Consider the following 144,179-nt stretch of genomic DNA (forward strand, 5'->3'; position numbering starts at 1 on the left):
GAAAAAAAAAGTTAGGAGATCCTAGAGAAGGAAATATAAAAAAGAAACCTCCTTATAATCTTCCTACAGGTAGACAAAGATCTCTAATTCTCCATCAATTGTTCTCAACAGGGGGAGAGTCTGTCTCTCAACCCCTCAGTGACATTGATAATGTCTAGAGATATTCTTGGATGCCACCACTGGGGATGGGGGTATGACAGGCATCTTGTGCCTAGAGGCAAAGAAGAGAGTGGGAACCTGAAGACCTCCTACTTTCTAAGGATCCTCCAAGCTTAATCAGCACCTGAACACAGGTCTCAGAACCTGGAGGAGAGAGGGGTAGAGGAGGCCCCATTGTGGATGTCCTTCCACTTGTCAATACTTCTGCAAGTGAAGGGAATGGTCCAGATCACCAGGCCCAGGTCCCTCAAGTGGAGAGAGAGAGAGAAGGTTCAGTGGAGTTCAGGGCTGTGGACATTGTAATTGCCTCTAAGTAGGTGTGTCATGAGGAGGGGAGGCCCTCCAGGCACTGGTGTGACATTATTTACCTGGTCTGCATTCTTTTTATGGATAAGGAAATGGCAACCCACTGCAGTATTCTTGCCTGGAGAATTCCGTGGATAGAGGAGCTTGATGGGCTACAGTCTGCAGAGTTGCAAAGAGTCAGACATGATTGAGAACAGTACAGCAGCATCCTTTTGCTCAACTCTTCTTCCTTCCAAGGCTCATTTAAAGGTACCTAAGCTTTAGAGCTGTGATGTCCAGGAAGTAGGCTGACTCAGACTCCTACATTCTACGTTTCTTCTGTACAGTTGTTACAAAGCCAGCGGCAGCAGTGACCCAGGTACCAGCATCAATATTGCTTCCCATGGTTAATGTGCAGAAGTGACCATCCATTTGGTCTTAGAGTCCAGAGTCTATAGAAGGCAGAATTGTACATTCTGTCTTTTCTTCCTTCATTATAGGAATCTAGAATGCAGTGTTTTCTCTAGGAACCACTCACAGTCCCTACCTTTGGTATCAGCTTGAGAAGATCATGTGGCTAGACCATGTGCTCTTGAACCAGAAGAATGTAACTGTTAATGGGATCTTTTTTCCCCTCTGATACCTGTTTTGGTTTCTGTTGTAGTGTCCCTTTGAAGGGGCAAAATCCTCTAGGGTCATGATGCAGGAGGTCAGCAAGGTCATCCTCAACTATCAAACTCAACCAAGTTACCAATTTGCCTGCAATGGCATCCATAGAAAGTTTATAAAGCCTATGTCCTGCAGAATATGGTTCCTGCTCCAAATCCAGATCCATCCAGTGATTCAAAAGAGGGGCTTCCCAATCCAAGACAGTTCTAGGGCTTTTCAGGATTGGGGACACCTAGAGACACCACCTCAGGGAAACAGGAGGTTTGGGTGCTATTATGCAGTGCTTGACAGGAAGACAAGGTGAGTATTCACACTTTATTCTTTTATTCCTGACACACTAAAATATGTAGGGACATAAAATTAAGCATATATTCTTTATTCTTATAACTCTTATACAACTATAAAATCAAAACAGAGTCACAAATCAAATACAAACAAAGCCAATAATATTTAAATTAACAATATTAATTTAATGTGATGGATATGGTTCTTTTGCTAAAACTAAATTTCAGCTCATAATGTGCATATAATACTGACTGTGGTGGAATAAATTATTTTGAATGTAGCATGCTAATACTAATATGGGCTCTGTGATGACTCAATTTTCCTATTGCTATTTTTTTTTCTTTGCAAGCTACTGCCAAAGCTTTGCAAGCCACCCCTTGGTTCAAAATGCAGTGACATCATTTGGATAGAAGATGTCTTTTATGCTTTAATCTACCTCTGTCCTCTCTTCCTTTGCCCAAGCAATTGGAAAAATGTTAGTTGGCCTTGATGTGATTCTAAACTGTAGAGATAGTCACTGAAATAATGGCAATCAATTCTAAATGGTGACCATTTCAAGGCTCTAGAAAATCTCTACAACATATAATCTGGCATAAATGTAAAATCACAAATTTTAAATGAGATGTAGAACTCAAAGAGCTCCCAAGAACATGTCCATGGACCACCACTTTCTTTCATCAAGATTCTTAAACACCTATTGCAAAACAAAACCACAAGTGAACTCACCTGGTGGTCCAGTGGTTAAGAATCCACCTGCCAATGCAGGGGACATGGGTTCAATCCCTGGTCCAGGAAGTTGCCACATTTCCTTGGGCAACTAAGCCCACACCACAACTACTGAAGCCCGCACACCCTGAAATCCTAGCTTTTCATAGTCCCCCTTTTTCATATGTCCCCTTTTCATAGTGATTGCATATTCTTATGTCTCAAAGCTTTTTTGCCTCAGTTCCCCAGATGCAACTTCTTATCCCAGCATTGCATAGTTTATCACATCCTGGCTCCTTCTGTATTAGCATGGTGTTGATTTATATAAATATCAAACCCAGGGCTGAAAGCTTCAGCTGATGACACTCGTAGACCACTGAGAACACCAATTCATGCTGGAAAGGCTTTACCTAGGCAGAGAGCTCCACACTCATGCCCAGACCCTGGCTCTAATTCTATCCATCGTGCATGCTCAGTCATGTCAGACTGCTTGCAAGCCCATGGACTATAGCCCTCCAGGCTCCTCTGTCTGTAGGATCTTCAGGCAAGAATACTGGAGTGGGTTGCCATTTCCTCCTCCAGGGGATCTTCCCAACCCAGGGATCGAACCCGCGTCTCCTGTGTCTTCTGAATTGGCTGGCAGATTCTTTACCACTGAGCCACCTGGGAAACAATTGCACCCATCAGTCCCCTTGAAAAAGAGAAGCAAAAAGTGAAACAATGAAACAGATGGGAAATCTCCACCTTCCTCACACTGAGAAACTACCAGGGAACTCACATAGCGTCCAGGAAAGAGTTATTTACATCTGGGTTTCAATCAAGTCAGTTATGGGTGGTAAACCTTCAAATCTGGGGCCCCAGAATCTGGCAAAATGTAGAGCACACAGTTGGTGCTCAGTCAAGGCTGTTGACTTTAGTCAAATGGATCCGTGAAATCACATGTCCTCTCTTAGCCCAACTTCTTCATCTGTAAAAGGAAGTTGAGAATCACCAGACTGTAGGGTTGCCATGACTACAAAAGGTAATTACGAGTGCCTTAAGTAGGTGTGAAAGTGTTAGTTGCTCAGTTGTGTCTGACTCTTTGCAACACTTTGGACTGTAGCTCACCAGGATCCTCTGTCCATGGGATTCTCCAGGAAAGAATACTGGAGTCAGTAGCCATTTCCTTCTCCAGGGGATCTTCCTGACCCAGGGATCAAACCTGGATCTCCCGCATTACAGGCAGATTCTTTACTGTCTGAGCCACCACTTTTCACTAAGTAGGGGCAGGCCCAGGGTAGGTACTCCAGGGAAGGTTATCAGTAAATAATAGCTATTTTATTAGAGAGAGCTGAAGGCAATTCCATCAGTTGAAGTTTAAGACTCTAGATCAGTACTATCCAATAGAAATATAGTGCAAGCCACAAATGTAAACTACACATATACTTTTAAACTTTCTAGTAATCGCATTAAAGAGGCAAAAAGAAATTTTAATACTCTATTTTATTTAATCCAGTATCTCCAAAACATTACCTTTCAACATGTAATCGGCCTAAATGTAATTAAGGAGATATTTTGCATTCTTTTCTTCAGACTGTCTTTGACATCCAGTGTATATTTTACACTTAGAGGACATCTCAACTCAGACTAACTGCATTTCAGTTAACTACCATTTTAGCCAGTGCAGGTCTGCAAAGTGACTCACCAAACCAGCCAGTGCACTGGATGAAGTGGTGCACTGGGCATTAACATCGAAACCAATTGAATTTATTTTAATTTATTCACTGTGAAGTGGAAGTGAAGAAGAGACTCTTGCAAGCTATCCTAAGAGCCAAGTGCAGTGGACTCAGAATTGTATAGATTCCTGCAGATAGTGACTTTCCCAGACAGTTCTCGCATTTATACCAGTTCATCACTACAAAAGGAAACTGTGGCTAAGCCAGAAGAGTCTATCTTTAAAGAAGAGGTCTTGGAAGGGAGGGATAAATTTTTAGGAGTTTGGTATCAATTATGTTACTATCCATAAAACAGATAAACAATAAGGACCTATTTTACAGCACAGGGAACTTGACCCAATACTCTGTAATAATCTATATGAGAAAAGAATCTGAAAAAGAATAGATATATGAACATGTATAACTGAATCACTTTGCTATACACCTGAAACTAACACAACATTGTAAACTCCACTATACTCCAATGTCTGCAAGCAATAAATGCTGGAGAGGGTGTGGAGAAAGGGAACCCTCTTACACTGTTGGTGGGCATGCAAACTAGTACAGCCACGATGGAGAACAGTGTGGAGATTCCTTAAAAAACTGGAAATAGAACTGCCGTATGACCCAGCAATCCCACTGCGGGGCATACACACTGAGGAAACCAGAATTGAAAGAGACACGTGTACCCAAATGTTCATTGCAGCACTGTTTATAATAGCCAGGACATGGAAGCAACCTAGATGTCCATCAGCAGACGAATGGATAAGAAAGCTGTGGTACATATACACAATGGAGTGTTACTCAGCCATTAAAAAGAATACATTTGAATCAGAAATACAAATGAAAAACACCAATACAGTATACTAACGCATATATATGGAATTTAGAAAGATGGTAACGATAACTCTGTAAGCAAGACAGCAAAAGAGACACAGATGTATAGAACAGTCTTTTGGACTCTGTGGAAGAGGGCGAGGGTGGGATGATTCAGGAGAATGGCATTGAAACATGTATATTATCACATGTGAAACAAATCGCCAGTCCAGGTTTGATGCATGATACAGAATGTTTGGGGCTGGTGCACTGGGATGACCCAGAGGGATGGTATGGGGAGGGAGGCGGGAGGGGGGTTCAGGATGGGGAACACTTGTACACCCGTGGCAGATTAATGTCAATGTATGGCAAAACCACTACAATATTGTAAAGTAACTAGCCTCCAATTAAAATAAATAAATTTATATTTAAAAAAATAATAATAAAGAAAGGGTCTAAATTCTGCCCTCTTTTGACAAGATGTAATCATGAAATCATTCTGGGATTCATCCTCTTCTATGCTGGAGAGAGGAGGGAGGCAACCCTGCTAGTTAAATCTCCTGTTCACCTGGCAGAAGTCTTCCTGCTCTGGGCTTGTTTTCCAGCACTTCATCCGGTGGACCGTCCATGGTTTCAGACAGAAGGGCATGGCTTGCTGCAGGCTCTTTTATCACCCTTGACTCCCCCCGCTCCTTGTAGCGGCCAGCCAGAGTTCTCCTAAAAGGACACAGTTTCTGGGAAGTGACTGATGCCTGCCGGGAATAGAGATGCAAGAAGGGACACCTTGGTGGAATGCTATTTAAATGAATATTAATTAGCACAGCAGCTAGTTCTGGACAATTGATTCCAAACTCCAGATGTTCCCATTCTAACTAAGACTCATGAAGAAGGAAAAAAAAAAAAAAACTAATTGGTTAGCATGTTGTTCATTTTTAGTGTCATGTAGTGAAATAATCCAGGACTGCTGAGCTGATGGGATTTTGCCTTGTTCCTCTGGACTGCCAATAATATTTTAATGAACTTGCTCATTCTGGGCTTCCCTGGTGGCTCAATGGCAAAGAATCTACCTGCAATGCAGAAGACCTGGGTTCAGTCTCTGGGTTGGGAAGATCCCCTGGAGAAGGAAATCAACCCACTCCAGTATCCTTGCCTGGAGAATCCCATGGACAGAGGAGCCTGGCGGGCTACAGTCAATGTGGGTTGAAAAAAGTCAGACACAACTGAGTGACTAACACTTTCAATTTCACTTTGCTCATTCCATCCCTCCTCTGACTGTGGGGTATTTTTTTCCTCTCTGTGTCCTTCAGATGCAACCATGCTTTACATATGCTCTTCTCATAGAGGGAAAAGTGGGAAAAAGAATGAAAGGGTATCAAATTCCTGTGCCTCAAGGTGAAGAAAGAAGGATTTTGGCTCTTGATCTGGGATATTCCTGGGACTTTTCTGAAGCTGGGTTTTCTGGAAAGAGTAGAGAATTACTCTTAGAGTTTCCCTGGATGGAATTTATTCTCATATCCAGAATCTGACATTGTCTAACAGTTTGGAAATCACTGCCATGGATTCAGTCACAGCCCCAATTATTCACAGATGATGACAAAAAGAAAGAAGACAGAGAAATGTTGCCCTCAGGTCATCCAGAAAGCTCATTCCCATGAAATCTTGACAACGGCCTTGTGAGTTGAGTTTTATAACATTCCTCTGTTTTCAGTCATAGTGCTATAAACATTGGAACTATTAGGACTTTAACCCAATGAGCAAGAAGGTGAGTTTGGGACGGGGGCATCCCTGGCAGTCTAGCAGTTAAGACTCTGAGCTTCCACTGCAGGGGGAGGAGGTTTGATCCCTGGTCAGGGAACTATGATCCTGCATGCTGTGGCATGACAAATAAATAAACAGATAACATCTTTCTGTGTATCAGGGAAGAATTTCTTTAAAAGGAAAAAGAGCAAGAAGGGGGGAAGGGCAGAAATATAAGTAGATAATATCCCTGAAATTTTGAAAAATTCTGCTTGTACATTGATCATAACCTTGAGGTCCATCCCTGCCTAATAAACAAGGCCAAGTTCACAATAGGCTCAGGAGGAATGGCCCACTTAGGGGATTCTGGAAGGACAGAACTAATTGTACTCTTAGATAAAGGAGGAAAAAGGAGTCTGGAGAACAACTATAGCTGGCTTGCTCATCAGAAGTTGTAGACAGTCACCAGGGTGGTGCAGAAGGAAGAACAAGGAAGGAGAAAGCAAGTGCTGATGCCCTAAGCTTCCCAAAAGGATAAACAACCTTCACACCGAAAAATTCAGACATGCAGGAACTAATTGTGTAGGAGACCAAGGGACCCAATACTCTTGCATGAGATCCAAACTATACAAGAGAGTACCAACAGGGACGGCAGTAACACACACTATGAGAACTGTCTGAGCTGGTTCAGCCAAGTTGAAAGATCTGGGGTCCATGGGTCCAATAAGTAGTAACAAAAATCAGCATGACTGACAAAAAACCGCTCCCACCTAACCCCAACCTTCTTCCTGCAAAACGGGCCATGTCAGTAACTATTACCCCATCCGTCCTGCATTCATAAAGGAAACTCTCCTCCAACGATTTGCGGAATTCCCTATTTCACCTCTCACACTTTCCTTCAACGATTTCTCTTCTGGCCATCTTCACCATCACCACGCTGCTTGAAAGCACTGCCAGCTGTCCTTGAGACCCTCTGATTCAACTCTTTCCACAGTAATCAGAGTGATTCTTGAAAAATGGAAATCCAAACCATTCACTCACCCAAGTAAAACCCCTCGATGGTTTCTGATTGCTCTCTTTTTTTTTTTTTTCATATTTATTTTTTTGACTGTGTCAGCTCTTCGTTGTGGCACATGGGATCCTCACTACATCATTTGGATCCTTCCTTGGGGCACAGACTCTCTAGCTGTGACGGAGGCTCAGCAGTTGCAGTGCATGGGCTAAGTTGCCCTGCAGCATGTGGGATCTTAGTTCCCTGATCAGGGATTGAACTCACGTCCTCTGCATTGCAAAGTGGATTTCTACCACTGGACCATCAGGGAAGTCCTTCCAGTGGCTCAAGACAAAAACAATGACTCCATGAGATGTATGTACACACTGGTGTTCTGGTATTACAAAGAAATGAAATATTTGCGAAAGTCAAAACAATGGTTTTACCGTTCTCTTACATGATCTATTTTTTCCCCATCCACTGGCACAGAGAACAGAACTGAGTACAATAATATAAATTGCCTCGGGTTTTTATGTAAAAATCTCTGTAAATACTGGATCTTGTTACTTTTCACTAGCTAAAATCTGTGCATTTTCCCACCCTTGGGTAACTTTCAATGCCAGTGGCCAAGTCCATCCATTTCCTGGCACCATACAAACTCTCCTCCAGAGGTATGATCCATCAGGAAAGTGGATGGAGTTCAATTTTACTGACAGCAAAAAAGGAGGGAGCTGGGTAGGGGCCAAGCATGGTTTCCTAATACTTCGTTACTCAGAAAGCAGGCAACGAAGTTAGGAGTTAGTGGCAAGGAACCTAGAGTGGTAGAACGGGAGGTAGGCACAAGAGGGAAGGGATATATAATTATGACTGATTCATGCTATTGTATGGCAAAAACCAACACAACACTGTAAAGTAATTATCCTCCAATTAAACCAAATGTTAGCGGCAAGACTTCATCTCTCACTTTCATTCCTCTTAATGTTATGTCTTGGACCAGAAGCTCAGAAGGATCTTTTGCTTTGTCAGGTAGTCAGAAGAGAGAAATAAGCCCTGTGCTACTAGAACACATGGATGGACCAGACACGGGAATGTCTGGTCTGGATATATTTAACCCCTTTTATCCAGCTTTCTCTTTTGACAGATGATGGAATCAGAACTCCAGCAGCAGGTTCTGCTGTGGGAAAGTCTCTGAGGCTGGGTACAGCCTGTGAAGCATATTGAGACAGGGAGGAAACTAGAAACCCCTTGGCCTGAGAGAAGCCCAGGACACGTGCATGATCGTGCCTTACTCCCTGAGGGTGGACAGCTTTGCAGTGGATGGGGACGGCGGCTTCGAAAAGGAAAGTGGGGGATGGTGTCACCATGCACAGAAAAGTGACCCTTTCTTTGCCCTTGGCAGACCCTGTATAATAAAATTACTGTATAATCCTGTTGCTTGTCCTAGGGGCAGGCTTATCAGAGGGACGGGGAGGCATTTTATGTGCGGATCTACTGTCTGTATTATCTCCTAGCTGTGCCTATTAATTTCATTTTCAGAGACAGAGATTTACAGCTGACTGAAGAGAATGGAGATGTAGGGCCAGCCCCGGACAGCCCCCACAGGGCCTCCTGGCACCCACATCAATGCACAAGACCAGCCAGACACTGAGATGTCATTTCCCTCCCCTGCCAAGCCCTCACCTGTTGTCACAGGCTCTGCAGGGCCCTGGAGCCCCCAGGGAGGCAGGAGGAGGCAGAGGTCACTGTGGCTGCTATCTGCCAGCCTCCTCTCTGCCTGTTTGGAGTCGGTTCTGGCCATTCATGGCATCGCTGGCTGTATCCCTGAGGGCTGAGCTCTGGGAGAGCGAGATCAGGGTTGAGCTGTAATCTTGGCTCTGAAGGGCCAATATCATGTCACCCTTTGGGCCTGATGACCTCATCTGTAAATAGGGGTAAGAGGCAAGGAGACAGTTCTGGAGCTGCAGGGCAGCCTGCATCACAGTAATTTACCCCTTTTGACCACAGTTTCTATGACACCCTGAGAACGTCATGCCAGCCTTCTCTAACAGGGGTGATGGAAAAGGGCGAGAGATGGCAAAGCGAGGGAGATGAAATAGGCAACAGCAAGCCGGACACTGTCTCCAGGCTTGTTTTACTGATTCTGACCATCAGGCGACACTCAGGAGTCCTGCTCTCAGGCCAAAACCCCCCCAACCTAAGCCTGCGACTCAGTGACAGACAAAGGCCAGAGAGGCAGGACTCCGAGAGAATATCAGGACCAAGATGCCATATTCATGAGCTGGTCCATCCTCAATAGGTGGGCTTCTATGGAGGAAAGAGCTAAAAAACCATAATGGAAAAGAATTATTTTAAAATGATGTATGTATATGTATAACTGAATCACTTTGCTTTATGGCAGAAATTAACACACATTGTAGATCAGTACTTCGATTTTTAAAAGATGGAAAAAGCTGGACTCAAATCCCACCCCCAGAATTTACTTCTTGGTGGTCTTGGCAGAGGCACTTCCTCTCACCAGGCCTCAGATTTCCCATCTGTACCATGACTGCAACTAGATTAGAACTTGCGAACTTAAATGCCAATTGGGGTCACACAGATAAGAAAATGAACCAAAGGGACAAGTATGATGTGATGGGGAGTGGAAGGGGCTAGGGTGGACAGAAGTTCAGGTACAAGGCAAAGGGGGAAGCCACTTGGACTTCCCTGACAATCCAGTGATTAAGACTTCACTCTCAATGCAAGGGGTGTAGGTTCAATCCCTGGCCAGGGAACTAAGATCTCCACGTGTTACACTGCATGGCCTAAAAAAAATAAAATGATAAAATAAAATTGCATTTTAAATAATCAATAAGTTTAAAAATTTAAAAAGAAGAGTAAAAAAAAAAAGGAGGCTGGGGTCAGCCATGACCCTTTTCATCCAAATGCTGCCATGTTGAAACTCAAGCCAGGATGGCCAGATTTATGACTTTATAAGAGAAGCTGGACATCCAGGAAAAACTCCCAGGTTTTAAATGTTGACACGTCATTCATTTAAAAGAAAATCTGTGTTGGACCAAACGAAATGTTGTTGTGAATCAGATTTGCCATGGACTGGAAGTTGGTCATCTCCAGAGATGATCAACTGAGGTCCCTTTTCACTCTGGTAGTTTGTGATTCTGTATTCCGCTCCAAGGCACTACTAGAAAATGAAAGAACTTTAAAGGCTGCTGAAATAAAAGTAGGGACTGGATCTGAGAGCTTGCAAGGTTAGGGAGCTTTGATCCTGCCTGGAGCAGAAAGGCAGCAAGGCTGTGCCAGACAGAGTCCCTGCGTCTGTCCCTGCCATGGAGACAGAACACCTGCTTGGTTTAAATTATTTAAAAAAATGAGATGCCACGTCTTACTCATTGTATGGAGAAGGCATTCGGCAAGCAGGGAACAAGTGCAGGAGACATGACTTGAGGCTCCTGGCTTGAGCAGCACCCTCAGAAAGAAGGTCTGTTGGTGCATTCAGAGGAGGCTTGGCAGAGCCGGGTTGCTAGAACCACAGCCAGCTCAGCTCAACCTCATTTCTCTCCCCTCATCCTTGGTCTCCTTCTGCCAGGAACCTGCTCTGGACTATCCCCACGGAACCTAGGACAACACCTAGAGAAGTGAGTTCAGAAAGGAGAAACTGCACTGTGAACCTCAGATATGAACCTTAAAATGATAGAACTCTGGATGGACCTAGAGATGATCAGACTAAGAGGAGTAAGTCAGACATAGAAAGACAAATACCATATGATCACTTCTATGTGGAATCTAAAACATGGCACCAATGAATTTGCTTACAAATCAGAAACAGACTCACATACAGAAAACAAACATATAATTACCAAAGGAGAAGGTGGGGGAGGGATTAATTAGGAGTTTGGGATTAACAGATATAAATTACTATATATAAAATGGATAAGCAATGAGAACTTAAAGGATAGAATGGAAAGTATATTGTAATAACCTATAATGGAAAAGAATCTGAAAAATAATATACGTATGTATGTGTTTAGTCACTCAGTCATGTCTGACTCTTTGTGACCCCATCGACTGTAGCCCACCAGGCTCCTCTGTCCATGGGATTCTCTGGGCAAAAACACTCGAGTGGGTTGCCATGTCCTCCTCCAGGGGATACATATGTATATGTGTATATAAATATAAATATATACATATATATATAATGGAATCACTTTGCTGTACACTTGAAACTAACACAACATTGTAAGTCTCCTAAACTTCAAAAAATAAAGAGAAAAGAAAGAAAATGATGAGCCCTCTTTCCCCGGCTCCCCATCCACCTGGACCCTCTGTTGGCTATTTTGAGGACCCACTATTCAAGGTTACACCCATTATAACCCTTCCATCATTTGCTGAGCCAGTCACTCTACAGGCATTTTTCAACAGCAACTGTTGTTTTTCCAGTTTCACAGCAGAGAAAACTGAGGCTGGTAGAGAGACGCTAAGGAACTCAGCCTGAATCCACAGCCAGAAGATCTAGAACCAGGTTCTGGGTCTGGGTGGAAAGCCACAGTCCCCACTGAGCTTGTTCCAGGCTGAGAGACAACCAGAGACTGGGGTCTTTCCCATCAGCTTACTCTGTTCCAACACCTCTACCCTCTTCCTACACACACACACACCCCAGTCACTGCTCTCCTTATCTGGAACTGGAGCAGGGGATCTGGGATGTCTGGCCATCGAGGGAAAGATATTTAGAGGAGTAAGGCCAACAGAAATGGAGAGATGGGGGTTGCCAGGTAAAAACGTGAACATCTTTCTCACCCCGAAGCTGTCACAGGTCTGGGGTGGGCAGCCTTGTCTGTCAGGCAGCACAGCCAAAGGCCATGAATTCAGCCCAGGGTTGGATCTGCAGCCAGGAATCTGGCTGAGGGTGAGGTCACCCTTTTACCCAATTAGATGCAGTAATTTTCAGGGGATTCAAGAAATATATTTACTGTTTGTGTGTCTCTCACTGCTTGGCACATTTCCCCACACTAACAGTCTGAATTTATGGAAGTTCTGCAATGGACCAGGCCCTGTGCTAAGAACTTACATATTTCATCTCATTCTCTCCCCACGGTGATCCTACAGATAAATGGCATCTCTGTCCGCATCACCCTGATGAGAAGACTGACCTCAGAGAGCAGAAATGACTTTGAAAATGACCCAATGATTAAATGGCAGACTAAGGATTCAAGCTCAAACAGTCAGCTGCCAGAGAATAAGATCCTACCCACAACATCCTGTCCTGCCTCCCAAATAATAAAGCAGGTATTTGTTAAGTGCTTACTACACAGTGCTAAGTTTTTTACTTTCAGTTTGAGCTTTAATCCAAGCTACAACTTGAGAGATAGATGTAACTACTGGCCTTAATTCACAAATGTGCAAAACAGAGCTGCAAAACATTAAAGTGACTTGTGCAGAGACCCAGGTTTGGAAGGTAGGAGAACAAGGAGTAGAAGGCTGACAACATGACTTCTGGCTTCGCTCTCCTCCGGGCCCATTGAGATGGGCTGGGACCGGGACCCTTTGCTGCAATGCTTGCACCTGGACACACCTCTTCTGGAACAACAAAATACAAAGAAACTGTATGGGACTGAAAACAACAGCATGCATGCTCAGTTGGGGAAAATTCTGGACCCAAAAGATACAAAGAGACCAAAAACCCCAACTGCCACTTTTGAAGAGCCTGGAGCAAAAGCAGCATACTGAGCATGCCCCCCCCCCCCCCCCCCCCCGCACACACCACCACCTAAGGGGTGGGCCAAACACCTAAGCCGCAGGCCCGACCCCCAGACACACCCCTCCCCTCATCCTATATAAGGAACATGCTCACCTCCCTCAGGGAACAAGCAAGGCAACCTGCTGTTTGCTCTTACTGCACCCCACTGCAGCAGAGGCTCCAATAAAGCCTTGCCTGTATTTCTGGTCTGGCCTCTAGTCAATTTCTATTGATTGAGGAAGGTTAAGAACCCTGGTCGGTAACACCATCTACTCCCCTAAATGCTAAATGATACTCCAGATCCAGGTGTGCCAGGGGAGTAAGGTGTCGGGGGGAGGGAGGGGACTGAGGGGAGGATGCTAGAGAAAGGAATGCAGGAAAGGAATATTACAGCTGCTAACTGATAAACCAAAGACATGAACAGGAGGAATTTCCTTACAACTTCCACTTGCTTGTGTTCTTTCCGTGCCATACTGAAGACCCTCTAATCCCAAAGACAGTGCCCCTCCCTTTAGGGGCAGAAATTTTATAAAGACTATGCTGGGAGGGACAGAGGTATGTGCCTTTGTGGGTATCTGCTTGGAACCTTTGCTGAATCCCTTTTGCATTTTTCAATAAGATTCAAAACCATAAATTATGTAAAGCCAGAAAGCTAAAAGGGCAGACCCTTTCTGGAGTTCATTTCAAGTCTGAAGTTCAGAATGCTTTTAATGACATAATTGCAAAAGGCAAAAATCTATTCGAGTGCAAACTTCTCTTTGAACAAGGAATGAATTCTCAGACAGTGGTGCAGCGTTCTCTCTGTCTCCTGGGCCTGGGGACCTGGAGGGAGGAGGGGCGGAGAAATCACTGCTGAGAGTCCACAGGGCTCTTTTCACTATCCTAGAAATCAGTTTGATTTTTCCTTTGGATCTGGAGCCAACAGATCCTGAAGAGAGGAGATGCAATGTTAAAATTAGGGTGATTTTCTAGTATCTTTCTTCCTTTGTTGTTGCTGTTGTTTAGTCTCTAAATCGTGTCTGACTTTTTTTGCCACCATGGACTATAGCTCGCTAGACTCCTCTGTCCATGATATTTCCTTTAAAGCTATATGTTTGTGTCTTTTTTTTTTTTTTTTTTTTGAGTTTTTGTTTTAATGAGATTTCACTTGAACTTATTTGGAGCATAATTGCTTTACAGTGTTGTGTTCATTTCTGCTGTACAAGGAAGTGAATCAGCTAATTGTATATATCCCCTCCCTCCTGAGCCTCCCCCCTCCCACCCCCATCCCACCCCTCTAGGCCATCACAGAGCAGGGAGCTGAGCTCCCTGTGCTATACAGCACGTTCACATTAGCTGTCTTGAAATGCATGAGATCCACAGTCAAGACTTACTAAAGGCCATATACTGGAAATCTAATATTTCTCCCCAGTATATCCCTCACTTTTCAATTCTGCTACCAGAGGCACCTATTTCTTTCAGACTATTTCTTCTAAAATGTCTCTACTTAAACAAGCTTCCTCATATATGCACTGTGGTGAAACGATTAAAGGTATGAGCTCTAAAGGGCTTCCCCAGAGGCTCAGTGGTCAAGAGTCCTCCTGCTGTGCAGGCAGACTCACGTTTGATCCCTGGATCAGGGAGATCCCCTAGAGAAGGAAATGGAAATCCACTCCAGTATTCTTGCCTGGGGAACCCCATGGACAGAGGAACCTTGTGGGCTACAGTCCATGGGGTCACAAAGAGTCAGACATGACTTAGTGGTGCCTGAGCTGAGTTTTGAATTCTATGGTGACCCTCTTACTATATAAGCATCCTTTTGAAATAAAATGCTTTGCAAATATATTGTATATAAGATGGATAAACAACAAGGCTCCTACAATATGGCACAGGGAACTATATTCAATATCTTGTGATAAACCAGAATGAAAAAGAACATATAGCTATATATTTATATATGTATATATTTATGTATATGTGTGCATGTATGCACAACTGAGTCCCTCTGCTCTACAGCAGAAATTAACACATTGTAAATCAAGTATGCTTCAATAAAATTTTTTTAAAAAGACAAAAACATGATAAATAGTAAGCACTGCAGGATACAGTGTGCTTTCTCCAGGTGTTGTAAAGATTGAAGAATTTGGAAGGACAGAGTGAAAAAACTAAGCCACATTAAGGTCATCTGCAAGACCTTGACCTTGAAAGATTCCTAAACATGTACTTCACATGTGAAAAACTATAGCCCGTTGCTGGTGGCATTTCCATATTATGGAAAGGATTCAAAGGAGACACTCTTGTTTCAAGTGTCCAAGGATCATTCAACCAACATTCAAGATGACCAGCTAATCACAGAACCCAAGAATACTAGCCCATACCCAGATCGTCCAGCCATGAGATCACTGGAGGTAGAAAGATCATTACTGCCTGAGAAATGAAATGGAGATGTGATTGGAAATGTCACGCCTCGGCTGCATGAGCATTATCCCAATAATCAATCACCCAGACTGAACTGCTTATTTGTACATCTGATTGTCTTTGCATTATTTAGAAGCTGTTTAATGGCAGCTGAACTGACAGCATGGGTCTAACACATGCCAAAGAGATTTAGGAGACTCACAGAAACATCTCTTTCTAATTGTTTGGACAGGCATATCGATTGCTGTTTCCTCTTCCAGGGTTCTCTAAAGCACATCACGCCCTTTGTATGCTCAACACACATACCCAGGTGAGCATGAGTGAGTGAGTGTTAGTCACTTAGTCGTGTCCAGCTCTTTGTGACCTTGTGGACTGTAGCCCACAAGGTTCCTCTGTCCATGGGATTCTTCAGGCAAGAACACTGGAGTAGGGTCCCATGCCCTTCTCCAAGGGATCTTCCCAACCCAGAGATTGAACCTAGGCTTCCTGCACGGCTCTCACTCCCTCAGTGCAAAGGTGAACCTGCAAAAAATCATGTGACAAGCCCTTCATTTCAGTGTGAGTATCAGGTCCATATTCCAGACCAGAAACTTAGAATTCTCCAGGATGGGGGAATGTCTGGCAGCCACCTTGCATGTTCTCCAGCTCCAGAGAGCAGGGCAAAGTTCTCAGAAAGCTGTGTTCCAGTATGTTCTGACTGCCTGCTATTCTCCCAGGGAAGCTGAAGAAACTGGCCCAGGTTTGGGGCAGCAGAAGAGACTGGTTCTTGTGTTCTGTTGTTTTGTTTTATTTTTAATTTCTGCAGAACAGCCAACAGGAGCTAAGAAGCCTCGCCCTGTGTCTGTGTGACTGGGAGACAGAGCGCAGCGAACTGTGAGATTAAGAAGCCCTGTTGATCCTGTCTTCACCTTGCACTGGCGTTTCCATAGTACATCCTTATTACACAGCCGGGTTTCCCTGAATGTTAAATATATGAAACTAAAAAGTAAGAACATTAATATCATGGTAGACGACAGTTTTTTGAGCTTATATCTATCTTGTGCTCTGTCATCGTCTCCATTAGAAATGATTCTTTTTTTTCCTTCCCTCTTCCTGCCAAAGTTTATTTTTCTGCTCTCTATTCTAGCCCTGCAGGCCAGAGAGGGGAATCTGTATGAAAAATGAATGCCTGAGCCTGAGCTTCAGTCCAAGCGAACCACCTCTGCCTCAGGGATTCGGAGTTCCCAGCCCAGGCCCCAGCTCCTAGCATCCCTGTGTGCTCACATTTAACAGAGGAAGGCTGCCTGCTCAAAGAAAGGAAACTTAGAGAGACTCACAGCTAACAAACGGCTTTTGCAGAATGACACTTTGGTAAGTAAATTAATTTGAAAGGTGCTGACTATTCTCTGCGTATTTCCAAGGTAAATCTCAGAACAGGAGAGTGACAGCCACTTTTCAAGTCAAGACAATAGTCACTGACACGTGGATGTACTCTCGGGGTTCTTTATGTCAGACCCATCTGGGGTTAACTCAGAATGTAAACCCTAGAGATGCTGCCCACCTTCGTTGCCCCGTTGGGGCCTCAACTCCTTTGAGCTACCTCTAGGAGCACTACAGGAGGGGCTGGGGAAGAGCAAGATGAAAAGGCATCAAGTCCACGTCCTCTAGGATGTTCATGATTGAGGAGGGAGGAGGCAAGAAGGCAGCTTCCCTGGTGGCTCAGACAGTAAAGAATCCGCCCACAATGCAGGAAACCTGGGATCGATCCCTGTGTCGGAAAGATCCCCTGGAAAAGGGAATGGCAACCCACTCCAGTGTTCTTGCCTGAAGAATCCCATGGACAGAAGAGCTTGGCGGGCTTGACTTCATGGGGTCGCAAAGAGTCAGACAGGACTGAGCAACTAACACACACACACACACACACACACAGAAGTAAGAAGGCAAAGCCTGCAATGGTAAGAGTTAGCGTTGAACTACCAGAGGACAGAAAGATCAGCTTTGACTTGTGTTTGAACTGGTGTTGAAGGGTTGGAGGACATGACACCTACCTGCGAAGGATTTTGAGGAAGGACTAGAAGCCTTACTATAAGAGAGCAGCAGACGCCAGGTCATGGAAGATGAAAGAGCTGGTAGTCCAGTGAGTGACTCCTGGGCAAGCTGGTGCCTCTGGATCCCGACCTCAGGCTACAGATGTCAGCACAGTGAGCCTGGTTGAGTGCATCTCTAAGGGCAGCCATGTACCCTATGTTCATGGGCCCGTCAGGAGAATTTTCAGCCTCCAAGAAAGGAGAGCATATGCCCTGGCCAGGCAGGGTCTGGAATGTACTGTACGTCCCCTACATACAAACCTTCAAGTTGGGAAGTTTCAAAGATGTGAACTTGCATTCATGTGTCAGATCACGTAAGTTAGTTCACGTGTCTGGTGTACATTGTGGCATGTGTGCATCCTCTACAAGCGGTCGTGCTCTTGTGCACGTTACTGCATAGTACTGCACAGAGGCCCTCCCTGGTGGCTTAGGCAGTAAAGCGTCTGCCTACAATGCGGGAGACCTGGGTTCGATCCCTGAGTCAGGAAGATCCTCTGGAGAAGGGAATGGCAACCCACTCCAGTACTCTTGCCTGGAAAATCCCATGGATGGAGGAGCCTGGTAGGCTACAGTCCATGGGGTCGCAAAGAGTCGGGCACAACTGAGCGATTTCACTTCCCTGTATAGAGTACAGTAGCTCAGTATTTTTATTTCAAGTCCAGGATGTCCAGAAACAAGCATAAAAGCAACGGTGATGCAGCTGGTACTACTGTACTCTTCAAGGTACTATGATGTTGTTGTTTGGCCGCTAAGTCTTGCCCAGCTCTTTGCAACTCCATGGACTACAGCATACCAGGCTCCTCTGTCATCTACGATCTCTCAGAGTTTGCTCAGATTCATATCCATTGAGTCAATGATTTTATTATCCAACCATCTCATCCTCTGTCGCCCCCGTCTCCTGCCCTCAATCTGTCCCAGCATCAGGGTCTTTTCCAAAGAATCAGTTCTTCATATCAGGTGGCCCAAGTACTGGAGCTTCAGCTTCAGCATCAGTCCTTCCAATGAATATCCAAGGTCGATTTCCTTCAGGATTGACTTGTTTGATCTCCTTGCAATCCAAGGGACTCTCAAGAGTCTTCTCCAACACCACAGTCCAAAAGCATCAATTCTTTGGCGATCAGCCTTCTTTATGGTCCAACTCTAACATCCTTAAATGACTGCTGGAAAAACCATAACTTTTATGTCAGCTAACTGATGTCTCTGCTTTTTAACATGCTGTCTAGGTTTGTCACAGCTTTTCTTCTAAGAAGCAAGCGTCTTCTAGTTTCATGGCTGCAGTCACTATCCACAGTGACTCTAGATCCCAATAAAATGGAATATGTCACTGCTTCCACTTGCTCCCCTTTTATTTTCCATGAAGTGATAGGACTGGATGGCATGATCTTCGTTTTCGAATGTTGAATTTCAAGCCAGCTTTCTCACTCTTCTCTTTCTCCCTCATCAAAAGGCTCTTTATTTCCTCTTCAATTTTTGCCATTCAACTGGTATCATTTACATATGTGAGATTGTTTATATTTCTCCCGGCAATGTTGATTCCAGCTTGTGATTCACCTAGCCTGGCATTTCACCTGATGTACCCTGCATAGAAGTTAAATAAGCAGGGTGACAATATATAGCCTTGGTGTGCTCCTTTCCTAATTTTGAACCAGTCCATTTTTCCAAGTCTGGTTCTAACTGTTGCTTCTTGACCCGCATACAGATTTCTCAGGAGACAGGTAAGTTGTTCTGTTACTCCCATCTCTGTCAGAATGCTCCACAGTTTGTTGTGATCCACATAGTCCAAGGCTTTAGTGTAGTCAATGAAGCAGAAGTAGGTGTTTTTTTGGAACTCTCTTACTTTCTCCATGATCCAGCAAATGTTGGCAATTTGATCTCTGTTCTTCTGCCTTTTGGAAACCCAGCTTGTACATCTGGAAGTTCACAGTTCACATACTGCTGAAGTCTAGCTTGAAGAATTTTGAGCATAACCTTGCTAGCATGTGAAATGAGCACAACTGTATGGTAGTTTGAACATTTTTTGGCATTTTCCTTCTTTGGGATTGGAATGAAATTTGAACTTTTCCAGTTCTATGGCCACTGCTGAGTTTTCCAAATTTGCTAACATATTGAGTGCAGCACTTTAACAGCATCATCTTTCAGGATTTTAAATATTTCAGTTGGAGTTCTGTCACCTCTACTAGCTTTGCTCAAAAGTAATGCTTCCTATAGGCCCATTTGACCTCACACTCCAGGATGTTTAACTCGAGGTGAGGGATCACACTACTGTGGTTATCTGGGTCATTAATGGTCATCTAGGTCGTTAAGACCTTTTTGATATGGTTCTTCTGTGTATTTTTGCCACCTCTTCTTAACCTCTACTGCTTCTGTTATGCCCTTACCATTTCTGTCCTTTATTGTACCACTCCTGGCATGAAATGTGCCCTCGAATCTCCAATTTTCTTGAAGAGATTTCTAGTCTTTCCCATTCTGTTGTTTTTCTCTATTTCTTTGCATTGCTCATTTAAGAAAGCCTTCTTATCTTTTCTTGCTAATTCTCTGAAACTCTGCTTTCAATTGGGTATATCTTTCCCTTTCTCCCTTGCCTTTTGCTTTTCTTCTTTCCTCAGTTATTTGTAGCCTCCTCAGACAACTACTTTGCCTTCTTGCATTTCTTTTTCTTTGGGATAGTTTTGATCACTGTCTCCTGTACAATGTTACGAACCTCTGTCTTCAGTTCCTCAGGCACTGTGTCTACCAGATCTAGTCCCTTGAATCTATTTGTCACCTCCACTGTATAATCATAAGGGATTTGATTTAGGTTGCATCTGAATGGCCTAGTGGTTTTCCCTACTTTCTGCAATTTAAGCCTAAATTTTGCGTAAGAAGCTCACGATCTGAGTGAGCCACAGTCAGCTCCAGGTCTTATTTTTGCTGACTGCATAGAGTTTCTCCATCTTTGGCTCTGAAGAACATAATCAATCTGATTTCAATATTGACCATATGTAGAGTCATGTGTAGAGTCATCTCTTGGGTTTTTGGAAAAGGGTGTTTGCCATGACCAGTGTGTTCTCTTGACAAAACTCTGTTAGCCTTTGCCCTGCTGTATTTTGTATTCCAAGTCCAAACTTGTCTGTTATCCCAGGTAACTGTTGACTTCCTACTTTTACATTCCAATCCCCTATGATGAAAAGGACATCTTTTCTGGTGCTAGTTCTAGAAGGTCTTGAGCTTCCCTGGTGGCTCAAATGTTAAAGAATCCACCTGCAATGCAGGAGACCCAGGTTTGATCTGTGGGTCAAGAAGATCCCCTAGAGGATGACATGGTAACCCATTCCAGTATTCTTGCCTGGACAATCCCGTGGGCAGAAGAAGCCTGGTGGGCTACAGTCCATGGGGTCACAAAGAGTTAGACATGACTGAGTGACTAGGCACTAGAAGGTCTTGTAAGTCTTCGTAGAAGTGGTCAACTTCACCTTGTTCAGCATTAGTGATTGGGGCATAGACTTGGATTACTGTAGTGTTGAATGGTTTGCCTTGAAAATGAACCCAGATCATGCTGTTGTTTTTGAGGTTGCACCCAGGTACTGCATTTCAGACTCTTGTTGACTATAAGAGCTACTCCATTTCTTCTAAGGGATTCTTGCCATACTGTAAGATTAAAAATATTTGCTTTATTTCTTGCGGTGGTTTTTTTACATATTATTTGTGTGAAAAGTATAAACCTATTACAGTCCAGGACTATATAACTGTGTTAGTTGTGTGCCTAGGCTAAATTTGTTGGGCTTATGAACAAACTGGACTTAAAAAATTAGCTCTTGGAATGGAACTTGCTTGTATGTAGGGAACTTACTATCCTGGGAAAGGCAAGCCCTGGGAGCACTCTCCTTCTGGGACAGTTGCCTGTGCGCCCTCTCTGTAAAGCTTCCAGTTCATGTCCACACAACTCAGAAGTAGAGGACGAGAATGGGAAGAGGACTACTAGCTGGGGTGTGAAGGAGAGAATAAAAGAACGGCACTTCTCACCGCAAACAAAGATCTCCTTTTCTTACAGCCTCCACACACCCAGAGAGGGGACTAGTCCTCTCAGCCTCCAGGTGGGATTGTTTGTTATCGTGAAAACCTCCCCAGGCCCCAGGAGATGTCAGCTGCTTGCTGAGATCTTCCACAAAGTCAAAGGTCTTTAAATATCAGCCCGGCGTCCAAGGATCCAAAGCCCCAAGTCCCTCTTCACCCCCATCCACCTTTCCACTCCCATTTCTTCCATCCTGTCCTCCCCAGCCCTGTTTATTTTTAGTGGTGATAAACGCAGCTCCTAATCTTGAGAGTTGACCTTTTTGAGTACATGTAATTAACTACATCTTTACCTCCAGTCTCCTCAGCCTTGGCAGGAGGGGGCCATTTGTCTTACGGATGACTGGCCTGATGGAGAGAGAAGGAAACGGAGAAAGGTACCAATGCAAGAGCCAGCAGCTCCCGCCAGCCCGCCCGCCTCCCTTACCTCCCTTCCTTGAAAGACATCAGTTCATGACATGACTCTGAACCATCAAAGTCACTTGAGATGCTCAGATGGGGGAGCTGGAGGGTGGGGATGGCAGGAAGGAGGGAGGAGGGTCTAAGCCTGACTTTGGCCAAGTGAGGGATGAAGTGCGGTTCCCAGAACAGGTGTGTACGCACGTGTATTCACATGTGTATGTACATGTGTGCATATGCTGGCGTGTCTTTGATGCGGGATTAACCACTCAGGGACTATCGCTGATAACTCCTGCCAGGGTGATAAACACGAAGGGCAAAGCAGTCTGGTTTTTTCCGCCTGTATCTCTCCCTGCTTTGTTTTTATTAAATGCTGATTATTAATATTAGAAATGGAACACTGCCACGAGAAGCCATTTGCCGTTAATAAGGCTGTCACTGCTGCCCGGGGAAGTTAGAGAAGACTGGGGAAGCCATGTGAGAACTTCTTAATAGCCATGTTAACAAAGCGGCTCAGGAAAACGAGATGTAGCCAGCCTGGTGAGGTGAGTCATTTCTGCTCCCCAGTTCCCGCTGCACCGGCCAGGGCCCCCCCATCCCTGCAGGGACTGAAGTCATGCCGGGGTGTGCACAGCTGCTCGGGCGCAGGCCAACTGTATGCACGGAGCTTGGGGAGCAGCCTCCCAGCCACAGCTGTGAAAACACTGGTGGGGCCTCCAGGCGGGTCTGTCCCAGGATGGGGGGGCACGGACCCCCAGGCAAGCCCCTCCCCCACCCCCCCTGTAGATGCCGAGTCTCAGGGTATGGTTCCCCCTCCCACCCTAGGGTGTGAGCATCCTACTCATGGGGAGTTTGGCCCATGTGAAATGACCAGGGGCAGGTCTTTGAGATTTGGTAACCGCCTGACACCTGGAGGGAAAGAAGGTTCTGAAGCCAGCTCCCGACTGGTTCATTTGTTCATTTCAGGAGGATGAGAGCAAGGAGTTGGGGGTGAATCTCCATCTGCTGTAAAAGAGGCTCCTCCATGCGCCTGGTTATGGAAAGGGAAAGGGAGGCTAGGCCCCAGGTGTCTGGTTGTCCCCTGGATTGGGGTCAGGTGTGACTGAGGAACCACACCTACTTTCCCCTGATGCTTGAATGAGATAGACTCTCTTCCTGGAAACCAAGAATAACCACCAAATAATAAGCAGCCACCGTATTGGTGGGTGGGTGGAAGACGTGATACACTTGGGAGATTTCTTTCAACCGCTGCTCAGGGCTTACTGCATCGTACAAGTTCAGGAAGTCTGGAAGAGATGAGGACCAAGAGTAACTGTGTGCATTTAACAACGTTGCAAAATTGTGTTTGCCGTGCAAGTGTGTGTGTCTATGAGTGTGTCACCCTAGCAATCAGAGAGTTTATTTGTTGATCTCTGTGTGTGTTTAGCTAGTGTTTAGCCAGTGCCTGCATCCACGCAGATCCCCCGTCACGTGAATAAACACATCTGGATGCTGGTGTCCGTGAGCTTTGAGTCCAGTAGGCATGGAAAATAGCTGATACCCTGCTTATCCTGTTTTTCTACCCCCATGCTTCTTCCCACTTGGACAAAAACACAGCCTGAAATGTTCTGTAGCAGGACCCATCAGGAGTCCTGCATAGCTGAAGAACTATGCAAGAGGAGAAAGGGGAATCAGATCCTAGGAACGCCAGTGAAATGAGCATGATTTTGACAAGAAGAGCACTGGGAAAACACCAGGGAAACCAGCAGTTCCAAGGTTCTTTAGATAGAGACATAGTTTCTTAATCCGAGAGAACAGAGTTCTCCCCATAAACAGGATCAAGTCTGCCTATCCCAGGAATCATTAAGAATCTTCTCACCTACGTAGAACTGAATCACTTTGATATACATCAGAAACTACCACAACATGGTTGTGCTGCTGTGCCCAGCCTCAGTCGTTCAGTCGTGTCTGACTCTTTGCGACCCCATGGTCTGTAGCCCACCAGGCTCCTCAGTCCATGGGATTATGCAGGCAAGAATACTGGAGTGGGTTCCCAGTTCCTACTCCAGGGGATCTTCCCGATCCAGGGATCAAACATGAGTCTTTTGCACCTCTTGTTTTGACAGGTGGATCCTTTACCACTGTGCCAATTGTGAGTCAACTATTCTTCCATTTAAAATTTAAGTTATGACCAACCTAGACAGCATATTAAAAAGCATAAACATTACTTTGTTAACAAAGGTCTGTCTAGTCAAGGCTATGGTTTTTCCCGTGGTCATGTATGGATGTGAGAGTTGGACTATAAAGCTGAGCATGGAAGAATTGATGCTTTTGAACTGTGGTGTTGGAGAAGACTCTTGAGAGTCCCTTGGACTGCAAGGAGATCCAACCAGTCCATCCTAAAGGAGATCAGACCTGGGTGTTCATTGGAAGGACTGATGTTGAAGTCGAAGCCCCAATACTTTGGCCACCTGATGCAAAGAGCTGACTCGTTTGAAAAGACCCTGGTGCTGGGAAAGATTGAGGGCAGGAGGAGAAGGGGACGACAGAGGATGAGATGGTTGGATGGCATCACCGACTCATGGGTTTGGGTGGACTCCGGGAGTTGGTGATGGACAGGGAGGCCTGGCGTGCTGCGGTTCATGGGGTTGTGAAGAATCAGACACGACTGAGCGACTGAACTGAACTGAACTGAACAGGGAACTGGATCCCACATGCTGCAACTAACATTTTGCATGCTGCAACTAAAGGTCTTGCTGCCACAGTGAACATTGGAGATCCACGTGCCACAACTAAGAACCATCACAGGCCAACAAATAAATAACTGTTTAAAAAAATCATTAAAAATAAATAAATAAAATTTACTAAGTTTTGACAAAAAAAAACTGTTCACCTATTATTTGAACAGGTATTGTTTGAAAAAAAAAAAAATTTCCCACTGTGAAAGGAGAGTATCTGAGTTACAGAGACCCTGATGTTAAAAGTGCTTCCTACCTACCTAGGAAGTGCCAGCACTTTGTAGTAGCAGTAAATATTTGTTGAATGAGAAGATGAAGAACTTGAATGAGAAGACTAACAAGCATATGTTGTCTTTTCTTGTCTCCCTTTCTCCCAGGAAAGCAGCGTAGGCTTTTTTTTTTCAGCATTTTTTTTTAAATAGAAAGATTTGAGGTCAAAGTCCACCTTGTCGCTCTGTAGGTGTGTGACTTTGGACATGTCCACCTGGCCAATCTCCTGCGAGGCTGCCCAACTGTGAAATGGTGACAGTGACACGCAGAGCACTGCATCCTCTCACACAGGAGAGAGAATGTAATGACATGTTTTTTTAAAGAAACAAAGCAGGACTCAATCACTGTAGGCGTCCCTCTGTGTCCCATCCATGGAGAACCAAGGAAGAACAATGGCTGATGACGTGGTTTGGGTGGTGGTTTCAAAAATGGGTCCAGGATTCAACTCTTGTCTCTGCCACGGCCAAGCCCTGTGACCTTGAGAGGATGGCTTCGCTGCTCTGTGGTTCAGTCCTCTCATTCATCAGATGGGAATTGCTCACAGGGCTGTTGTGAGGAGTACATCGAATAATGCATGTTAAGAGTTGTGAACAGTGCCCGGCACACAGGAAATTCTTAATAAACATTATCTATCGTTGTGACTTCCCAGGGGGCTCAGATGGTAAAGAATCCACATGCAGTGCAGGAGATGTGGGTTCAATGCCTGGGTCGGGAAGATCCCCTGGAGAAGGAAATGGCTACTCCAGTCTCAATACTCCAGTATTCTTGCCTGGAGAATCCCACGGACGGAGGAGCCTGGTGAGCTACAGTCCATGGGGTCACAAAGAGTGGGACATAACTGAGCAGCTAACACTTTCACTTTCAGTGCTGTGACTATCTCTATCTCTGGGAAGGAATGATCAAAATTTCCCTTGAACACTTGAGGGAGTGAAACGAGGGCAGGTGGGCTGTTTTCCTGCAGAAAGTCTGTGGCCTGTGTAACAAGCAGAATCAGAGCAGCCTTCTTCCTGGAGAAAGAGTCTGCCTTGTTCCATATTTCCAACAGAGGAAAATGCACATGGCCATACCTGGACAAAGTGTTCTAGATATTTCCTGTGCTCTTTCAGCTGAAGAGAGTCCATCCCACTCTCAGGATCCATGAGCCAGCATCTTCTATGAGGAAGCTTGAAGAAGGTCATCAGGAGGGAAAAAGCAGGTGAACACTGAACTTCAGAGTTCAAAGATCTCCTTTCAGAATGATCTCTACTTGAGTTGCAAGTTGGACAGTTGAAAGGGAGTCCTTGGCCATTTGAGAATTGGAAGACTACAATTGGAGAGATGGAAGCCCGAGTTTAAGGGTGGTACTACTAGCTGAGTAGCTCAATATTGGCAGGGACTCACCAGCCAATCGAAATGTGTTACAGTGCACCACGCAAGGAGAGAGGACATCTACACCTGTCCAGTTAGCTCACTTAACAGGTGTGCTTCAGCTGTCTTCTTGAATTGAGTTTCCTTTTCCAATGCACAAAATCGTCTTCCCAGGACTATGTTGACCACGTATTACCTGTTCATCATGCCAACCTGGAGAAGGCATGAAAACATTTGGTGCCAGATAGGTGCTGCAGAAAAAAGGCTGGAGGACAGGAATATTCTTTCCTCCGTGGATACTAGAGACATCTGAACTAGTCATGGTACCCAGAGGACGAGCCAAGATCTATAGGCAAGCCCAGTGAGTTCTGTCATATAAGGAAGGAAAAGAATCTGTACTTCAAGGAATGAATAGTTTTCAAAATAAGCAAAGAAAATCTTTGAACAGTCAGAAGATAAAGCCATGTTCTTTAGTTTTGTTTCAGATTCTCCTAGTTGACATCCAGAGCTTGGAAAAGAACCCATCATAAATATTTCGAGTAAGGGGCTATGAGTGACAGAAGTTAGAGAGTTCTCTTGAATCTGTATGTCTGCCAGGGTTTAAGAGTCTAAACTTCTAGACGTGAATATCAACATCAGAGGTTGTCAGTCACATCACTATGGTTCTAGGATGTGGAAGACATCACCCCCAGTGTCTCAGAGTTTGGGCAGAGTTGAACCTGGAGGTCGCTTCTGTAGGTACATATGACCTGACTAGGGTTGCCAATAATCTTCACTTGGGATCTATTATAACATCTATAACAAGGAAAGTCATAGTTATTGAGTTGGATCAGTCACTCTAGTTTCTGAGACATATTCACATTCTAGGTCCAATCTACACCATCTACATTGGCAGCCAACACACTCTCAAGCAGAGAGCAACTGGAAAAATTACGATGTTCACTTTGGTTTAAGGCTCACCCAACCATGGCCACCACTTTCCAAATGCAAACAATCCAGGGAAATGATTCTCAAGCATATTCAACTGCAAAGCACCTGCAATGTGCTTTGGGGAACATTTTTGGACATTAATATATTAAACTTGTATTAACCAAAGAGATATATTTGTGGTAAATTAAATTATAACCTCCTCATACTAGATATTGGCTTAAATAAACAGTAAGTGTCACAGTCGTAAGACAAAATGTGGGTACTTAAAAAAATTAAAGGCATTCTGTCTGGTTAATTCCTTTTCTTATCTTCTACTTAGAAAACACATGGCATTATTTCATTTTTGCTAGAGAGCTCCCCAGCCTAGTTCCTAGCATCCCAACCCTTGCAGGGGTTTGAGATTTACTAACCTTATATGAAACTCAACATTCAAAAAACTAAGATCATGGTATCCAGTCCCATCACTTCATGGCAAATAGAAGGGGAGCAAGTGGAAGCAGTGACAGATGTTCTTTTTGGGGGGTCCAAAATCACTGTGGATGGTGACTGCAGCCATGAAATTAAAAAACGCTTGCTCTTTAGAAGGAAAGCTATGACAAACCTAGACAGCATATTTAAAAACAGAAACATCACTTTGCTGACAAAGGTCTGTGTAGGCAAAGCTATGGTTTTTCCAGTGGTCATGTATGGATGTGAGAGTTGTACCATAAAGAAGGCTGAGTGCCAAAGAATTGATGCTTTTGAATTATGGTGCTGGAGAAGACTCGTGAGGGTCCCTTGGACAGCAAGGAGATCAAATCAGTCAATCCTAAAGGAAATAAACCCTGAATATTCCTTGGAAGGACTGATGCTGAAACTGCAGCTCCAGTACTTAGGCCACCTGATTCTAAGAACCAACTCATTGGAAAAGACCTTGATGCTGGGAAAGATTGAAGGCAGAAGGAGAAGGGGGCAACAGAAGAGGAGCTAGTTAGATAACATCACAGACTCAATGGGCATGAATCTGAGGAAACTCTGGGAGATAGTGGAGGACAAAAGAGGCTGGTGTATTGCAGTCCATGGGGTTGCAAAGAATAGGACATGACTTAGTGACTAAACAACAACAAGAATAATCCTAAGGTAACATACCTAAATGTCAGGAACTAGATTGTTGTTAAGTGGAAAGCAAGAAAGCAAAGAAACTTCTGGTCATTCCAAGAAGATTGGCTCCAGAACTCAGAAGCCATTTTGAGACCCTGAAGGGAGTCTTCCTTCCCTCCGAAAGTTAAAAAAAAAAAAAAAAAGGAAAAACTGACAAATAAAATATCGGTACAAGAAATGGGGATTTACAACTCCAAACAATAGATCACAGATAGAAAATGATGGAAGGGGCCATTGAGTTGACTCCATGTAGAGTCGGGAAACTGACTTCAACATAAGCCAACTCTATTTATTAACATGTTCAAAAGCAGAGACATTACTTTGCCAACAAAGGTCCATCTAGTCAAGGCTATGGTTTTTCCTGTGGTCATGTATGGATGTGAGAGTTGGACTGTGAAGAAGGCTGAGCGCCGAAGAATTGATGCTTTTGAACTGTGGTGTTGGAGAAGACTCTTGAGAGTCCCTTGGACTGCAAGGAGATCCAACCAGTCCATTCTGAAGGAGATCAGCCCTGGGATTTCTTTGGAAGGAATGATGCTAAAGCTGAAACTCCAGTCCTTCGGCCACCTCATGCGAAGAGCTGACTCATTGGAAAAGACTCTGATGCTGGGAGGGATTGGGGGCAGGAGGAGAAGAGGACGACAGAGGATGAGATGGCTGGATGGCATCACTGACTCGATGGACGTGAGGCTCAGTGAACTCCGGGAGTTGGTGATGGACAGGGAGGCCACGACTGAGCGACTGATCTGATCTGATCTGATTTATTGGTAGGAACTTCCTAGAGCTCTAGGCTAGAAAGATTCTAAAGTAGAAAAGTGAGCAGTGACTTATCACTTCTATTCAGGCCAACCCCAATCCACTCCCAACCCCTTGTGGAATAAATGGTAGGTTGAGTTCCACAAAGAGATCAGACAATTTAGAGACAGGGCAGCAATTTTGACTTGTTGATACCGATTTGACTTACACATCAGAATTTGATTCAAATCAGTATGCATTGTTACTATGTATCCTGCAAAATGCTGGCTCTCAGATCAGATCAGATCAGTCGCTCAGTCGTGTCCGACTCCTTGTGACCCCATGAATCGCAGCACGCCAAGCCTCCCTGTCCATCACCAACTTCCGGAGTTCACTGAGACTCACGTCCATCGAGTTAGCGATGCCATCCAGCCATCTCATCCTCTGTTGTCCCCTTCTCCTCCTGCCCCCAATCCCTCCCAGCATCAGAGTCTTTTCCAATGAGTCAACTCTTCGCATGAGGTGGCCGAAGGACTGGAGTTTCAGCTTTAGCATCATTCCTTCCAAAGAAATCCCAGGGCTGATCTCCTTCAAAATGGACTGGTTGGATCTCCTTGCAGTCCAAGGGACTCTCAAGAGTCTTCTCCAACACCACAGTTCAAAAGCATCAATTCTTCGGCGCTCAGCCTCCTTCACAGTCCAACTCTCACATCCATACATGACCACAGGAAAAACCATAGCCTTAACTAGACGAACATTTGTTGGCAAAGTAATGTCTCTGCTTTTGAATATGCTGTCTAGGTTGGTCATAACTTTCCTCCCAAGGAGTAATCGTCTTTTAATTTCATGGCTGCAGTCACCATCTGTAGTGATTTTGGAGCCCAGAAAAATAAAGTCTGCCACTGTTTCCACTGTTTCCCCATCTATTTCCCATGAAGTGGTGGGACCGGATGCCATGATCTTCATTTTCTGAATGTTGAGCTTTAAGCCAACTTTTTCACTCTCCACTTTCACTTTCATCAAGAGGCTCTTTAGTTCCTCTTCACTTTCTGCCATAAGGGTGGTGTTATCTGCATATCTGAGGTTACTGATTCATATTAAATCACCTGTGTCCTGAGTTCATCATTATTTGTGGTTAGAAGGAGTTCTTCAACCATGTTTCCATGTCTGATCATCCTTTTAAACCTGGGCAACTATAAGTGCATATGGTTTCCCTGGTGGCTCAGCAATAAAGAATATGGCTGCCAATGCAGAAGACATGGGTTTGATCCCTGGGTTGGGAAGATCCTCCCCTGGAAAAGAAAATGGCAGCCCATTCCAATATGCTTGTCTGGGAAACCCCATGGACAGAGGAGCATGGCAGGGTACAGTCCATGGGGTTGCAAGGAGTCAGACATGACTGCACACAAGAAGTGCCTATAATATTCAAAATAAATTCTGCTGCTCTGCCCATATGTGTCATCTCTTCCAGGAATCTTGTCAGATCACACCACTTTCTTAAGATTCAGGTGTAATTCCTTTCATTGAATCTCAAGTTCACCATACTGTATGCGCTACAGCCACTCCAAAAAGTCACATGAGATTCTCACTGACAAAGTGAATTAAATACCCAAGGTCCTATGGACATCAAAGTGTCAAAACACCACTAAGCTGGATAAGTGGAACATTTTCTTGTCTTATAGAGACATGTTTGGATCTCAATAAAGCAGGAAGATACTGCATTCTCCATCTGACTCCAGAAAAGGCGGGGTGTGTTTAAGGCCAAAAAATCTCTGCTACAGAATTCTAAAAATGACATAATCAAATCCCAGGGCAGGACCCATGGAGGCTTAGCCACTGGTTTCTCAGCTGACCACATTTTTTCCATTCCTTGTTTACCCTGGGAATGCCATTTCTTGTTCAGAAAGTAGTTGATTATTGACAAGCCTGAACATGCAGCTCCTTAATAAAAATGAATTTATATTAAGTGTGTTGACAGCAGAAGCAAACAAGTGACTTTGGAGCCCAGTCTGAGAAAATACAGAATGCCTGTGTGGAGTGAACATGGTTCAGAGGGAAACCCGTCTTAAATCTTGAGATTCCTTTGGGTTCTCAGAAGCCTTGAGACCATACTGAGGATAGGATCTTTTTTTTTTTTTTAATCTGTAATAGTTTTCCCAAGGGAATGTGAAATACATGTTTGTGAATGTAGCCAAGGAGCCTTGCAAAGAGCACTCGCTCTGGGAATTGCCTGTAGCGTGTGTCAAAGAGGCAGGATCACAACTAAAGGCAGATGGTCTTCCCAAACATCAGCACCAGAACTTCCTCAAACTCTCAAACCCCTCCCAACCCCAAGACTGACGCTTAAGTGGGAAATCAAAAGGCTGGGTAAAGCTAGGCGCAGTCCCACTGTGGAATACTACACCAGCTGTTCAAAATTTATCCTCAGCAACTTCCATGGTGGTCTACTGGCTTCAACTCCACGCTCCCTGTGCAGGGGGCCAGGGTTCGATCCCTGGTCAAGTAACTAGATCCCACTTGCTGCAACTAAAGCTCCTGTGTGCCACAACTAAGACCCAGGGCAGCTAGATAAGTGAATAAATAAGCAAGCAAATAAACATTTTTTTACAAAGCTGATCCTCAGAAAGCATTTAAAGATAGAGGAAATCCTCATGACATACTGCAAAATTAATAGATAATAATAATAATGGTGTTAGTCAAACCTACAGGCTAAGAATTCCATGTAGAAGTGTCTGGGTACTGGCTGAGACAGGTCTATACGATTGGTCACTTTAGTTCTTTATGTTCAAATTTTCCCTAGTTTCTAAATTAACTGTGTAAATTGTACCTATTTCCACAGGTTTCTATCTGGTTCATGACTCACACAATTAGGGACTTAAAATGTAAAGATTCCCAATTGTAGATTCTAATTTTGAAATTTTCCAGTTAAAGATTCTAGACAGTACATTCTAGCACTGAATTGAATGAGTCAAAGGTTCATTCTTACGCCTAGTTGAACTCTTTCTTCCTACAACTTAAGTCATGCTTTACTTTATCTTATAATTAGGAGAGACACAAGACTTTTAGTAACTTCTAAATTCCTCTCAGTCTACTGTCATTAAACTATGGAACTTCTTGTTTTCTTTTGTGAAAGGACCCTATTTTTCAAAATCAAATCATTTCAATTTTTCCTCCTAAATTGCCTTAATTTGCTATTTGTTTTCATGCTCTTTTATAGAGAGAGGATTGAGGCCAGAGAGGGAGGGAGTTTTTAAGAGGTAATTTGTTTACAAACACAGGAACATGCACACCTGCACACAGCCACACGCTTTCTATCTGCGCACCGAAAAACCACTGGAAAATGTTTTCAACAGGAAGCGCTCAGCCTTTAGGATGCTTCCTAGTCTACTTAGTATCACTAATTTTCATTACAATACTCCCCTCCTACTGTGAATTCTCATTATGTAAAATTCAACTATATGTGATTTTTAATTCTGTGTACTTTTTACCCATTAGAGAGAATTTCAGTTTGAGTATATAAAAGTCACAAGCCCTTCTGAGTTATTAAATTAAACTGCACTAAAATATATACAGTAAAATGACATCTAATAACTTGCAAAGATGTCACAGTACATTATTGAGTTGGGTAAATAAAAGATTACCAAACAGTATATAAAACATAATCAAGAAAATTTCGATCCATAGGGATTGGTAGCGGTCCTGTACCATGTCCAGTGGGCAGAATATCATAAGGTTGGTTGATTGGGTACTGGTTTTGATTGAAGGCCAAGTTGTCCAATATTTTGAACATTGTCTCTAAGAGTAGCAAACTAGATTATTACTAACCAGCAGCTAAATCTCCTTTTTCTTACATATAACAGTAGCAGGGAGAGGGTTATTACTTTTCCTACTCTGGAAACTGTTATGCAGCTTAGAACTAATGTGTGTAAAAGGACCTGCATATGGTAGTCATGGATGGATGTGAGAGTTGACCATAAAGAAGCTTGAGCGCCTTTATACTGAAAAACTGATGCTTACAAATTGTGGTGCTGGAGAAGACGCTTGAGAGTCCCTTGGACTGCAAGATCAAACCAGTCAATCCTAAAGGAAATCAGTCCTGAATATTCACTGGAAGGGCTGATGATGAAGCTGAAGTTCTAATACTTTGATCTAATGCAAAGAGCTGACTCATTGGAAAAGATCCTGATGCTGGGAAAGATTGAGGGCAAGAGGAGAAGGGGGCAACAGAGAATGAGATGGTTGGAGGGCATCTTCGACTCAATGGACATGAGTTTGAGCAAATTCCAGGAGATAGTGAAGGACAGGGAAGTCTGGCGTGCTGCAGTCCAGGGGGTTGCAAAGAGTAGGATACAACTTAGTTACCGAACAACAAGAAATGGTAGACACACAATAAACGACTATCAGGATATTAAAAAGCACATATTCTACAAGAATTCAGACTACAAAACATCATAGTTCTTTTCCATCATGTCATGCCAAGCCACTGCCTATGAATAGTCTTAGGTGAAAGTTCTAAGCTTCTTTTCTTTTCCATTCTATTCACGTCGGCCACACATTCGCATTAATCACAGGACATAAAGTAGTCTGCCCTTCTCTCCCACAGTACTGACTAAACCAACACTTGGTTTAAAAAAACATAATAATAATAAAGTTTCTGTAAAACTGAATGTACACGGAAAAAGGATTAGAAGTACATAAAACGAATAAATACCATTAAGTGTCTCTGAATGGTGGTAATGTAAGCCATTTTTATCTCCAGCATTTGTAGTCTATATTGATTTCCATAGAATGTATATTGCAGCATCTACGACAATAAGTAAAACATTTTTTAAATAAAAGAGAAAATATTTTGAAATTTTCAGTGTAGGACCAGCTTCATAAAATAACGTCTCATACCCTGCATAACATTTAAATGGTTTTAGAAAATTATAAACACCTTAGTAAATTTGCAAAGAATGGAGTCTTGAAAAGTTTCTAGGCAACAAAGGTGAGTAAGGGAAAATTGACTGTCTTCTATTACTTGTTAATAGGGTAAAATGTCACTGATTGTCTCACTTAGGGCTCTCGACTTTACTGCTTTGTTTTCAAGGAAAGAAAATTATTTCTGTCTTGTTAGTAGTTCACTCACGACTACAGGCCTCAAGCTTTATTTCCTTGAAAAGGCCTTATGTATTTAAACATGAATTATACTACCACAAATTCTCCTTATATAAGATTTTGTTGTGAATATGGCATTTATGACCAAGAAGCCTAAACTATAAAAATTCTATTTCTCTGTATTTATCTTTCTTGATCCTCAACAAACTTTGTGAGGTTTTGGAAGTAAAATAAAATTAGATCCCTGTCTCTTACCGTGTATCAACATGAATTATAAAAAAAAAGAATTAAGATTTAACTGTAATAAACTATAAAAATTACTTTTTAAAAAGCAGAAGTAATTACTTCTGTGACCTTAAAAGGAGGTTGTCAAAGGCTATAGTCAAAAAACAAAAGGGTGGTAGACTTGAGGGCATAAAAATCAAAACAATGCATGTAGAAATTGTCACGACAGACAAAGCTGAATGACCAGGGATGGATTAGGGAGAATATTTGTTTGCACTGGGTTGGCCAGAAAGCTCATTCTGTAAGAGCAGATGAAAATATATGAATGAACTGTTTGGCCAACTCAGCATCAAGTAAGACTGATCAGCGTAGTGTATAGAGTACTCTTCCAAACTAGTAATGTGAATGAAAAATATTGCCTGCCACATCACTAAAGAAAGGCCCCCAGGGAAGCCCTTCAGCAGACGAGAGGTGACACAAATTCAGAGTCACCTCCCCAAGTGGCCCACAGCACGTGAATCTCCAGACTTGTATAGGATCCAGTCAACTAGAGCAACTCCAGAAAAGGGGATTGGAACTATTTCTCTTCTGAGAGGAAAAATCTATTAGCTTTAGTCAAATGGGAAAGAAATATGACATTTCCTTGCACCTGAACGTCTTTCAATAGTACATCTTTTTCTTAGCCTACATTTTCTGAAAAACAAAATGTTGCACTTTAAAGAAAAAGTGTCATTATATTCTCTTTCTAAGGGAATGCTGCTAAAGCAGATTACACATTTTGAAAAATAAACAAAATGGAGCAAAAACACAGAAAGATAATAGCGAGATTAAATGAGATGTGAAGTACCTGGGATGCTCTCTTTCAGCTCCTTGAAATACACTTCTCTTCCACGCCTGCCCCAGGCTCACTCCTTCATCTCATTCAACTTTCAGCCCCCAAACCACCTCTTCAGAGACACCTTCCTGATCACACTTATCTAAACAGCCTACATCTTTTTCCATCACTTTTCTGAGGTCCATCCTGCTTTATCTCCAACTGAAATAATATGAAACATTTATTCACTGAAATATTTATTTTTCTGTCTGTTTGGCTGGTTTCCCCACTTCCACAAAGTCAGGGACTTTGAGCGCTATTTTATCTTCGGGCCCTAGAGAGATGCTTGATAGATAGTACATGATCAAGAAGACATTTGCTGATTGAATACACAGTAAATGTGAAGTGATGCGCATCATCGTCAGAGGTGGTCATGATCCATCTTTCTAAGGGGGCTCAGATGATCAGCACTGAGTTTTGCAGAGAGCAGAGGTCAAGCAGTGGAGTCAGGGAATCGGACATAAATATTTCCCCCAACTTTTATACTCTGTAAAATCCCAACGTACAGGAAACCTGGGAGAGTAGTACAATGAACACTCAAATGCCTTTCGCCTAAATTCACCATCTACCATCTACCATGTGAGTTCTGGCAGCTTCCTTTGCCTCTCCAAACCTTGATTTCCAAATTTATAAATGGAGGGTAGCACTACTATCTCTCTCAGGAGATGCTTAAATAAAAGAATGTGCAAAAGCTTTTGGGCTTCCCAGGTGACGATGCTAGTGGTAAAGAGCCTGCCTGCCAATGTAGGAGACGTGGGTTTGATCCCTGAGTTGGAAGATCCCCTGGAGGAGGACATGGTAACCCACTCTAGTGTTCTTGCCTGGAGAATCGCGTGGACAGAGGAGCCTGGCAGGCTAGAGTCCATAGGGTAGCAGAGAGTCAGATAAAAGCTTTCAGCACAGAGTCTGATTCTAGCTCAGTCTTTTACCAGCTGTGTGACCTTGGACATGCTGCTTAGCCTCCCTGCACCTCCTTTCCTGTAGCATGAAATCACAGGCACTAACTCAGAGGGATGTTGTTAAGACTAACAGTTTACACATGCAAAATATAATAAGCATCCAAAAAGTGTTTCCAGTTCTCATTGTTATTCATAAATGACGGGTGAGGTCATAGAATGATATCATGACAGGCTTTGAAGCTGCCTGTTTCTTCTCCACGTCGTAGGACACTCTCGAAGGAACATGTGTCTTCCTTTCATAGTAGCTCAGGTCTCTCTCCTCTGTGAGGTTAACTCCTGGACTTATGCTGTGATCATAACACAATCCATCCTCACTCTTCAAACTCATAATAATAGCCAGTCCACCTTTCAGTAGTGGGATCCAGATGGTTGTACTTGATAACACTGAGTATTAATAGGGCTTTCCCGGTGGCTCAGTGGTAAGTGCAGGAGACGCAGGAGAGGTAGGTTGGATCCTTGGATCGGGAAGACCCCCAGGAAGATCACTCCAGTATTCTTGCTCCCATGGACAGAGGAGCCTGGCAGGCTACAGTCCATGGGGTCACAGAGCTGGACACAACTGAGCACACACACCCGAGCATAAGCAGGTACGAAATTGAACCCACATTAGTCCCTTCTTGCCTTCTTTTATTTAGTTCACTTAATTAACATAAAGCAGCTGGGTAAACATTCACCCAAAGTACAATCAACCAAAGTACCTATCATCCAGTTTAAATAGGATCATGTCCCTCATAGTGGGCTTGCAAGGCTGATAAGATTTAATATCTTCATCAAGGGGCTGGTTGAAGAATTAAGATCATGCCTATCAGTCTGCCCAGGGATCAAGCAGCATTTACTTGTTCAAAGTCTTTCCTCACCACTGCCCCCCCTCCAGAGCCTGTGATCATCAAGAAGGTGTTGGGGGCCCCAGGAGAAGCCCTGGTCCTTGTCTCTTCCCACAACATACTCCTCCCCCATCACTATCTGACTGCGCCTTGGGTCTGACTGCATTCCTTCATGGATGTGATTCTGCCCTTAGGCTCCAGCTCCACCTGCATCCGGTCACCCCAGGTACCACTTCACTCCTCTGTCTCCCACAGCAAGCCACATGGAGCCAGCGACCTCTTGGTCCTGCCTTGCCTCTCAGGAGGAAAAATTAACCATCAGAATCAAACCAGATCTCTCTGGATGAACTCCAAACCAGATGTCAGACTCAATCCAATATCCAACCCAGCTGTTCGCTAGCACTGGATGGAGCTAATCATTTGATTTAATTTATCTATTTTGACCCAATCTATATTATTTTATTTAAAGACATCTATAACGCCAATGGGATTCCTCGGTGGCTCAGTGATAAAGAATCCGCTTGCAGTGCAGACATACAGGAGACACGGGTTCAATCCATGGATGGGGAAGATGCTCTGGAGAAGGAAATGGCAACCCACTCCAGTATTCTTGCCTGGGAGATCCCAAGGATAGAGGAGCCTGATGGGCTGCAGTCCATGGAATTGCAAAAAGTTGGACACAACTGAAGTGACTTAGCACACATGAACACATAATGCCAGTATTGTCTTTAAAAAGATGGTGTAGATATAGGTATGCCCTTGATTTAGCTAGATCTTTCAGATTCATTCCCTCCCATAAATCTGTAGAGATGCCATTGTAGGATTTCAAGAGTACATGTCATTAGTAGCTCATTAGAAATAACTCTCCTTAAAGAAATCCTCAGTAAAATAACTTTGAGTCTTTATTTTACATATGACCATCCCTCTGGTTACTTAAACAAAGCTGAACTCCTTTCTAAAAGCAAACATTTTTTTTTTAAATCATAAGTCCAAGCCCTTTAGTTTTACTAGTGCTCTTTAATGCACTGCCCTAGATGCTAGGCACAGACACTTGATTAACTGTTCCTCTCTGACTCTCCTAATACACGCGTCTGTGTCTCTCATATTTAGAAAAATAATAAGAACTTTTTCTGGTTCCTTCTACCTTAAGGCTAGAAACAGTATTTCAGAAGCTGTGCCTGGTAAACAATGGGGAATGCTATAAACAATATAAAGGGACGACAGAGGATGAGATGGTTGGATGGCATCACTGACTTAATGGACATGAGTTCTGAGCAAGCTCTGGGAGATGGTGAAGGACAGGGAAGGCTGGCATGCTGCAGTCCGTGGGGTCAAAAAGATCTGGACACAACTGAGCAACTGAACAACAACAAAAAATAAAAAATATGATTCTGAGGAGAAAACTACAGAAGAATAACAAAAAGTAACATAAAATGTTGGGTGTCCATCAGAATAACTAAATCAAGAAAAGAAATACCATGGGCATAAAACAGGCAATTGGAATATCTAATTGTAATAATCCTAAATTCATCTGCTTTTCATGTGCTTAAACATTTGCTAGATACTAAAAGAAGATAAGTAAGACAGTTTTTGCACACAGGTCAGGACAAGAGAGAGAGATGTGAGTGGATAAAGATGCAGTACATGTATACAACGGAATATTACTCAGCCATTAAAAGGAAGGAAGGTGGATCATTTGTAGAGACGTCAGTGGAGCTGGAGTCTTGTTACACAGCATGCATAACTCAGAAAGATAAAAGCAAATATCATGTATTAATGCATATATACAGAATCTAGAAAAACGGTACAGATGAACCTATTTGCAGGTCAGGAATAGAGATGTACACACAAAGAACAGACATTTGGACAAGGCAGGGGAAGGGTGGTGGGATGAATTGGGAGATTAGGATTCACATATATACACTACCATGTATTCACATATATACCATGTAAACTAGCTAGTGAGAAGCTGTATATAGCACAGGGAGCTCAGCTCAGTGCTCTGTGATGACCTAGAGGTATGGGATGGGAGGGAGAACTAAAGTTCAAGAGGGAGAGGGTGTATGTATACATATAGCTGATTCACTTTGTTATACAACAGAAACTAACAACATTGTAAAGCAACTGTACCCCCAATAAATAGATTTTTTTAATGTATAAAAAGTATGTTACCATAGGATTAATCATTGCTTTATTTATCCCTAGGGACCCAGAAAACTACTGCATAGAGCATTCAAGGTTGAGTAAGAGTTTGCAACATGAATGTGATCAGGAAAGATAATCTGAAGAGCAGGAAGCATACTGTGGCCAGTTCCTCGATTATATACTGAGAACTTGGGGTAGATGGGATCAGAGTGAAAAGGGAAAGCAAGGTCAGGAACAACAGATCACACCAAGAATGTGAATCTGATTCATAATCCCTATATCCAGTCATACCAAACTATTGACCATCTCCTTAACATACCTGATAAAGAATCCACTTGCAATCCAGGAGACAGGGGTTTGATCCCTGGGTTGGGAAGATCCCCTGGAGAAGGGAATGGCAACTCACTCCAATATTCTTGCCTGGAGAATCCCATGGACAGAAGAGCCTGGGGGGCTACAGTCCAAAGGGTTGCAAAGGGTCGGCCATGACTGAGCGACTAATGCTTTCTATTCATCTTGACAGCATTTTAATCTTCTTCTAAGACTTAATCCTAGCCTCTCCCCCTGTGAGGGGTTCATTGAAGACTGCCCCATAGCCCCCACCCTCCATAATGGTATGAAAGTATAAAAGAGATTAAGATACATAGTTCAGGAGCAATTAATAGAATTATTACAAGCTAAAAGATAGCCAGATTTAAAATCTAATTTTATTCCAGTATACACTATAGAATCAATCTAAAAGCTCCCAGAATTTATTAGATGTTGGTTAGTGGTATTAAGAAATATAAAAATGAAAAAAAAATCATATTTCCTATATGCCAACAATAATAATTTGAAAGATAAGATTATATTTATGATAGTAAGCAAAAAATATCAACTACCTACAAAAAAAGACCTAAAAAGTTGTGTGAGAACTCTATATATAGGAAATAGTAAAATTGGAAACAGAAAAGAGATTTGAGTAAATAATGTTTCTGGATGGGAAGACATAATTTTTCCAATATGTTAACATTTCATAAAAATAAAGAACAAGATTAATCATCTAAATCAAAATTTCATGTAGATATTTTGAATATTTACCAAAGTTATTTTAAGATGTTCTAGAAACAAACAGAAAAGTTGGGGGGAAATGAAGTATTCACTTGCCCTCACAAATATCTTATAAAGCTGTGGTCATTTAATAACCATGACACAGGCCAAACAACCAAGAAACAGTCCAGTGAAACTAAATTGATAGCCCCTGAATAAGTGAAAAGTTACTAATTATAAAAGGGGGTACAATAAGGAAATGCAAAAGTGTTTCAAAAGTCAATAGAAGATGTAACAAAAATAGTAAACTATTTAAAAAACAAAATCCTAGTATGCACATTAAAATGTATTCTAGGTATATTAAAGAGTTAAATGTAAAAACTTCTAGAAGAAAACAGGTAAATATCTAGCTCTCTAAATGATAAAAATACCTTCTAAACAAAAAAGCAATAGAAGAAAAGACAGATAATATACTAAAAACTGTATAAAAATGTAAGCTTGTATATACCAAAAATAATAAAATGAAAAAAATGAAGAAATATTGGAAAGAAATATTTATAAAAGTTGAATAATACAAAGGCTAATGAAAAATATGTAACCAGTTCTTAAAAAGCAATGAGAAAAATATTAAAGATAAAATAGTAAAAGAAGACAAACAAATGAGATAAAATTCACAAAAGAAGAAATATAAGATTAATAATGAGACTTTTTTAAAAAAAAGCTTGAAAATGAAAGTCACTCGGTAGTGTCCAACTCTTGCGACCCCATAGACTATACAGTCCATGGAGTTCTCCAGGCCAGAATGGAGTGGGTAGCCTTTCCCTTCTCCAGGGGATCTTCCCAACCCAGTGACTGAACCCAGGTCTCCCACATTGCAGGCAGATTCTTTACCAACTGAGCTATGAGGGAAGCCCTTAAAAAGCTTAAATCTCACTAATAAAATAATAATTTTTAAAAGATGCCACTTTAGCTTATGAAAAGAGCAAACATTTTTTAATATGATGATATTTAATGTTGACAGCATTAGTTAAGATAGATATGTTAATACAAATCTGCTGGTAATGTGAAAGGGTATATAATCTTTGTAGAAATCAAATTACAGTACACAGAAGGACACTAAAAATATACCAAATTCTAGTTTTATGGTAACACAGAAAAGGCATTTTGTCTTTTAGCCTCTAAAAATAACCATAAAACTACATGAAGAAAATGCAACAGGAACAAAACCTCCATTCTCCATGAAACTAGGGAACATCTTTAAATGTGAGCATAATACACAAAATCAAAATGCAGATGAAAAAATAATAAGTGATTAGCAGAATTTAAGGAAGTCAAAATTAAGTAGATGGAGAATTTCTATGGAAAGTTTGCTTGGATTTTTTGCACTTTTCTATTCTATTACTTGTTGTATGACTATTATGATCACAAGATAATTGCTCAAGCACCAGCCATTACATCTGTGTTCCAAGCAAGAAGGAGAAGTAAAGGGAGAAAGTCAAAATTCACTTATATGTTATCACCCTTTAAAGAGCATTTCCCTTTAAATGGGGCTCCCCTTGTAGCTCAATAGGTAAAGAATCTGCCTGCAGTGCAGGAGACCTGGATTCAATCCCTGGGTTGGGAAGCTCCCTGGAGAAGGAAATGGCAACCCACTCCAGTATCCTTGCCTGGAAAATGTCACTGACAGAGGAACCCTGTGGGCTGCAGTTCATTGGGTCCCAAAGAGTTGGGCATGACTGAGCGACCAACACTTACTTACTTACTTCAGTTCAGTTCAGTCACTCAGTCGTGTCCGACTCTTTGCAACCCCATGAATCACAGCATGCCAGGCCTCCCTGTCCATCACCAACTCCCAGAGTTCACTCAAACTCACGCCCATCGAGTCGGTGATGCCATCCAGCCATCTCATCCTCTGTCATCCCCTTCTCCTCCTGCCTTCAATCCCTCCCAGCATCAGAGTCTTTTCCAATGAGTCAACTCTTCGCATGAGGTGGTCAAAGTACTGGAGGTTCAGCTTTAGCATCATTCCTTCCAAAGGACACCCAGGACCAATCTCCTTTAGAATGGACTGGTTGGATCTCCTTACTTACTTACTTCCCCTTAAATGATTGCCACATGCAAATCATCAACTACCCTATAAGGGAAGCAGGAAAGGCTGGTTCTTTACCTGGAAACACCAGCCCCTATTATATAGTGCCTAATGCAGAGACATTACTTTGCCAACAAAGGTCCATCTAGTCAAGGCTCTGGTTTTTCCAGTGGTCACGTATGTATGTGAGAGTTGGACTGTGAAGAAAGCTGAGCGCCAAAGAATTGATGCTTTTGAACTGTGGTGTTGGAGAAGACTCTTGAGAGTCCCTTGGACTGCAAGGAGATCCAACCAGTCCATTCTGAAGGAGATCAGCCCTGGGTGTTCATTGGAAGGAATGATGCTAAAGCTGAAACTCCAGTACTTTGGCCACCTCATGCGAAGAGTTGAGTCATTGGAAAAGACTCTGATGCTGGGAGGGATTGGGGGCAGGAGGAGAAGGGGACAACAGAGGATGAGATGGCTGGATGGCATCACCGACTCGATGGATGTGAGTTTGAGTGAACTCCGGGAGTTGGTGATGGACAGGGAGGCCTGGCGTGCTGCGATTCATGGGGTCGCAAAGAGTCGGACACGACTGAGCGACTGAACTGAACTGAACTAAACGCTAAGCAAGAAAAGGAGAATAAATTTAGGCTAGAAAACTGGTCTTGGAAGTAAAATTGAACAATGGGTAAAAATGAAGAATCAAAAGACAGCAATACATGCACATTAGTTAGAAATATGGAAGCAAAAAGCAGCAGAAGTAATCATAAGATTTGAAAGGTTTTGTCTTTGCAGGGAGAAACAAGAGAAAAAGGGAACCAGAGGGCTGATATTTTCTTTTTGTTATAGCTCTTTTAGCATTATTTGCCTTTTTATACTATGGACTTGCACTCATTTAGTAAAATAAAATATAATTTAAAAATTCAGCTTCAGAAAGATTGTGGCAAATGCAAAGCTGCTCACTCTCATCAGTAACCAAGTTAAAAAGCAAGTTAAAAGAACAATGAAATATCACTTTCGCTCATCAGTTTATAAAATATTAAAATAGGAATAATAGCAAGTATTGGCTCAGGTTTACAGAAACAGGTCCTCAAATACTGTTGATGGAAGTGTAAATTGGTACAACATTTTTAGAGATGAGTTTGGCAGCTTCTATTAAAATTTAAAATATGCATATCCTTCAACCCAGAAATTTCACTTCTAGGTACCTAACATAGAAAAATGCTTGTCATCAATGCAAACTGGCAGAGGCAAGGATTTGTATTGCATAATTATAGTAGGAAAAAGTTTAAAAGATCATCTGTGTCATCAGTAAGAAAATGACATGATAAGCTAGGGTCTTATTTATATCATGGAACTCAATGTTTTTAAAGGAGGTAAGCCTTACCTGTTTTGTCATGGAAAGAACTCCTACCTATATCATTAAATTAAAAAAAGCAAGTTGTGCAATAGGTACAGTTCAACAGATTTAATATTTATACATCTGTTAAAGTTTGGAAGAATAGTCTTTAAATTGACCACAGTCGTTTCCCCTATGAAGGGGAATCTGATTAGAGAAGTTAAGGGAAGGCAACTTTATTCTTAAAATGTCTTGTATATATGAGCATATTACAAACTTAAAAACATCAGAGAAATAGTCTCCTAAAAAATGAGCCCTCTAAAGTGAAGAATTTGTGGACTCCAAAACCATGGCTGGATGGGGTTCTGTGTGTCTGCGCTTTCTGTTTCTGCGGACTCTTCATCCACCTGGAAGAGTAAGTCTGCCTTAAGGAGGCCATAGGTGTATTCACTGAAACGATCTGAGGTGGTAATGAAAACAACCTATTTTTCACTTTACCTATTTTTGAAATGTTTGTTTTAATTGGTGATTAAGCAGTTTTGTTAAGGATGCAATTACAGACATAAATTACCCTTTGAAAGCCCTACTTGAAAAAAAAAAGCCCACAAATGTAAACAAAACCAAACACACACAAGAATACAATTCAAACTCAACTGTGCAGTTATTTTAAGAACAAGATCTATTCAGGCAAATGCAAGAGCAATTAACCCTTTACTTAACTGAATTCCACCTCTCTCGTTTTTTTCCAGCCCAGTTGGTATTTGACTCTAGAAATTGCAACGGTTACATGTGAACAAGTTGGGCCGGCGACATGTACATTGGGGTCCTGATTCACAGCCTGTGTTTCAGGCATGCAAGACTGCTCTTTTATCACTGGGGTGTTATTGTTTGCTCCATTACCATTGGTTACATTCATTTAACAGCAGATACAGAAGCTGCCCTAAATCCTCAAAAGACACAGAGGACCACGATTGTTAGAGTAGAAACTATCTACCTTGGCCAGTGGTGTGTGGATAAAATGAGAAATCTCCTTTTCTCTTCCATCCAGCACAAGGCTCCCACTCAGAAGGGAAAGCAAGGCATTACCCACGTACAGTACAAGAAAATTTCAAGAGGGTAAATTTCAGCAGGGTAAATTTCAGGAGGTCAGAATATAATTATACGGTCAGGAACTTCCCTCCTCTGACCTCTGGGGGAATAAAACACTCCATTTGTATTATGTCATATCAAATATTTGAAATATCTTGGACAGGATCCAGGAGGCAGTTTGAGATCCTCTTTATTCCCTGTTTCAGAGTTAGTAAGGACAATTCATGAGATGAGCTTGACGTGTATGGAATTCTAGAGCAAGATATCTGCCGTGTTTGCATATCAGACCGGAGTTACATTTTGCTACCTATGCAGAGTTTGTGGATGAGAGAAAAGTAACTGCTCCCTTTTTAATAAAATGCTCATCCATTACAAATTGTCCCCAAAACATCACAAGAGAAAAAAAACAACCTCCCCATGTATATCATCCTTGGCAAAAAGTTCAAGTGCTCAAAATTAATTTTGCAAATAACTGCACCTCCTGAATGGCTTCTCTGTAAACTGAAAGGTAGATCCTCAACATACAGCAAAGAAAATTCCTAGGTGAGCAATAAAGAGCCTGGGGTACCTTCCTGATAATACCCTGGCCCAGCTTCGCTGCTGGTTCAGTGCACTCTGCGAGAGTTTTGTGATAGAGAAGAATAAACCTGACTCCATACTGAATCTGTTTATTTTACTTTAACCATCTTGTCTATTGCTTTCGCTGAAAGTTAAGAATGTTGCCTGTACCCTGAAATACAAGAGAGCCCATTCCCTAGGCTCTGACCTTTGAGGGTATAACACTTCTCCGTTCTTACAGACATACAAAGTTGCAAAACAGAGAATACCATTTGTCTTGCCGGAGGTTGATAGGAACATTGTGACTAGATTTACACAGAGAACAAGTGATTCTGGTACCAAGAAGTTTGCAGCAACCAAACACATCATCGCCTCCCCTTTTAGTAGAAAAGAAGCCTGAATTCTAACTGGGAACGATGGTTCTTTGGGACACAATTCACACATGCATGTTTGGTCTTCTCAAAGAGAAGTAATATTTATGCTTCACTTCTTTTTTTTTTTTTTTAATGTGTGTGCTTGTGTTTAATGTATGTAATGACTGCAACAGGTACTACGAGGTGTGGGTGACAGGAGAGGAAACTGAGTCCCGGAGTCAAAGGGTCAAAAGAGACAGGGTACAAAACCCAAAGTTCAGGGCCTCAGCCAGAATCTCATTTGAGACCTGGTTAGGTCTCAAATGCCTCAGGGCAGCAGCGAGCCCTCAACCTCAACGCTTACACGTGGTCAGGAGAGCTGGAGAGAAGCCACCACGGTGTTGAGGGAGAGACTGGAGATGCAGGAAAGGTTCCTCTTTCCTTCCTGCGCCTTCCACTCTCCCCACCCCGCCCCCCAGAAGCACAGGCTGCACACACCTTGGGCTGTGGCCCCGCCCCTTCTCGTTGCCCAGGCAACTCTTTCCAGCTGTGAGCCTGCACTTTATTATACGCAGCCTTCAAAGCCAGTTCAGGTAACTCCCTGTCCATCCAGTCTTCCTCACCCCACCATTGTGGATTCTCTTCCTCGCCTCTCCCATACTTTTTTGTGTATATGGCTATTATGCCTAAGTCTACCTTCTGCCTCCTGTGATGGTCACCTATGAATGTGTCTACACACCCCCCTCACATCCTCCACTGAGCGTTCAGCCTCTCAAGAGAAGGACCAAGCCCTTCTAGTTTGTGTACTTGTTTCCACTGGGACTGTTATACAGGACAAAGCGAGATGATTTACACACGTTGGGTTCTTAATACATGCTGAAGTTCTGTGAACTGCGTTACATTCACTTGATAGAAGAAAACTTAGATAACATAGTTTTACATCTTTTATTATGCTTACACACTGTGTACACACTCTGAAAAATATTTTGCGTGTCATATATTAATAGGGCTTCCCTGATGGCTCAGATGGTAAAGAATCTGCCTGCAATGCAGGAGACCCGGGTTTGATCTCTGAGTTGGAAAAATCCCCTGAAGAAGGGAATGGCAGCCTACTCCAGCATTCTTGCCTTGGAGAATCTCATGGACAGAGGAGCCTGGAAGCTAAAGTCCACAGGGTCATAAAGAGTTGGACACAGCTGAAGCAACTTAGCACGCACGCGTGCCACTCGGCATGACCAAAAATACATGTATATATAAAACATCTTTTTGTCTCCTTCATATCACAGTCTCAGGATAAAAATACTGCCTTGTTCATTTTACCATCTTGCCAGGTCCTCTAAACCTCTGAGCTGTCTCTGTCTCGCTTTCTGATCAGGCTGGAAAGTGATTAAAGAAAACCTACCTCTTGTGTACTTCCCTGGGGTCAGTAGAGGGGCAGGCTTCTCATTCATTCTGCCCAGCTGGGATCCATAAAGCCAGCTCATGCCAGGATGCCTGGACACCAACAGCAGCAGCAGGAGTGACTGGTGCTGCCAACACGGCTGTTGTTTTGGCGGGAGCTGCCTCCTGTACTCTGGCTCTTTTTTCAAATGGAAAACTTGTCCTTTGTGTAATTACATCGATAACGCTGTGTCGAGTGGCAGACTGTCCCCAGTCAGCTGCTTCGCCGCTGCCTGCATTACCCCTCTGCTGCTCCAGGCTTCCTCCAAGGTTTCTACCTCTAGTTCTCCAGAGTACAGGAGAGCATCTTTGACCTGGCCAGGGATCACCCTAGTCCTCTGTGGTTGCTTCTCCATCAGACCTCTAATTCTTCTGGATTCCAGAAATTCTCCATTTATCTGGAATCTTTTCCCACAAAGGCTCAAAACACTTTCCCATCAGTCAGAGAACGAGGGTTCACAATCTTTTTTTTCAAGTGGACCATATTTAAAGACTTTTTTGAATTTGTTACAATATTGCTTCTGTTTTATGTTTAGTTTTTTGGCTGCGAGGCATGTGGGATCTTAGGTCTCCCACCAGGGTTTGAACCGCACCCTAGGCCAAGTCCTAACCAGTGGACCACCAGGGAAGTCCCCCACAATCTCTTCTTGATCCACAATCTCTTCTCTCCCAGTGAGAGACGTATCAGATCCATCCCACAAATCTACAGTGATAACTGTGGGATATTGTGCAAAGAATGATTTGACCCAATGTGAATTTGGGCAAGGGGCTGCATCTCAGGGCCTCAGTTTTCCCATCTGTAGAATGGAGGTTTGGCACAACAGATCTCCTCAGATCCCACCCAGTCCCAACCTGCAGTTTGTGAAGTCATACATTTTATTTTTTCTTCCTTGGTTGACCACTTGTTAGATGGGAATATGACTATCTGCCTACTCTATTTCGTAGGATGTTTGTAAGGATAAGCTATGATAGACATCAAAACCACTGCAGGGTGTGGGGTGGGGGGGTAGGTGTGTTGCATCAAAAAGCTTGGAAAGCTCTCACTAGTCCCAGAAGCCAAGGACGCCCCTGTCACTAGCTTTGCCTCGAAGTCAAGAGCTCTAGGTGGTTTTTTTTTTTTCTTTTTTAAAATTTGTTTATTTGGCTGTGCTGGGTCTTGATTGCTTCACAGGCTTCTCTCTAGTTGCAAGCAGAGGCTACTCTCTAGTTGTGGTTCTAGACAAAACTTCTGTTTTATGTTTAGCTTTTTTGGCCATGAGGCACGTGGGATCTCAGCTCTCCCACCAGAGTTTGAACCCACACCCCATGTACTGGAACCACGCAAGGCTCACGGGCTTCTCATCGCAGTGGCTTTTCTTGCTGCTGCCATGGGCTCTAGGTGCGTGGGCTTCAGTAGCTGCCACATGTGGGCTCACTAGTTGAGGCTCCCAGGTTCTAGAGCACAGGCTCACGGTTGCGGCGCACAGGCTTGGTTGCTCCGAGGCATGTGGGATCTTCCCATACCAGGGATCAAACCCGTGTCTCCTGCACTGGCAGGCGGATTCTTTACCACTGAGCCACCAGGGAGTCAGGCCCTCTTTGGGGGTCCCTCTTTATCTGGGTCACTTCCTACCATCAAAGTGAATCTTTACTGAGAAGCAAGTCATTTTGAGGCAGAGTCCCCCAAAAATCACAGTAAGATGCTGTTGAGAGGTCCCCAGCACCATCCAGAACTCTTAGTGCCTAGTCTCTCTGCCATAATATTCAACCTCAGTTTGCATACCCCCAATGATGGGGAACTCACTACCTCACAAGGCACTCTGTCCAACCATCAGATAACTCAAATTATTAGTAAGTCTTCTTTTTGATTGTACTGGAGTCTACCTTTCCTAAATGCCTAAGAATTGGTAATAACTGTGCCCAATGGCACCCCACTCCAGTACTTTTGCCTAGAAAATCCCATGGACAGAGGAGCCTGGTAGGCTGCAGTCCATGAGGTCGCTAGAGTCGGACATGACTGAGCGACTTCACTTTCACTTTTCACTTTCATGCATTGGAGAAGGAAATGGCAACCCACTCCAGTGTTCTTGCCTGGAGAATCCCAGGGACAGGGGAGCCTGGCGGGCTGCCGTCTATGGGGTTGCACAGAGTTGGACACGACTGAAGCAACTTAGCAGCAGCAGCAACAGACATTTTAATCCCACAAAGCTCTCTACTCTGACATCCTACACATGGCCCTAAATGATGTCCTACATACGGTCTTTCTTTCTTTTTTTTTATATGTATTTTATTTTTATTTTATTTTATTTTTAAACTTTACATAATTGTATTAGTTTTGCCAAATATCAAAATGAATCTGCCACAGGTATACATGTGTTCCCCATCCTGAACCCTCCTCCCTCCTCCCTCCCCATACCATCCCTCTGGGTCGTCCCAGTGCACCAGCCCCAAGCATCCAGTATCGTGTATCGAACCTGACTGCCATCTTGTTTCTTACATGATATTTTACATGTTTCAGTGTCATTCTCCCAAATCTTCCCACCCTCTCCCTCTCCCACAGAGTCCATAAGACTGTTCTATACATCAGTGTCTCTTTTGCTGATTCATACACCAGGTTATTGTTACCATCTTTCTAAATTCCATATATGTGCGTTAGTATACTGTATTGATGTTTTTCCTTCTGGCTTACTTCACTCTGTATAATAGGCTCCAGTTTCATCCACCTCATTAGAACTGATTCAAATTGAATGGATAAGAAAGCTGTGGTACATATACACAATGGAGTATTACTCAGCCATTATAAAGAATACATATGGTCTTTCATGCCCCTGGTCTTCTTGTCCCCAGCTACTATGGGCTCACCAATGCATCTGGGGACATCCTCTTGCTTGGTTACATTTCCTGTAAAATTGAATCAAGGGCTGGTTTGGGTCTGACTGGCAGGGGAAAATATGTCATCCCTCACATTCTACACACCTTTAAGAGATGTGATTTTAGGGCCCATGCAGAGGAGACATGAGGCTTCCCACATGACTCAGTAGTAAACAATCTACCTGCCAATGCCGGAGACACAGGAGACTCAGCTTCAGTTTCTGGGTCAGGAAGATCCCCTGGAGGAGAAAATGGCAACCCATTCCAGCATTCTTGCCTGGGAAATCCCATGGACAGGCCACAGAATCCCAGAGAGTTGTATATGACTTAGCAGCTGAGCACACAGAGGAGACATTCAGCAATAACTGTTCAAAGTTTCTGATCAATTAATATAGCAATTTTCTGTCAGTTACCTCACTTAATCCTCACCTCTACCCTATTAGATAAGTATTATTAACACCATTAATCAATTTTAAAAAGAATGAGGGAGGTAAAGCATCCTCTTTATAGGGGCCCTACGCATAAGCGTTGCACGTGTACACGCTAAGTCACTTCAGTCGTGTCTGATTCTTTGCGACCCTATGGACTGTAGCCAGCCAGGCTCCTCTGTCCATGGGATTCTTCAAGCAAGAATACTGGTGTGGATTGCCATGCCCTCCTCCAGGGCATCTTCCCAACTCAAGGATCGAACCCATGACTCCTGTGGCTCCTGCATTATAGGCACATTATTTACCTCTGAGCTACCAGGGGAAGCCTATGCATAAGCTTTGAACCCTGGTCAAATTCCTGAATGCTTCCCAAGTCTTCCCAAATATGTGTGGATGCTTCCTCCAAGCTCAGCCCTGATCTGTATCGCCATCATCTTCATCCCAACAAGTTTATGTTGTGGCGTGAAGGGGGCAGGAGCCCGTGGAGCCTGGGTTTTTCAAATTCCAGGCAGCTGTCCACTTGCCTCTTGTCTTCATCTCTTGAACCACCAGCTGCTGGGACTCATCTGTCTGCCGTGTGTCTCCCACTCAGTAATATTCCACTTCCATCTGGACCCTGCTTTACCCTGATGGCTTGAAACTACTGTTCTTTCCTGACGTTGCCACCAGCCTTTTGTCTCTTCAGAAGGAGAAAAACAATCCACTTATCTCCCCCACCTCATTTTTACTCTGGGCTGTAATGGCCTTACTCAGCAACTGCTTTCAAATAGCATCTGTAATATCCTACTTTTCACAGCCGCATTCACAAACCGAGTGTGATTTTGTAAATAAAAAAAATCTGGTTATAGGGACCAAGAAGTGCATGAGTCCAACAAAGCCAAGAGACAGGGAATTTGAGATGGACATGTACACACTGCTATATTTAAAGTGGATAACCAACAAGGACCTACTGTCTAGCACAGGGAACTCTGCTCAGTGATGTGGCAGCCGGGATGGGAGGGGAGTTTAGGGGAGAATGGATACATGTATATGTATGACTGAGTCTTTCTGTTGTCCACCTGAAACTAACAATCACAGCACTGTTAATCAGCTATACTCCAATATAAAATTAAAAGTTTAAAAAAATTTTTAATGGGAGGGTGGGTAAAAGAAGCCTTGAAGACCCCAGGATGGGAGAGGCTGGCAGGGAGGGGAGCTGTCCTCCTAGTCAATGCCTCTCAGAAGGTTGGAAGCCCTGTGGCTATTCCCTGCCTGAGAGTTTGCTGTTGCCACAGCTTCTTGTCATTTTAAAGCTTTCGTTTCCAGAAATCAAACTGACGGTCCTTATAAAACAGTGAGTTCCACTAGACTTGACCTTGCTGCTGTTTGACAGGGACCTTTAGAGACACAATGCCCTGGGTTCAATCCTGCCTCCTACGCAGCCAGCCGGAGCCCTTGGGCGCAAGACTCCTTCTCGCTGACCTTTTTTCTTCACCTATAAAACAGGGGTGTTTATATCTTTCAAGCAGATTAGTCAAAGGATAGAAAGAGATATCACCTATAGACTGCTCAGCGCAGGGCAAGTAATCAGAACTTGTAATTACTGATAGAAAATATCACAAAATTGTTTGAGAATCTAGAAGTTGTTTCTCAGAGCAATCTGAATGTGAGTGATAGGGGTTGGAAAGGCCTTAGAAACATCTTTCCATCTCTGAGCCTCATCTCAGGCAGCCAGGTCACTGGAAAGCCAGGCTAGGACGGCAGTCTTAAATGCTTTAAAAGGAGCTTCTGGGACTTCCCTGGTGGTCCAGTGGCTAAGACTTCACACTTCCAATGCAGAGGGCCCAGATTTGATCCCTGGTCGGGAAACCTGATTCCATATGCTGCAACTAAGAGTTCGCCTGCCAAAACGAAAGATCCAGCATGCTGCAATGAACACCTGGCTCAGCCGTGTGTGTGTGTGTGTGTGTGTGTGTGTGTGTAAGTATAATACACAACTGTATATTTGTGTGCATCCCTCCTTGCCTGTCAGAGAAGGCAATGGCACCCCATTCCAGTACTCTTGCTTGGAAAATCCCATGGACAGAGGAGCCTGGTAGGCTGCAGTCCATGGGGTCGCTAGAGTCGGACATGACTGAGCGACTTCACTTTCACTTTTCACTTTCATGCATTGGAGAAGGAAATGGCAACCCACTCCAGTGTTCTTGCCTGGAGAATCCCAGGGACCGGGGAGCCTGGTGGGCTGCCGTCTATGGGGTGGCACAGAGTCGGACACGACTGAAGCGACTTAGCATAGCATAGCATCCTTGCCTGTATCAGTCAACTGCTTGCCTCCCTAGGCCCCATCCTCCCCCCACCTTTGCTTGTGCATGCTCAGTCGCTTACCAAAAACCAAACACAGTACGTGACTGCTGCTGCTGCTGCTGCTAAGTCACTTCAGTCGTGTCCGACTCTGTGCAACCCCATGGACGGCAGCCCACCAGGCTCCGCCGTCCCTGGGATTCTCCAGGCAAGAACACTGGAGTGGGTTGCCATTTCCTTCTCCAATGCATGAAAGTGGAACGTGAAAGTGAAGTTGCTCAGTCATGTCTGACTCTTCTCGACCCCATGGACTGCAGCCTGCCAGACTCCTCCATCCATGGGATTTTCCAGGCAAAAATACTAGAGTGAGTTGCCATTTCCTACTCCAGGAGATCTCCCTGACCCAGGGATCTAACTCGCAACTCTCGCATCTCCTGCAATGGCAGGCAGATTCTTTTACCATGGTGCCACCTAAGAAGCCCCAGGGATCCTGCAAACAATGCATCCCAGACTCCCTCAAGGTCTGGCTTCTATGAGTATCCGAGATCAACTGGCGACTGAGAGGCAAAAAGCAGCCAGACCCTTTCTACTTCTCTCTCCTTGGCTTTGAGTGGCACTGGTGGCAGCAACTCTGTCCTGAAGTGCCCTCAGCTCTTGCCAGCGTGTCACTCACTCAGTGGTCCCATCTCCCCCTGGAAGCCCTGGATCTTGTGCTCGGGCAAAACCCCCACCGCGCTTGGTGCTTGCAGCCCAAAGATGGTGGTGAATCCCTGCTATTGCCAATTTGGGGATTTCCTCACCACCCCATTTGGCTCTGCAGTGCTTCCAACACACTGGTTCCTTGTATCAACACTCCTTTGTTAAACCACCTTGCGTGGGTTTCCTAGCTAGACCTTGACCGTCACACAACCCAGAACCGGAAGACCCTGTTCTTCAACCTGCAGTTGTAATTTCCAAAGCAGAATCTGTAAGACTAGATCTGGACTAAAAATGACTTATCAAAAAACACCAGTCACGGGGTAGGAGGCGGGAGGGAAGTTCAAGAGGGAGGACAAATATGTATACCTATGGCGGATTCATGTTGATGTATGGCTAAAACCAACAGCATATTATAAAGCAATTATCCTTCAAATAAAAATAAATATATTTTTTTAAATGCCAGCCAAAAATCAGAAGCTTCTTTGTCATAGGTTTCCCTTAGAGGTCATCTGGTCTAAATCTTTTTGTTTTTTCCCTGTTGAAGAATCTGAGGTCCTAAATGCTTGAAGGACATGCCCAAGGTCATTCCGTTAGTGGCTCTTCTCATTTTCCCAGTGAGAATTATCCTGAGGCGATTTGAATATCTTCATCTCTGTAGCACAAAGACAAACATCCTATATTTTTACTTCACTTGAAGGGGTTGGCCTCTATTTACACAGATCTTTCTTGAAGGGTATGATGCAACTCTGCATCTTTGCATTGCAAATAAGTGTCAACTTCTACTAGGTCAAATATAAATTATAGACAATGCTGTGGCAAGGCTCTGCTGGACTCCTAAATTCACGTCACCGGATCCCTACCCATACAAATATAGATGCAGCTACACAGATTTAGATATAGAAAGAGACACATATACAGGGGAAGGAACTGACACAGATATAGATATAATGTTCTCCCCCCAGGTCATTACTTGGTTTTAAAAGGAATGAAAACAGCATGCTTTTCCACTTACCATGCATAAATCATCACCAAGGAGGAGCCCGGCAGCATCTCGGCAAACTTGACTTAGAGAACTGAAATGCACCAAAGGTTTCTTTCTTGATGACCCAAGCAAAACAGTTCAAGGGCAGAGTGGGCTTGGCAGCAAGCTGGGCTGGAGGGGAGGTTGGCCTGGCTCACAAAGGTTTGTGGGCACCCAGGAAGGGAGATTTAGAAAGAGGCTGTAATTACAGAAGCTGCAACTGATCTGGAACAGGACCACTAGGCTTTATTTCTTCGTTTTAATATTTGTTTATTTTTATTTATTATTTGGCTGTGTCAGGTCTTAGCTGCGGCATGTGGGATCTAGTTCCTTGACCAGGAATTGAACCCATGGTCCCCTGCCTTGGGAGCAAGGAGTCTTAGCCCCTGGACCACCAGGGAAGTCCCCTGCTGGCTTCCTTCCCAAAACACAAAAGCTTAGGCTGAGCCCATGGTTTGGAGTCCAGAGCTGAAGTATAACAAGAAAACATGGCTAGAAGGTCAAAGAGTGACTCTTCCAACCAGGAGACCAAGTCAACCATGGGGGAAGGACAGAGTGGATTAGAAATCACACAGAAACCAAAGCGACAACACTGAAATTTGAAGCAAAAGCCAAAACAAACCAAGAATGGAGGTTTTGGACATCTGGCCCACTGTCCACCTGGAGACCCACTGAGTCTGTACAAGGACAGAATCAAGGAATATGTGTGTGTGTGTGCTTACTCGTGTCCGACTCTTTGCTGCCCTGTGGACTGTAGCCCACCTGGCTCCTCTGTCCATGGGATTTTCCGGGCAAGAATACTGGAGTGGGTTGCCATATCTTCCTGCAGGGGATCTTCCTGACCCAGGGATCAAACCTGCATTTTGTGCATCTCCTGCATTGGCAGGAGGATTCTTTACCACTGTGCCACCTGTGAAAATGAATGTGATGTTCATCTAAATCAACTCTTGGGCTCACCTTTTGGGCTGTTAAAGGGGCAGAGTTACATTCTATAGCTAGAGCCTCATGGTCCGGGCACAGCCCCAACGAGGCTAAGACCTGAAGGTCAACTTCACCAGTTCAGGCGCTGTCATCTGCCCTGTGGCCACTGACAGGCTGTTTCTCAAACGTGCCTAAATGCACCTCCTAGGCAAGAGGAAGTTCAGGCCACTGGGTGGGAACCCCAGCAAGCCTATATCAGCTTCTGCACTGACAGCTTCCCACGTAACATGGTCTGGAGCCCAGGAAACATGGGTCCCAGTGCTAAATTGGTCTCCAGGAGCCTTCTGACCCAGCCTTATTTCTGAGTCACTTTTATCCCCTTCCCATCTTCCAGGAAGTCACAGAATCTTCTTTTTCATTTCCTCTCACCCTCTCGTTTAATCTTTTCATATCTCTGCCGACAGTGCTCAGCAAATATATGTTGGATTTAAATTTGGAATTCTAAAATATATATAACAGTGGGCTTATTAAACAGAGTGAGTCTGTCATACTCGAAGCCCTAGCTTTATGAAGTCCCATGCCTTTCCAGCTCAAACTGGTATGATTGGCAAGAAGGGGAGGAAGCGGGGGACCTCATTTGGACAATGGAAGCAGGGAAGTCGTCCAATCGGGGCTCATACACAGACTTTGTGGACATGTGATTGATCTCATTCATTGTTCTTTAAAATATGTATTTACTTACTTACTTACATTGTGCTGGGTCTTAGTTGAAGCATGTGGCATCTAGCTCCCTGACCAGGGATTGAACCCAGGTCCCTTGCATTGGGAGTGTGGATTCTTAGGCAATGGACCATCAGGGAATTCCTGTCATTCGATATTGATCTAGCAGACAAGTTTGAGTAACTGTCTTGTGAAAAGTAACCAACATCCAGAATGGGTCACACAAAGCTCACGGTCCTCCTCAAGTCTGAAATCTACTTACGAGGCAAGATGTGAGTCAACCAAGCCTATACCAGGGGAAGCATTGTAGGGATAAATGAGAAAAAGGGAGAAAGCAGCATGACCGGCTGCAAGTGAGATGGGATTTGAAGCTCGGAAGACATGAACATCATTCCAGATCCCTGTCTAAACAGCCCTGGGGTCTTCAATAAATTTTTTAGCCTTGTGCTGGTAGTCACCACTGTTGAGAAAAAAAAAGAGAGAAAATAATATAATTTGTTCCTGGGTTTATTTTATAGATTAAATGAGGTGCTTTCAAAAAGACCTTGGCTCATTTTTTGCCACCTTCCCACATGAAGTGTACAACAAAGGCCTCATAAATGCTTTATGAGAGTTTGAAGGAGCAGGCAATCTCTTTGGGCTTCAGGATCAAAGAAAATAACTTGGATAAAGTGCCAAAGGATGTTTGAAGTGCTGGATGAATTTGGTAGACAAACAAAAGCAGGGAGGACACATCCATGGTGAGCAGGAATCAGGACGACTCCAGAAACAGGGATGGATGTGCTGGGCATGCTCTATCTACTGAACCCAAACCAATTGTCTCCTTTTTCTGAACACTTTTTACATTCTTATCGTTTTGCATTTCATCTTTTGAATAACTTTTTTCTTTAATCTATGTATCATTCAAGGCACTGGATTTATAGCCACAAATAACACAGGCAAAATTCCTGCTCTTCGGGGGTTGATCACCAATACTGCCTTCTCTAAAAGTCAGTTGAGGTTCAGGTATATACTGGTTCTGGCTTCTTCTGTATCCCTATGCACACAGCAAGTACTTAATCATAAGAGCTCATTGGTTAATTGGTTGACTGTGTTCCCCAAACCATGCCTGCCACCAGCCTCGGATTCCACTTACAATCTCACTATCTCCTTCCATCTTTGATCTTGAGTCATGGCGGGCAAAGCAGTCTGAGTTCCACACTCAGGACAAGGCCAGAAAACCTAACATGTAAGCCAGACAACAGCAAATGAGAGAAGTCTTCAATATAAGTGAGGTCCATGTACAAAATATCAACCCTGAATAGTCATTGGAAGGACTGATGTTGAAGCTGAAGCTCCAATATTTTGGCCACCTGATGTGAGGAGCCGACCCATTGGAAAAGACCCTGATGTTGGGAAAGATTGCAGGCAGAGGAGAAGGGGGAAGCTGAGGATGAGATGGTTGGATGACGTCATCAGCTCAGTGGTAAGTCTGAACAAGCTTCAGGAGATAATGAAGGACAGAAAAGCCTGGAGTGCTGCCGTTCCTATGGTCGCGAACATCAGACACCTCTAAGCGACCGAACAACAACCTACAAAACAAAACAACAAAAAACCTTCAAACAAGTAGATTGTATCCTAATGGACTGGATAGATAGACGAAGTGCTTGACTGAGAATTTTAAAAATGTATTAAAAACACTTACAAAACATTCAGACTGGTGATTAATAAAATAGCCTCTTTGTGTTTCTATAACTGGATGAAATTTTGACTAAATATTTTTTAATTCACTCATTATGACTATGGTCACTTTTGTAGAATATTTTCTTAATTAATGTTTGCTACTGATCTGACATGTGTCTCACCTGCCTTTGTAAGGATGGAATTTAATTTTTTTCCCTTCTTGATCAGTCTTGCCGTTTGCAGAACATGTTATTCTAGAAGGAAGCTGCTTCAGTATTGCCATCAGGTTCTCCCGCATGTCTCTCTCTTCAAACCTAAGAGAAGCGTTCACACGGGTGTTTTGAGGCAAGGGAACCCTTTACACATCCCTTCTCCAAAGGCTGCAGAGAATTATCATTAAACACCCAAGCCTGGGGTCATCAGTCCGATGTAAAGCCCTTGTCCAAAACACAATGCCTCATCTCGAGACTTCTGGAATTGGGTCTACAGTCTGTTCCTGATATCCCACAGAATAAAGAACCTGAAATGATAAGAGACTGGAAGAGAACTTGAATAAAGATAGACTGAAGAAATCAGGATCGTGGTACTGAAATTGACTTTCAGTTGCTCAGTCATGACATTTGCGACCCCATGGACTGTAGCCTGCCACGCTCCTCTGTCCATGGGAGTCTCCATACAAGAGTGCTGGAGTGGGTTGCCCTTTCCTCCTCCAGGGGATCTTCCCAACCCAGTGACGGAAACCGTGTCTCTTGTGTCCCATTCATTGCAGGCAGATTCTTTCCCACTAGTGCACGATTGACCTTGAGGGATCCATTAGTTCAATGTCACCTTTCACAATGGCCCAGAGAAACCCAAGGACCCAGGACTAGAGACAATTCCAGAAGAGGATCCCAGATGTGCTCTGTTTGGGTAGCCAAGGATACAGTGAGCTGGAGACAGGAATCATTTAGAGGGTGTGAAAGCACAAAGGAAACCTGCTTTCTGTCTCAGTGTTCCTCTGCTTTCTTGAAGCACATGTTACAATGCGGAGTCTAAAAGCCGCCAGCCTCTTTTAGCATAGCCTGTAATCCTATTAAAAAGGATTATTCCATTGTCCTGGGCTATCAGATTTGGTAATAACTCATTTGGGTCAACCTTTTAGGAAATTTACACACACATGAAAAAAAAGTTAAATAAGCCACTTGCCTATGTCTCGAAGAGAGCCAAGCCTGGCAGATTTGACCGTATAACCCTTGTGTCTCTCTCATTTTCTCTTAAAGCCTCATGCAAATTCCACTCCGTGAGCCCTTTCCTTGCTCAATTCTAACTGAAAATGGCGGGGGGGGGGGTGCCCAAGCAAGAGTCAGAGCCTGGTAATTTACATAGAAAAGACTGGAACATTAAAGCCACTTCAATCACCTCTACTTGCTATAAATTTCACCCCGAATTCCTTTAGTCTGCTCAAGTTTGAAGGGAGAGCAAGGAGTAACAGAGAATAGAGCAGGATGGATGTGGGTGCCCAGTCGGGAGTTAAGAAACCCTTTTTACTGGGTTTCTGAGCATCTAGGGACCCAGCCTGACCTCTGCCCAGCTTGGCATTTAATGCCCAAGCCTGATTCTGCTTTGCCCATTTCAAATAATGGCATCATTCTTATCCAAACCAAAGTTCTGAAGGCATCACTTGCTCCTTCTTCATCTCTGTAACCCATACCTCATTACTCTCCTTTAGGGAGGTTCAGGCTTCTCAACTTCTCCCAAATCCCCCTATAACAGGCAGCTTGTAACCTGGATCCCATGATTCCCCGCCTCCTGTGTTCAACATTCTTTTATAATCCAAACCCCTTGAGTGTGAACTGGACCTCGAGATTTCTAACCAGCAGAATATGCCAAAGGGAATACGATGTACTTCTGTCATTAGGCTTTGAAAGACTATGACTTGCATCTTGTTTGCACATCCTGTCTCCCTCGGTCTTCTGTTGGAGAGAAGTAGGGGTAAGGAACTGAGGGTGATCTCCAGACAACAGCCAGCAAAGAAGGGCGGTTCCCCAGTCCAATAGCTCAGGAGGAATTGAATCTTGCCATCAACCACCAAGAGACCTTGAAAGGGGATTTCACCCCAGCTGAACTTCAAGATGACAGTAGCCTGGTTAATATCTAAACTACAGCCTGTGAGAGACTCTGACGTAAAAGACCCAGTTCAACCACATCCTGACCCCTAAAAACTGTGAGATGCTATCTTTACATGTATTGTTCCAAGCCACTCATTTCAGGGTAATTTTTATGCAACATATATAACAAATACAACCCTCCCATTCTATCCTCTGTACAGCTTTCATGGGTTGCCATTTCCTTCTCCAATGCATGAAAGTGAGAAGTGAAAGTGAAGTCGCTCAGTCGTGTCCAAAACTCTTAGTGACCCCATGGACTGCAGCCCACCAGGCTCCTCCATCCATGGGATTTTCCAGGCAAGAGTACTGGAGTGGGGTGCCATTGCCTTCTCCATCATTTTCCCTGCCTAGAAAATTCTAAATAGCCACTTAACTGGTCTTCCCTGTATCTCCAAACTCAATCTGTCATCTTCAAAATTATCAAATGATCTTCCTAAAACAAATCACATTGCTACCAAAGTATGAAGGTCTAAGTCACCAACTTCCATTTCAACCAGATCAGCTTCAGTTCGACCCACTTTATGTCATATTCTCCATTAGAGTTCATTTGAGGGTGGGGATGGGGAGGAAGAAAATGACACTTTCACTATAAAATTTTAAATTAGAAATAAGTTGAGGGTGGGGTGAATAACCATGGGAGCATTTATTAATACTCTGATTCCCCAATTCTTGGACACATGGTAGGACTGCTCTTTTCCGCCTGCATGAGTTGAGGCGTGGCCCTGTGACTGGCAGATGCCCATGAGATGTGAATGTACATATCACTTTCAGGTGAACATATTTAGTGGCACTTGCTTGAATTCCAATTTCCTGTTCCATTCTGTGGAGCCTGGGACCCTAGGAGGCTATAGAGAGAAGAGCCCTCCTACCCACTAATGTTAAAGCCTGAGTATGAAATGAATTTTTGCTGTGTTAAGTAACTTAGAATCGGTGGCTATTTGTTACACAGCACAGACCAGCCTTCCCTGACTAACACAGAACACAGGTGAATCAGTCTCATCTCTGTATGCATGTGTGCAGTCACTTCCGTCAGTGTTTGATTCTTTGCGATCCCATGGACTGTCGCTGACTAGGCTCCTCTGAACCTTTTGTGACCCCCTGGACTATAGCCCGCAAGGCTCCTCTGTCCATGGGATTCTCCAGGCAAGAATACTGGAGTGGGTTGCCATGCCCTCCTCCTGGGGATCTCCCTGACCCAGTGATCAAACCCATGTCTCTTATGTCTCTTGCATTGTCAGGTGGGTTCTTTACCAACCGGTAATTTCATAGATTAGGAAACTAAGGAGAGAAGAAGTGGTTGCTTGAGGTTATCCAGTAGAGGTTTCATCCCAAGCACTTTCCAGGACACTAGTCCCCCTATTATGTCTATGAGGATTGATGACATGATTGTTCAAGCCATCATGAAGATGTCTACAAGATCCCAGAAGAGGGACTAGGGAGGAACTAATACTCATGGTGGGAAAGAACTAGAGAAGGGGTGTCTGTGCTGCTACGTGGAGGGTAGGCCAGTGATAAACTAGTGATTCCTAGTGAGTTTTCAGATTTTCAAGTTTGTGTGTGTGTGTGTGTGTGTGTGTGCGCGCGCGCGCGTGCACGCTGTGCTTTCAAGATGTGAAATTGGCCAAAGAGAAGGGCAACAGTTCAGTTCAGTCACTCAGTCATGTCCAACTCTTTGTGACCCCATGGGCTGTAGCACACCAGGCTTCCCTGTCCAGAGCTTGCTCAAACTCATGTCCATCGAGTCAGTGATGCCATCCAACCATCTCATCCTCTGTTGTCCGCTTCTCCTTCTGCCTTCAGTCTTTCCCAGCATCAGGGTCTCTTCAAATGAGTCAGTTCTTTACATCAGGTGGCCAAAGTATTGAAGTTTCAGCTTTGGCATCAGTCCTTCCAATGAATATTCAGAACTTATTTCCTTTAGAATTGACTGGTTTGATCTACTTGCAGTCCAAGGGAGTCTCAAGAATCTTCTCCAACACCACAGTTCAAAAGCATCAATTCTTCTGAGTTCAGCTTTCTTTATAGTCCAACTCTCACATCCATACATGACTACTAGCTTTGACTAGAAGGACCTTTGTTGGCAAAGTAATGTCTCTGCTTTTGAATATACTATCTAGGTTGGTCATAGCTTTTTTCCCAAAGAGCAAGTGTCTTTTAATTTCACGGCTGCAGTCACCATCTGCAGTGATTTTGGAGCCCCCCCAAATAAAGTCTCTCTCTGTTTCCATTGTTTTCCCATCTATTTGCCATGAAGTGATGGGACCGGATGTCATAATCTTTATTTTCTGAATGTTGAGTTTTAAACCTGCTTTTTCACTCTCCCCTTTCACTTTCATCAAGAGGCTCCTCAGTTCCTCTTTATTTTCTGCCATTAAGGGTGGTGTCATCTGCATATCTGAGGTTATTGATATTTCTCCCAGCAATCTTGATTCCAGCTTGTGCTTCATCCAGCCCAGTCTTTTGCATGATGTACTCTGCATATAAGTTAAATAAGCAGGGTGACAATATACAACCTTGACGTACTCTTTTCCCAATTTGGAACCAGTCTATTATTTCATGTCTGGTTCTGACTGTTGCTTCTTGGCCTGCATACAGATTTCTTGGCAGTTCAGGTGGTCTGGTATCCCCATCTCTTGAAGAATTTTCCAGTGTTGTGATAGACACAGTCGAAGACTTTGGCATAATCAATAAATGTTTTTCACTCAGCCCAGATTCCTTCAGGCAAGTCATCCTCATTGCTGACTGGCTTTTAAAGTGCTCTGAATTTGGCGTCGGTCAGGTTTCAGCAGGATGACCGTCTGCCCCGGCTTGCCCAGAATAGTCCTGGTTTATACCTATTGCTCTGGCATAATTATTAATAGCACTCCCTTTCACTCTCAAATGTGTCCCAGTTTGGAAGATAAATTATACCGTCACTCTGCAGCTTTGAGACTGCAGTTACTTGCCAAGTTTCATTTCCCAATTCACTCTCTTTACAGACTACTGACCACTGACTGGTGGAAGAGCAAGACTCCACCAACCCAGAACTGCCAAAGAAAGTCAACTTCAGGTAATTGTTAGGCTGTTGGGGATCCTGGATTCCTGTATCCTCTCTGATATCATCTGGCTGCGTGATTTTTAAAAAGTTGATTTTCCTCCTTTGACTTCTGTGTTATGCAAATTAATGGAGTTGGATTGAATGGCCCTTTGATTTCCTTCCAGTCTTGGATTCCACAAACCTTTCTACTGGAGAGGTTTCTAACAATGGAGAAATCCACAGGGGTACCAAGCATTGAATACAGATGGAATCAATCATGTGGCCCAAAGATATATTTACAACTTTTCCTTTCAAATCCAGATAGATGCTGTTGTGATTAAAGAATGTGAAATCTCTTAAAAGCATTACAGAATTCAGAGTTGCCGTGTGTCATTAGGCATTTTCTCAATCAACAAGATGAGAAGCACCATTAACATCAAGTCGGGGGAAGGGCATAAAAAGCAAAAATAAAAAATCTTTGTCAAACAGGTTGAGAACCACTGCATATAGGAAGCAATCAATAAAAGCATGCAAAATTTTGTGTCACCTTCATATTTCCTTGTTCTGAGGAAATTTCGTCAACTTTTCTAATGAGTCTATGACCAAGATAAGATCCAAGATAAACGTTCTGGAAAAACAAGAAGCATGAATGCTTTCCAGAAACCTTGTTAAGCCCCATTCCCTGCCTACCCCCAAATCACCATAACATTAGCTTCTACTTGTTTTAGAAGTAGAATGTTTACTGTTGCATCTCTATGATGCAATGGAGATTATGCTAAGTGATTTGCACAGCCATCGAAGTCCCTAAAAGAGACAAAATGAGAAAATTAAAGACACAAAGGAAGCAAGACACTTATCCTTAGTTTAGTATGGGCAGAGCCAGGGTTCAAATGCCTGTAACTGGCACTGAAACTGGAGGGGAGGGGGCAGGGCACAAACTTTACAAGCGTGACATAGCCCGAGGACATAACATAAACTGATTAGAACCAAATAGGCCCAAGATGGTGGACAAGTCAACTTCCACCAGACCTTGAGCCTCAGTATAGACTCATTGTAACACATCATCAAGCTAAGTGAAATATCCACAGGCGTCCTGGCAATTCAAGGCCAACCATAACATTCAAAAAGTGGTCGGTGGCCCAGCTCTTAGAAATTTCCACCCCTTCACCAAAATAGCTGTTATAGTCCTCCCACTAATTACCCCATGAAATTATCCAGCCTATCAAAACTAACCATGCCTTATTTGGAGATCTTTCTTGTCTCACCTTCTGATATGGCCTACATTCTGGCTTTGGTCTGTTTCTCTATAAATAAATCAAACCCATCACTTTGCCTCTCACTGATTTCTTTCTCTGTTGAAACATCAAGAACAGAAAGAGAAGAATGGAGAAGGAGCTCCATTAAGTACTGAGACGAGGTTAAAAGACTGTGGGTTCAAGTCCCAATCTGTGTTACACAGTTTCAGCACCTTATTCTCTAACTGTGCCATGTTAAACCCCTGCCCAGGAGGGCTGAACCCCAGTGTCTGTTCTAGAAGATGTGATTTCTTGAAAGAACAGGGTTGTCCAGACAGCATGGAGTGAGAGGGAGAGAAGAAGGAGGACTAATACCTTCATAAAACCATGCTTCTCATCCCAGTGATAACAACCGGGGAGCAATGGAAGGCAATTTCCCTTTAAGAGGAATATAAATAAATAAGTAACCTAGATAAGTGAGTGAGATTCTCCTTTTGAATCTTAAAAAGTATCCTTTGAAATTTGCAGCCACAAAATTAGCTGCTGGGGTAATTTCTTTCCTCTGTTAGTTAAACTGGAATTAAAGGAAATGTTCTGTATTATTTTTCTGCTTTAGCATTTTCTGCTGGAAGGATCACAGTGTCAGGTTGAATTCCTAGGGCACTGGGCAGATGAGCCAAGTGGGGATCAAAGAGGCAAATCTCTGGTCTCTGGGGTGTTTGCACCTATAAACCATATGCAAGGGGCAGGCAGGGAATGGGGTGGCTATACCAGACTTCTTTCAGTTTCTTCCCTTTCTAAGTCAGCAGGTAAGAAACCCTCCCTCAGGGTTTCCACTGAATCCTGGGCCACAGTGAGCCCATGCAAGGAGTCTCCCCAAACCTCCAAGCTCCCCAACCCAACCCCTCTCCTACCATGCTCCTCTGCCCACCTCACACTTCTGTCCTGTTGTTCTTGCCTCCTCTCTCACCTGGGGTGTTGACAGCTATCTAATCATTCAAGACATCTTCTTCTGGGTCTATAGAAGCAGACAGGATACTTCACTTAGAAAAACAGCCCCCCACCAACTTCATCCTTTATCCTTAATCTCAGTTCTATAGGATTAGAGACTGTGAGGGCTTGTACTTAGCTGTCTTTTGAACAACCAGAAGGATGAGGCAAAGGGTACCAGTGGCTGCCTTGACTCTGGCACAGTTGAACTCAAACAAAATAATATCTTTCATCTTACATCTTGCTTCACCCTAAAGGTTCTGTTGGCCTTAAACTGTTTCAAGAGCCACTCTCATCATCACATGAAAACGCTGGCATCCTAGAGGATTTTTCTTTTTTTGTTTTTCTTCATCTATCGAAAAATATGTGGCAGGGACTTCCCTGGTGGTCAGTGGCTAAGACTCCATGCTTCCAGTGCAGGGGGCCCGGGTTCAATCTTCGGACACAGAACTAGATCCCACATGCTGCAACTAAGATCTAAGATCCTGCATACCACAACCAAGACCTGCTTCAGGCAAACAAATAAATATTTTAAAAAGAAGAAGAAAAGTGGTGGCAGGGAGGGTTGGTGTTCACCATTCCCTCTGGTTCTCAGGAGGCCTCACGGCCAGTGTGGCAAATGAGATGGGAACTAAAGTGATGGTGATCCTTGGGCATGATTCTTTTGGGTGATCCACAGTAAGAACAGCTGACACTTCCTCCCTCTCCCCTGCAGAAGCAGCTCTGGAGGCTCCATGTTCCAGATGGCGTGTTCACCCAAAGGAAGCCACCAGGATCTCAGTCACTTCTTGGAAGAGGGTGACCGAGAGTTGCCCAGCCATTAGGCACCGGGTAAGTGAGAGATAAAGTTGTATGGTGCAGGCCTCTGATGGGTCGATCTGTTTGTGACTTCTGCACAGTCCATTCTAACACAATATCAGAGCCATCCCTTGTGGCATCACAGGAGTGTTCCTCTCTACGCCAGCCTGGCCTGGCACACACGTGAGCCCACAGCTGCAGCAGCCAGAACAATGGCAGGAGTTTATCATGAACCTTCTCTGTCTACCGCTGCCATCAAAAAGTGGCTCAGCCCCACTGTCTGATGCTCTGCTCCAGGTTTCATGCTCTTGAGGCAAAGATAAACTGGTCAGCCCCCTCAGAGCCATCAGTCATGCCATAGAGCAGTCATAGAGAGGGTCATAGAGCACAGAGATGACCTTGAAGGGCCCATTCCTAGGTATAGAGTCTCCCTAAAAGGAGAGCAAGTGACTATGACCATGAGATGGGCAGCAATCCCAATCACTGTTGATGGCAAACCTGCACACACAGTTTCCTAACACATCCTGAAAGCCAATCAAGATTAAAATTCAAAAAAAAAAAAATAGTGTTGATAGGCAGGAGGGTGAGGAAAGAAGAGATATGAGGGAAGAAATTCAGGTTCCGAAGAAATGAGATGAGACCAGAAAGGGAGGAGTGATGGATGGGGGTGGAAGAGAAGTCGCTTCAGAGTCCAGAGGAAGCATTTCAACCAGCGCATGACTGAAGAAGGGGTGAATTTCTAAAGAAACGATTTCTATCACCTGTCACAACAGTTTAAAAAAGTAACAACGCTGGGTGATATGTATAAACATAGGCTCAGGTGCTCGGTCGTGTCCAGGTTCCTCTGTCCTTGGGATTCTGCAGACAAGAATACCAGAATGGGCAGCCACTTCCTCTTCCAGGAGATCTTCCCAGCCCAGGGATAGAACCTGTGTCTCCTGTGTCTCCTGCATTGGCAGGTTGATTCTTTACCATTGAGCTACCTGGGAAGCCCATAGGCAAGGACACATATACACAGTGTAATGATCTCCTTCAGAAAGAACCGGGAAGGGGCCCAGCTCCTCAGCCCAACCCCATCCTGGGCACTTCTGAATAGAAGTGGATAGACAGTCAGCAACCCCATAGCCGCAGGCACTCCTGACAGCAAAGTCTTTCACAGGAAATCTTCATGGTTTCCCGTTCGGCTTGTCATCTTTGAGACCCTGCCTTTTCCTGGTTTGGGTCATTACACACAGCCTGGATGTGTGGTCTCTCACCAGTTCGTCATTTCACAGTTGCACCTGTGCTCAGATTGCAATGGTTCCAAGTCCCCACACCCCTAACCAACAGGAGCTTATTCCAACCAAAGGGTTTACTACCCGTCTCCCGCAAATTTTTACATGTGCCCACAAAGGAATCCTTAGCTGTCTTTGCCACAGACTGTCCCTCCTGTCTTTCTCTTCCATCTGCATTTGTCAGTTTCTGCTGCTCAGAAACACCTGAGGGGGTCCGCTCTGCAGAGCGGAACCCTCTGTCCCTGTGTTCTTGAAACTTACAATCTTCAGAACAGTGGGACTGCCCTGGTTTCCACATGCCTGCAAGGACATTCACAGCTTCCTTCTCCACCTGGCGGTTCTGGGACCCCTTAGCTCTAATGCAGCCCCCTGGGATCCTGAGACTCAAATGGACTCTCCAGACCAGTTCTGTCAAAACTTCTGATTTACAACCTTTAACATCAAGATCTGAACCAAGCCTGACAGACTGATGGAAAAGACTCCCACCACCAATCTCTCTTGTCCATCTTCTCACCCCTTAACCCTCAGTCAGAATGCCTTGTCCCATTCCCAATCCCTGGTTACCTCCTAGTCCATCTATAAGCAGGTGGGGACTTCCCTTGTGGTCCAGGGATTAAGAATCCCATGTGGCATCGAGATCCTGAGGAATTTCAAGACAAAATTCAGCACTCAGAGACAAGGCTGCACAGAATGCCATCAAAGAGAAGTCTAATTATCTCTAAAATCACAAAGAGGCGGGAACATTCCTAGTGGTTCAGTGGTTTAGGCTCCACGCTTCCCCTGCATGTCAGCGGGTATGGGTTTGATCCCTGGTTGGGGAACTAAGATCCCCCAACCTGATGCAGCCAAAAAATAAATAAAGTTACAAATGAAGTTGCTCAGTTGTGTCTGACTGTTTGCGACCCCATGGACTGTAGCCTATGAGGCTTTTCCATCCATGGGATTTTCCAGGCAATAGTACAGGAGTGAGTTGCCATTTCCTTCTCCAGGGGCTCTTCCCAACACAGGGATTGAACCCAGGTCTCCTGCATTGCTGGCAGACACTTTACTGTCTGAGCCACCAGGGAAGCTCAAATGGACTCTCCTGATCAAAACTTTTGACTTACAGCCTTTAACATCAGGATCTGAACCAAGCCTGACAGACTGATGGAAAAATAAAGTTACAAAGAGACAATGAAAACCTCTCTTTCTCAGGGCAGACCACCCTCTCTTTCAGGGCATCAGCAAAGGGAAGCCCACCATGACCAGAAAGACCAAGAGAAGAGGATGTGTTGCATGAGGGGCTCCAGGAGATCTTTTTCTCGAAGCCAGTGTCCTTGGGAAGGAAACTGAGAGAATAAGAGTCTCATCTAGTCCTGACCTGCAAAGTCTCGGGAGCTTACCCTCCTCTGCAGGTAGTAAAGAAGCTGCTACTAGGTCTCTGCTGGGCTTTCCAGGTGGTGACAATGGTAAAGACCCCACCTGCCAATGCAGGAGACATGAGAGACTCAGGTTTGATCTCTGGGTCGGGAAGATCCCCTGGAGGAGGGTAAAGCTACCCACACTAGTATTCTTGCCTGGAGAATCACCTGGACAGAGGAGCCTGGTGGGCTGCAGTCCATGCGGTCACAGAGTTGGACATGACTGAAGCTACTTAGCATGCAGCAAGCACCAGGTCTCTGCAAGATGCCTGACGTGAGCCACGCTGCACAATCCCTAAATGCAAATCCAGCCAAAACTCTGAGACCTGTCACACCTCTATAACCAGTTTCAGTCATCTCTTTGTTACTCCAGCTTCCCTGCCTGGCTCCTTATTTCTGACTTCTGAATAGTCCTCACAGTTACTTTTTCCCAATACCTAACTGAAAAAAGAAAAAGAACATACTTTAATTGGCTCAAAGTAAGGGAAACTCAATGGCTGAGAAGACAGGCAGACACACTGCGATTGGAGTGTTTGCAGCCAGATTGAAATAAAAGCGAATTTCCTGGTCCCCCCCAAGAGTGCAAGGTCCTTCTTAATTAAATGCTACAACTGTTTGGGTGTTGCCTAGAGTGGATGCACAGCGCACTGCCCTTTGACCTCTGGATGCCCCCCTCCTTCTTCTCTGATGGGGTAATGAGAGCTTCTCTGCCAGAGGTTGAAATTGTATCTCCAAATTGCTTGGCTGCATTTTGCCCAAATACAAAAGATGGGTGTCTGGAGCTCTCACGGAAACAAGAAGCTATTCACACTTAGCTCAAAAACATGCTGGGTGAGGACAGCAGGAGGCCACACCCTTCCAGCAGCCAGGACCAGCCCTGACTGCAGGGCCTGCATTCTCTCATTGAATAGGAGACAGAAGATAATTTCCCTCATACAGATAGAAGGAAGGGAATGCTGAGACACCTGCTAATGACTGCCCCCAACACGGACAATCCCTTTGGCCGGAGGGCTTTACTGAGAAGCCTGTTCAGGCGTGGATGAGCCCTACTCACTTCTAGTAGACTCCGGACAGTTCTCTTGTCCACTTTGGCCAAGCAGAAGCCTGCCTACAAAACATACTCATCATCTGTTGATTTTGATTCAAAGCGAGGGTTTGACCTGGGCGGCCCAGCCAGGGGTGATGATGTGCCTGTTTATGGCACTAGATAGAGAGGAGCTTCCTGGCGTAGCAGGAGGCTGGCCCCAAAGTGATCCTTAGGGCCTTCCATCCACCCATCAGAGCTGAGTGAAGAAAGCATCCCACAAGACCTAGAAAGGGTCTGTTCCAAAAGCAATTTACAGGGCCAAAGTAATTGACTTTCTATTAGCTTCCTTGAGGGACTGTTTCATTCGATCGACCTTTGGTCATATGCAGACGTAATGTTTAACTCAGTGAGGCGAGAACAGTTAGCAAGGTCCGGAATTGTGTTTCTCCTGCACCATTTATTACAGTGACCCATGTTTGAAGTTAAGACAACTACCTCACAAGAGCTGTTAACAAGGGCTCGCACTTCATAACCTTAAATTACCCCAAGGAGACAGGCTCTACAAACGCTGATGGGTGCTAACAGTTCTCATTAAGAAGGTCTGCCTTCTTAAATGGAGCCTGGGAGAGGAGGCTGTCTGAAGAATACAATTCAGGAGCCTTAAGCAATTCTCAGTCATTTTCCAGGTTCCATTCTCAGTTCAGTGGGAGGATCAGTGATAAATCAGAAAATATCCATGGCTCTAGAGGTCATACTCTCGTGGACAAAAGAATACAGAAGGCAAGTAATAAGTAGATTATGAGAGGTACTATTAAGGTCAAAAACAGATGACTGTGGTCATGTGTTTCAGATGGTTTCAAGAAAGTAAAGGTGGAAAGTTAAAGAGAAACATTTATGTTGAAAGCAAGTTTCTGGGGAATTAATGTTGCCACTCTGAGGACCACACTTTGAGAACCACCATATTAGAAACTACTCTGGCTGCAAGAGAGATGAACTCACTGTAACCTTGCTTTAGCAAAGAAAATTGAGAGCAAGTCATTAGCTCACTGCAACAGAAAGTTTCATCAAAAGTGTAGGCTTCAGGCACTGTTGGATCTAGGGGCTTAAATAATGTCATCAGTCTATAGCCACTGTCTTCTCCTTTTCCAAGTTCCATTCTCTCCTCTGTCGGTTTCACCCTCAAGGAAAACTCACTATGCATAGCACCTCTGATATTTCAAACTTATAATTTTATTATAAACAGAAACCCTAGGATAAAAAAGGAAATATACTGTCTCAAGAGTTAAAGAAATTCCAGAACTGACTTTCTGATGATTTTACATAGGCCAAATGCCCATAGCTCGCCCAGCTGAGAAGATGAAATATTCTGATTGGCTAGGTATAGATCATGTACATACAATCTCTGGACTCTTGGACTAAAACTAGGGCATGAATGAGTCCCTTCCTTTCCACAAGAAAATAAAGTGCTGTTAAAACAAACAAAAAAATCAGAATGAATTTGTGGCACATAAATACAACTGAAATTTTACAGGTAGATAGCTACCTGGTCAAAAAACAGTGCCGACAGCCCGCATGCAAGGGGGGTTTGGGAAAGAATGGGTACATGTGGATGGATGGCTGAGACCCTCTGCTGGGCATCTAAAACTGTCACAACACTGTTAATCAGCTATACTCCAAGATACAATAAAAAGTTAAAATCAAATAAAAATAAAAATGCTGCAAAGCAAAAGAATTTAAATATTACTAACATGATGACAAAAGTTTTTGTTGTTGTTTGCTTTTCTGCATCCTGTCTTATAGGCAGTATTCTTCAATGACCTCATAATACAGACATACAAGATGCTGCTGCTGCTGCTGCTGCTGCTGCTCACTTGCCAAGTTGTGTCTGACTCTTTGCAACCCCATGGACTGTAATCCGCCAGGCTCCTCTGTCCATGGGATTTCCCAGACAAGAACACTAAAGAGGGTTACTATTTTCTTCTCCAGGAGATCTTCCAAACCCAGAGATCAAACCCAGGTCTCCTGCTTGGCAGGCAGATCCTTTTTACCACTGAGCCACCTGGGAAGCCTGTTATTTATGATACTGTTATTCAAAATAATTCCTGAGAACACGGGAGCTACACAGTTTACTTGTTAACAGCTCTTGTACTTTACTTCAGTCCTTTACTGAAGGACTTCTCAGGGATTTTTAAATGTTAATGAGCATAGTGAATCTTCAAGAGGGGCATGTGATGCGCAGAAGTTCCCAATAGAAACCCTCCCATCTTTTTTTCTTTTTCCCAAGAAGTCACTCTTGGGACTCATGTTCAGTTCAGAACACACTTTGAAAATGTACCTTTAGAATGATTCATCTGGTGATGGGCAGGTTGAGGAATGTGGGGGCTTAGATCGGAAGGAAGAATTGGAAAAGAGAGGATTCTGAGACCTGGTTTTCTTCCGCTCCTCCCAACTTCTCTGCAGATTGCACCTGCCCTTTCCTCTCTTTCCAATACACACACACAGTTCTTGAACCCAAAGGGACCAGGGCAGAGTCGACACGCCGGGCATCTCGGTGGGTCACGTGTTCACTGACCAGAGGCTGGTCCAGCATCTCTCGTGGCGCCACCTCGGCTTCCCTCCCAGCATCTGCGTCCTGGCACACAGCCCGTTTAGCTGCATCCCTGCTTCGGAGTGGAGACACCACCAGCCCTGCTGCAAAGCCCTACTGCTACTTACATTTCCATCTGTGGACTGGGAAGGTCCACATTTGTTTGTAATCCTGGAGGGTCCTGGCCGAAAGGAAAATGTGAGCTACAATCAGCACAGAGAGAGAGCCTGGGGAAAATGACTCCAGATATCAAAACAGTAAGCGGAGGAAATAGCATGCGCTTTGGAGCCAGACCAAGCTGGTGTTTCTCATTTGTGAGTCTCTGTTTACTCCTCTGGAATAATAATAATGTATGTGTGCATGCATGCCTGGTTGCTAAGTCATGTCTGACTCTTTGCAACCCCATGGACAGTAGCCCGCCATTCTCCTCTGGTCATGGGATTTCCCAGGCAAGAATACTGGAGTGGGTTGTCATTGCCTCCTCTAGGGGATCTTCCTGACCCAGGGATCAAATCCAGTCTCCTGCATTGCAAGAAGATTCTTTACCCTCTGAGCCACCAGGGAAGCCCGATAATAATAATAATAATAATATGTACTTTATTGAGTCCTTAATCTGACTGTTCATTATCTGGTTTTTTAAAGAAAATAGTTTTTGCATTCTCCCTTGAGACCTCCTACATCAGAATCTCCAGGAAAGAGATGCAGGTGAAAGGGAGATGGGCATGCGATAACCAAGGCCTTCCAGCTTGGAAAGTACTAATCCCAGGTTTATCAAGCCCACCAGATCACAGAGATCATCGAAGCTCTCGATCGAAACACTGGCATCTTCCCTAGAGAATGTGATTTCATGGAACCTGAGAATCTGTAATTAGCCCCTGGTGATTCTTACAACCAGGAAGAGTCTGGGAACCAAATCTATAAATTATTTCAAGAATTGCTAACCCTGGATGCATATTAGAATCACAGAGGGAGTTTTAAACATACTCAATTTCCAGGTCAGACCACAATACTCTCCAGGAATAGGGTCCAGACATCAGTTTTTGTTTTGTTTTTTTTTTTTTAAGTTCCTGAAGAGATTCAAACGATCTTCTGGTTAACCTCAAAAGCTTAGGGAAAGGCTTCAATGAGATCATATAGTTACAACAATTAGTGCAGTGCCTGACAAATACTGAATACCCAATAAAAATATGATCATTAATTAGAGGGATCTGAACAGTGTGAAAAAGCAATAAAATAGTCTTAAATTTTTTAACTCAAAAGCTTTAGGGTTTCTTTAATAATTCAAATATACAGTAGAGAGAGGAGTATAACAGGCATTCATATACTCACTACCCAGAGTTTTTAAATATCAAAATTTTGGCATATTTCGTCCAGATACTATTTAATTTTAAAAAAAAAAAAAGGCATGATCGATACAATTCAGATTATTTACACTTCCATTCCCTTCCCAGAGATTACTCTACTGACATTTATTCCCTTTCTTTTGGCCCTTTCCACAAATACCTTTATACACATGTTGTTTTTTAGTCACTAGGTCTCTCCTCTGTCCATGAAGTTCTCCAGGCAAGAACAGTGGAGTGGGTTGCCATTTCCATCTCCAGGGTATTTTCCCAACCCAGAGATCGAACCTACACTCCTGCATTGCAGGCAAATTCTTTACCACTGAGTCGCCTGGGAAGACTTATACACATGTACTTACTCGTAAACCACATAGAACACAGCTTTATATGTGTTCTAAATGTACATAAATGATAGTGTATTCTAGGTAGCATACTGACACTTTCTTTTGAGTCAAACATTTGGGTGAAGTGCATCCATATTCAAGTATAGAAGATCAATTTCATGTATTACAATCACTGTTAAAGCTATCATATGAATAAACCGCACTTTATGTATCCATTTCCCCACTGACGGAAATTGTTTCCCAATGTAGACTACTGAAAACGTTGCTGCAATGGAAAGTCTTATACACATTCTCCTTGAATAAGAGGAAATATCCTTAATGCCATTTGCAGCCATATAGACGGACCTACAGCTATCATACTGAGTGAAGTAAGTCAGACAAAGGGGAATATTCATATGATATCCTTTATCTGTGGAAGCTAAGAAGAAATGATACAATTGAACTTATTTACAAAATAGAAACAGACTCACAGACTTAGAGAACTAATTTATGGTTGCCACAGGGGAAGGATAGGGGGAAGGGATAGTTAGGGAGTCGGGGATGGACATGTACACACCGCTATATTTAAAATAGATAACCAACAAGGACCTACTGTATAGCCAGGGAGCTCTGCTGATGTTGTATGGTGGTCTGGATGGGAGGGAAGTTTGGAGGAGAATGGATACATGTATATGTATGGCTGAGCCCTTTTGCTGTCCACCTGAAACTATCACAACATTGCTAATTGGCTACACTCCAACATAAAATAAAAACTTTCTTTTTAAAGGAAATCTTTCTATCTGGCATGTTCCTAGAAGTGTAAAGTGTAAAGTTAGGCTCATAGTGTCCATGCAACTTCACCTTCACTATGTGTTTACACTTGCCTTCAAAAGTGGCTGAGATAAATGTCCATATCCCAGCACCTGACCCGCCTCCTGAGAAACCTGTATGCAGCTCAGGAAGCAACAGCTAGAACTGGACATGGAACCACAGACTGGTTCCAAATGGGGAAAGGAGTACGTCAAGGCTGTATATTGTCACCCTGCTTATTTAACTTATATGCTGAGTACATCATGAGAAACGCTAGACTGGAAGAAACACAAGCTGGAATTAAGATTGCCGGGAAAAATATCAATAACCTCAGATATGCAGATGACACCACCCTTATGGCAGAAAGAGAAGAAGAACTAAAGAGCCTCTTGATGAAAGTGAAAGAGGAGAATGAAAAAGTTGACTTAAAACTCAACATTCAGAAAACTAAGATCATGGCATCTAGTCCCATCACTTCATGGGAAATAGATGGGAAACAGTGGAAACAGTGGCTGACTTTATTTTTTTAGGCTCCAAAATCATTGCAGATGGTGACTGTAGCCATGAAATTAAAAGACGGTTACTCCTTGGAAGAAAAGTTATGACCAACATAGACAACATATTAAAAAGCAGAGACATTACTTTGCCACCAAAGTCTATCTAGTCAAAGCTATAGTTTTTTCAGTAGTCACTTATGGATGTGAGAGTTGGACTATAAAGAAATCTGAGCACTGAAGAATTCATGCTTTTGAACTGTGGTGTTGTAAAAGACTCTTGAGAGTCCCTTGGACTGCAAAGAGATCCAACCAGTCCATCTTAAAGGAAGTCAGTCCTGAATATTCACTGGAAGGACTGATACTGAAGCTGAAACTCCAATACTTTGGCCACCTGATGTGAAGAACTGACTCACTGGAAAAGCCCTTGATGCTGGGAAAGATTGAAGGTGGGAGGAGAAGGGGACGACAGAGGATGAGATGGTTGGATGGCATCACCGATTCAATGGACATGAGTTTGAGTAAACTCTGGGAGTTGGTGATGGACAAGGAGGCCTGGCATGCTGCAGTCCATGGAATCGCAAAGAGTCAGACACAACTGAGCAACTGAACTGAACTGAACTATTTCCCCCTATCTTCACCAGCATTTGGTATTACTTGTTTTTGTTACTTGTTCTTGTCTGACTTATTTGTGACTCCACGGACTGTAGCCCACCAAGGTCCTCTGTCCATGGGATTTCCCAGGCAAGCATATTGGAGTTGGTTGCCATTTCCTTCTCCAGGAGATTGTCCCAGGGATTGAACTTGCGTCTCCTACATTGGCAGGACGATTCTTTAGCCTGAGCCATCAGGGATGCCCTTGGTATTCCTAATGTACTAAATAGAAACAAACTCTGGTTGATTCAAGTAGAAAAAAAAAAAAAAGAACATTATGTAAAAGACTTTGAGTGGTTGACAGAAGCACCACTATGAAGGCTGGGAACCAATTTCACAGCTACTCAGCTCAGCATAACATTCACAGTCCAGTCCAATGAGGGCACTATTATCAGGCTGCCATCAGCCCCAATCGCTGTACATTGTACCTACATCACTCAGCTTCCTAACACAGCCTTAGAGGCCTGGGTCATCACCCCCAACACCCGCTATAAGTGGACATAGCAGTCTATTGCCCTACCAATACAACCACCCCTCGGAAGAATAGTTCACAGTCAGCAGCATTTTATTGGTGAAGTCCATATCATGTGCCCCAAGTTCTAGCTCCACTAGCATCTAGCATTTTCAGGTTCCCAGAGGACAGCTGGTTTTATCATTAACAGATGAGTCTGTTTGCAAAGCAGAAATAAAGACCCAGCCACAGAGAATAAATGTATGGACCCCAAGGGGGGGTTGTGGGGGGATGGGCTGAATTGGGAAACTGGGATTGGCGTATATACACTACTGTGTATAAAATGGATAACTAACGAGAACCTACTGTATACAACAGGGAACTCTACTCAAAACTCTGTGATGACCTAAATGGGAAGGAAAATCCAAAAAAGAGGAGATACATGTATACATATGGTTGATTCACTTCACTGCACAGCAGAAACTAACACAATATTGTAAAGCAACTGTACTTCAGTAAATTTTCTTTAAATGTGGGCAAGATTCCCAAACATATTAAGGGGAGCGTAGATGCTGGATGGACAGATTGACAAATATCCATGACATTGATGCTCTATTGAATATGAAAATTAGACAATTGTTGGTTTCATTTGCATTTCCTTATTACTATGGATTTTGACTATCTTTCTCATTTTTATTAGCCATTTGAGTTTCCTCTTCTGGAAAATATTCTTCATATATTTTCTTTATCTTTTTCACTGAGTTGCTTGCTATTTCACATTGATATGTAGTCACTTGTATATTCTGGATAATTATCTTTTGTCGGCTATATGTGGCAAATGTATTCTTCTGTTTCTTGTATTTTCACTATACTTTAGGACATCTTTGGTTGTGCAGAAGTTTTTCATTTTAATATTTTTAAACATATGGATAAATTCCTTTAAGAGTTGTGCTTTGTGTTCCTGCTTAATAAATTTTATCACAAGTTCTAGAAGATTTTCCACTGTATTATCTCTAAAAGTTTCATTAAAGATTTTATTTTTGTATTTAGATTTTTAATTCACCTGGCAGTTATTTATGCAGATAGGCTAAAGTGGGGATTAAATTTGTATACAGAATTGTTTTTTCCCTGTTAACTAGCCAATTTCTTTTCCCACTGGTTTTTAATGGCACTTTGGTCTGAAACTTCACTACCGCTTTTGTTTTTGCCAGCTTATAGGAGCTTTATTATAGAGCTGCACTGCCAAGCACACACACACGTGATTACATGAATTTAAATTGATTACAATTACATGATATTAAGAATTTTATTTCTTAGTCTGACAAACCACATGTGGCTACCGGCTACCACACTGAACAGCTTAATTTCTATCATCATGGGAAATTTTATTGGATTTCCCTATAATTTTGGTCACTTTGTTCAACCGTCATCCTATTATACACTTAAATAATTACTGTGGCTTTATAATTATTGAAACTAGATAGGACAAATTCTCTTACAAATCCTCCCTCCTTCTTATACTTCAAAATTGACTTAGCTATTCTTAGATACTTTCTTAAAATTTTTATTTATTTATTTGGCTGCAGAGGGTCTTAGCTGTGGAACATGGTATCTTTAATTGCTGCACGTGGGATCTGGTTCCCTGACCAGGGGTTGAACCTTGACCACCTGCATTTTGAGCATGGAGTCTTAGCCACTGGACCAACAGGGAAGTCCCTAGACATATATACTTTAAAACAATTTTAAAATCAATTTATGCAGTTCTTTGAAAGGTCTTATGTGGATTTTACTGAGAATTTTGTTGAATTCATAGCTTATTATCTAAAGAATTCATATCTTTATAATATTAAGTCTTCCCACTCATGATTGTAATAGATTTCCAGGTTTACTCAGGCTTTTATAAACTTTAATAAAGTTTTATAATTTTCTCCATATTTTTCTCTGCATGTCTTTTATTATATTTATTCTTTGATATTTATTATTTGCTACTTTACAGAAGTGTGGCTATTGTGAATGAATTTTTTATAAAGTTCTCTATCTAATTGGTAGAATATAAAATTTATTAACTATTATCTGTTGATCCATCATTTTTATCCATTTATATCCATCATTTTTACACCTATTATAATTTTCTGTAGATTCTCTTATATTTTTATGTATATGATCATAAATGTATCTGCAAATAATAAAAAAATTTTCCTTCTTTATAAACCATATATCTCATTTCTTTATTTTGTCTTTGAGCATTGACTAAGCCCTTCAGTACATATCGAATAGTAATAATGAAGAAAAACATTATGGAATTGTCTCTGATAGTAATATACTCACATCTAAGTATTACTAGCAAATATATTTTTGGTAGACACAGTCGTGTTAAAGATAACTTCCTTTTTGGTTTTATATGATGTGTTTCTAGTCATCAGTATATCTTCAAATTTCTCAAAAGATTTTTGTTGCAGCATATCTTGAGATAATCATATGATAGTTAATATTTAATATAATAATATGGTGGTGGTGGTGTTATTTAGTCGCTCAGTCGTGTCCGACTCTCTTGCGACCCCATGGACTGTAGCCTGCCAGGCTCCTTTGTCCATAGGATTTCCCAGCAAGAATCCTGGAGTGGACTGCCATTTCCTTCTCCAGGATATTTTCCCTGACCCAGGGATTGAACCCTGGTCTCTTGCATTGGCAGATGGGTTCTTTACCACTGCACCACCTGGGAAGTCCAAAAATATGGCAAATTAGATCAATAGCCAACTTCGGACTCTTGGGATATATCCCATATTGATTTTGCTGTATTTTGTCTTTCACATCACATTTTCAAATTTATTTGTGATTGTCTTTAGAACTTTTTGCATCTTTGTCCGTGGACATGATTGGGCAATAATTTTCTTTTACAAACCCTGTCTGACTTTTATTTCCTAAAAAAATTATTTTGGGAACTTTCCAGGACAAATTTGCATAAGATAAAGATGATCTCTGCATTGATAACCTTTAACTCTTCAGTTCAGATTTTTCTTTGTTCTCTAATTACATTTGGACAAATCTCATGGATTTTTTTTTTTTTAAGTTCCAAATTTCTCTTGTCTGGATATGGTGGTGGTTCTGTTCTTTTCAGAACCAAATGTTAGAGGCTTTAGAAAATTATTTTAAAGTGTAAAATTTGGAAATTCCCTAACTCCAGTAGTCTTATGGGTAAAAAGTGGACACCGCATAGATTTATCAGTTTGATACAGTGGCAAACAGTACGTATGGACTTGGAGTGAGACAGAAATGGGTTCAAGCCCTAACTTTGACAGTTATAGCTGGGAGATGTTGGGCTAGTTACTCTTTGACCCTTACTTTTTTCATATATGCGAGGGGGATAAATTTAATAGTAACTCCCTCTTCTAGCTACTGGGAGAACTACAGATGCTAACATATGCAAAGTGCTTAGCTGAGGTCCAGCTCAAGGTAAACACTGAATAAGTGAAAATAGTTATTATTATAAGTCAGGGCTTAAGAAACTTGGGCTTCCCTGGTAGCTCAGATGGTCAAGAATCCGTCTGCCAATGCAGGAGACTGGTGTTTGATCCATGGGTTGGGAAGATCCCCTGAAGTAGGAAATGGCTACCCACTCCAGTATTTCTGACTGGAGAATTCCATGGACAGAGGAGCCTGGTGGGCCACAGTCCATGGGGTTGCAAAGAGTTGGACACAACTGACCATGCATATACTAATGCATATACCAGCACACATGCAACCGGTGTACATTCTAAGTGGAAAAAGAAAGGGTGATTTTATGTGGTTTTTTCTATTGGATAAAATACAGGAAGTTATATTATCTTCAAGAAGACTCATAGGAAACTGTTCAATTTCTTCAAATGGTTGAAAGGCTGTCAAGTAAGAAAAAAAGAGCAATGGCTCTCAGTGGTTGCAATTAATGAGGAGAGGCTTCAGGGAAGTAGATTTAGCTCCACATCTCCTTCTGAGATGCTTGCCAGTTCTCTGGCCTCCTTTTCCTTCCTCTTCTGTGGTCCACTGCGGTTTTCAATTTTCTTTCTCTTACAGAATCACAAAGCACTCTCTATAGGGAGTCTTCAGCTCAACCCTGGCACTACCCACAGGGTGAGTGAGGCATGGTATTCTCAGCTCTCTACTTTTTTGTTGTTGCAAGTTGTATCTGAGTCTTCATGACTCCATAACCTATAGCATGCCAGGTTCCTCTGTCCTTTATTATCTCCCAGAGTTTGCACAAACTCATGTCCGTAGAGTCAGTGATGCTATCTAGCCTTCTCATCCTCTGTCACCTCCTCCTCCTGCCCTCAATTTTTCCCAGCATCAGGGTCTTTTCCAATGAGTCAGCTCTTCTCATCAGGTGGCCAATGTATTGGAGCTTCCACTTCAGCATCAGTCTTTCCAATGAATATTCAGGATTGATTTCCTTTAGGATTGACTAGTTTGATCTCCTCGCAGTCCAAGGGACTCTCAAGAGTCTTCTCCAGCACCACAATTCAAAAGCATCAAATCTTCAGTGCTCAGCCTTCTTTAGAGTTCAACTCTCACATCTGCACATGACTACTGGAAAAACCATAACTTTGACTTTACAGACCTTTGTCAGCAAAGTGATATCTCTGCTTTTTAATACACTCTCTAGGTTTGTCATACTTCTTGCCAGCATTTAAAGACACAGCCATGTATCCTTTCAGTATAAAAGGTTTTCTGGATAACTCACTTTAGGAAATTGATAGAGGAAAGATCCAGGTTCCCAGAATCTTACGAAGCTGTTGCAGACTGGGCTCTTTGTCTCAAAGTCCTGACTTTATTATGAAAGATAGTAACTAATGGCCTTGTTGGATGCCTGATCACCACTTTTATTCCTTGGAATGGGTTTCATGAGGGCTTACCCCTCCTTCTTCCATGAAAAGCTATCTTCCTAGTTTAAAAAATACAAAAAAAGGCCATCAGGACAGAGCAACAGATGTTTGCTGGTGTTTAAGTGGGTCATTTGCCTCTTTGAGCCCTTCAAGCTGGATGACCACTTGTCTCTGGGCCTCTGCACTTCTTGTGCATTTTGGCATCCATTTCTGGCGTGTAAAAACATCCTCCTTGCCAGTTCTCTTGAGAAATGGAGGAGCAACAGCCCTCCATATGGAGTGAGATGGGAAAATTGTCCAGGGCTGAAACAAAAGAAAGTTGAATAAAAGGAGACTGCTGACTGCTCTTGTCCCTAAGCCAGGTGACTTCTCCTGTAGCACTCTGGCCATCGGGGCATGCAGGGACTGGAGAAAGGCACCACGGAAAGCACATTACAGCCACCCAGCAGAAATCAGGCACAGCAGTGTCTGCAAATAATTCAATTTTGTTCTTTTAAAAAAACATTAATTAATTAATTTATGGCTGTGCTGGATCCTCATTGCTATGGGCAGGGCAGGCTTTCTCTAATTGGGGAGAGCAAGGGCTACTCTCTGGTTGCAGTGCGTGGGCTTCTCACTGTAGTGGCTTCTCTTGGTGCAGAGCACAGGCTCTGGGAGCATGGGCTTTGATAGTGGAGGCAAACGGGCTTAGCTGCCACGCAGCATGTGGGATCTTCCCCGATCAGGGATCGAACCTGTGTCCCCTGCACTGGCAGGTGGATTCTCAACCACTGGACCACCGGGGAAGCCCTAAATTTTATTCTTGACAGGAAAGCATCAGGCCTCTGATGCTGAAGATTTAGCTTTGAGCCTCTTGTGACTATCAGCCCACGCCTATTCTGGTTAGAATATGGGCTTCCACCAAAATGTCTTCCTAGAGAAATGCAAACTGGACCCAGTTACGGCCTTGGGTTCTTTGTATCTCCAAAGATGGTTTGAATTTTTCCCTGGGCTCAGAATGGCTTCTTGGTTTCACACAAAACTTGATTTGTTTATCAGTCTCCATTCCTTACTGTCTGAGAACAGTGCTTTCTGGCCTCTCTGAGTCTGACTCCACAAGGTCAGGAATGTCTGCCTCTGGTCACATTCACTTGGACAGTTCTTTCTCAGGGGCATAGGGTCTAGGCAAATCTAGCCTTTTTTTTTTTCCATAAAACAGATGGGTATCAGTTGGATAAGGCAGCCTTATTCCTTCCAGGGTTAATTTTGAAGGATGAATAAATCACTCTGCTCTGCAAGAAATGCGTTATAGTTCTGATACTGCCTAGCTGGCCCTGTGATTTTAACTACAAAAACACTCTCAAAGGTCCCTTGGGAGATGTAGGTACTTGACTAAATGGTAATGAACGAAGCAGCCTTTGCATGTGGTGTCTGGTGAACTTATCTAGAGAGATATGTCCCCCATTTGGAAAACGCCCCTCCGCGATGGAGAGGGAAATAAAAATAAAGGGCCTCTTATAAAATTATTACCTTGTCATTTAAGTCAACAGCAGCGATGCCATGATAGAAACCAGCAGTTGTGTCGCATTGCTTTATCACTCTAATTACATCAAGAACACAGCAACTGCCTGGCAGAGATAAGATTAAGGGAAGCAGAGCCCTTCTGAAATTTCCCATAGACAGCACCTGGATTTATGGACTGATTTTGTGTTTGGACATTAAGTTCAATTACTTTTCTTTAGCCCTGAAGAGTTCTGTCGCCAGAGAAATAGCATCTGGTTGATCCCTCATCACCCAGGCCCCACACCCACACTCTCCCCTGCTGCTGGTCTGCCCAGACAGAGCAGGGTCTTGCTCTGGGTGACAGAGGCTGTCAGTTTCCCTCTCCTTGGCCTTCTCTTTTTTCTACTCCCTGGAGTCTGCGCAGGAGAGTCACAACCCTTCTTGCTGACTGAGAATCTCAGGATCAAAACATGATGGATCACAGAATGTTGGTGGCAGGAGGGCCCAATGGAGTTGTCCAATCTGGTCCCTTGGCTCTACATGGTGGCAACTAAGGCCCCAAGTGTCAAGGTTGTGCAGGGCACACGGCGGACACTGCAGCCCGAGCCTGGGTGTCCAGCCTCCTGGGAGATGCTAAGTTCCTGCTGGCTTCTCACACCAGACCTCTGCCTTCCCTGGCTCATGCTGGCAGGAGTCCAGCCATCCCTGCCCCAGGATGGGTCTGCCTTTCAAAGCTGAAAATAAAGGCCTAGGGAACTATGCATCTTGTGCCATCAGGTTCGGTTCCTCTTCTTCCTTTCTTTGAGGTAGAGAAGGGGAGGGTGATAAATTCAGCCTGCTGTGGCTCCTTCGTACTTCCAGGCTCCTTATGAAGTCAGAGACACCCACAAGAATTTGGGAACATCCAGGTGGCCCAGGGCAGGATTTTTCCAATGTGGTTGCATAGCTGAACAACTGAACGGCCTGATGAGCTGTTTTTTACCTTCTTATTTTGCACTGGAGCATGGCTGGTTAACAATGCTGGGCAGTTTCGAGTGCACAGCAGAGCAGCTCAGCCAAACGTATACATGTATACATTCTCCCCCAGACTCCCGTCCCATCCAGGCTGCCACATAACACTGAGAAGATTTCCATGTGCTGTACAGTAGGTCCTTGTTGATTATCCATTTAAAATATAGCAGTGTGTACCTGTCAGTTCTATCCTTCTTATTCCTTCCCCCATCCTTACTCCTGGGCTTCGCAGGTGGTACTAGTGGTAAAGAATTCTCTTGTCATTACAGGAGACACAAGATAGGGATTCAGTCCTTGGGTTGGAAAGATCCCCTGGGGAAGGAAATATCAACCCACTCCAGAATTCTTGCCTGAAAAATCCCAGTGGACAAAAGAGCCTGGTGGGCTACAGTCCATGGCATTGCAAAGAGTCGTATGTGACTGAGCAACTGAACATGTGCACACCCTTCCCCTTCAGCAGCCATAAGTTCATTCTTTAAATCTGTGAATCTGCTTCTGATTTATAAATAAGTTCACTTGTATCATTTCTTTTTAGCTTCAGTATATAAGGGATGTCACATGTTGTTTTTCCTTCTCTGTCTGACTTACTGCTCCCAGTATGACACTCTCTAGGTTTACCCATGTTGCTACAAATGGCATAATTGTGTCCTTTTTAATGGCTGAGTGATATTCCATACTATTATATGACGAGCTTTTAAAAGCACAGATTCTTGGCTCCCTCCTGGGCTACCAGACAGCCTCCCTGGAGGTGAGTTTATACATTTCATGTTTCCTATGCACTTTCACTGTGCTTATCTCAGAACTCATGAAGAAACCACAGTTTGGAAACCATGACATTTCGGATAGATAGAACAGAAGTTTTCAAAAGAAAAAAGAAAAATCCCAGCTCTAGCTCATGTCTCTCACTGTGACCTTGAACAAGTTACTTAACTTCCCCGAGCCTCAGTTATCCCATATGAAAGATAGACTTTTGGGTTAATATAAAATATGATGTGTATACATAATTACGGCAATGCTAGTTTACAAGTAAAGTGTAAATAAGCTTTGGAAATAACACTTTCATACTGATAGATGTCATGGATTTAATAGGTAGTTATGTATGTTTTGGAAGGTACTTGGTAGCTCAGATGGCAAAGAATCTACCTGCAATGCAGAGGACCCAGGTTCGATCCCTGGGTCAGGAATATCCCCTGGAGAAGGAAATGGCAACCCATTCCAGTGTTCTTGTCAGGGAAATCTCATGGACAGAGGAACCTGGTGGGCTATAGTCCATGGGATCACAAAAGAGTCAGACAGGACTGAGTGGCTCAACAACAACAATGCATAATTATATATACATAACACCCCACTCCAGTACTCCTGCCTGGAAAATCCCATGGATGGAGGAGCCTGGTAGGCTGCAGTCCATGGGGTTGCAAAGAGTCGGACACGACTAAGCAACTTCATTTTCACTTTTCACTTTCATGCATTGGAGAAGGAAATGGCAACCCACTCCAGTGTTCTTGCCTGGAAAATCCCAGGGACAGGGGAGGCTGGTGGGCTGCCGTCTATGGGGTCGCACAGAGTCAAACACGACTGAAGTGACTTAGCAGCAGCAATATGTATACAATGTGCATATCTGTGTAATACTTACTTATGCTTCCTGCTCAAGAAATGTCAACTGCTGGTCCCTGGGATACTCTAGTCTTCAGGTTAGTACCCTATGATCCCCCTACTTCCAGTTCCCCAGTCTCCCCCTTCACGATCAGAGCCCAGTTCCTGATTATCCTCTTTGTGAGTGCACTAAAGAAACAATCGGAGGCCAATTCCCTAACTGTTCCTGCTGTCAGTGAAATCACAAATCAAAAGGGAAACAGTGCTTTTGACCTTGAAAGCACGATCTTTGTGACTGGCCTGTGATATGCATACAATTTCCTGTTCCGTTCTGAAAGCACTTCAGCTACTGTAATCACACAGGACTTGGAGATCATGGCTGGAGTCCACCTTGGCTTGGCCCCAGGCCAAGGGGAGCCCTGCTGGGGATTTTGCCCATTTGGAAAGTCAGGCAAATAGAAGTGGGAGCTAACAGGAAAGGGAAGAGGAAACCTTAGTCCCAACAAGAGAAGAACTGCAGATATATCTGAGCCCTCTTGGCGACTTACACATACTGCTCACTCTCTCCTTTCCCTTCCAACCATTCAATGGATAATATATAAAAGGGGCTTCTATTGCTGACAATTCAGTTCATCTTAATTCATTGCAAATTTCCCACTGCACGCATTGGGTCAATGATGTCCTTCCGATCACAAATTCAATGGCTTTACATGATTTCATAGATATAAATTTGTCTCCTAGTCCTTAGAAGAAAGGCAACTTTGTTTTTCTAAATTAATTTAACAAGCATCTACAGAGACCTTACACTGCATCAGGTAATGTTCTGAGTGCTTTTCAAATATTAATTTATTTAGTTTACATCATAGACCTATGAGGTAGTCTCATTTTAAGAGAACACCTAGGTTCAGAGTGATGAAGTAAAGATTAAGTAATTTGTCAAATGTTACATAGCTAGTAAAGAAACAAAGTTAGAATTCAACCCTGGATGTTTTAAAATATCTATTTATTTAGCTGTACCAGGTATTACTTGTGGCGTGTGGGATGTTTTTTTTTTTTTTCAGTTGCGGCGTGTGGGATCTAGTTCCCTGACCAGGGATAAAAGCTGGGCCTCTTGCCTTGGGAGCAGAAAGTCTTTGCCACTGGATCACCAGGGAAACCCCTCAATCCTGGATGTTAATGATGTTATAATGCCTGTAAGGTGAAGCCAACTCTGAAACCCCACTTGATAAGGTTGTGGATATTAGCAGACTACAAAAGCAATGGGTTCTTTTGCTCTCTCCATTGGATCACAAAAGAATTCCTGAGCTTAAGTACCTCTAAGAGATGAGAAAAAAATCTGATTCTTGGTCCATGATGGTCACTTTTTTGTCCCTCTGTTACACAATGTCATGGTTAACACCACTCCTTTCTTTGTGTCAGGATATGAGGCACCCCCATTTTTGAGAAGACTCCAAAAGTGCCCCCCCCAAACTTTCTTCTCTACTGACACCAAAGAAGCCATCTTCTTTAAGGCTATAAGCCTTATAGGCTTATATAGGCTTTAAGACTATAATATTTGGCATAGAGTCTACACAGGCATCTCACAGTAATACCCATCTCTTGTGCTGTGTGTAAGCTGGGATCAGGCCACTGGCACTCACAGAATCCTCTATTCCTCTGATCCCTCAGTCACAAGGAATTCAAGTCTCCCATGCAGGGTGGCCAGTTTGTCCCAGTTTTCCCAGGACCTTCCTGGTTTAACAGCAAGAGTCCCCCATTTCAGGAAACCCTTGATTTCGAGGAAACCATCCAGTCAAATCCCAAGAGTAGACTTGGGAATTGGTTCTCCTGTAATATTCTTTGAGAGATGCAAGTAAAGATTGGAATTACATATCAATATAATTATTCTCAGGCTTCTCTAGTGGCTCAGATGGTAAAGAATCTGCCCATAATGTGGGAGACCTGGGTTTGATCCCTAGGTCAAGGATGATCCCCTGGAGAAGGGAATGGTTACCTGCTCCAATACTCTTGCCTGGAGAATCCCTATGGACAGAGGAGCTTGACTGGCTACAGTCCATTGGGTCGCAAAGAGTAGAACATGACTGAGTAACTAACACTTTCACGTAATACTTTTTGACTGTTAGAGTATGCTTCTTTGAATGTCATGTAAGGCAAAGACCACCGGGTGGAGAAGAGGTTTATTTGGATTACAGTTCACACCATCACTCTCCATCAAATGCTCCCCTTCTTCAATTATTTCCCATCATTCTCCAAAATCCAGTTCACCTCTCACTTCATATTTGGATCCTTCCCTGAACACTTCAGTCTGAAGAAATTGTTTCCTCTCTGAAGTCTTTTGGAAGTATATATTTGTATTTTATTTACCATTGGATCATGTATGGTCTTTTGACATCACTTCTACTCAGTAAGTTAACATTTATATCTGTTTTGGCTATTTAAGGCTTACCCTGTTCATATCTTATCATGACAAAAAAAAAAGTCCTTAACAGGAAGAAACTGGCACATTTGTATCCATCTCCATGCCACATAGAGACTTATATATAGTAATTGCTGAGTCATTATATGTTTGTCTATGCCTCTCTGTAAGGAACAATTCTAAGAAGGTTGGCGCTTAATCATGAAATCCTCTGGTGTAGTTATTGAAAATGCATATTTGAACCCCTATCTCAGACATCTTAAATTTAAAGTCCAATGACTACTATTGTGGTGGAATTATCTTGGGGTTTCAGTCCAACATGTAAAGTAAGAGAGTTAGTCACTCAGTCATGTCTGACCCTTTGCGACACCATGGACTGTAGCCTACCAGGCTCATCTGTCCATGGAATTCTCCAGGGAAGAATACTGGAGCAGTCTAACATACCTGGATTCAAATTCAAACTACCACTGACCAGCTGTGTGACTTGGAGCCTATTAAACTCTTCAAATCTTAGTTTTCTCATCCACAAGATAATAAAACCTCATGGTATTATTGTGAGGATCACTATTAAAAGATGCATGAGGAGCTTAACATAGCGCTTGGAATATTATAAGGGATCAACAGCTACCACTCACATATCCATAAAACCCACAGGCAAACTTCTACTTTATATAAGACAGTGCCAAGTTTCCCATATAGTTATATATTAATACAAGAAAGTGTGAGAGTCACTCAGTCGTGTCCAGCTCTTTGCGACCCCATGGACTGTAGCACATCAGGCTCCTCTCTGTCCGTGAGATTTCCCAGGCAAGAATACTGGAGTGGGTAGCCATTTCCTTCTCCAGGGGAACCTTCCCCACTGAGGGATTGAACCCAGGTCTCCCGTATTGCGGGCAGATTCTTTACTGTATGAGATACCAGAGAAGCACATCTTAATACTAAGTGAGATTTAAATTCTCCCCTCGTGGATTCACCAAGGCCCGTCTGGGCTCTAAATATCTTACTGAAACACCTCACCAAAGAGAAAGATATAAGAATAACAAGATATGTGCTTTTTAAGTGGCCTTTTTCAGCACCTGCTCTATGGGACTATGAACTCTTTGAAGAAAAAAAAAAAAGAGTCAAATCTCCTGGCCATCAGGAATTTTCAAAAAGAAAGAAGCTGTGTTTCAAACACTGAAGAATTTCAGACATAGAGAATGACACAACACAGCTATTAATATGTCAGTTCTGTAAAAAATAAAAATGAAAAAGAACATATCTTATCAGGAATAGCCTCAGAGATCAAGCAGTGAAAGACAAATAAAGGAATGAAGAGAGAAGAGGAGGAAGAGAAGAGGACAATTTCCATGAGAATCAGAAAACATTATCCTGGATGAGCATTCTCCATTGATACAGCAGCTCAGTTCAGTTCAGTCACTCAGTCGTGTCCGACTGTTTGTGGCCCCATGGACTGCATCACGCCTGGCCTCCCTGTCCATCATCAACTCCCGGAGTTCACCCAGACTCATCTCCATTGAGTTGGTGATTCCATCCAATCATCTCATCCTCTGTCATCCCCTTCTCTTCCCACCTTCAATCCTTCCCAGCATCAAGGTCTTTTCAAATGAGTCATCTCTTCTCATGAGATGGCAAAAGTACTGGAGTTTCAGCTTCAACATCAGTCCTTCCAATGAACACCCAGGACTGGTCTCCTTTAGGATGGACTGGTTGAATCTCCTTGCAGTCCAAGGGACTCTCAAGAGTCTTCTCCAACACCACAGTTCAAAAGCATCAATTCTTTGGCGCTCAGCTTTCTTCACAGTCCAACTTTCACATCCATACATGACCACTGGAAAAACCATAGCCTTAACTAGATGGTCCTTTGTTGGCAAAGTAATGTCTCTGCTTTTTAATATGTTGTCTGGGTTGGTCATAACTTTCCTTCCAAGGAGTAAGCATCTTTTAATTTCATGGTTGCAATCACCACCTTCAGTGATTTTTGAGCCCAGAAAAGTAAAGTCAGCCACTGTTTCCACTGTTTCCCCATCTATCTGCCATGAAGTGATGGGCCCGGATGTCATGATATTAGTTTTCTCAATGATGAGCTTTAGGCCAACTTTTTCACTCTCCTCTTTCACTTTCAGCAAGAGGCTCTTTAGTTCTTCACTTTCTGCCATAAGGGTGGTGTCATCTGCATATCTGAGGTTACTGATATTTCTCCTGGCAATCTTGATTCCAACTTGCGCTTCATCCAGCTCAGTGTTTCTCATGATGTACTCTGCATTAAAGTTAAATAAGCAGGGTGACAATATACAGCCTTGATATACTCCTTTTCCTCTTTGGAACCAGTCTGTTGTTCCATGTACAGTTCTAACTGTTGCTTCTTGACCTGCATACAGATTTCTCAAGAGGCAAGTGAGATGGTCTGGTATTCCCATCTCTTTCAGAATTTTCCACAGTTTATTGTGATCCACACAGTCAAACGCTTTGGCATAGTCAATAAAGCAGAAATAGATGTTTTTATGGAACTCTCGTTTTTTTTATGATCCAGAGGATGCTGGCAATTTGATCTCTGGTTCCTCTACCTTTTATAAATCCAGCTTGAGCATCTGGAATTTTATGGTTCACATACTGTTGAAACCTGGCCTGGAGAATTTTGAGCATTACTTTATTAGCGTGTGAGATGAGTGCAATTGTGAGGTAGTTTGAGCATTCTTTGGCATTGCCTTTCTTAGGGATTGGAATGAAAACTGACCTTTGATATTGTAAGAAAAGTGAAAAAGCAAAGTTGCTCAGTCGTGTCCAACTCTTTGCAACCCCATGGACTATGCAGCCCATGGAATTCTCCAGGCCAGAATACTGGAGTGGGTAGCCTTTCTCTTCTCCAGGGGAACTTCCCAACCCTGGGATTGAACCCAGGTCTCCCACATTGCAGGCAGATTCTTTACCAGCTGAGCCACAAAAGAAGCCCTACAGCAAGAAAGGCATCTGTAATTAACACAAGAGTGACATTTTAAGCTACATGTACTCTATACATTGTTTCCTGTATATATTTTTTACTTATATTAATTGACTTAATCTATTTTCCTATTTCATTTTCTAGCATAGTCATGTCCGACACTTTACGACCGCGTGGACTGTAACCTGCCATGGTCCTCTGTTCATGGGATTTTCCAAGCAAGAATACTGGAGTGGGTTGCCATGCCCTCCTCCAGGGGACCTTTCAGACCCAAGGTTAGAAATTGTATCTTTTACGTCTCCTGCATTGGCAGGTGGATTCTTTACCACTGCATCACCTGGAAATCCCTCTAGCATAAATATTTTTTCTCAATTAATCTTTTAAGTTAAAATAATGACTTGTTACACATGCCTCTATTATAGCTCTTCTCACCTTGTTATTTATGTATAGATGTAGTTCCTCGGTTCAACCCGGGGAAATCAAGAGGCCCAGAAGCCAGCAGAGACTTTAGCACATGGTAGGTATTTGCCATTGTTGTTGTGTTAGATTTACTTGAGTTAAAAAAGACGTCTGAACATCACAGATACTCTTCAGGTAAAAAGAGTGGACAGACAAGGGAATGATCATTTGCAGTTGAGTATCTGAACAGTCGCCCCTTTCAGAAAATGCCATAAAAAGACCAAAGAGAGATCAGCAAAGTTCACCAGTGATGTAAGCCCTCTGTGCGGTCCTAACTGTGTGATTCAGGTGCTCTGCAAGCCTACAGTCTCAGGGTGGGAAAAAAAAATCATGCGACTTTAGTGGCTGTAAGTTTCTAGCTTCTAGCCTGCCTATGGGTTAATGTCCTGGATACTGTACCTCCATCTGTTATTTTAAAAGTCACAGAACTGAAATTCCTGTGGATCCCAGAAAATTGCCTCTTACAACTTTTGCAACCCTAGGCGAGTTATTTAATGTTTCTGCCAAAAGGAAGTTACACTCATAGCTACTCATGGAGCAGTGGTAAGAATCAAGCAATATAAAGAATGTGAAGGTTTTAGCAAAGAGCAAGGCCCAAAGTAAGTATTCAATAAATTGAAGAAGAAGAAGGCTAGAGAAGGAGGGAGAGTAAGTGATGGCTGGGAGGCTCACAGGTGTTTATATATTATATATATATATATATATATATATATATATATATATATATATATATATCCTGCCCATGCTTCTCAGGTGGCACAGTGGTAAAGAATCTGCCTGCAGTGCAGGAGATGCAGGAGACTCGGGTTAGATCCCTGAGTCAGGAAGATCCCTTGGAGTAGGAAATGGCAACCCACTTCAGTATTCTTGCCTGGAGAATCCCATGGACAGAGGAACCTGGCAGGCGATAGTCCGTAGGCTCACAAAGAGTTAGACACCACTGAGCATGTGGGTACACCCTGCCCATGCTCTGGCTCATAGCATGTCATCATTAAATGAACTTTCCACCCGCTGCGAGCTTTCAGTGAAGTCATCTCAAATTGCTGAATAGTCATCTCTCAAACACTCAGTAACTGAACTGATGTATATTTGACTTGAAATTAAGAAGCTCTGTTTCAGAATGTTTTTTTTCTATTTGCTCCTTTAATACTTAAGTGACATTTTGACCTTAATAAGTGAAACTTCCAGATTCCTTTCTCAATGTTTTCTCGTCAAACCTCTCTGAAAGCTCTTTTTTTTTTTTTTTTTCCTTTTGACATGTTGGGTTATAAATTCAGTAAGCAGTGCTGATACCTGTCATTGCCAGGTGATGAAAATTTTCTCTGACAGACAGTATCAGCTCCACCCCAGTTTCAGGAGGACTCCTTTCCCCTCCAGTGTCACGGGTATACAGCAGGAACAAGTACAAAGGACTGGAGTCATGGACTCAACCGAGTTCCGAGTTCCGAGTGAGCCCATGTTGAATGTGAACAATATCTGATTGTAGTCTGCGAGAGTGATTCCCAAGAAATAAACCTGAAGCTGGAGCTGGCTACTTTCTGCCCTGAATCGGCCCAGAAGGAAAGGCCCCCTTCCTTCCCTCCTCCTTCCGTCTTCCCCGTATTCAGTGGATGCGCGCATGTGCGTGCCAAGTCGCTCCAGTTGTGGCCTCTCTTTGCGACCCTATGGACTGTAGCCACAGGGTCTTGCTCTGAGCTGGGCACCAGCGTGCACTAGTGACAGGTGTGGACCCCCTGTGCTCGTGAAGATCTCTGTTTTAGCTGCTCCCTACATCACTAAGCCAAACGTATCTGTACTGTCTCTGGCTCTAAGCAGATGCTACTCAGCTCATCTCTGTGTCTTTTAAAAAATCTTTTTATTTGGAAATAATTTCAGATGTACAGAAGAGGTAGAAAAGGAGTAAAAAGAGTTGACATATAGTCTTCGATTGGACTCCTCAAATTTTAAATGTTTGCCTCAGTGTTTTCATCGTCCTCTCTACATTGATCCGTGCGTACATAATCTGAAGTGCTTTAGAGTACTTTGCAGACCTGTGGCCCCTTTTTGTTTCAGCACATATTTCACGAAAGCAAGACCTTCCTTCACATAACCATAGTATACATCCCCAGGACAGCAGATTAACATTAATGTAGTGTTATTTTACTTGGGCTTCCCTGTGGCTTAGAAGGCAATGGCACCCCACTCCAGTACTCTTGCCTGGAAAATCCCACAGATGGAGGAGCCTGGTAGGCTGCAGGCCATGGGGTCGCTAGAGTTGGACACAACTGAGCTACTTCGTTTTCACTTTTCACTTTCATGCATTGGAGAAGGGAATGGCAACCCACTCCAGTGTTCTTGCCTAGAGAATCCCAGGGACGGGGAAGCCTGGTGGGCTGCCGTCTATGGGGTCGCACAGAGTCAGACACGACTGAAGTGACTTAGCAGCAGCAGCAGTGGCTTAAATGGTAAAGAATCTGCGTGCGATGCAGGAGACCCGGGTTCAATCCCTGAGTCGGTAAGATTCCTCTGGAGAAGGGAATGGCAACCCACTCCAGTATTCTTGCTTGGCAAATTCTATGGGCAGAGGAGCCTGGTGGGCTACAGTCCATGGGACTGCAAAGAGTCATAATTAACAGACAGCCTTCAAATTTTGCCAATTGTTCCACTAGCATCTTTTGTAGCAAAAGCAAAATAATTTTCTGACCCAGAATCCATGTTTAGGATCCTGTATCACATTCAGTCATCATGTCTTTATCTCCTTTCATCTGAAACAATTCCTCAATCATTTTTTGTTTTTCATGACCTTAACATTTTTAAAGAGTGCTGGAGTGTTCCTCCTGATAGCCCATCCCTTTAGGTTTTAATAGTATTTATGACCTAGTTAGAGTTGTGAATTTTTAAACAGTTTGCTTTTTTTTTAATATGTAGGCTTATTTATTTATTTATTTTTAGCTGTGCCGGGTCTTCATTGCTGGGCTTGGCCTTTCTCCAGTTGTGGAGAGCAGGGGCCCCTCTTCGTTTTGATGCAAGGGCTTCTCATTGTGCTGGCTTCTCTTGTTGCAAATCATAGGCTCTAGAGCATGTGGGCTCTAGAGTTGTGACTCCTGGGCTCTAGAGCACAGCCTCAATAGCTGTGGTGCTCAGGCTTAGTTGTTCTACAACGTGTGCAGTCTTCCCAGACCAGGGATTGAACTCGTGGCTCCTCCACTGGCAGATGGATTCTTTACCACTGTGCCACCAGGGAAGCCCTGAGTTGTGCATTGTTGATAGAATAACACAGAAGTGACACTGTGCTCTCAGTACATCATATGGGCATGTGACATCTAGCTGTCTTGGGACTGGTGATACTAATGTCGATCTCTTAGGGTGGCGTTCATCAGGCTTCTCGACTATAAGGTGCTGTTTTTTCTTTGTAATGTATCAGTGCCTTGTGGAGAGGTGCTTGGGGACTATGAAGGTATCCTGCCTCCCATAAAAATTTCACTCACTGAATCAAGCACTCATTGATAACAGTTGTCTGAAAAAATGATTACTGTAGTGGCTGCCAAATGGTCATTCTAAATTTCATGATTTTCTCTTCATTTATTAGTTGGAATTCTACTCAAATGAAGAGCTTTCTCTCCTCCACCATTTATATGTATATGTGTGTGTGTGTGTATGCATATATTTTTGTTGTTCAGTCGCTCTGTCATGTCTGACTCTTTGCAACCCCAGGGACTGCAGCATGCCAGGCTTCCCTGTCCTTCACCAACTCCTGGAGTTTGCTCAAACTCATGTCCATTGCATCAGTGATGCCATCCAACCATCTCATCCTCTGTCACCCCCTTCTCCTCCTGCCCTCAATCTTTCCCAGCATCAGGGTCTTTGTCAAAGACCCTTTTCCAGGGTCCTTCCAGTCTTTTCTTTGTATCAAATTGTACTTGCCATCTGCTCTACAAGGATTAAATCATGTGCTATAGCAGCTGCTGAATTTCAACACCCCTGAAAATAATTAAGGGAAGAGAACAGGCAAGAGTCACTCTGTGCTCTGGGAAATACTGGAAGGACAGGTCTTCAAATACTTAAATATTTTCAGGAGCCAATATCATAAGCCCAGTTTGTGTGTCTCCTCATGGCTATAAAAGGACTAAAATCTGTGGTGATGACTTTTCCTTGTGACTAGCAGAAACCTTCTGCAAAAAATATATGCTTGATTGCATGTATTCCTCCTTCACCAAAATCACAAATCACTAGCCATCCATCCTGCCTCTTTGGAGCAGTTCCTCAGAGCTATCTGAAATGCTGTTTCCCAGTCTATAGTCCTCATTTTGCTCCAAATGAAACTTTACTACAACTCTCATGTTGTGCATTTTTAAGTCAACACTATATTTATTAAAAACCAGTTTATGCTGACACCTCCATTCCAAGTCAGCATCACATAGTCCATTTTAGCTTTTTCTTTTCATATTTGCAATTTCTTTCTCTGACTTTTAGAATTCTCACTCTCCTTCTCTACAATATATTTTGTATATTTTCTCAACTAAGAACTAGTTTTTGTATTTGCTAACCCCTGTGCAAATAGACCTACTAACTATAATATAGTAGCTATTTGTAGTTCTTTCTGTCTCTAGCCTGAGAGCAGAGTCAGAATATGATATTTAAAAATTGCTCAGGCTTCCCAGGTGGCACTATCAGTAAAGAACCTGCCTGGCAATGCAGGAGACACAAGAGATGCGGGTTTGATCCTTTGGTCCAGAAGATGCCCTGGAGGAGAGCATGCAACCCACTCCAGTATTCTTGCCTGGAGAATCCCATGGGCTGAGGAGCCTGGAGGGCTATATTTACATAGACTCATGACATAGTAAAGAGTCAGACATGACTGAGCGACTAACCAGCAGCAGCACAGAATCAAAATATGATATTCAAACATGACTCAAGTTAATTCTCCCTGTTTGTGTTCAGTGCGGCTATGCATTCTTTCTTTGTTTATTTCCCCCAACAAGAATGACCGCTTTACCAAGCAAATTTTATCAAAAACTATAAATCAACTGGAAACCCTTCCTATTAGGGGAGTCAGTCTGTTTGATGGCTCCTTTATAGCAATTTCTATTTTATTTTAAATTGTTTTCTTTTCTCTGGGTGTCTCCAATCAGAATGAATGTCATGAAAGGGTACCAGAGTGACCTGTCACCATTCTAAGCCTTCCAGATAAAACATATAAATCTTTGTGGAATCAATGAAATCAGCCCTCTGGCTAAAAAAAAATGAGAAGGATGATTAGAGAGATGAGAAAAAAGCTGAAGGCAAGCAATCATGTCCCTTACAATTCTAGCATTTTCAGTTCTTCCCAATAATAGTAATAAGTCAAATATTATTATTATTACAGGCAATAAGTCAAATATTGCCTGTTATGTCAGGGCTTCCCAGGTGGCTCAGTGGTAAAGAACCTGCCTGTCAAGCAGGAGACATGGGTTTGATCCCTGGGTAGAGAAAATTCCCTGGAGAAGAAAATGGCAACCCTTCCAGTAGTCTTGCTGGAAAATCCTATGGTCAGAGGAGCCTGGCAGGCTAAGCCCATGGGGTCACAATGAATTGGACATGTCTTAATGATTAAACAACAACAACTATAATGTCTAGAGTTCCTCTTTGACCTACATAACATCTGTTGAGCATAGAGATATGGGTGTTATGGTATCCATTATTATGAAAATTGAGGTTCATATGAATAAATAAGTGGCCCAAATATCCTGCTTAAAAAATGGTCTGGTGGTGGTGGTGGTTTAGTCGCTAAATCGTGTCTGGCTCCTCCAACCCCATGGACTGTAGCCCGCCAGGCTCCTCTGTCCATAGGATTTTTTCAGGCAAGAATACTGGAGTGGGTTGCCATTTCCTTCTCCAGGGAAATGGTCTGGAATAGAACAGAATCTCCTGTAGAGAAAAAAAAAATTAAAAATTGCTCTTCCAAGGGCACATGCTTGTTGTTACCAAATCATTAAGAAATGAATGAATAAAAGTTAGCAGTCTTTCCTTTCCTTGCCCACATGCCACCAATGATAACCATGTCATGTGTATCTGTCCACACCTTTGTCTTTCACAAAAGCATGGAGTCTTGAGACCTTCATGAATGCCAGGATTCTGAGAATAAAAGACATCTGATCCACATGAGATAAGGGAACAGAAGCAAAAGACTCATTCATGAAGTCACTCTAACACTCACATACTGGCTATCTCCCAGCTGATAGTCACGGACTTTCAAATTCTGATTGTTGCAGAGAGAGGAGGTTCTACCACCTGGAGCCCCCATGATGTCAGGGGCATACAAATAGATTTGCACTTACTTCTGAGTCTCATTTTTCCTACCCCATAAAATGGAGATCATAGCCAATTGTATCCTGAAGTTTAGCTGGATAAACCCATGATACAAAACTATTTTCTCTTAAGAGAAGAAGGAAGCTTTGCATTTTCAATCTACCCCATGCTGAGAGACCACGAATGACACAGAGTGTTCAAGAGGATGCAAAAGTCTTTCTCATTCTCTTGGAGAGCATTCACCTCATTTGGAGAACTGAAGGGCACAGGTAATAACACCTGGATTCTTAACTAGCCATCCTTTCCTGTTTTGCTTTCTGTTGGGTGCCTGCTTTCGCAGCCAGGATCTTCCTGAATTGCTAGTGACATCCAGTTTTGGCCCAGAGTAACCCCAGTGAGTGGCCAGAATGGAGGGATCTGTCTCCAGAGAAGGTTGAGGCTGTATAAACGTGTTTCACCTGCAGCTTTCTGCATTTGAAAGAAGCATGAATCAAGCACCCTATCCGCAGTGTCTGTGAAATCTGTAATTCAGGTCAGAGGAAGAGGAACTTCCCGAGGGATCTTTCTTCACTAATCCATACAAAGTTAGTAGCAGATACCAAATACGAAGTAGTAGTCCCCTACACATGAAAGAGTTCCATTCCAAGAGCATGTTCCTAAATCTAATTTGCTCCTAAGTCCAACAAAATCAGCCTAGGTACCCAGCTAATACAATAGGCTATATAGTACTGCACTATAATAGGTTTGTCATACTTTTCAAACAAATGATAACATTAAAAAACAAAAATAAAACAATTTGAAAACTCCAAGAGTTGGTGATGGACAGGGAAGCCTGACATGCTGCAGTCTGTGGAGTCGTAAAGAGTCGGACACGACTGAGTGACTGAACTGAATTGAATCTTACAGTACCTTGAAAAGTACAGTAGTCAGTACAACAGCTGGCATACAGGGGCTGGCATCAACTGAACAGACAAGAAGAGTTACTGACTGGAGGAGGGAGAGGAAATGGGAGATGGAGAGCTGAAGAATTGTCAGCAATAGGAGACAGAGGGCAAGCTGCCTCTTCACTCACACTTGACATTGACGGCCTGGATTCTGCTTCCTTGCTGGATTCAATTCTATCTACTGTCTTGAAAAAGTGATGCAGTGATGTCTGCTGCTGCTGCTGCTGCTAAGTTGCTTCAGTCGTGTCTGACTCTGTGCGACCCCATAGACGGCAGCCCACCAGGCTCCCCCATCCCTGGGATTTTCCAGGCAAGAACACTGGAGTGGGGTGCCATTGCCTTCTCCTGTGATGTCTAGTAGCTCTTTTAACCTTGTCATAGATGACACAGTAGCACTGGATTGCATTCTGCTGAAACCTTCCTGTTCTGTTCTACAAGCAGGTCTGCTGCCTCAAAAACTAACAGTGCCCCCCTCAGATAAAGAAAACTCCATTCCGTTTCCTGCACCGTGGCTCTCTTCAGTTGCTTCAGTTCTTCTTCCTCTTGTCTCGCTTTGTCCTTCCTCTGGTTCTCCAAATCCATCAGGTCTTCATTAGTAAGCTGCACATTCGAATCTTTGAAAGTTTGCAACTTGAAGGTTGGTATGTAGGGGACTTGCTGTACCTCTCCCCATCCCTCCACAGTGGGAATTTCCCCAGAATCCAGTAACCCAGATTTGGGTTCTAGCACAGTCTCTGACATGATTCTTAGCTGTGTAACTCTGGCCACATTCTAATTCAGTTCAGTTCAGTTGCTCAGTTGTGTCCAACTCTTTGTGACCCCATGAACCACAGCACGCCAGGCCTCCCTGTCCATCACCAACTCCCAGAGTCCACCCAAACCCATGTCCATTGAGTCAGTGGTGCCATCCAACTATCTCATCCTCTGTTGTCCCCTTCTCCTCCTGCCCCCAATCCCTCCCAGCATCAGGGTCTTTTCAAATGAGTCAGCTCTTCACATCAGGTGGCCAAAGCATTGGAGGTTCAGCTTCAGCATCAGTCCTACCAATGAACACTCAGGACTGATATCCTCTAGAATGGACTAGTTGGATCTCCTTGCAGTCCAAGGGACTCTCAAGAGTCTTCTCCAACACCACAGATCAAAAGCATCAATTCTTCAGTGCTCAGCCTTCTTCACAGTCCAACTCTCACATCCATACATGACCACTGGAAAAACCATAACCTTGACTAGACAGACCTTTGTTGACAAAGTAATGTCTCTGCTTTTGAATATGCTATCTAGGTTGGTCATAACTTTCCTTCCAAGGAGTAAGCGTCTTTTAATTTCATGGCTGTAATCACCATCTACAGTGATTTTCGAGCTCAGAAAAATAAAGTCAGCCACTGTTTCTACTGTTTCCCCATTTGCCAAGAAGTGATGGGCCCGGATGCCATAATCTTCATTTTCTGAATGTTGAGGTTTAAGCCAACTTTTTCACTCTCCTCTTTCACTTTCATCAAGAGGCTCTTTAGTTCTTCTTCACTTTCTGCCATAAGGGTGGTGTCATCTGCATATCTGAGGTTACTGATATTCCTCCCGACAATCTTGATTCCAGCTTGTGCTTCATCCAGCACACCGTTTCTCATGATGTACTCTGCACAGAAGTTAAATAAGCAGAGTGACAATACACAGCCTTGACATACTCCTTTTCCTATTTGGAACCAGCCTGTTATTCCATGTCCAGTTCTAACTATTGCTTCCTGACCTGCATACAGGTTACTCAAGAGGCAGGTCAGGTGGTCTGGTATTCCCATCTCTTTCAGAATTTTCCATGGTTTATTGTGACCCACACAGTCAAAGGCTTTGGCATAGTCAATAAAGCAGAAATAGATGTTTTTCTGGAACTCTCTTGCTTTTTCGATGATCCAACGGATGTTGGCAATGTGATCTCTGGTTCCTCTGCCTTTTCTAAAACCAGCTTGAACATCTAGAAGTACATGGTTCATGTATTGCTGAAGCCTGGCTTGGAGAATTTTGAGCATTACTTTACTAGCGTGTGAGATGAGTACAATTGTGCGGTAGTTTGAGCATTCTTTGGCATTGCCTTTCTTTGGGATTGGAACAAAAACTGACCTTTCCCAGTCCTGTGGCCACTGCTGAGTTTTCCAAATTTGCTGGCATATTGAGTGCAGCACTTTCACAGCATCATCTTTCAGCATTTGAAATAGCTCAACTGGAATTCCATCACCTTCACTAGCTTTGTTCGTTGTGATGCTTCCTAAGGCCCACTTCACTTCACATTCCAGGATGTCTGACTCTAGTTGAGTGATCACACCATCATGATTATCTGGTTCGTGAAGATCTTTTTTTGTACAGTTCTTCTGTGTATTCCTGCCACCTCTTATTAATATCTTCTGCTTCTGTTAGGTCCCTACCATTTCTGTCCTTTATTGAGCCCATCTTTGCATGAAATGTTCCCTTGGTATCTCTAATTTTCTTGAAGAGATCTCTAGTCTTTCCCATTCTGTTGTGTTCCTCTATTTCTTTGCATTGATTGCCGAGGAAGGCTTTCATATCTCTCCTTGCTATTCTTTGGAACTCCGCATTCAAATGGGTATATCTTTCCTTTTCTCCTTTTCTTTTCACTTCTCTTCTTTTCACAGCTATTTGTAAGGCCTCCTCAGACAGCCATTTTGCTTTTTTGCATTTATTTTTCTTGGGGATGGTCTTGATTCCTGTCTGCTGTAGAATGTCATGGACCTCTATCCATAGTTCCTCAGGCACTCTGTCAGATCTAGTCCCTTAATTCTATTTCTCACTTCCACTGTATAGTCATAAGGGATTTGATTTAGGTCATACCTGAATGGTCTAGTGGTTTTCTCCACTTTCTTCAATTTCAGTCTGAATTTGGCAATAAGGAGTTCATGATCTGAGCCACAGTCAGCTCCTGGTCTTGCTTTTGCTGACTATATAGAGCTTCTCCATCTTTGGCTGCAAAGAATATAATCAATCTGATTTTGGTGTTGACCATCTGGTGATAACCATGTGTAGAGTCTTCTCTTGTGTTGTTGGAAGAGGGTGTTTTCTATGACCAGTGCATTCTCTTGGGAGAACTCTATTAGCCTGTGCCCTGTTTCATTCTGTACTCCAAGGCCAAATTTGCCTGTTACTCCAGGTGTTTCTTGACTTCCTACTTTTGCATTCCAGTTCCCTATAATGAAAAGGACATCTGCTTTGGGTGTTAGTTCTAGAAGGTCTTGTAGGTCTTCATAGAATTGTTCAACTTCAGCTTCTTCAGCGTTACTGGTTGGGGCATAGACTTGGATTACCGTGATATTGAATGGTTTGCCTTGGAAACAAACAAAGATCATTCTGTCATTTTTGAGATTGCATCTAAGTACTGCATTTTGGATTCTTTTGTTGACCATGATAGCTACTCCATTTCTTCTGAGGGATTCCTGCCCACAGTAGTAGATATAATGGTCATCTGAGTTAAATTCACCCATTCCAATCCATCTTAGTTCGCTGATTCCTAGAATGTTGACGTTCACTCTTGCCATCTCCTATTTGACCACTTCCAATTTGCCGTGATTCATGGACCTAACATTCCAGGTTCCTATGCAGTATTGCTCTTTACAGCATTGGACCTTGCTTCTATCACCAGTCACATCCACAACTGGGTATTGTTTTTGCTTTGGCTCCATCCCTTCATTCTTTCTGGAGTTATTTCTCCACTGATCTCCAGTAGCATATTGGGCACCTACCGACCTGGGGAGTTCATCTTTCAGTATCCTATCTTTTTGCCTTTTCATGCTGTTCATGGGGTTCTCAGGGCAAGAATACTGAAGTGGTTTGCCATTCCCTTCTCCAGTGGACCACATTCTGTGAGACCTCTCCACCATGACCCGCCCGTCCTGGGTGGCCCCACGGGCATGGCTTAGTTTCACTGAGTTAGACAAGGCTGTGGTCCATGTGATTAGATTGGCTAGTTGTCTGTGATTGTGGTTTCAGTGTGTCTGCCCTCTGATGCCTTCTCTCAGTGCCTACTGTCTTACTTGGGTTTCTTTTACCTTGGACGTGGGGTATCTCTTCACGGCTGCAAAGTGCAGCCACTGCTCCTGACCTTGGACATGGGGTAACTCCTCTTGGCTGAGCTTCTGCACCATGCGTTGCAGCCGCCGCGCTTCAATGGTCTATTTTTAAATCTTACATCATCATAGAGCCTGGTTAATAAATGTCCATTTACACTGTGAGGTTTTCAACTTTACAAGCAAAATCCAGTACAGATATTTCAGCCAGCCTACCTCCCAGAAGCCACCTAGGTTCTAAAATTAATCACATCTTTTTATTCTTTTCCCCCATTCCTATTTTACATTGTTACTTGCCTTGGCAAAATAGTCAAAGGTTTCATTCAAGCGGTTCCCAATCTGGGGTCTCTAGACCTGTAGGGATCCATGAAGGAAGTAATGAAGGTCTTTGAGCTATTTTCAATATTTCCAAAAGCCTGAACGAAATGGTATATTATCTGAGATAAGGCTGCATAGGCTAACTCAAATGTCAAGTTGCTCAGCTTTTTGCCCAGATCCTATCAGTTCAGTGTGTAGCCATAGCTATCAGGGATTGATCTGGAATTGGAATTGGAAGGCCTGGGTGTCTTTGTTAAATAAGAAAATAGAGGCTATTAGTGATACTTCAGGTCTCTCATTAGACAAACTATTTCAAGGCGTGGAGTCTATGTGGGCAAAAAAAAAAAATGTCCTTGATGGTAAAGAAATGGAAATCCCAGATCTAGCTGCCCATGAACTTAATCCACAAATTACCTTCACATTACAATTTCACTCTTGCTTATGGAGGTACCTCAATGAAGTTGTCAATGACTATGATTCCTTTGCCTTGGGATATGTGGATTTGCTATGGAAGAAAGTCAGGCATTCGTCCAAGTAAGTATTAAATATTTTCCAAATTAGGGAACTCTAAAAGCGAAAAAGTGAAAGTGTTAGTCTCTCAGTCATGTCTGACTCTTTTGCAACCCCATGGACTGTAGCCTACCAAGCTCCTCTGTCCATAGGATTTCCCAGGCCAGTGGGTTGCCATTTCCTTCTCCAGGGGATCTTCCTACCCCAGGGATCAAGCCCAGGTCTCCTGCATTGCACTGAGAGAAGGCACCAGAGGGCAGACACACTGAAACCACAATCACAGACAACTAGCCAATCTAATCACATGGACCACAGCCTTGTCTAACTCAGTGAAAGATTCTTTACCACCTGAGCCACCAAGAAAGTGCCAAAGAGCTCTAAGGAAGCTGTAGAAGCCAGAGTTCCAGCAGGAAGAAGTGGTGGGTCCTGGAGTTTGCTAATTGCCAGGGCTGGTATATGTGTTTCTGGGTATATGTGAGTGTGTGTGTGTGTGTGTGTGTGTGTGTGTGTGCGCGTGCTAAGTCATGTCTAACTCTTTGTGACCCTTTGGACTGTAGTCCGCCAGTCTCCTCTGTCCATGGGATTCTCCAGGCAAGAATATTGAAGTGGATTTCCATTTCCTCCTTCAGAGGATCTTCCCGACCCAGGAATCAAACTCGCATCTCCTGCATCTCTTGCATTACAGGTGGATTCTTTAACCCACTGAGCCATCAGGGAAGCCCCTGGGCAGGAGGGGATGTGTATGCATGTTCAGACTCGTGTGCAGATGTGCAGGAAGTGAAGTGGAGCCCTGGAGCCTCCTGACATAAACATTGGAGAGAAACTCTCTCCCAGGCATCTGCTGAGTGCAAATACAATAGACAGAGTTTACGATTTCATAGATTCTGAATAAACGGAGGGTTAAATCAAGTTCACCTGAAACAAAACAGCCTGTAATAAAGAGCCTGGTGTGACCCAATCTGGCAAGGGATGCTGATCACACCTTTCCGACCCAGCTGCAGATGTAGGCTGTTCTCTCTTGCCAGCTCTGCAGCCCTGGATGAGGGAGCAAGGGTACTTGGGATTGATGAAAAGAAGACACGAGGTCTGCCTGAAACTACAGTGAACAGACACACGGGGAGTTTGGGGGACCCTTTCTTTGGGGATGAGGGTGAAACACAGTCAAGAGAGGCCCCTCTACCTTAATAGTCCCTAATAATACAGACAGAAGGGTCTGACTAGTCCCCTGGGATTTTACAAGATCCCAGTTGGCTGGACTCTTGAGAACCTTTGGCTCAGTGAATTTCAGGGTGAAGTGCAGAAACACTATGACCTCTCCTTTATGATGGAAGTCTAAATCACCTAAATCCAGTGGTTAATACCCTGGGTTTCCAATGCAGGGGACACAGGTTCAATTCCTGGTCGGGGAACTAAGATCCTATGTGCCCAGTGGCAAAAAAAAAAAAAAAAAAAAACGTTTTTTAAAAAATCACCTCTGTTTTTTCAATTGTGGACAGTCTGGATCGCCCATTTGCCTTTTCTATGTGTCTGACCCAAATTTCAGAAGACTCTATTTCATCTAGGAGGTCCTTATCCCAAAAGCTATAAGTCCATGGCAGAGCTCCCATTCTCAGCCCTTGCAGGTTTGACTCTTTTGTTGTTTGTTTTATTTTGCCCCTGTTATACCCATCCCACAGTATCTAGGGCACTTCTTTTGCTGTTGACATTTCCTCCAAATAGACCCCAGAATGCCTGGGCTGAAGCCAGGATGTCCACAGCCAGCCAGTATGAGAGGGTTGAGGGCAGTGATGTGCATCCTTGGTGAGTCCAAGAGACCAGACTCACCTCCCAGGAGACCTGGGTGCCCCATGCAATTCTCCTCCCTGACTCCAGCCTGCCCTTCTGAGCAGGCTTACATGGACTGCCTGCTTCCCCACACCACTTCCTCTAATCCTTCCTCCACACAGCCAGACAAGTGCCGTTTCAAAAGCTCAGATCTAATCTTGTTACTCTCCAGCTCAAAATCTTTTGTCTGCAGGAGAAACTCTAAAATCTTTTATCTGATACTTCAACTCCTGATCTGGTCTTTACACTCTGATATTCTGTTGTCGTTGCTGTAAACTGCATTTACAAAATCCCTTTCGGCTCCGGCCAAACAAGTCTCTGCCTAGGATTGCTGCGGATTGGCTAAGGGAAGACAAAGGAAAAAACTGCACAGTGGAGAGACAAACTTGTCCACCTACATTTTCTTCTGATACTTTAAAAACTGTGCTTGTGGTTAAACTTTTAACTGATCTGAAATGTATCCCCATGTGGATTGTTGCTTCAGAACGGACACCAACTGTCTGCGTCCTTCTCCCTCTGATTTAAGATCTCTGAATGTATCACACAAAAAATGCACATATAGTCTTTTACAGAATGCACTCTTTTATGCTGCTAAAATACTTATCTATTCTACTGGTTGGTAAATTACAGCCCATGGGTCAAATCTGGCCCACAGCCTGATTTTATACAGCCTATGAGCTAAGAGTGGTTTTACATTTTTTTAATTACTTAAAAACATAATCAAAAGAAGACTATGTCTTGCCACATGAAAAATATATGAAATTAAATTTTAGTCTCCATAAATTAAGCTTTACTGGAGCACAGCCACCTCCATTTGTTTTGTTTTGTGTGACATCTTTCACACAGCAGAGCTGAGCAGTTGCAACAGAAACTGTACGATCACAAAGCTGAAAACACTTACTTTATGTACAGAAAATATTTACTTACCCCAATCTAGTCCCAAACCAATATAGCATTGTTTAAATTACTCTAGTTTTATGTGTTTTGATACCTACCAGGCTAGAAATAATTCAATTTTTGTAGGGCCTAACACTTACATAATTTGGAAGATCCTCTTTAAGATGACTGTTGTGTTAGTCACTCAGTCGTGTCTGACTCTTTGCGACCCCATGGACCGTAGCCTGCCAGGCTCCTCTGTCCTTGAATTCTCCAGGCAAGAATACTGGAGTGGATTGCCATTCCCTTCTCCAGGGGAACTTCCCAACCCAGGGATTGATCCCTGGTCTCCTGCCTCGCAGGCAGATTCTTTACCATTGGAGCTGCAGGGAAGATGAAAGGATACCAATTTACATTTAGATAATTAGGTGTAAAAGTAAATATTTATTGAGTGAGAAAAAGTTCACAACAAATCACACATTTTAAAACGTTTTGAAATACTACAAACATCAACAAATCCAGAAAAAGAACACACTCTCTGTGTAATATACTATATGTATTAACGAACTGACCCATCTCTGTGATAGTTTTTTCCCTCCGTTTTGGGGGCTATGTACCCTTTTTGGCAGTGCTAGGTCTTTGTTGCTGTGCACAGGCTTTCTCTAGTTGCGGCTGGGGTGGGGATTGGGGGGCTACTCTCTAGTTTCAGTGCATGGGCTTCTCATTGTGGTGGCTTCTCTTGTTGCAGAGCATGGGCTCCGGGGTTCTTGGGTTTCTGTAGTTGTGGTGATAGAGAGCCGGATCAGTAATTGTGGTGCACAGATTTAGTTGCCCAGCGGCATGTGAAATCTTCCTGGACTGGGGATCGAACCTGTGTCTCCTGCATTGGCAGGTGGACTCTTAACCTGGGACTCTTAACCACCAGGAAGTCCCAGGCCTGTATATGCTTTATTGCCCACCTAAGATGACAATAATTTTGTAATATTTTCTACAGGGATAATAAGAAAGTTACTCAAGCTTTCCTCTGAGTTAAAGTTTAGTTTTCCATTCTTAATAGCTCTAAAAAAATATTTCAGTGTAACGCAAAGTTATTTGTAATGACAGTTTTAAGATTTTTGTCAAATTTGGAAAATTCTCTAGCTAATTCCTTTTCTACCTGAGCTGTAAAGTTTCAGGGCTTTGCAAGTTCTCTATGATGTGATTAATCTGAAGGATTCTTTGAATTGACAACACTCATTAGCCAGTTCCATGTCAATGTACTTGTTGTAGTGGCAAATTACAAATTTATTTTTGTTGATGTCAGCATATTTATCAAACCAGCAATAAATGAAAATATTTTTCCAGTGTGTTTCTATGCTTCATTGTCTTTGTGACTTAGATTATCAAACAATCTATGAGCTTATTCATGACTTCTATTTAAAACATATCTCTTTCTCATGATAATTATGCCTTTTGATATAATTTGGCAATTTTTTATATTTTTCTCCTCAGTGTCGGCACAATTTCTGTTAATTTTATAGCTCATTTTTATTGCTTGAGTTTCCTGCTTCAGTTTTTTCTCTGACTCCTTTATCTATTGTTTAATAAATAAATTTAAAGATGACAAAGAAGTTCCCTTTTATATCCATTCAAATCAGAAGTCCATAATTTCTCACTATTTTATTGAAATGTTCCAAAACTTCTTTCCAAATTGCAGTTAAAAGAGGGTTTTCACTTTGTGAATTAATTTTGTATCTCATCTGCTTTCTAATCTCTCTCTTCAAAATAAATTTTAGAGTCCTGAAAATATCATTAAAATCACATTGCAAGAATTTAGTAGTGTGTTTTGTGTTTCTGGCTGAAAGTAAGTTGAGCTCGGGGTAAACATGTGGGGTTCACAATCACTTTTGTGTACAGTCTGGCTTCTGCAAAGCCATTCCAATAGAGCAGAAGCCTTCAGCAATGGCCACAGTTCCCCATGGCCCCAACTTGAAGCTGTCCTGTTGCTGCTCCAATACCTCTGGACGCAAGTTGAAATATGACAGAGGGGCAGGTAGAACAGAAAGAGTTATGTAGTTAGGAAATTTTAATTTGGCAGTTTTCACGCCAGCGTATGACTGCGTTAGTATGCAGCTGGGCTCATCCCAGGAGAAGGGCCTGTGTTTGAAGCTTCATTCCCTTCAAGGTAAGTTCACTTGTGCTGGTAGTTTTCCCTCATTGTCCATTTAAAGATACCTTGGCTCTACTTTTTTTTTTTTTCCTTTTCTATGAATTTGAGAGTCAACTTACCAAGTTCCATGAAAAATGCTATTAGATTTTTATTGGGATTGCATTGAAATTACAGGTAAATTTGGATACTGTTCTCATCCTTCGCATACTAAATATTTCCATCCAGAATGAATTATATCTATCCATTCCCTGACTCTGTTTTATGTCCTTCAATAAAATTTTGCATATCTCATAATATATGTTTGGTACTTACGTTTTTGAAATGATTTTTGATTGTTGGGCTTGACTCATGTTACTAAATGCTCATATTCATTCTAATATTTGTCAGTAGTCTAGGTAGAAGATTATATTGTCTGTAGTAAAAAGGAGGGTTTTGTCTCTGCTCTTCTGATATTTATAACTTTTAAACTTTTTCTTGTCTTCCTTTATTGAATAGGGCTCCAAATACAATGCTGATGTTTCCAGCTGACACCTTTATCCCAGAAAAGGAGTTGTTCTTGATTCCTCATTGTCGAAGATGGTTCTTTTGATTATTGGGTAGTTTGTTTTGTATGAATGTTGAATTATAAGAAGTACTTTTTTAAATGAATTGGGATAGATGAACAAAGAAATTTTCTTTTGTCTATTAGTATGGTCATTTATATGAATATTTTTCTAATATTTTTATATTTTCATTTATTTCATCACAGTTTTTAATCCATCAGTAGCTTTGTCCCTTTTTAGAGTGAATTATTTATTATGTCTTATCCCATGTTTCATTAAGTAAATTTGCTCAAGATTTTCTCTTTTATTTGTCTTTTTAAATGAGAACTTTTGGTTTTATTGACCACATTTTCTTTTTCTATGGCTTGCCTTTCTGATTAAGTTTTTACTCCATGGGGAAGGAGGACTCCTTGGTACTCTGAAGTTCTTTTCTTCGCTTCTTCAGTGAGAAAACTTACTTATTAACATTTAATCTTTCTCACTGCCAAATGCACATAAAACTACAGATTCTCCTCTGGCTTTTACTTACCTGCATCTCACAGGATTTCTACAGAATGCTCTTGCTATGATTCATTTCTAGGCTTGGCAAAGTAAAAACTCTTTTTAAACAAGATACAAATTGGGCAAGCCATAAAAGAAAAGATCGGTAAAGTTGACTCCATCCGCATCAAAACAGTCTCAACTTTAAAGTTAAAAGACAAAAAAAAGACTTGAAGACTATTTGTTTTTCATGGAAGAATAATGTGATAGCCATAATATAGTATTGCTTTCTATAAATCAATAAAAAAATAACTCAATATAATACTGGACGTAAGATTTTAACAGGATTTCACAGAAGAGGAAATAAAATAAGTGGCTAGTAAGTATAAGAGAATGATGTTGAATGTCCCAATAATTAGTTAAATGAAAATAAAAACAATGGTATGAAACCCTTTCTCATCTAATAGATAGGCAAAGAGGGAGCCCCAGAAAAGAGAGTGTGAGAGAAGTACAACCTCAAAGTAAATGTATAAAGAAAGTCAACAGGCATTCACAGCAAAAACTCTCAGCAATCGAGGACATGAAGTGAACTTCTCCAGTGTGATGAAGGGCATCTACAAAACAATCAAAGCTGACATATTTAATAATGAAATAATGATTTCCTTAACTATAAAATCAGAAATAAGGAAAAGGGGACCATTCGCACTATCTTTATTGAACATGATGTCTTTACCATTGTACTAAAGCTGGAAAAATAAATAAAAAGCATAAAAACAAACAAGAAAATGTAATCAGTAAAAGTACCGCTACTGTAGATGACATTATTGGTTACATTCAAAATCTCAAGGTGATATTGCAGATTCCTTATATATAAAACTGATGAGTAAAACTAATAAGTGAATTTATACAGATCACAAAATAAAAGATAATATGCAAAGTCCGTTTTTTTTATATTCTAGTTACAGACATAAATTGTCAAAATTCCAATTACAAGTGAATTAAAACATGCAAAATGCTCAGCAGTAAATTGTCAAAAGATGTGCAAGTTCTGTACATTCAAAGCTATAGAAAACTCTAAGAAAAAGAAGACAAATGGAGGTCTATCATGTTCATGTCCCCCTAAACTGATCTATAAATATGATTCCCAGTCAAAATTTCAGCAGGTTTTCTTTTTTCTCAGAAACTGACATGCTGACTCCAATTTAAATAGAATTGAAAAAGACTTGGACTATCCAAAGCAATTTTGGAAAAAAATATGCCTACTATCTGGTATCAAGACTTACTACAAAGCTTCAGTGATAGAGTGTGGTACTGGCGAAAGGCACATTTCATCATCAAGAAATAGACCCATACATATATGGTCAATTGACTTTAAACATATATACAAAAGCAATTCAATGGAAAATGGATAGCCTTTACAACAAATGGAACTGAAACATTTGGATGTGTATATGCAAAAATAAATAAATAACTAAATAACAATAATAATCTCAATTCATCTTTACCAGTGGAGAGCCCAGAATAGGGACTCCAGAAGTAGACCCACATTTTACAAGTAATTAGTATTTATCAAAGGTGACAAAGCATTTCAATAGAGATACATAGATCTTTTTAACAAATGATTCCAGGCTAACTAGATATCCACCTGGAAAAAAAAAATGGACTTCAACCACTGCCTCACGTCAAACATAGAAACCATTTCAAAATTGATCACATACACGATTTTGAAAAATGAAACAGTGAAGCTTTTAGAGGAAGACAAAGGAGAAGAGATTTCAAAATAATCAGAAATTTGTTACTTTACAGAAAATGACTCAAAAGAAAAGATAATAAGTTATATTCCATCAAAACTAAAAGTGGCTTATCATAAAGTATCACTAAAGAAATGCTTCAGCAAGCTACAGATTGAAAGAAAATATTTTTAAAATATATATCTGACAAAGGACTGCTGGTATCCTGAATATAAAGAACCTCTACAACCAATAATAAAAAGGCAAACAATCCATTTAAAAATTGATAAAAGATGTGAATGGTTACTTTACAAAATAAGACCTCTGTGTGACCAAAAAGCAGATGAAAAGGCATTTAGCATCACTGGTATCAGAAAAATACAAGTGAAAACTGTAATTAGATCCTTCTACATACTTGCCCAAAGAGTTACATTTAAAATGACTGGTAACACCCTATTTTGGCAAGATTGTGGAACAACTAGAATTCTCATACAACGTTAGTAAGACTAAGCTGCTGCTACTGCTAAGACTATGCTGCTGCTGCTGCTAAGTCGCTTCAGTCGTGTCCGACTCTGTGCGACCCCATAGACGGCAGCCCACCAGGCTCCCCCGTCCCTGGGATTCTCCAGGCAAGAACACTGGAGTGGGGTGCCATTTCCTTCTCCAATAAAATGGTACAATTACTTTAGGAAAAGGCCTATCAGCTTTCTATAAACATATACGTACTCTACAACCCAATAATTCCATTGCTAGGTATCTCCACAAAAGGTATGGCAATATTTGTACACAAAAGGACTTGGACAATAACATTCAGAGCAGCTTCATTCATAATAATTCTAAATTGGAAGCCATCCAAGTGTCCATCAATAGGAGAATGAATAATATACAGGATATGTTCACACAATAGGGTCATACTCGGCAAGAAAAGGAGTGGATGATGTACACCCGCAACACCACGAGTGAATCTCAAAGATCTTATTCTGAATGATAGAAGTCTTACACAAAAGAGTGCATATTGTGAGATTCCAAGTATATGAAGTCCGAGAAGAGACAAAATCAACTCATAGTAGAAAACAACCAGAAGAGTAGTTCCCTTGAGAAGAGCAAAGGCTGATTTGAAAGGGAACTTTCTGAGGTGATGTGTATGTTCAGAATCTTTATAGGAATCTGGCCTACACAAGATAATCATTTACCAAAACTCAGGTACACTTAAGAACTGTACACTTCACTGTATATTAGTTTTATTTCAAAGAAAAAATCCTATAAGCAAATACTCAACTATAGGTGATAACGTGAACACTGAAACATTTAGGGGCATGTACACTGATACTGCAAATTTAACCTGAAATCCTGAAAAATTAGAGAAATTAATGGATGGGTGGAAGGGTGGATGAGTAGATCAATATGATAAAATAAAGGTAAGTTGAGGGCTATCTGAATAAGCAAATGTGGCAAAAATGTTAACAGTAGAGGCTGGATGGTAAGTATATAAGTATTCAGTAAGGTTTGCTGTAGGTTGGAAAATGTTCATTATAAAATGCTAAAAGAAGAAGGAGGAGATTAATGAAGAGGAGGAGGAGGAGAGAAAGGGAAGGAGAGGCAAAGGAGAGAGAGAAGAAGAGGTAAAGAAAAAGAGAAGAAGAAGGAAGAAGAAGAAGGCTATCAACTCTGCAAACTTTTTAAATTTGAACCCTGTAGTAGTCCTGGCTGCACCAGCCCCCCAAGACTCTCCCCACCAAAGGAGTAGGGCTCAGTCAGCTTCCAAATTTGCTGTAAAGTCAGACAAAAGGGTCCCTTCTTTCCAGGGCTCTTTTCCTTTGTTAAAAAAAAAAAAAAAGTTAGTTGGAATACAATGGCTTCCTCAAATGTTTAAGCATTCATTTATTCCTTCAAATTCATAAGAGGGATTACAGCAAAAAGCTGAGAAACAAACCTATACAGAATTTGACAAATGTCTTTCTGTCACCATAAGGGAGAAGTTAGAGCCTGAGATATCGTGTGGTTTGACAGAACCAGACAATTAGAACTTTCAAAAGGAATAACCCACAGTTGTTAAAAAAATATCAGACCTACGTGGAAAGCCGGAGTTTGCCTGCAATCCCTCTTTTAATGCTTCCAGACTGAACAGTCCACTTCGGGGAGATAAAAGTCTTTGCAAAAGAATTCTCTGCAGTAGGAGATCTGAAGATGCTGACACGAGGGCTGCAGGAAGAAATCTAAGAAGAAGGGAAACGCTGCACTGAGATAGGAGTTGAGAGTGAACATGATTTAGGTCGCCACAACGTTGACTTCAAAGGCTCTTTCTCTCAAGTTTGCTTTGGGATGGCTTTGGAGTCTGCCATGTCCCAGGTTTTCCTGTTCAGCTCCATGTGGGGTAATTTGCTCATCTGGTTAAAGGCAGCCCATTCAATGTACACCTACACGTTCCTCTAGATGTGTCTGCAAAAAGCCTTTCATATTAAGACATATACACATTATGAAAAGAGTTCTTGAGCAGGCTTCCTGCCATTTTCTTTTTTCAAACACAATCATTGGATATGCAGTAGCAGTATGAGGAAATTCTACTTTTTGAGTGCCTACTGTCTGTAGGCACACGCTGGGTCATATGCTATGCCTATAGTGACTTCCAGAGTCAAAACCTACCCTGAACGTCAGCTTCACACACAAGGATACCAAAGCTCGCAGTGTGTTAGTGCCCCCGGGTCCCCAGCTGACAAGCAGTTGTGGTCAATCTCAGAATTACTTCTGCCGGAGTCCAAAATCCACATGCCTTCCATTTCATCCTCTTCGTGTATTCTGTGACTATTTACATCCACACCATATCTCTGTCCATCAACAGCAGACTGGAGACTCAGGCTGTCTCCAGTGTTGGAAGACACACCAAGTAATTCACAGTTGTAGTATTCAGGGCTGCCTTCGGCCCCAGATAGACCAGCCTTGCGTCCAGTAAACCAACCCAAGAGACATGATCTCCTCTGGTTACAGGGCAGAACTGAGGCCTCCAAACACCAGAAAATATAAGATGCATTTTGTACCTTGAAGGCCTGGGGTAAGAGCTGGAATAGGGTTTATCTGGGTGAAATGGGCATATTCCAAGAGGCTCTACCAATAAACTGAATCACTCCACAAAGCATTCCCCTCTCATACTGCTCACAGTTCCATGGTGTGAATATATAGTGAAATGCAGGTCAAGGTCATGGTCATTTGCAAAGGTGGATATTATCCCCAAGTAGGTCATTCATTAATGCAAAGAATTTCCCAAGGCATGTAATCTAACTTAATCTGATTTAACCAACTAAAATTTCTGTGAGTGTCCTCCCATCATTAACATTCTATGAGATTAGGAGATTTCAGATTCCCTTTGAAATATAGTCTTTAGAAATCATTTCCTGTCAATCGTGCTAGCAAATTGCTAGAAAAGTGAAAGTATAGTCACTCAGTTGTGTCCAACTCTTCGTGAGGCCATGGACTGTAAGCCCTCCAGGCGCCTCTGTCCATGGGGATTCTCCAGGCAAGAATATTGGAGTGGGTCGCCTATCCCTTCTCCAGGCAATCTTCCCAACCCAGGGATTGAATCTGGGTCTCCTACATTGCAGGTGGATTCTTTACCATCTGAGCCACCTATTAGTGTAGGTTTCTAGCAATTTGCTGCTTCCCTGCTAGTTCAGATGGTAAAGAATCTGCCTGCAATACAGGAGACCTGTGTTTGATCCCTGGATTGGGAAGATGCTCTTGAGGAGGGCATGACAACCCACTCCAGTATTTTTGCCTGGAGAATCCCCATGGACAGAAGTGCCTTGTGGGCTACAGTCCATGGGGCCATGAAGAGTTGGATACAACTGAGTGACTAAGCACACACACACTAATTAAACAAGTTTCATCTAGCACTTATTGGAGACAAAGATGTTGGCATGCACCATATCCAGTGGGATGAATTCAGTTCTACATTCAGCTCTGCAAGACAGGATATTATCTGCATCTTATGATAAGGTAATTCAAACTCAGAGAATTTAACTTATTTTACTGATACATAGCAGAATCCAGATTCAAGACCAGGTTTTATTTCAAGTTCAACACTCTAGCATACCATAAAAGCATTGCCTTTAGATCTCCAAGCCCTGGAAATTTCAAACTCTTGGTTAAAGGACTTGGTTTTCATGACTTATATGTAAGGCAAATGCTTACATAAGGCTGAACCACTGTGGTGAAGTGAAGTGAAGTGAAGGTGCTCAATCATGTCCGACTCTTTGTGACCCCATGGACTGCAGCCCACCATGCTTCTCCATCCATGGGATTCTCTAGGCAAGAGTACTGGGGTGGGTTGCCATTTCCTTCTCCAGAGGATCTTCCCAACCCAGGGATCGAACCTGGGTCTCCCGCATTCTAGGCAGATGCCTTACTGTCTGAGCCACCAGGGAAGTCAAGTCACTACCACTGTGGTAGTGGTTCTTAACTGTGGGGAGATTCTGCTTCCCAGGGGACAGTTTCCAATGTCTATAAACATTTTTGGTTATCATTCCTGAGAAGGTGCTGCTGGCATCTAGCGGGAAAAGTAAGGGATGTTGCTAAACACCGTACACCACACAGGACAGCCCACTCCCTCCCAATAAAGAAGCACATGACCCAGAATGCCAAGAGTACCTGGCCTGAGAAGTCCTGCACTGTGGTTAGGAGAGGTGAGAAATGAAAAAGGGACGGGTTGGGGAGGAATCCATCTGAATTAATATTTACAAACAGTACCTATAGCACGATGAAAAAGGCTCTTTCCTTTCAATGCTATTTTTCTAAGCCAGACCCAGAAGAATTAAGAAGAATCAAAGTTTGAAAACAATCATATATCACTGATGTTATAAAGGGGCTTCCCTGGTGGCTCAGCAGTAAAAAAATTAAAAAAACGTCTGCCAGTGCAGGAGACCCGGGTTTGATCCCTGGATTGAGAAGATTCCATGGAGAAGGAAATGACAACGCAGTCCAGTATTCTTGCCTGGGAAATCCCGTGGACAGAGGATCCTGGTGGGCTACAGTCCACGGGGATGCAAAGCCAGGCACGACTGTGCAACGAAACAACAAAACATAAACAACACAAACAGCTTTTTGTCTTTTAGCTCCTACAACCCAAGCTCTGCCAGGCAAAGGGCAGAGATGCAGATTTCCAAGCTGAAAATTCACGTGGTCTTCCCAGTCTGAAACCATGAAGGCTGACGGTCAACAGTGAGGGGAGAAGGCCGTGGCAGAAAGCTGAAAACCCAAATGCATATATACATGTGCTATGATTTTCCAAATGGTTGGAGTTGATGTGATCAGCAAAACACAAGTTCATTTAAAAACACTACTGAGGATGACCCAGAGGGATGGTATTGGGGAGGGAGCTGGGAGGGGGGGTTCAGGCTGGGGAACACGTGTACACCCATGGCGGATGCATGTTGATGTATGGCAAAACCAATACAATATTATAAAGTAAAATAAATAAATAAAAATAATAATAACAAAATAAAAAAATAAAAACAGAAAAAAAAATAAAAACACTACTGAGGACATTGGCACTGTTTATCTTTTTAATCAGCAAATTAAAGAATTAAATTATTATGATAGGAGCTCACGGGTGATTGCTACTGACGCACAAGCATTCCGTAGACGTATACAACCAGAGTAGCACCTCAGATTTTCCTAAACCCAAAATGGAAACCATCACCAGTCCTAGAGAGATTGACAGCTGCGTCAGTCCTAGGGGAGAAAGTGCACCGCTGATTTCAGTTAGCGGATCATTTTCTTCTGATGAACTGTGATACCAAATTAGACTCTGGGATGATAACCAAGTCTGAGTATTCTAAACGATTGGATTTCCAGATTGTCATAAGGACCCACAGTCTGATCTGCAGGGCAGAGAGCAAGGCTGCAGCCGGGCTTGGCTGAAGGCCGTAGCCATGACCCCAGTCAGCATATTCAGCGTTATCGCCCACTGAGAAATGGCCTTCCTAGTCATTCCCTGGCAGGAACCTTCATTTCCTGGAAATAAATGTCCTGCCCCTCCAACTACAGGAAGGTGAGGATGTAATTTAGAGATAGAAGGAAAGAAAGGAACTAGATTTGAAAATAATAGCCTCACATAAATATCAGACTAACATCAATCAGGTGGTTTCATAACACCTGAAACTTAAATAATCCCACTTAGGAAATATTTCTTTAAAAATTCTTGACAAGTCATCCGCCCTACATGAGAGTGGTTTGAAAATTCACAGCCAACGGGTGTGCTGTGACTTCCGGAACACGTGTGTGGCCTAGGTATGCCTCCCTTCCCTCCCCGCACCCCTGTGCCTTGAGGGGCAGCTCGGGTCCACAGTCGGCCAAACCTGGATCAAACCCCAGCTCTGACTCAGACGACTCAAGTGATCACAAACCTACTAACCACACTTTGTCATTGCTGCATTAGTTGCTCAGTCATGTCTGACTCTGTGCGACCCCATGGACTGTAGCCCACCAGACTCCTCTGTTCATGGGATTCTCCAGGCAAGAATCCTGGAGTGGGTTGCCATTCCCTTCTCCAGTGCATCTTTCCAACCCAGGGACTGAACCTGGGTCTACCCACCTTGCAGGCAGACTCTTTACCATCTGAGCCTCTAGGGAAGCCCTAAGTCTCCATTTTTCTCCAGTATAAAATGGGGCCGATGGATCTACAAACAGGGTTTTTAAAAAGATAGGGAGACCATGTGCACTTGTTTAAACCAGAGTCCTCAAGTCTTATACAGGCAGAAGTCGCCCTTCCCATTCATACCGAAAAAAATGTCAAATCTCACTTACCCCACAGTACGAGGGAAGTTGGGGCTACCTCCAGAATACCGAGGATCCCAGGAGCTAGGGGTAGGGACACTTGGATTTTACTGTCACTTCTTGCACAATATTCTTTTTTTGTTTGTTTGTCTTTGTTTTTAAAAATGAAATGTTTCAATGCAAACTATTACGTATAGAATGGATAACCAACAAGGTCTTACAGTGTAGCACGGGGAACTATAATATTTTCAATATCCTGAGATAAACTTTAATGGAAACGATTGTAAAAAATATATGTATATGTATAACTGAGTCACTTTGCTCTACAGCAGAAATTAACACTGTAAATCAATTATAGTTCAATAAAAAATGAAATGTTTTAATTGCTCATTTCCTTCCTTCAAAATTTCATGTTTGAAGTTTATAGGCCTCAGCTACATGAAAACGAATAATAAGTGTTATGCCTCTGGCTTACTGATCCCGACTAGCCTTCATTCCTTAAGACTAGAAACACCAAAGCTGAACAACAAAATGTTATATAGCTCAAGCCTGCACCATAGTCTTATTTCTGCTCCTTCTGGGTCCTCCCTCTGGTGAATTCCCAGTTATCCTGCCCAGACAGCTCCCACCTGTGACGGCTATCCTATCGCCTCCCAGCTCTGCCTCAGCCTGAATCAGCGCCCCCTTTCCTGTCATCCCCACAGCTCAGCTGACCCAAGGCTGTGCAGCAAAGTCAACTAAGAGCTTGGAGCAGAGCTTCTCACCCTCGGCACTAGTGACATTTGGGACTGAATGGCTCTTTGTTATGAGGCTAACTTGTGCCACGGAGGAGGCTTAGCTGCATCTTTGGGGCATGACTCACTAGATGCCAGCAGCGCCCCCGCCAATCTAAGCATGGCAACCCCAAATGTCTCCTGACGACACTGCCAAATGCATGGAGGACAAAGTCACCTCCTCTCGAAAACTGATTCTTTCAAGGCAACAGTGGAGGAGTTAGACTGCAGCAGAAAGGAAGACAAAGGCAGGTTGATACCTTAAGGCCCCTACATGCAAATGAGTTTCATTCCAAGAGTGCATTCGCAAGTCCAATTTGTTCCTAAGTCCAAAAACTTGGTCTGGCTATACCCAGCTAACAGAGTCATTATTGCTTGGAGCTTCTTAGCAGTAGCAGCTAACTCACTGCAGCTTTTATGCTTTGCTGCTGGACATCCTGGACTTGAAATAAAGATACTGCACTACTGTGCTCCATATGGTAAAGTACACACAGGAACAATCACTTGTAGAAGGTGCGCCCACGTGACAATGTACACCAGACCCCTGAACTAACTTCAGTGATTGGACATGCCAACACACGCTTGCATCTTTGAAAGGTCGCAACTTGGAGGTCCGTATATAGTGGACTTACTGTACTCAGTAACATCCTCTACTATTTAGTAGGGCTCTTCCCTTTGAGATCCTGGATGTGTCTTCTGACCTCTTCTCCGTCCCCCTCCTTTGCAGACCACACCCACTATTTCTCTCCTCTCTGGCCTGTTGCTTTCTTCAGTAATTTTACCCTTTCTTACTCTCTGCCCACTCTTACCCAGACAAGCTCATAATCCATGATCAGTAATCCCATCAAAGTGTTATCCTAAAAAAAATTGGAGGCTCTTCTCTTCAACAGAATTCTTTCACAGTCGTGAAGAGCAGACCCAGGCTGCTGTTAACACCCCCTTCTACCAATGGAACCACCCAGCTCAGTACATGGCACAGAGCAGCCCTCTGCAGATCTCGACGGTTGGCCTTGTACCCAACAGCAGTCATATGTGTGCTTCAGCCTTTTCATTTATCCTATGGGAGTGCCCTTCAAAGATGGTCTGAGTCAGCTCTTTCTGAGTCTGGAATTGGCCTATGGTGGCCTCTCTTTAAAAGCAGGCTTTCTCCTTTCATGCCTGTATCACTGAGAATCCCAGGGAAGCAGAGTCTTCTATAAAGACAGTGTCTTCTATTTAAGCCAAAGTGTCACTTATTCTGTAATATTCCTATTGAGGCTCTGGGCGTGTGTGTGTGTGTATGTGTGACAGGATGGGGAAGGCAGGGAGCCATAGGTGGGAGGGCGTGTGTGCATTCTAAGTCACTCCAGTCATGTCCAACTCTTTGCGACCCTTTGGACTGTAACCCACCAGGCTCCTCTGTCCATGGGATTCTCCGGGGATGAATACCAGAGTGGGTTGCCATGCCCCTCCCCAGGGGATCTTCCAGACCCAGGGATCAGACCCGCATCTCCTGCATTGGCAGGTAGATTCTTTGCCACTAGCGCCACCTGGGAAGCCCTGGATGGGAGGGTGAGCAGGCTTTATGGGGAGCACGCTCTGGCAATTGAACAAAGAAGGAGTTTGATACCCATCACACTTCCAAAAGCTCATTTTCCTCTGTTGTTGAAGCTAAACTCAAGGGCACACTGCAGATGCCGTGGCCTTGCCTCAAGGCCTCCTCGTCCTTGCCTTATCATTTCCATTTTCACAGGTTTAAGTGTCTCCCTTTGCCAATAACATTTCCCCTGCTGCTTATGTCCTTTCTATCTGACTCATATTTATCGATTCCTCCCAGTCTTGAAGCTGTAAAAGCTGCAGCAGCTGCTGTCCCCAGCCTGGCCCACGACCTCAGTAGCAGTTCTCCCTAGATGGCTCAGGGTTCAGGCCTGGGTTGGGTTCCCCACATGGAGGCATCTGACTTCGCGCCTGGCTGGTCACAGAGCCAGGAGGGCATAACCGAGGCATCTACTTCTCTATGCTGGAGTAACAGGTAAGGAAAATAAAGATCAAGAGGAACCTAAGAACTGGCCCCGTGCCACTCATATAGTACAGAGCTAGGACCTGAGCTCATGAGTTTGTTTCTAAATTCTTATTGGAGGACACTTGCTTTACAATGTTAGGTTAGTTTCTGCTGTACAACAGAGTGAATCAGCTATACGTATACATATATCTCTTCTCTTCTGTATTTCCTTCCCATTTAGGTCACCACAGAGCATTGGAACTTATGACTTTTTATGCCTGATTCCCATTGTAACAATTTCCTCTAGTCTTTATTCCATTTTGAAAGCAAAGATTCCTTCTTACACTGGAATAATCTGATTTCTCCTTATTCCAGAATAATCCAATTGGGGGCTGCCATGCTCAGATGGTAAAGAATCTGCCTGCAATTCAGGAGACCTGGGTTCAATCTCTGGTCAGGAAGACCCCCTGGAGGAGGAAGTGGCAACCCACTGCAGTGTTCTTACCTGGAGAATCCCATGGGCAGAGGAGCCTGGTGGGCTACATACAGTCCATAGGGTTGCAAAGAGCCCAACACCATTGAGTGACTGATGCGTGGTATACATGGCCCTCTCAGCTTGGTTGGGTATTCCAAGGGACTCATGTGATATTCGGGGTCTTTCAGGCCCCAACCACGCTGAAGGTGGGGGAAACCCCAATATGTCAATAATCCCAGCCAAAGCTCTTTCTGCCAGCACGACCACGTGCTGCCAGATTCCTACAGAGAGTTTATTGTTTCAGTAGCTGGGGAAGTCCATCTCATTTAACATAAGAAGCGTTCTTCTGAAGAAAAAAAAAATTGTACACCTGGTGAAAACTTTTGATTCCTAAGTGCTCTGGGTCCAAATCTCCTTTTTAAAAAATTCTCAGTCAGGGGTAGACAGGGTAGCAGCTTTTGGTGGAGGAAGCATCTGTAGTTAACATATACAGGATTTGTTAATGCAATCACATTTTCATGGACTTTCATTATAATTCCCAGGAAATGTTAATGAACGCCTCTTCATTTCTGATTGATCTTTAACTGGTGGTGGCTTTTAACACTTTGGCTTTTTGGTTTTCTCCTTTATTTCCCTAAAATAAGCAGTTTGTGACTTATCAGGGCATGTTTAAATACCCTGGGGACAGAAGCTGCTGAGGGGAGGCTGTTATTAACCGGTTGCTATTTAAACATAACTCTGTGACAGTGGCAAATCCCTAGGTAAGCCAAAAACCTGTTATGTAATAAAAATAATTGCCTTTTAATCAGCCTGTTGGTAACTGTGGATTTTTTTTTTTTTTTTGTACCTTCCTTAGGAGGCAGCAAGGAACACAGAACAATTCAGTGAGTCAAAATCCTGGTAGTCAAGGTTTGACACTCTGCAGTTTATTTGCTTTGTCATTTAGGGTAAATCATTTAACAGCTCTGTGCCTCGAAATCACCACCTGTAAAACGGGATTACTGTGATGATCAAATGGCTACAAAGGCTGCCCACTTCTTTTCCTTGTGTCCTTTTATTTCCCAAGGCCAACTGGCCAGGTGAGAGATGCTAAAAGTAACGGCATCGTTTAGGGACAAGATGCTCCTAGACCACTGGCTGTCCTGTCTCCACTTGAGACTTGTTGGCATCAGCACATGACCCATTGCCGGCCTTCAAAGTCACTGTCTCCCCTTTTCTCCACATTAGTGGGTTCTGCACCCTTCTCTGGTATCAGTGTCCAAGTGTGCAGAGCCTCGAACCAACAGCAGCAGTCTCAAGGTGCCCCAGCCTTTGCACATATCACACCCACAACCCAGAGCACCTTCCCACTTCATCCAATCTATAACCCCTTTAGGAAAGACTGACTTTAGCAAAGACTCAGCACAAGCGTCACCTCACTACCTACAAAACCTTTCCTGACCAGTGTCTTTCAAGGCCAACTTTGAACTTACTCCTCCAGCCTTATAAACAGGGATCCAATCATGGGGCTCTATAAACCTCTCCTGAGCTTTCTTTTTTTATATACATGATTTATTTATTTATTGCTGCCCTGGGTCTTCGTTGCTGTCCGCAGGCTACTCTCTAGTTGCCATTTGTGGGCTTCTCCTTGCAGTGGTTTCTCTTGTTGCAGACCACAGGCTCCAGGCAGGCAGGCTTCAGTAGCTGCGGATCCAGGGCTCTAGAGCACAGGCTCAGTAGTCGTGACACATGGCCTTAGTTGCTCCGAGGCATGTGGGATCTTCCTGGACTAGGGATCAAACCCGTGTCCCCTGCATTGGCAGGTGGATTCTAATCCACTGGATCACTGAGGAATTCCTTTACTGAGCTTTCTTATTGAACACATCTGTCTCTTCAACTAGTTGGTGAGGTCCTTATGCAGGATGACCTTGACTTATTCAACATATATCTCCAATATCTAATATTGTATCTGATACTAGGTGCTCAGTAAATGTTTATTGACTGACTGACTTAATAAATTAGTGTAAAGCTGAAACTGATGGCCAGCAGGGTGTGCTGGATTGAATAGTGTTCTCCCAAAATTCATATCCACCTAGAACCTGAGAATCCGACGTTATTTGGAAATAGGGTCTTTGGCGACAGAATCAAGTTAAAATCAGGTCATGATGGATTGGGATAGAACATCACCTAGTGACCAGTGCCCTTATAAGAAGAAGGAAATCTAAACAAAGACAGGTGTACAGAGGGAAGGAGGCCATGGGAAGACTTGGGCACAGCTAAGGAATGCCAAAGAAGACGCAAGAAAGGACCTTTTTCTAGAGCTTTCAGAGTGAGCACAGTCCTGCAGACATCCTGATTTTGGATTTTCAGCCTCCAGAACTGTGAAGGAGTAAATTTCTGTTGTCTTAAGGCACCCGTGTGTGCATGCTCAGTCACTCAGTCATGCCTGACTCTTTGCAACCCCATGGACTGTAGCCTGCCAGGCTCCTCTGTCCATGGAATTTTCCAGGCAAGAATACTGGAGTGGGTTGCTATTTCCTCCTCCAAGGGATCTTTCCGAGCCAAGAATGTGGCCCTCGTCTCCTGCATCTCTGGCGTTGGCCGGTGAGATTCCTCACCACTGTACCACCTGGGAAGCCCCAGCTCATGGTAGACTGTGAAAGCGCCCTGGCAACTAATATGCACAGTCAGTGTATGTCTCTGGATTGTTGAAGCAGCAGATAAAAGGGTCTCTCCAACCCAATGCCTATTAAAAAAAAATGATTAGAATACAGTTGCTTTACAATGTTGTGTCAGTTTCTGTTCTACAGCAAAGTGAGTCAGCCATATGTGTACATATATCCCCTCCTTCTTGGGTTTCTTCCCATTTATGTCATGGCAGATCACTAAGTAGAGTTCCCTACAGGTTCTGATTAATTATCTATTTTATACATAGTAGTATATATATGTTAATCCCAATCTCCCAATTCATCCCACCCTACCCTTTTCCTTCTTGGTGTCCATACCAAGTTTATTCTGTACAACTGTGGCTCTATTGCTGCTTTGCAAATAGCAGTTTTTGCAAAATAAATGCTAGAAAAAAATCACATTTTTCTAGATTCCACATGTATTCATTAATATATGATATTTGTTTTTCTCTTTCTGATTTACTTCAGTATGTATGACAGTCTATAAGTCCATCACCATCTCTGCGAGTGGCACAATTCTGTGCCTTTTTATGACTGAGTAATATTCTACTGTATATATGTACAATATTCCATTTTGTGTACAATGTGTTCTTTACTAAAATTTATTTTTAATTAATTTCTAATTGGAGTATGATTGCTTTACAATGTTGTGCTAACTTCTGCCGCCCAACAAAGTGAATCAGCCATATGTATACACATATCTCTTCCCTCCTGAGCCTCCCTCCCACGGCCCCCCAACTTACCCCTCTAGGTCTTTATCCATTTCTCTGTTGATGGACATTTAAGTTGCTTCCATGTCCTGGAAACCCAATGCTTTTTGACTGGATAACAGTGGAGCTGGTATCCAAACCCAATAGACCCAAGTTTTTCTGACATCTAAAGGGCCGTTCTTTCCCCAGCACACCCTGCCTGGACTTCCTACAGCCAGGGAGAAGGTCGGGGGGCTTCCAGAATACCTCTTATACTTGCAGTTTCTCTGTCTCCCTTAAAACCGAGAAGACAGCTCAACCTCTGGGGTGCTCCTGCCTGGCCATATTCTGGTATCCTGATGGGCAGACTTGGATAGATTACTTAATTTCATTGGAATTTAGATTCTTCACCTTCTCAATAACTAGCTCATAAGGATGTTGTATTAAATGAGTTCTTACAGGAAAAGCTCCTATTGTGGCATGTAATAAGGGCTCAATAAACGTGACCATCAGACAGTAAAGAATACACCAGCAGTACAAGAGACTCGAGTTCAATCCCTGGGTTGGGAAGATCCCTGGAGAAGGGAATGGCAACCCACGCCAGTACTCTTGCCTAGAGAATTCCATAGACAGAGCAGCCTGGCGGGCTAGTTTATGGGGTCACAAAGAGTCAGACACAACTGACTGAGTGATTAATAAATAAATAGCTCTGGAGCATCATTATCATTATTCTTTTTCTCAACTTCCAAGTCCAGGCCACCCCAACCTGCACCCCAGTGCCCACATACACCATTCCTGAGAGCATCCAGCATTTTGAGTTCCACTTTACTTAACCAGCTCCAGGCAGAAACAATAGTTTGAATAATGTGCTGTTGCCTAAATAAAATTATTCCTGACCTACAAAAAATGGGTTTCATACGGTTTGATTTAATAGATGCCAACTCTTTTTATCCTTAAAACAGAGAGACTTAAACAAAGGTACCTTGCTAGCCTTCCAGGAGAGAAATTTTAAAATAATTTTTAAAATGTTTTTGGGACTTCCCTGGTGGTCAAGTGGTTAAGACTCTCGGCTCTTAATGCAGGGGTCCCCAGTACAATCCTTGGTCAGGGAACTAGATCCCATATGTCTCAATTTAAAAAGATCCCGCAGGCCACAACTAAAACCTGGCACAACCAAATAAATACATAATAAATGGTAAGTTTAAAAATTTTTTAATAATCGAAGGAATGATAAAAGTGCATGCCCTTTGCAGCCTCCCCTGGCAAGGAGGGCAGGGGTCCCCTGGGAATGGAGTCTGTCTGAGATGAAGTAGGTCCACCCCTCCCCATAAGATGAGAGACAAACCCAGGAGGGAGGGGTGACCCTCCCCAACTCTGGTGTGGGCGGTCTAACATGTGAATTGGCCCAGAACACAATAGTTAGCACTTTGGCCTCTAAAGAATGAGGAGGAGGACTTGAAAGCCCTGAGACAAAGAGGATCTGTGCTCTGAACACCCAAGCTGTCCTCTTCAACTCTCGAAGAAAGGCCTCCCCTGACTTAGGGCAGGTGGGCAGGGCCACCTTCTCTGGCTCCTAACTCAGTTCCTTTGAAGGCGGCTCCAATCTTCTCTTTCTCCTGGAGAGCCCCTGCTGCCTCCCTCCACCCTGTTAGCACCTCATTAGCACCCTGCTAGCAAGAAAATCTATTTCAACAACTCTTGCTAACACAGTAGGGCCTTCCCCTGCACTGAGGATCCTCTCTCTCGTGACAATGGCACAGCTGAGCTTGCAGCCCTGCCCAGCTGGCTCCCAAGATGCCTTGCCTCTGACCTCGGCAGGTCCCAAGCCCTGCGGGCCCACGGTCTCCCACATCTGCCAGTACTGGGGGAGGCTGGCGATGGGGGCCGCCTGGACTCAGGACCAAGCTGCCCAGGACTCCTAGTAACTCCCAGCTGCCAGCAATCCCAGTCTTCTTGGCTTTAATGCAAAAGGAGCCACCTTATTTACAAGAGCCAAGATACAGAAACAACCTAAGAGACCATCAACAGATGAGTGAATAAAGAAGATGTGATACACACATATACACACCCCCCCACACACACACAATGGAATGTTGCAGAGCCATTAAAAAGAATGAAAACTGCAACAGCAGGAGTGAACGAGGAGGGTATGATATTTAGTGAAATAAGTCAGATAGACAAATACTGTGTGTTATCACTTATGTGTGGAACCTAAAAAATAAAACAAAGGAAAAGTGAAAGTGTTAGTCGCTCAGTCATGTCCGACTCTTTGCAACCCCATGGACTGTAGTCCGCCAGGCTGGTTTCTCTGTCCATGGAATTCTCTGGGCAAGAATACTGGAGTGGGCTGCCATTCCTTTCTCCAGGGGATCTTCCCAGCCCAGGGACTAAATCCTGGTCTCCTGCATTGCAGACAGATTCTTTTCTGTTTGAGCCACCAGGGAAGCCCTCAAAACAAAAGAACAAATAAATATATTTTAAAAAAGCAACCACCTCTTGATGTGCTCTGTCCATGAGATTCTTCAGGCAAGAATACTGGAGAGGGTTGCTATGTCCTCCTCCATAGCACAGCCAATAGTCGGACGTGACTGAGGCGACTTAGCGCACACACTGGATGTGCAATTACAGAATTTCATTGATGTCCACTCCATCAGCAAAACTCATTCTCTGCACTTTATTGTGCTAAAGCTTGATAGATGAGCTCACAGAGGCATCATTATTCATTGGCTCTTCTGCTCTCCTTGGTGTCTTCACCCAAATGACTTTAACCAACAGTTACCAGACACTTACCATATTGAAGACCCTATGTGAGTTTGCTCACATAGTCTCAGTGTTTTTCGCCATGGGAAGTAGGACATCAGGGTTGGCTAGGATTGACAAGCACTGACCCAGAGATGGGGACTATCTGCAGTGGTGAGTCTTGGCAGCATGTGACTCTGCAGTAGCGAAAAAGAGGAAACCCGTCAACTTAGGGCAACTTGATAGGCTATTTGCGCTTCGGTAAGGGTAGGGATGCGAAGAGTTGACTCATTGGAAAAGACTGATGCTGGGAGGGATTGGGGGCAGGAGGAGAAGGGGATGACAGAGAATGAGATGGCTGGATGGCATCACTGACTCCATGGACGTGAGTCTGAGTGAACTCCAGGAGTTGGTGATGGACAGGGAGGCCTAGCGTGCTGCGATTCATGGGGTCGCAAAGAGTCGGACATGACTGAGCTACTGAACTGAACTGAACTGAGGGTAGAGATGACAAAAAGGGAAGCAGGTACTAAAAATTTCTAAAATATGATTTAGTCTCTGGTCCTATTTGGCATCCACAAGCAATGCTGGAGTTTGGACTAAGTAGTGAGATTTGGAGCCTCCCAGCCATAGTCCTTTCTAAGTGAAATTAATTCCTACCCTCACTCAAGGGTCAGATTAGGCAGCTATATTTCATATCCCAGGATACCTTCCCCTAACACAGTCCATAGCTCCAGGTGAGCACCTAACAAGGGCGATCCTTCCTTATGCCTAGCACAAATGGAAAGATAAGCTGAGACAATTAGAATTCTTTTTGTCTGCTTGGGATGCACAGAAAGATGAAGCACACCAAGATGCAGAAAGCATGATGGAACAAAGTGTGGAAATATAGAGGGATTATGGATGCGCCTTGTGCAAGCCAGGCTCGTGAGGCTCCAACAAGAACAAGGAAGCAGAGGAAGCAAGGGAGAGAGAAAGGAACAGATGCTCAGTGAGGAGCAGAGATCTGAGCAAAGACAGGGGAGAAAAGAGGAGGGTGGGGGGAAGAGGTGGAGAGAAAAGAAGATGGGGGAGGGGAGGGGTAGGAAGGAAGAGAAGGACTCTGCAGCAGCCCCGTGAGTGAGAAAGGAGGAAGAGAGAGACCTAAAGCTGTCTCCGTCTATGATAAGCCTTCATTTTTTCCTCCCGTTCCCATGGAGTAAAACACACAGTTGTGCTGCCTCCCTTTTCTGAGGTTTCTGGTCCTTGCGTCCAGGAGGCATCAACCAAAAGGGCTGCCGTCTATGGGGTCGCACAGAGTCGGACACGGCTGAAGCGACTTAGCAGCAGCAGAGCTTCCCTGGGGGCTCAGTGGTAAAGAATCCACCTGCCAATGCAGGAGACATGGGTTCAATACCTGCTCAGGGAAGATCCCACAGGCTGCGGAGCAAGAAAGCTGGTGGACCACAACTGCTAAGCTTGCTCTCTAGAGCCTGGGAACTGCAATTACTGCGACCTCGCACCACAGCTGCTGAATCCCGTGCGCTCTAGAGCCTGTGCTAATGCAAGAGGAGAAGCCACTGCAATGAGAAGCCTGTGCACCACAGCTAGAGAAAAGCCTGCACAGCAATAAAGACCCTGAGCAGCCAAAAAATAAAATAAATTTTTAAAAAATGTAAAGCAGGCTCTAAAAGATGACTGCACTGTTCCCCTGGTATTGGTATGTAAATGGAAAAGTACAGAATGTATCAACGAGGCCTCTCCTGGAATCCTCAGGGATGCCTCCGTTTCAGGATTCAGAAGTTCCCCGATTTGAGGAAAAGAATCCACACATATCCATGGGTCCCCCACAGCCTCAGCAGGGCCCAAGGCCGCACCTGTAATCAAACACATAAATATCCCTGCGGTGCAATATATGAATATTCACACCACACGGATAACCTCCCGTCAGATAAGGTCACATTTTTGCAGTCAGATGAGTTCAGATCAGGTCAGGTTTTGCTGCTAATTAAGTTACGAAACACATTTCCATTTTCTGAGCTCTTGCGGAATTGCAGATAAGGCATTGTGAGCCTGCTGTATTTGCCAGGGAAATACCAAGTTCACTGTCGGGGGCCTTCTGTAAGCAAAACAAGGAAGCCCCAAGGATGCCCGTGTGGGCCGTCAAGGTGATGGCCACACAGAAAGCAGCCGGGGGGCCTTGGAGCATGGCCAACGCCCTGGCTGGCAGCAGCAGCCTGGCTCGGAGAGCTCAGGGCTCTGATGACTCACCGCCCCTCCGTGTGCACTCGTCAGCCCTTGACCTCCCTGCAGAGCGATGCCTCTTTTCACAAGATTCAGCAAATCCAGCCCCCAGGGAACTGGCCAAGAATCACATGCCTTGCGCCAAAAGACCTCATTAAGCACTGCCTACCATGGGAAACTGGGCCTTCCTGGAGCTTCCTCACCCTCCCTTATTCCTCATGGCCATTGTTTTATTAGGTTTACTCACCTGCATGCATTTTCTAGGGCATCCCTGATGACTCAGATTGAAAAGAATCCACCTGTAATGCAGGAGACCCCGGTTCAATCCCTGGGTCAGGAAGATCTCCTGGAGGAGAGCATAGCAGCCCACTCCAGTATTCTTGCCTGGAGAATCCCATGAGCAGAGGAACCTGGAGGTCTACAGTCCATGCGGTTGAAAAGAGCTGGACACAACTGAGCAACTAAGAACACACACATGCATGCATTTTCTAAAGAGGAAGGACCTTACAGGTCGAACTCTTCCCCGGCTGGCTCTGTAGCCCACATCTCAGAAGAAGACTGAGATCCATCTGGTTTGGGGGACTGGTACTTGATCCAGTGGGACCTGCAGATTCACCTCAATTCCCCAAGCCTTAAATGAGCACTTCTGTGTGTGAAGCCCTGGTCTAGACTGTTCCAGGAGCTCACAGATGAATAAGACCAGTAGCTGTCGTCAGTGGAGGAGGAAATGGCAACCCACTCCAAGATTCTTGCCTGGAAAATCCCACAGACAGAGGAGTCTGGCAGGGTCGCAAAAAGTCAGACATGACTGAGACTGAGCACACACACATGCTGTCCTCAGGAAAAGGGGAAAGTGAAAAGGGAAAGTGTTAGTCACTCAACTCTTTGTGACTGCTTGGACTGTAGCCCAACAGGCTCCTCTGTCCATGGAATCCTGCAGGCAAGAATACTGGAGTGGGTTGCCATTTCCTCCTCAGGGGATCTTCCCAACCCAGGGATTGAACCTGGGTCTTCCTCATTGCAGGCAGATTCTTTACCATCTGAGCCACCAGGGAAATAAGGAGGTAATAAATTTTCCAGTGATTTTCTAAGTGTGAGGCACTTCACCCACATCAACACACTGACACTCATGACTCTCCCAGGAGCTGCCTGGGTTCATTTGACATTCCAGGTCGGGGTTTGGGCAATGGGAGTTCTTCCCTACCCAGAGATAAGACCCGTGGAGATGGAAGAACAAACTCAAAATTGTGACCCTCCATGGACGGGCAGGATTTTCTAGGTATTTTCTCCCATTTAAAAAGTCCTAATGTTGCTAATTACTGTTGTTGTTGTTCAGTCACCTAGTCTTGCCCAACTCTTTGCAACCCCATAGACTGCAGCATGCCAGGCCTCTCTGTCCCTCACCATCTCCCGAAATTTGCCCAAGTTCACGTCCATTGTATTGGTGATGCCATTCAGCTATCTCATCTGATGCCTTCTCCTTCTGACCTCCATCAGCACCAGGGACTTTTCCAACAAGTCAGCTGTTCACATAAAATGCCCACAGTACTGGAGTTTCAGCTTCAGCTCAGTCATTCCAATGAGTATTCAGGGTTGATCTCCCTTAAGATTGACTGGTTTGATCTCCTTGCTGTCCAAGGGACTCTTAGGAGTCTTCACCAGCACCATAGTTCAAAGGCATCAATTCTTAGATGTTCTGTCTTCTTTATGGTCCAGCTCTCAGAACTGTACATGACCACGGGAAGACCATAGCCTTGACTATATAGACCTTTGTCAGCAGAGTAACATCTCTGCTTTAAACACACTGTCTAGGTTTACCATAGCTTCTCTGCCAAGAAGCAAACGTCTTCTGATTTCATGGCTGCAGTCATCATCTGCAGTGATTTTGGAGCCCCAAAAGAGTTCAAATCTGTCACTACTTCTACCTTTTCTCCCTCTATTTTCCATGAAGTAATGGGGCCCGATGCCCTGATTTTTGCTTTTTTTTTTTTTTTTTAATATTTAGTTTTAAGCTGGCTCTTTCACTCTCCTCCTTCACCCTCATCAAGAGACTCTTTAGTTTCTCTTCGCTTTCTGGCAGTAGAGTGGTATTATCCGCATATCTGAGGTTGTTGATGTTTCTCCCTCCTATCCTGATTCCAGCTTTTAACTCATCCAGCCTGGGATTTCTCATGATGTTCTCAGTGTATAGATTAAACAAGCAGGGTGACAGCAGACAGCTCTGTCATACTCCTTTCTCAATCTTGAGACAATCAGTTGTTCCATACAGGGTTCTAACTGTTGCTTCTTGACCACAGGTTTCTCAGAAGACAGGTAAGATGGTCTGGTATTCCCATCTCTTCAAGAGCTTTCCACACTTTGTCATGATCCACACAGTCAAAGGCTTTGGCATAGTTGATGCATCAGAGGTAGATGTCCCTCTGGAATTCCCTAGCTTTCTCTGTGATCCAGTGAATCCTGGCAATATGATCTCTGATTCCTCTTCCTTTTCTAAACCCAGCTTGGATATCTGAAAGTTCTTGGTTCACATAATGCTGAAGGCTAGCATGCAAGATTTTAAGTGTGACCTTACTAGCGTGGGAGATAAGTGCAATTGTCTGATGGTTACGACATTCTTCTTGGGAATTGGGATGAGGATTGTTAATTATTAGAGAAATACGAATGAAAATTGCAATGACGTATCACCTCACACTGGTCAGAATTGTCATCAAAATGTCTGCAAATAATAAATGCTAGAGAGGCTTTGGAGAAAAGGGAACCCCCTTACACTGTTGGTATACATGTAAATTGATAAAGCCAGCTAGTTATAGAGAACAGTATGGAGGTTCTTTAAAAAATGAAAAATAGAACTATCATATGATCCAGCAATCCTACTCCTGGACATATATCCATAGAAAACCATAATTTGAAAAGATGTATGCACCGCAATACTCATCACAGCACTAGTTATGATACCCAAGACATGGAAGCAACCTAAGTGTCCATCGACAGATAAATGGATAAAGAGAATATGATGTATAAACAATGGAAAATTACTCAGCCATTAAAAATGAAATAACATCATTTGCAACAACATTGATGGGCCTAGAGGTTATTATGACAAGTGGGGTAAGCCAAAGACAAATTTCATATGATATCACTTATATGTGGAATTGTAAAAAATGATCCAAATGAAATCATATACAAAGCAGAAATAGATTCACAGACATAGAAAATAAACGTATGGTTACCACAGGGGAAAGTGGGGTGGGAAGGAATAAATTGGGAGTTTGGGATTAATATATACAGTCTACTATATATTACTGTATAGCACAGGGAATTTTACTCAATATTCTATAATAATCTATAGGAGAAGAGAATCTGAAAAATAATGTTTATACCTTTATGTATATGTGTGTGTGTGTTCATGCATGTGCTCAGTCCTGTCCAACTCTTTGTGACCCCATCATGGACTGTAGCCCACCTCTCTGTCCATGGGATTTTCCAGGCAAGAATACTGGAGTGAGTTGCCATTTCCTTCTCCAGGGGATCTTCCTGACATAGGGATCGAATCTTCATCTCTTGCATCTTCTGCATTGACCAGCAGATACTTTACCACTAGCGCCACCTGGGAAGACCATATATACATATTTACATATCTATAATTGAATCACTTTGCTGCATACCTGAAACTAACATAACACAAAATTGAAATCAATTATACTTCAAAAAATATTTTTGAAAATAATAAAATGTCCTTCTAAGCTTATGAGGTAGTTAGGACTGCAATGATCATTTTACATGTGATATTATAAATAATATATACATATCGGTATATGGTAAAATACAGTAATTGTATTTTTATGAAATTGAAGCAAGAGGTGGATAAATACTTACGCAGGATCACACTGACATTTACAAACTCAGCAGTCTGGATGAATGTGACCCAGAACCAGAATTATTCAAGTGACCCAGTTTTCAGGGTGTGTGTATGTGTTTGTGTGTGGTATATTGTGTGCCTGGTTTGGATGAGGCTAAGGACAGGATGGGAGAATGTATTGACTTTGATTGGAAATTGGATTAGGATTGATCAGGAGGGAAGTGTAAAGAGTTTTAACTAAATAAGCTGTTTTTATTTCAATAAACAATCACTGACCTCTTTATGTGGCTTCCCAGGTGGCTCAGTGGGTGAAGAATCTGCCTGCAATGCAGGAGACATGGGTTCAGGTCCTGGGTGGAGAAGATCCCCTGGAGCAGAGCAAGGCACCGCACTCCAGCATTCTTGCCTGGAAAATCCCATGGACAGAGAGCCTGGGGGGCTATGGTCCATGGGGTCACAAAGAGTCAGACACCACTAAACGATTAAAACAATGAGCCCTTGTGTGCCTGGCTGTTAGAAATACGATCATTATTAAGACACCAACTGTGTCCTCAGGGAGCTTGATTCAGAGGAGCTGGGAGGGCTTGTGCCTCTGCCTCTACAGAAGAGGGTGACCTCAATGTACTATAAGTTCCTGTGACCATATTAATCTACAAGAGCTTAGTGGGAACCTATAACAGAGAAAAAGTGTCTTGAGAGAATGAATGAATGAAAGTATGGGTGGACCCTCTTACACCATGGCCACACCCAGGCCCTGAGCACATGTCCACCCCATTTGATGACACTCAACACTGCCTTGGCCTTGTTACTGTCACGCGAGTATATGTTCCTTGGTTCTTTGTCTCGTCACAACAAAGATCTGGAGCAACGGACATTAAAGCCCTCGGCGCATCACAGCTCTTGGGTCTTGGACAAACTGTGTTATAGCTCTTAGGCAAATCAGTGTTACAGCTCTATTTTATTTAGAAGATAGCAGGAGAGAGAGAGAGAGAGAGAGAGAGCGTGCATGCACGTGGGAGAGAGAGTCCCTGAGAAAGCGCTTTGGCTCCTCCTTTTATATGTTTTTCCTCCAACTGGGCCTGCCCTATGCAAATTGGGCTTAGCCAGGAGTGCTGTTTGTTCTGCCTAAAGTCTTCATTCTGGTCCTCGGACCTTCCTTGTCTTTTAGCCACCGCCATTTTGGACTCCTTTTCCCTATTCTACCTACCTAACAGTACCAACTTAACCTCAGACAGGAAGGGCCTTGAGAGCTCCAAGAGAGCCTATTCCAATACCTGAGCATCACCTTTCCTAAGACACAAATCCCCACCCACTTCTTAGAGCCCAGGGATGGATGATTTACTTCTGTCTGGCAGACACATCCTCCAGACCGTGACATAACTTGTTCTTACCAGCTGACCACTGAGACCAGCATTTTCCCCTCAACCTCCTTTACGGTCTGGAGTCAGGCTGCTGGATTCTGGTGTGTCCCAGGTGCTGGCTTCCACGACGGCTTTGGACTGGTTGAGTGGGTTTCCCCACACTACTCTCAGCCCTTCTGCTGGGGCCCCAGTGACTTTGCATTGGACCTGCTCATCCATCCCTGGCTGACCGTTTGGCCCTGTACCACCTGTGTGCCATCTCTGGGCATTCAGCCTGGTGGACTGACCTTTCTCCTAATACCTGCAGCTGTACCTGCCCGCCTTGGTGGCCAAGCCTGGCTCCAGACCTCACTCTATCCCAAGACACATATCCCATGGCTATGGATCTGGTCTTGCCTGGTACCATCACTAGATACAGCATCTAGCCTGGCCCATGCCCACCATCTGAAGGGTTACTAGTGATTGAGACAGCTTTGAGGAAAGCATCATCAGGAAAGGACTACAGCCTACAGAGTGGCTCAGAGCCCAGGTGACCAAAGATGGCTCAACAGTCCAGAGAAGGGAAGTCCAAGAAGCAGCATCAGAGTAAGCAGCTAGAATAAAACAGTCAGAGTGGAACAGAGGGCCATGCCTTCATCTGCCAGGGCCAGGCCACCCTGAGCCAAGGCTGTTCAGTGCAGCTCTTCCCTGAACGCATCCTTTCTCCCCAAATCTCCAATGTGACCCTGGCAGAGAAGAATTTAATGACTGTAGGGAGGGAAGTGATGGAGGCCACCTGTGTGATGAATCATCATGCATGTGGGGGAGCTGCCTCCAGGCAGGCCTCCAGGGATTAGTCCTGAGAGGTGAGTGTCAGAGCAGCAGGGGTGGCCCATGACCAAGGCTGCTTGCCTCACCCCGTTTCAGCCTACAGGTGTTGCTACTTGATGTTTGATGAGAGATTCAGGAAGCTTCCAGAGGCAGGATAGAGAGGAAGAACAAGAATGACTTAGACAACGGAGAAGTGGCCAGCATCCAGGGACTTGGCAGGGGACCCAGCCCTGCCCCAGGGGTCAGAGTGAGGTTCAGGGCCACGGCTGAGCCTGCTGTACACCTCACTGGGAGCCTACGTTTCCATGCTGCTTGTTTTATCAAAAACGTTTAATTTTACAATGCTGAAGAAATTGGAGAAAAGCAACAATGCCGTGTGCCAGATATGTTCATACGCACATGCTCATCTCATTCAATTGCCCCAATAACCCTGAGGATCATCATTACCTGAATTTCACAGGTGGGGCACCTACCAAAACATACCCAGAACAGGTGAGTGCCTGAGACAGTGTCATTGAACCAAGGTCTTCGTGACTCAAGTCTACCATATCAGGAAGCCGTGTGAGCTGAATGGATTAAACAACAAATTCAGGATAAACAAAAGACAGTACATCCACACAGTGGGATACCATCTGTTGTTGTTCAGTCTATCAGTGGTGTCTGACTCTTTGTGACCCCAAGGACTGCAGCACGCCAGGCTTTCCTGTCCTTCACTATCTTCTGGAATTTTCTCAGACTCATGTTCATTGAATCAACAATGCCATCCAACCATCTCATCCTCTGTTAATCCCTTCTCCTTTTGCCTTCAGTCTTTTCAGCATCAGGGTCTTTTCCAATGAGTCAGCTCTTCGAATCAGGTAGCCAAAGTATTGGAGCTTCAGCTTCAGCATCAGTCCTTCCAATGAATATTCAGGACTGATTTCCTTTAGGATGGACTGGTTGGATCTCCTTGAAGTCCAAGGGACTCTCAAGAGTCTTCTCCAGCACCACAGTTTGAAAACATTAATTCTTTGGCGCTCACCCTTCTTTATGGTACAATTTTCACCATAGTCATCCGTACATGACTACTGGAAAGACCATAGGCTTGACTATACAGGATACCATTAGCTATAGAAAAGAATGAAGTACTGACACATGCTACAAAATGGATGAACCTTGACAATGTCACACTAAATTGATGAAGCTAGTTACAAAGGGCCACATACCGTATGATCTTATTTATTCGAAATAAAAAGAGAATAGGCAAATCTATGGAGACAGAAAGATTAGTAGTAATCAGGAGGGGGTAGGGGTGGGGTGAAGAAATAAAGAATTTCTGCTGAATGTGTATGGGGCTTCTGCTTGGGGTAATGATGAAGACTTTATGGATCTAGATAGCAGTGATGTTTACATAACATTGTGAATGTACTTAATATCTGACATTTTATACTTTAAAATGATTAAATAGCAAATGTCATATGTATTTATTTTACCACAACCAAAAAACATACAAAAATGAAAAAATGTAATCCACTTTTACCAAGATGGCCTGGCAATGGGTCTTGCCCCAGTCTCAGGGAGAGAAGCAGTTGCAGACATTCACAGAAGCTCCTCAGTGCTCTGGCCTTCTATGGCTGAAAAATGAAAGTGTTAGCCACTCAATCATGTTCCACTCTTTCCGACCACACAGACTGTAGCCCGCCAGGATCCTCTGTCCATGGAATTCTCCAGGCAAGAATACTGGAGTGGGTTGCCATTCCCTTCTCCAGGGGATCTTCCTGACCCAGGGATTGGACCTGGATCTCCTGCATTGTAGGCAGATTCTTTACAGTCTGAGTCACCAGGGAAGCCCCTCTATACAGCTGATGGTGATGTTGATGCTAAGTTGCTTCAGTTGTGCCTGACTCTGTGTGACCCCGTGCACTGTAGCCCACCGGGCTCCTCTGTCCCTGGGATTCCCCAAGTGAGAACACTGGAGTGGGTTGACGTGCCCTCCTGCAGGGTATCTTCCAGACCCAGGGATCGAACCCAGGTCTCTCACATTTCAGGCAGATTTTTTTTACTATCTGAGCCACTAGGAACCTAGCCCTGCTCAAAATTCTACTGAAGAATCACCCAAACCCAATGAATGGGCAGTGGTAAAGGGTGTCTATCCCTTAAAACTTAACCACCATTCACACACACAGTTAGTCCTAACCTACTTGAAAACAGCCAAACACATACATATGAATACAGGAAAAAGATGCATATATACATATGAATGAATGGGAACATATACATATGAATGGGGTATAGAGGAAAACCTTCTTCATTTACACTGATTACCATGATAGGAGCAGCTACAAGTTGAATGGCCTCTGTGTGCTCAGCAGGAACCCTGATGCTTTTGATGACAAATACATTTTATAACAATTCCACAAAGGTGGTTTTGCCATTCCCATTTTACAGACTGGGAAACTGCTTTCTCAGAGGGTAAGTGGTTTGCCTGGGACTACACAGTTGCTATGTAGTTACAGCAAGAATTCAAACCCTTTACTCAAAGTCTATGCATACTTAGGAGAAGAACTGTCTGAAATGGGGAAAATCCTGAATTACAGGATATGAATAAATTACTGTGGGGTTTTTTCCCCCAAATACATTGACGAAAACTGGCGTATGGAAAATTTCCTGATTTTCCTAGGTGTTAAGCATTACACAGAAAATTGCATGCTAAGGTTTTGTTTGGAATTTGAGCATCTGAGTTCTGCTTTGTGGCATACATGTACACTACTAGAAAGGAAAATATGTACAAAGAAAAAGCCACTTGAGTCTTGAGCCCAGCACGAAGGGCGGGTCTTAGTGATCTGTTCTCTCACTCTCAGTCCCCACACCCCCGTCAGCCCTTCTGCTGGGGCCACGGGACTTTGCACTGGACCCACTCACCATCCCTGGCTGACCGTTTGCCCCGCACCACCTGGGCATTTGGCCTGGCTTAGCCCTGCACACAGGCACCATCATCCTATGAGTGTTTGGGATCCCTCTGTACCATTTTCCACAGGGCACTAATCGTGGGCATTTGAAGATGAAGTTTTTCAGATGGTCCGATTTGGATGGACGCATCCAAGCCTAGGACTTCCCTGGTAGCTTAATGGTAAAGAATCTGCCTGCGATGCAGCAGCCTGCATGCGTGCGTGCTATGTCACTTTAGTCGTGTCTCCCTCTTTGCGACCCTATGGACTGACGCCTGCCAGACTCCTCTGTCTATGAGATTCTCCAGGCAAGAGTACCAGAGTGGCTTTCCATGCCCTCCTCCAGGGGATCTTCGGGACCCAGAGATGGAACCCATGTCTCCAATGGCTCCTGCATGCAGGCAGATTCTTTACCACTGAGCCACTGGGGAAGCCCACAGTGCAGGAGACCGGGATTTAATCCCTGGATTGGGAAGTTCCCCTGGAGAAGGGAATGGCTACTCACTCCAGTATTCTTGCCTGGGAAAGCCCACGGACAGAAGAGTTTGGCGGGCTACTGTCCATGGGGTTGCAAAAGAGTCGGGCACACCTGAGCAACTAAACACCAATAGCAACAGCAAAGTCTTGGGAGCAGCAGTGGTTTTGTTGGGGCAAGTGTGAGGAAAGCAGGAGAGACTCCATCTTGAAGCCTGTCATCCATTTTAAAGACAGGTTGTGAACTGGGCCTGAACTCTGCCCAAGAGTGTGGAAACCGTTGCTAGTTAAAACCAGGTCTCCTGGAGACTTCCCTCCCTACGGATGGCAAACGGAGACAGTAGTTGAGGTCAGGCTGCCCCTGTTAGATTAACCATGGAGACATGGCCCCTTGGTGTATAATCATTGTTTCCCCCATTTAACCTCAATTGTTTGTTCTCCTAGCACCTACTTGTCGTGAAACTCAATCACATACAACAAAGAGGTTGCTCACATGTCATCAGTCACGTAGCGGGGGGTATAAAACTGGGCCTCTCAGAAACACCAGGGTCTGTGTTGGGAACTGAGTCCCCTTGGGCCCTCTGGCATGATAAACTGTACTCTGCTGTCTTGGGGTACCCTCTGAGGTGTGCTTTGCGATTCCGGGTTCCACAGCAGTCTCTGTCAGCTGGTCCACTCAGTGGTCCCCTGTAAAGTCTGCTGATGGAGAGCCCTCGAGGAACAAGGACCCACTTGAAAGACGGGTCCTCAGCTGAGGTGCCAAGTTGACCATCCAATCGGTGGGGAGTAAAGGAGAGATTGGCTTTATGCCTAAGTGCCTCCCCAGTGCCAAGTCTAATACCTCAGGGCCCTTTCCATAAGCTCCTCGCGCCCCCACCCCTCCAGTCCTCTGAGAGGGCAGAGAACACTAAGCTTAGTACTGACTGCACCCAGCTTCTATTCTTCATGAGGCAGAGTGCCCAGTAGCCTTGTCATCTTCCATGTTGATTCTCAAGATCTTACACTAGAAGTTTAGGTGGGGTTATTTTTCCTCTGTGACTCCCATCTTAAGCACTCTAATTCTTAAAGCAATGCGCATGTCCCTCGCTCAGTGGTTTGTAAAGTGGGCTGAGGTTGATTCATTTAGGTATGAGAGAAAATATTAAAACTTCAGTATATTGTTTCAAAATAAATTTTAAAATATACTGTATTAGCTCTGAACATATATGGATCAGTCATACTACATGTGCATATTTTATAAATAAAGACATATATATTTGCTCAACTAATAGGAGAGTGCAATGAAAGAAATTCATAAACTATTCTAGGTGATTCCTAAGGGTCAATATATATATATATATATATATATATATATATATATATAAAGTGAGGAAAAGAAATGAAAAATAAAAGATAAATATTTCAAGATACCGTCTGTTTTCATGTGTTTTCACACATATGGCTGATAAAGACTAAACATTCTCGTATAGCGGAAATAAAATATATAATTCCTGACACAGTCTGGGCAGATTTTAATCCACCTTAAAAGGTGCTCGGTGCCCAGTAATACCCATGAGTCCTGCAACCTGTAAGCAGAGAGCAGTTCAGGAGTAAAGCAGGAATTGTTGCAAGATACCTGATAGGCAAGGGTTTTCTTCATTTTTTCCTAGCCCATCTTCTTAGATTCTGTGGCTCTGTGAAGGATCTCACTTTAACATGAAGCCAATCTCAGGATTTATGGGTGTGTACAAACCTATGTACAGCATCCGTAGGAGAGGAAGATTAAATTGTTAATCCCACTAGGGGACTGTAAGTAGAGAAATATGGGAGACCCCTGTAAGTTAATGATTACTCGAGAAAGCAGGTTTGCTTAACCACAAAATCGAGCAGGCTCTCTTAGCAACAAAAGCATGCAACAAAGGCACGCGACAAGCCCCTAAATGATAAGACAGCGGTGGCACGAGACCCACATCCTGCCTGGTGAGCTCAGTGAGCTAGCAACCCCCGTTAGTAACCCCCAAAGCATGTCCTTTGGCTCCTACGACATGTTCTTTGCCCCCCAAACAATAAAAGAATAGTAGAAAATAAGGCCTACCACCTGCCCGATGGTGTCATCTGCACTTGATGACACCACGTAATGACCTGCAAAACAGGCTCTGTGCACACAAAAAATTATTATGGGAAAGTAACTTCAATATGAAGGACTCTCATTGCATCGAAACCTGAAAATATTTTTTCCAAAGTGCTATGACGGTCCTTGACTGATCAAATAGGGAGGGACAAATAAACTTCCCTGCCCTACCTGGGGGAGGAGTTGATGAGGTAAACATGGCATCTACACAAGAAAGACAAAGAAGGGCTTCTGCCCCTCCCCATGTTTCCTTTGATTACAAAACTGTAGCCCAGTAAGTTCTCCAGGCGTGGCATTCCTTGTCACAAGCTTCCTATTCTAATAAATCACTTCTTATCTACCACTTTGCTCTCGATGAATTCTTCTCTGCAATGAGACATAAAGGACTATGTTACCGGAGCTCTTTGGAGCCCCCTTGAAATGACACCAATCAGTTTCACTTACAGGAGACACGCTTCTGACCCATGGACAAATACACACACACATGCCTGGCTCTGCTGGTCCCCGATGCCCCAGCAGTTGCAGAGCAAGGATCCATGTGAACTCTGACCTTGGCCACGGGTGTGAGCTGCTCACGGGCTGTCTCCTTCCCTCAGCCTCCGTACTCACTGAGATCACATTAAGACCTGGAAGCCTCTCGTCGGGGAGAGAGGAATACAATTTTCTCATTGTACAATCCATTTCATTCCCAGCTGTGGGATTAAATTTATTCCTTTCTGAAGTGTTGTCTGTGTGTATAAATCATTTAAGCTTATATGTTTTCGTTGCTGTGGCAACAGTGTGGCTAATTGAATTCCAAAGTGTCTTTCTCGATTTCATACCCATGATAAAGAGCCAGAGCACTTATTGGTGGGAGTCAGAACAGAGGCAGAAGAGGTGGTGGGAGCAAAATGAAAATGACACAGTCAACAACTGTCTCCTGAGTCCCAGAACAATGCCACTCTGATGTGCCAAGCAAAGGTACAGGAGACCTCCTCTGAAGGGAATGGTTAATGAATGGTTACCAGGGCTTCTCTGCAGAAGCCCCTGCATCTTCTGACCCTGAAGATGTGCCAAGGGCAAGGATTGAATCTTTTCATATTGAAGTTTACTAGCAGTTAATAAACACTTACTTTTCCCATAAAAGTTTCTTGATGGATGGTTGGATGGATAGATGAATAGATGGATGGATCCATGGATGATGGATGGGTGGATGGGAGGGTGAGAGGCTGGCTGGCTGGCTGGATGGATGGATAATTGGATAGATAATTGGATGGATGGATGGATGGATGGATGATAAATGGTTGAATGGGTAGAGGGATGGATTGGAAAAGAATTACCAGAGGCAATTTGAAATGAAACTGGCATCAACTAAGGGATGATCTGGACTTCCCTGGTGGCTCAGATGGTAAAGAATCTGCCTGAAATGCTGGAGATGCAGGTTCAAATGCTGGATTGGGAAGATGCCCTGGAAAAGGAAACGGCAACCCACTCCAGTACTCTTGCCTGGGAAATTCCATGGAGAGAGGATCCTGGTGGGTTACAGTCCATGGAGTCTTAAAGAGTCAGACATGACAAGTGACTAACACTATGAAGTCTTCCCTGGTGGCTCAGTTGGTAAAGTGTCTGTCTGCAATGCTGGAGACTCAGGTTCAGTCCCTGGGTCAGGAAGCAACCTACTCCAAGATTCTTGCCTGGAGAATCCCATGGACAGAGGAGTCTGGTGGGCTACAGTCCACGGGGTCACAATGAGTCAAAAAGGATTGAGTGACTAACACTTTCACTTTCTTCGGATGCAGTTTAACAGATGTACCGTGTGGGCATACATCTGCTACAAATTTGAAGCCACCTTTATAAAAGCAAGTGTGATGTGTTCCTTTTATAGATGAGGAAACTTCAGACTTAAGTTTAAGAAACTTGTCTAGAGATCCTTTCATTAAGTGACAGATGCAAAATGTACTCAGACCTCTAAAACTCCAAAATCCTTACATATTTTACACTTTCAACTATATTCTACTAGCTCCCCCAGTCAGAATAAATGAGTCAGAGCCTTCGTACCTCTCCCCCTCAAAAGAAGCCCCACTGTTTCTTCTTTTATCTCCCTTTCTCTCACATTCTTTCACTTTTTTTCCTTCCTTCCTTTGCTCCTTCCTTTCTTTTTCTTTTCTTCCTCCGTTCTTCCCTCCATCTTTCTCTGCCTTGATTCTATACTTTCTTGAACAATTTTATTTTTGTCAATATAACATGTAAGTGTAAAATTTTAAACAATATAGAAAAAATTAAAGGATGAAAAAATTCAGCAAATATCTCACCACCTAGAAAGAATACTCCAAATAGATGAGCATTATTGCAAGCCTTTATCTATACATGTTCAATAAGGAAAGAAGACTTTCAACATACTCTAGTATACTTTCTGTGCTGTGTGGAGCTTAGTCACTTAGTCGTGTCTGACTCTGCAACTCCATGGACTGGGGCCCGCCAGGCTCCTCTGTCCATGGGGATTCTCCAAGCAAAAATACTGGAGTGGGTTGCCATGCCCTCCTCCAGGGGATCTTTCCAACCCAGGGACTGAACCCAGGTCTCCCGAATTGCAGGTGGATTCTTTACTGTCTGAGTCACCAGAGAAGCCCCAGAATACTGGAGTGCGTAGCCTATCCCTTCTCCAGAGGAACTTGCCGACCCAGGAATTGAAGTGGGGTCTCCTGCATTGCAGGCAGTTTTTTTACCAGCTGAGCTACCAGGAAAGCCCAGATAATTTCTCTCTCAGGTAAAATTATAGAACTGAGTAATCAACTTTCCTCATTAGTGGTTACTCATCATGAGAAACAGTAATTACTAAAAACTTAATCTATGGTTGATACACAAACATAAAAAATATTAAAATATTGGAGTCATTTTTAAATTACTTGTTTTGCTTTTTATCATATTGATTAATACCCACTAGGAGAAATGGAGGAATACTTACATTGGTTTCCACCAGTTTTTGTTAATTTACATTATGTTTTATAATTTATATTACTTTTTATATTACCTTATGTTTTGTTAATTTAAATTATATTTTATATTGTTAGTTACACTATGTTGTATATTGTTAATTAGATTCTATAATTATATATATATACACACACATTTGAAACATACTGCAATATTTGTAATATATAAATGTATTGCATTTTTGCTAGGTCTTTCTCAATCTGGGCAACTATGCTCAGACCCTCTATTTCTTCTGATCTAGAGTGGGTGAATTCTCTTGGGCACTCCTCCCACTTGAACTGAAACCTTTATCTACCATCAGATAGTTGTGTGTCATCAGTTTTTCTGCAGTTGGAGAAAATCCGGGAGGAAAGAACGACTGCCCAGCAGGGACCGAAGTTGTGAAGGACTCAGCAAATGTACTTTGACAGAATATCTGACCGATATCTCAGACATGGCTGGACACCCTGGTGATGCTGGATCTCTCCCCAGACAGAGTGGAGCTCTAAGCCTTGGGGAGCTCTGATCAACTTTCCTGCCTCTGATGATAATGTTTACAAGCAAGCGGGGCTTCTACACCCAAGGGTTTGCCCTTGACTTCCCTATAGTCACTCAGCCACTTATCTACAAATATCAGCATCTTTTTTCAAC

Source organism: Bos javanicus, chromosome 21 (genome assembly GCF_032452875.1).
Source record: "Bos javanicus breed banteng chromosome 21, ARS-OSU_banteng_1.0, whole genome shotgun sequence".
NCBI classification, from domain to species: Eukaryota; Metazoa; Chordata; class Mammalia; order Artiodactyla; family Bovidae; genus Bos; species Bos javanicus.